The sequence below is a fragment of the Hippocampus guttulatus genome, chromosome 11, assembly GCF_054856545.1.
Source record: "Hippocampus guttulatus isolate MCC_2025c chromosome 11, RoL_Hgut_1.0, whole genome shotgun sequence".
Classification (NCBI taxonomy): Eukaryota; Metazoa; Chordata; class Actinopteri; order Syngnathiformes; family Syngnathidae; genus Hippocampus; species Hippocampus guttulatus.
The window spans coordinates 5,256,775-5,400,953 of NC_141271.1; the positions used below are offsets into that span (position 1 = coordinate 5,256,775).

The window sequence follows — 144,179 nt, forward strand, 5'->3', positions numbered from 1 at the left end:
GTTTCGCGAGTAGTGTACTGCACTGTATGTGACTCACGGCTTCCGTCCGTATTCAATACAAAACGCAAAAATAATGATGGTGCATTCATTGCGCCTAGGAAAGAGCAGATTGGTGACGTTTAACATGAATAAAACGGCGCTTGAATCGGATTTTACCGATACCCAGCAATGCATCGTGATGAATCTAGATTTCACCCGTCAATTGCGTCATAACCAGTGAATGCACTCGCATCGCACACGTGCGCATCGATGCATCAATTAATATCGATTCTTTCCCACACCCTTAGTGTGTTTGTGTGTGCGTGCGTGTATGTGTGCGTGTGCGTACGTGTGTGTGCGTGTGCGCGCGCGCGCGGTAACGGGTCGATCGCGGGAGGTTGGTTGCTTGAATCGAGCTTCGGTCAAAAAATGTTGGGCATCCCTGGTATAAATTCTATCGCATTTATGGCCACCTCAGAGAATTGGTGACTGGAGGGAGAGATATTCTTTCTTGGGGGTTTAACTGCAAATAATTGAGAAATCCTACCTGCCTTGGGGCCTCCAAAAGTTTGTTTCTGTCATCAAAAGTAAATTTAAAAAAATCATATTCGCTTTCAGACTGTGTTAATTGCCACATCTGTTTTAACTTAAAGGAAAGAGCAAATATTAGAGGGTGTTGAGCTGTAAAGCATTGGGAGACTGATACACAGGAACACAAATAGCATCGATTGCAGCAGCAAGTGCTGGTTTAAAAAAAATCTGTAGGCTGTGCTGTTTGTGCGAAGAGGAGGGCTCTACAGAGACTCAACTTTGCCTCCTTCTTTTACTCTACTTTGGTCACAGCCTTTCCACTTCGGCCCCCACTACAACACCGTCGATCAAGGCCAGCCACACTGACCGACTGGGGAACCTGTCAACACGGCACAAAACCACCGCGGGCTCGTGTTGTGTGTGTTTTTTTTTTCACTAACATGGCGGGTGGAGACTGTCGATACTGACTTATTTTTTACACGCCGGATCGACGAGCGTTTACTCGCGCGCGAGGAGAAAAAGGTCGCTTCGGAAGACGAACTTTAGGTGAAGTTTGCGTGGCAAGCGGCACACAAATGTTGTCTACTTCTGGGACCTACGCCAACAAGAAGAGGAAGAAACCAGTCCTCAAACAGTAGGTCCACTTTGTTGTTATAAAAGTCGTGGAACGAGAGACAAAAATGTTTAAAAAAACAAACAAACAAAACCCTTAGCGGTCATATATCTGCGCTTGAAGCTTAATGTGAAAGTTGACAAAGTTCCAAATGTTGCAGTTTGTCATGAGATACATGTAATAACCTGTAATACACGTTGTGACTTTTGGACTGAAAAGTTTGTACGGCACCAGCCATCTATGCTGCGAGAAAGAACCGTGTTAAGGTGGACTTATTTGTGCGTTCTGTTAACTTTTCACGCGAGACAGTCGACAAACAATTTTCCGTGGCGGATTGTAAATTTTCATGTAATTACAGGTAATCGAATTCATATCAGTTAACAACATTGGGTGGCTTTACTTGAAACGACGGTGGATTGTTAGATTTGGTGTGGACCACCTTAAGAAAGTGCGCCGCTCGGGTTTGGCATGGGTACGTTGCTCTGGCGCATTCATCACAATCAAGTCCAAGAGTCGACTGCTGCTCTCACGCGATGCATTGCTGAGGGCGGGGCCGGCTCCAGCGTCTCGCTCTGTTATTGTAATCTGATATTCTTCCCCCTCTCTCCGTGCTTCAACTTCGAGCATGTCCTGCTTCCTCTTTGGCTTTTAAAAGAACTGTACAGAAATGTGATATTAGTGATTACGGTACAGTGCTTGTGAATTAGGTTTTGTCGTGTTTGCCCACACAGAGTTCCCACAACATTTCTGTGATGTTGGCTAGCTTGTTGGTTAATCTTTATGAGCTAATAAAGCCTTTGTTTTATACAATAAGCCATAGGTGTCAAACTCAGGTCCTGGAGGGCCGCTGTCCTGCATGTTTTCCAAGTCTCCCTGTTGCAACACACCTGATTCAAATGAACAGGTTCAATGTCAGGCTTCTGCAGAGCTTGCTGATGAGCTGATCATTTGAATCAGGTGTGTTGCAACAGGGAGACTTGGAAAACATGCAGGACAGCGGCCCTCCAGGACCTGAGTTTGACACCTATGCAATAACCTATAGTGTCCAAAACATGTTATTATATCAGGCTTCCTCAACTGGCGGACCGCGATCCACGACCGGACTGCCGACCTCCTCTGTCCGGACCCTCTGCAAATTGTATAAAATAATAAATTATAAAGTGATTTTTACGTTATACATTTTGTATTTTTGGTCTATAATCTGCGCATTACCGCGATCGCTTGTTAAAATTATCCCTTGTATTCTTTGCGTGCACTAACAGATGTATTGCAGAGGACCGCAGCAGCGCGACTGTGTGTGGATAATGTTTGACTAACTGGAGACCCTGGCTGAGCAGGGCATGTCGGCGATAACAATGCGCTGATTGGCTCCTCTGAACTTAAGGTGTGCCCATACATAAGCGTCAGCACGCGTCTATCCCAATACACACGCATTCAAAATGGATGATTGTGTCAAGAAACAGACGCATGCGCGACGCCACAGTGTGCTCACAGCTTCAGCCCAGGAGAGCCGCACACAGACAATTAGACAAGACGAGTTTTGTGTGCAGTTTTGCTCCCGTCTACCCGGGGATCTTTGCAGCTGTTTAACAGCAGAACACCGCAACATGGTAAATGAACATCACAATGGCGTCCTCAAATAATATTTGCATGCCTCAGACATTGCATTCACCTTTAGTGGAAGAACAGCACTGCACATTCCTGTGCTCCCTTGTGTCAGTATTTAAATTGGTTCTTAACTCCTCTTCTGATATATTTTTCAGTGATTTCAGAGGGGATGTGAAAAGGGGAATTGTACAAATGAAAAGGATATTTTTGTTTTCATGTTTAGTATTTATTTTGGTAAAATGAGTTTTTTGTTTTGTTTTTGTTAAATTAAGGGGAAAAAGACAACTACTGTTTAACAAAGTTAAAGTAAAAATGACTTATTTCCCTAAAAGGGCTATTTCTATTATTAAGCAGGCACAACTTAACAAAATAAAACAGTTCCTGTGCCTCAACACAATACCTCTCATTATTTGCTGTGAAGGAAACAATAATACAGCACTTACAAAAAAAACTTTTAAAAAGGATCATTTTAATTTACACAATTAATCCTCCGGTTCTGTAATTCCTTGACCATTTTAGTTGTAATATACTGTACTTGTACATATTTAGCTGAGGCAGCATGAAGGTCAACCGGTTAACACATCAGCATCATAGTACAGAGGTCATGGATTCGATTCTGGCCCTGGCCCTCCTTCCTGTATGGAGTTGGCATGCTTCGTTTCCTCCCACATTCCAAAAAACATACATGGTAGGTTAAATGAACACTCCATATTGTCCCTAGGTGTGATTGTGATTGTTAATGTTTGTTTGTCTTTGTGTTGCCTGCAATTGAATTGGCTGGCAACCAGTTCAGGGTGTACTCCACCTACTGCCCAAAGAAGGCTGTGACTCCATGAGGATAAAGCGGTTCAGAAAATGGGTGGATATTTAGCTGAGTGTCAGTTCTATTTCGCCCAGCGTTTGATGGTAAAATGACTTAATTCTGCTGGCTTATGTGTGGTATGCCTAACCAGCCACCTGTTTCTTGTGTGTTTTACACACTTGGCCCATAAAGATGATGCTTATTAAGGTTTATATTAACGAGCCTGCAACTTTCTCCAATGCATTTGGCCACATAAAGAATAAAAATGTTTTGATGATTCTACGGTACATTCTTTTAACGTAATGCATGAGAAACATATCAACTAGGGTCCAACCAATCAGAATTTTTTCAAGGCTCATCCCGATATTTGGCAGTGAAAAAAAATCCCAAAACCTAGTAATCAACAGCCTACTGTATAATGAATAAAATAACTTATTTTATTGGTCTGCTTAGAATGACACACACACACACACACACACACACACACACACACACACACACACACACACACACACACACACACACACACACACATATACATATACATATACATATATATATATATATATATATATGTATAGATAAACGGGCCCCAACTCTAATTAGGCCCCGTTTCTTCGTGTTTTGTCCGAATGAAATGAAACTTTGGCCATAACTAGTTTATTATATTCAAAACATCACATCCAAACACGAGGGTCTTTGGCCTTTTTTTCTCCGTTCTACAGCATATGTTCTAGATGGCCTCCATTTAGCTCCGTGCATTTCTTGAGGCGCAGCACCAAGTTGTCCATGACGTCCTTACAGACTGAATTGGTAATGGCTCTCTCTCCCTGATGGCTTTCTTGAGTTCCGTGATGGTTCTGGGTTTCCCTGCATAGACTCTGTCCTTAAAATAGACCCAAAGAAAATAATCTGGGGGGCTTAGGTCCGGGCTATGGGGTGCCCACTCAAAATCAGTTTTGAGACTGATCACTCGGTCTCCAAAGTTCTCTTTCAGCCAATCTCGGGACAGGTTTGAGGTGTGAGAACTTGCTCCGTCCCAGTTCTGAATTTTGCTTTTGGATGGAGCCTTTTCACATTCGAACTGACGCATGAAACTGTCCTGGGTTTTCTTAAACGAGCCTGTCTTGTAGTAAAATTTAACACAGTGTATTCTTTGTCCCAGCTCCCACTGGGGTCTTGGTGTACTCACGGTCGTTGATTCTGCCATGTCCTGTCAAATAAGGGCAATCGGTGAATAAATAAAGGAGATATCACATAAAGTGTACACAGGGCCCGTTTTTTTGGGTCACCCTGTTATATGCATACTATTCCGTGCTCCTTGTTCTTTCAGTCATCTCCTCTTTGACCTTTTCATGTTGTCTATCTGCTTAATATGTTTGCTTGGGTCCTTGTGGTTGGTGGTTTTAACAATGTGAAGCACTTTGAGTTACATACTGATGTATGAGAAGCACGCTACAGTGAGACCCCTCTACAACGAAATCATGTTTGCAGCAAGAAATTTTTCACAACAGGGGGTTTTTCACTGTCGCAAATTTGATCTCAGATGTAAGCACACCCACCCACACACACACACACACACACACCCACACACACAAACGTATGTGTACACGCACACACAAACGTATGTGTACTCTATTTTTATTCCAATAGTGCATAAGTATGAGCACACACTTATTTGACACTTCATATTGTCAGTGTAGAAAGAAAAAAAGGGAAAGAAATTGCGAAATTTACGATCAGCATTCACTTTCACTTACATCAATTTCTTGGATAACGTCTTTTATTTTGCTTGCTCCGTCTTTCATTTGGATCACTTTTACCCTCTCTTCCAGCATCAGAGCTCTTCTTGTCTTAGCTGCTTGACATCCAAAGGTCCGTTTTGTAGCCATTTTAGCAATGCAATGTCCATCCTCGTCTGAATCTAACAATAACAAATACTTCCTGGCATGCAATGAACTTTTAAGCCAGCCACGGGACGCTTCGTAGTCCTCGATGGCCATAGTTAGCTCTCGAAGGCTAAAAACCTTACGCTAACTGGAGCGCTTCTCTCTCATTAGCGTAAGGTTTTTAGCCTTTGAGAGCTAACTATGGCCATCGAGGACTACGAAGCGTCCCGTGGCTGTTTTTAGCATGATAACAAGTAAAGCATTCGAGGAAACGTTCGTTTATTTGAATGTCCGTCGAGCCACGGGACGCTTCGTAGTCCTCGATGGCCATAGTTAGCTCTCGAAGGTTAAAAACCTTACGCTAACTGGAGCGCTAATGAGAGAGAAGTGCTCCAGTTAGTGTAAGGTTTTTAGCCTTTGAGAGCTAACTATGGCCATCGAGGACTACGAAGCGTCCCGTGGGTGTTTTTCAGTGATGTGTTACTCGAGCCGGTCCTTGGCCTCGAGGACCGGCTCGAGGACCGAAGGTCGGTCCTTGGTCCTCGGCCTTGGCCTCGGGTTGCCGGTCCTCGGACACAACGAGGGATTAGAGCGTCTAATCCTTCGTCCACAGGTATAAAGTGGGCCAGAGGACCGCAAAAATCATCAAGAAATCAAACAAAATCCATCCAGGGAAACCCACGTTGATGACTTTATCTGGCGCTTTAAGAGGGGCGGGGCTGCCACTGACAGTCAGTACAACGTGTAAAGAGCGGCATCACAGTTAGTTTCAATCACGGTTCGTTCCGTTCGCGATCGGCAGTTTAAATAGCGTGTAAAGCCTTTCTGTAACAGTGGTGTCTTTTATTTTTGCACAGTCGTCACGTTTGTGCAGTCGCACTAGAATGTTTGTTTGAACCAAGTAATTTGCGTTACAGCTGGAGTCAATAATGTCGGCACTTCACTTCCGGGTTTGGCCGTTGGGATTTGGAGTCCTTTTGCTCGATTCCAGTTATGTTTGCTGAATGCTTTCTCATGTTTGGAAAAATGAATATTGATAATACATAGTTTAAAATCATGGTTGATTTAATTATTTATTATTATTGTGAAGTTAAAGGTATTAATTAATGTAGTATTAGTGGTAGAGGTAATAATAGTAGTACTCAGAGAATGTTTAGAGATTCAGCCATCTCGTTACCTCTGCGTCCCGCGTCCTAGACGCATAATTTTCCCACGGGACGCACAGTTCCAAATAATGTGCATTTTTGGGACGCAAGGAAATTTCTCAGTCAAAACAAATAAACAAACAAAAAAAAAACTACGGCAAGCCTGAGGATTTCACGGTAACAGTCGTTCCCGGTAGCGTGTCGTTTACGTGGCGTCATTTTAACGGTACCGAAAAATAGTTTAACCATAAAAGTCACCGCACATGAGTTGACTGTGTGATCAACGCGATTTCACTGTGCCTGTATGTGTGTTTGTGGTGTGGTGTGGTGTGGTGTGTGAGTGTCTTTCTTCTAATTTACTTTCGTTTTGTTTTGTTTTGTTTTCAGTGTTGGGGGAGGGGGGGTTGCAACAGATAACGTTATGTTCACTCACATGCGGGTTGCTATTTTAGTCCGCAAACTGAGGAATTGCGCGGATGAAAGTTTGAGATGGCGGCGAAAAAAAAACTCACAAAGGTCTACTAATTACGACATTTAAGAAATAGGAATGCCAGTCTGATTTTTCGTATGAATCGTCCAAAGGGCGTATCACTAAACTCACCTGGAATGTATGCACAGAACACGAGAGCAAGATACGACGAGAGGCACGATTACGAGGCAAGTTGGTCATTCGATTTGTAGGCTAATCGTTATGAAAAATATTATGAAACAGTATTGGTTATTCTATAATTTACTGGTTGTAGCATGGTAACTTTATGAATAAAACCTTCGTCACAAGGTGTAGTAATGCTAATGTTAACTGTTGGTAGAACTAATGATGACGTGTGTTAAATTCTTTCGTCAAATTGACAGTAGATTACACATGCATTGTCTTGAGAAGAGGATGTCAAGCCACATCAATACTTACCTGTATTAATGATTACCAGTAAATTAATCTTTGCAGTGTGAGATTGGAAAAAATACTCTGATGATCCCACATGAGTACATCAGTTTTTCATCCACTTATTTAGTTGAATAAACCTGGAGTACACAGCTACTGATATAATGTTCATTGTTCATGCATCGTTTTCAAACATTTACCCTTGAAACATTATACTTTTGAGTGTCAGAATTCTTGATTATGAATATCAGTCAAAATAGAAAAATGGGTTCCCATGATGAATGTTTACGGAACCCAACATCAGTTACCATGGTTTCCCATTGGGTAATCCGACGGAACCGAAAAACGGTTACCATGAATTTCCGAAATCCTCAGGCCTGCTCCTGAATTATTTAAATTTTTGCAGCATTTGTTTATAATTGTATGTACTGTATATGTTGTTGTTTGTGTTATTATCATATGAAATTGAATAAGTAGACCATTTCAGAATTCTAAATTTGGGACTCTCTCAATGCATAATGGGACTCATACTTTTCTGATCAGCGAGTCCCTGGGACTCGCTGCCGGTAAACTGTAAAATGATCACTGCAGAGATTACCGCTTTTTCTGCACTCAGTGATTGACTTCTATGCAAAGTCATTTCTCAACTTGTCTTCCGTGCCATGTCATGCCTGTTGAGTGTTGATTTACTTCATATTAAGAAACTACTGCACTAAAACATAAATTCATAAATGTATATCATATGCTTTTATTTTTGTTTTTCTCAGTATAAATAACACGTACCCTGACTGTTCTACTCTTTGAATAAAAACACTTCATTCAAGCATTAGGGAGTGCAAGGGGTTATGATGGAGGGGTGTTGCAAATCATGAAGACCTGCCAAGTGGTATGATAGCATTGTTTTATACATGTCCTCGGCTAGGCCTCAGCTTCAAAATCAGTCCTTGGTCCTTGGCCTTGGCCTCAGAGGCAGGTCCTTGGTCCTTGGCCTTGGTCTCGGAAAATTTCTCAAGTCCTTGGCCTTGGCCTTGCCTCGGAAAATTTTCCAAGTCCTTGGCCTTGGCCTCGGAGTCAAGTCCTTGGCCTTGGCCTTGGCCTCGGGTTGCCGGTCCTTGGACACAACATTGGTGTTTTTAGCATGATAACAAGTAAAGCATTCGAGGAAACGTTCGTTTGAATGTCCGTCGAGCCATAAGCAATTTACTCTGAGCAGCTAATCGGATGCTACGGATCTAGCTTCAGTATCTCCACACATAGACAGTGAGGTCCCTCTTGGCCAATCGGAGGCCAGGATGATGCTCGGTAAGCCAATGGCACAGCAGCTATGAGTATGTTGAGTCCAGGAAACTCGCAGCTGTGACCGAAATAAACATCTTTCACTATGTAAACCAGTGTGGTGGTTGCTGTTGCCCTTTTTGGAACGAAGCAGTAGAGGTCGCTGTTCGATAAGACTTCGTTGTAGTGAATGTCTTCGCGAGGCTGGAGCAGAGAAAATGATTTCGTATAACGCAACAGGGGGGTTTTCGTCGTATGGGGGGGGGGGGGGCAGGAGAATGGGAATTGTGTTAATGCATGAAGACTTTTTCACATATTTCACGTATATTTCACGTATTTATGCCCATGTAGGTTTCGTTCTAGAGGAGTTTCACTGTACAAATAAAATTTGATGGTTTAATATGAATTACAGAACATTAAATTTCGATGTTTTAGAAGTATTTATTTTACTTCACACTCAAGAGGGACCAAGTAAAAAATAAAACGCAAAAAAGCATGAACCAATGAATTTAGCTTCAGATTTAGACAATAAATGTGTGCAGTGCATTAGAAGTACCGTATTTTCACGACCATTCGGCGCACCGTATGGTTGGGCGCAGTCTCATTAATGGGTGCTATTTCTGTATTTTACACATAGACAAAACGCACTGTATTATTGGGCGCAATTTTAAAGTGGTAAAACATATGCCAGCTTAAATATACGGCATGCATGCGCGCACGCTAAAAACACGTTAGCTTGAAGCATACGGTAGCATGCCAAGACATACAGATACAAGCTAAAAACACGTTTTTAAAAAGGCAACGGAAAACTGAGTTCGAAAAACGCCGTGTTCCCTCTCGTTGTCAGTCACTCTCAGTGCCATGTGGCTCCACAGAAATGATGCCGGCTTTGCGTCGAATGGTCGTGAAAATACGGTACTCTTTGATTATTTATTGAAGCACACAGCAGGTAATAACCTAAAAGTAAGCATGAATACAACAAAAATAATGGACAGTAATCCCTCATTTATCGCCAGGGTTACGTTCCAAAAAGAACCTGTGATAAGTGAAATCCGTGAAGTCGTGAACTTTATTTTTTTACAGTTATTATACAATACTTAACTATATACACAATGATATCAAAGACCATAATCTGTTTTCAGGCCCAATTACGAAAAAAACCCAAACGTTTTCAACCAATAACTATAATAGTTTTTGGAAATACTGTACTGTCGACACGCGGCGCCACCGACACGTTCTGATTTAAAGGGTTAAAAGCATTAAAAAGCTGCACTAAAAATCCGTGAAACAGCGAAGCCGCGGAAAGTGAACCGCGTTAGAGTGAGGGATCACTGTACCTGTATTCATGCATCACAATGTAAATGTGTATAATAATACCTTCATTTTAACACATTTTTATCAATCATGATTTTATTACAATCATTGATTTTAGCATTATGTATTATTATTGTCATCACAATTTCCCCTCACACTTTATATGTAATCAAATCCAACACGTTTTTGGAATGTGAGAGGAAACCGCAGTACCCGGAGAAAACCCACGCAGGCATGGGGAGAACATGCAAACTCCATACAGGAAGGCTGGAGCCAGAATCAAGCCCTGCACCTCTGCAATTTGAGGCAGATGTGCTAACCAGTCACCCACAGTGCCGCCCTATTATTATTATTATTATTATTATACTATTAACAATAATAATAATAATCATCATCGTCATAATCTTAACCAATGCACTTCGCAGGTGGAATTTTAGCAAAGAAGAAAATAGTCCAATCTTAAAAATGGACAAACTTATGTGTTGAATGATGCAATTTACAAATCGATTAAGTATCAGCTTGATCATATTTGTCTCAAAATATGTATTTTTTCCTCGACTAACGATGTTTAGTAACTAGCACTAACCATGCGCTAAAGCTAACAAAACGGGCATGAAGACAGGCCATTGGCTTGCAAGGTAAAGCAAAAAGGCTGTAAGTGCAAAGTGATATATTTGAAATAAAACAATTTTATAAAATAAATATTGGATATACACGTTATAAGCTGAACCTGTGATTCTTCGCTTGAACTGAAAGAATCCCGGTCCATGGCACCAATGTGTGGAAGATTCACGGCTTAGCTCTTTCCAGCTGTGACCTACCTGTCACCTATTCGACTTTATTGCAATTTGCATGTTGTGATTCATGACCACAAGAGGCAAGCCACAGAAGTGATTCATGTACAGCTTGCAATTTGTGTCTAATGAAACGTTGTAGCCATAGAAGTTAGTTGTCTTGAGAAGAATTAAACTCACAGGTTTTAGTTTTGTACTCGCAAGAAAAAACATTCAAACCCACACAATTTTTAGCTGTATTTCAAGAAAAAAAAGACAATTTTAATTCGTAGTCACAAGAAAAACATTCAAACTCACACAAATTTGATTCATAGTCACAAGAAAAAAATGAAAACTGACAATTTTGATTTGTACACACAGGGAAACGATTTAAAAACAGAAATTGCCATTATGGAAATGAATCGTGAATCAATTATACATATTTTTGACAGTTTTCTTTGAATTGAGGCAGACTGCTGAACATGAACACAGACACTTGCAAAACATTTTGGGGTGATCACATGATCATTTACTGAAATGCGAATAGTTATTCCATTTGTTGATACCCATTTTTTTTTTAATTCTTTGCAGCAAAATCATTTGCTGTATGTGTTATAACTCAATAAAAACTCATGTAATAGATTGTTTATGTGCTGTTGTTTTAGTTTTAAACTGTTCAAATAACTATTTAATGTTGTGTAGGTGTGAAGTTTTTCCATCTTGCTGTCATGATTCGGTTTGGGACCAACAGGTGGCACTGTTGGGCTCTCTCCGCAGCTGCACACCTGTTGGTCATTATGTAATTAGTGCTTTAAAAGGACTCCCAGCCCGAGCACTCATTGTCGGGTCATTGTTGCTTGTTTGTTTCATTGTTGCTGTTTGCTTCTGTCAGGTTTGTTTCAGTCATGTTTTTTGTTTGATACTTTGGACTTTGTTTTGGATTTAGTTTTCTCTGTTTTAATACAATTTGTCAAGTACACCCTGCTCCTCCCTCTTGCCTGCATTTTGGGGTCCACTACCACCCCACAACGTGACACTTGCTGTTTTTTTAAGTTTCGTGATGCATCGGGTCAACTGAAAACTAAACTAAGAGGCAAAATTTTATATGGCACTTGTTATGATAATCCCTTAAAACGGAATTAAGTTTATACTCCAATGTTATATTTATTTTGTGTTGCACACCACACAGAACTATATCACACACATACAGCCAGAAAGTGCCTTGCTCAAGGGCACCTCGACCATAGCCAGAAACGGGCTAATGTCTGCTAAAAGGAGGAATTCGGTAAACCAAATAACTGTCTTACTGCTTCCAAGTATTGCACACACAATGAATCTCAACTTTAGGGAGAAGACAGGGACTGAGTCAGCCTGCAAATTGTGAACATCTACATATATTTGATGGTTTGATGGATTGATTGGAAAAATAAATATCTAATTTTCCATGCAACACGGGTTGTCCTTCCACCCCAAATTAAAAAGAATATTAAAAAGTATATTTCAAAACTATTTTACTGCATGTATGGTGGGGTTCTCTGCATTTGAATATTGTTGCTAGTTCAAACACCTGCAACACTAAACATTTACTGTATCTTTGCAGCCATATTGGTGAGTTAGTTTAAGTGAATTTCTTCAAATTTGTCAAAAGGTCATTGTGAATGCTTGTAAGCAGACAGTTCAGGGCATCAGCTTGAACAAATGATTGATGTTATGCTACAATTACCGTTTTGTTTGTTTTTACGAAATATCCCACATGACATGGCATTTTAAAATAAAACCATTTTTCTTAATGTTGGCAATAACATTTGGCTGAGGCAGTTTGGTGTTTGCTCAGAGACAAGCATTGAATGTGATTTATGCCAAACATTCGTATGTGAACAGCTGTATTCGGCCCACAGAGCCTGATGGATGATGTTGTTTCCAACTAGCTAGCAAGGACGACCAATCGAAGAATCATACAGTTGGGATCCTGTCCAGGTTCTTCTCTGTGGTTTCCTCCTGTGCGTGCGAGCCAGAATTCCCAGTAACTGAGGGCCTGATTATATCAACAAATGTTGGGAGTATCTCTTCTCATGAGTTGTTTGTGGTGACACCGATGCAGAGATTTAGGTAGTCTTACAACTCTCAATTCTCGAACCTTTTTTTTTGGTTATCGTTTACTATGACCAACTGGACAGTTAAGCGAATAAAGTTGAAAACTGAGCAAAATCTAGAACAGGTGTGGCCAACCAGTCAGAGACTAAGAGCCAATTATTTTTTACTGTGTTACTGCAAAGAGCCACATCGCGCACATGCATGCGCACACAAACACTCGCACGCGCGCACACACACACACACACACACACACACATTTAGGCATGCACGCACACGTGTGCAGACGCAGGCACGCACAGACACTGAGATGAGCGAGAGCCGGAACGTCACTGAACACAAACGAAATCGAAACACACAGACATACCTCCTCAGCCCCCATTTCCTCCTCCCAACGCTTGCGCTCGACAGTCCGCTGGCTCCGGGTCGATCGCGATTGACATATTGGGCACCCTTACCTTTAAAGCCGACGAGCTTAGCGCTGAGCACCAATGTTTACGCATGAGCGGTGATTCAGTTGTCCTCTGATTGGTTGCCCTGTATGTCAGTCAAGTAACGGGATTGATGATAGGCTGACGTAGTTAGTTCTGTGTACTGTATTTAGCGCCGAGGCGTTTTCGACGCTTGTCATGTGAAAGCCCGGGAGCCGCATTAAACCAGCCAAAGAGCCGCATGCGGCTCTCGAGCCGCGGTTTGGCCAACCCTGACCTAGAACATCTAGGAATTTGCACATGAACAATGGTTTGAGGAAGGCAAATTATCCGAAAGTCAGTTGTCGGCTTGGAAATCCTTAAATAGTCCTTTGATCATGATGGGTCACGGGTGTGCAGCTGGAAAGACCAGAACACCTCTGCCGCCTGCTGGGGATTAACAACAGGTGGCAACCAACCAACCAATGGTGTGGTTCGACCAACTTTTTGAGTTGACCAACTCAAAAAGTTGGTCGCACCGCAGAAGATTTGGTTGCACCCTTTTTTTGGGAAGTACAACATGGCCATATTTGCTAGTGTGCTGTATTGTTGCTTACATTGGCAGACCATTGTTTTGTATTCTGGAAAGACTCACAATGACTCAAGATATATTTGCAAAATATTATAATTTAAGAAGAAGCTGCTCTGCAACGAGCAGTACCTGACAAAACAGGCCAATTTTATATAATTTAAAAAGAAAACAATGGGAGAACCCCCCCCCCCCCCCCCCCTGCCAAAAAAGGTTTTGCTTTTATTCATCCACTACCTGAACTGCTTTTCCTCACAAGTTCAATTAGCAACGAACTTTGTCTCCATGTAATAAAGAGAATTACAACTAACTGAACATTTTATTATTATTATTTTTTTATTTAAAAATCTCTTTTTGTCAATGGACGGTAGAGCTTCGTGTTTGCTTTCAAAACTTAGCTTGTAGCAGACATGTACACATTTTCAGCATGACGTCTCTGATCCACTGGTGAAAGGACACTTTGATCCTCTCCTCTTTCATCTATAACTGCTTCAGACAACAAAGTGTATGCAGAAAAGTGGTGAAGATTGCACGACTGTCTGTGTCCTATGTGTTGTGTTGTTATTTTTGTTATTTTGACTTCAAAATGGCGCCGCGTGAGTGGCTGCCTTTCCAGCAGCTCCTATATTTTGTTGTTCTACTTCTTCCTTTCATAACTTTGCTGCTGTGAATCGGGAATTTCTCCATTGCGAGACTAATAAAGGTTTTCTTATCTTATATCATTGAAACGAATGCTGAACTTGACTCCCCAGGCCAAAGTGAACCGATGTCATGAAGAATAAAAATAAAAATAGCAGTAGCACGAAGGAGAAAAATAAAAATTAGCGGTAAGAAAGAAAAGAGAAGAAAATAATCGAAGAGATATCAGAAAATGGAGAAACGTAGCGACAATCTGGAGAAAAGTGGCTCGAAGATTGGCCAGGTTAACCAGCAGCTGAGGAGAAGTTATGATGTCATTTACATTTCAAGAACCAGAAGCCATTCAGTTACGAATGTGATTGCACTTTAGTTTACATATTTAAATGTTCAGATATTAAGATTTGAATGAAGCAAAATAACATGCTTTTTGTCTCAAATATATTGTTATAATAATTGGTTTCAGATGTACTGTACCGTATTTTCACGACCATTCGGCGCACCATATTGTTGGCGCAGTCCAACAATAGCACGCGGTCCGGGTGCTGTTTCTGTACTTGACACATACACAAAACACACTGTATTATTGGGCGCAGCCAGGCATGGTAAAACATACGCCATCTTAAACATACGGCATGCTAGGGGCGTGCCTTTAGCGTCCTCCTACACGCTCACCCTTCATTCATTGGCGGACTTCCGCGGACACCTTTTGTCTGTATAAACAGCGTGCCGGTCAGAAGTGCTCTCAGTCAGGCTTTGGAACTCGGCGCATACACTAGACGCTCCGCATTATAAGGCGTCCTGTCCATTATGGAGAAAATTTAAGACTTTTAATGGCGCCTTATAGTCGTGAAAATACGGTAATTATTTTCTGTATAAAAATTAATTTGGTGTTCAAAAAGTCTTTTTTCAAACTTGAGTCTTGAAAAAGAGGGGGTCGTCTTATAATTAGGCCCGTCTTATATTCGGGCCAATACGGTAAATCCGACGCAAGATTCTTCTTTTCTCTCTCAATTGCTCTAAAGGCCCGATTCCACTGTGAGCGGCGAACATTTGCGACTGTCAGCAAAGGGAGAAAAATGTATTTTAATGTCAGGTTTTGTTCAAGCTCGCAAAGGTTTGCTCAAGATTTGCCTACAGTTTTAAGGGGTTTTCTTGTTGCAAGGAATTTTTGGACATGTTGAAAATTGCCCCGCATCAAGAAAAGTACAAGTGAACGTCTGGTGACCGTTTGGTAAACATTTATTTGTGGCATTGAGCAAACTCTGATGAGTACATAAGATTGCTGACCTTCTCAAGCACTCGCAAGTGTTCGCCGCTCAGTGGGAGAGGGGCCTAAACAGCCTCATACCGCTACAGACTTCAGCATTTCTCTCTTCAGGCAGCTTGCTCTTCCTACATGCATGTGTAACCGCAAATGGCTAATATTCAGTGTCAGGTCTGACTTGTACAGTTTCATTGGTGCACTATGACTTGTTTGGTAATTTCATTGGTCAGATGTGATGAGAGTTTGGGTAAATCAATTCCCGCCTTGACGCCTGTCAATAAAAATACATAAATAAACTGCATAGCATTAAAAGCTGCAGGGGTCAAAGTTTGGGGAAAAAAGTAGTGGCCCATAGTAGTGGCGCATTTCGCTAGACTGCTGAAACTGACCCATTCTAGTATCCGTAGAATGCACAAATTTCCATTCAATTCATGAGGCAGATACTGATTTGATGTTCTGAAGCGTGAACTCAGACTATGTCATAACCTCATGATTAAAGATGTTTGAAGCCATTGTTTGTTTTGCCAGCCGGAAAAATTAAATTGACCCACCACGTCAACATTTTGCTCTATTGCTACAAAATTGTTTGGCAAGCAGTACTGAAAATAACCCAAGTTAATTTTATGTCAAAGTTAAAACAGGCTGAGGTGCATATTGGGTGCCTTTTTATTTATTAACTTATTTGTTTGTTTGTGTGTGTGAAGGGGTGGGCGGGGTGTTGAAAATCTGCAATTTTTTCATTGTAAAAACCAAACATGCAATTAATACTTAACAGGCAGCCATTGCCTTTTTCTTTCTTTATTTCTTGTGTGCAAGGCTTATAATAGTTTTGGAATTTCATTTGAGTTTTGTTTTTTAAAATTTTGTTTTAATTAGTTGTCAATGTGGGTGTGTTTGTTTTTAGTTTTCTTGAAAATGCTTCGTTTAAGTTTTTATATTATCTTTAGTTTTGAAAATGTTATTTTCTGTATTATTTTAAAAACAGCCATCCACAAATCAAATAAAGGTACTGTATAAGAGTCCACAGACTTAGAAGTACAATAAGTGCAGTGTGTACTACTCCTTAAAAGTTAGATGCATCACAAGTGCATTTTCCGACTTGGATTCCTGTTGAGACTAACATTCCGAGCCACTTGACTGCTTGCGCACACACAAACACACACACAAGTTTGGCAACATGCCAAGTAAAGCAACTCCCAGTCAAGAGTGGCACAGTAGCCTTTTGTTCACTTGCCCTTTGTGAGCTGACACACACCTGACTTCTGGCTCTCCAATATTTAAGATGAGTCTTCAAGTCAAGGCTAATTTAAAAAAGGTGTGTGTGTAATTTATAGTCTCCAACGTTTTTGTCTCTTAGTCATGGAAACATTAGGGAATGTGAAAAACATCAGAGTCCCATTTTCATGTTCAGTTTTTTTTTAATCGCCAATAAATCTCTCTTTAAACCAGAGCAGGCTCTGATAAACTGTCCCCTTTCCAACTTGCAATCGGTGTTGGCCAACAGCCAAAAGAAGCAAAAAACCTGCATGGCTGAGTCATTCTCCTGAGGCTGGTCGGCACTGCACTCATGTCAAAGTAGACAACAGTGTTTTAGTGTGAGACAAAAGTGTGTTTTGGTTATGCATTTACCATGGTAACAGCAATTTAGTAAAAACATATCTTTTTAAATCTTTGTCATTCTTAAGAACATTAATATCATTGTTGTTTTCCAAAATTGCAATATGGCTATGACAGATTGACTATCCCATGACCTGCCCTAAATCAAAAACTTAAGAAAAGGGCTTTTAAATACAAGACGGTGGGTGATATTGGATGTGGGTCAAAGCAGATACATCGACTAAACCATAATTGAGAATTTAGGCCTTAATCCGATTTTAAGGCCATCCAGATTGAAACTGGATGGCTCTTTTGTAGTCTAAACAGCCACAAAGCACATCTGATCAAATCTGATTTTTGCAAGACTGATTGAAATCACATTCAGGAGGTACTTTCAAATCCGATTTGGACAGGATGCATCTCAGTCTGAGCAGCCCCAAGTACACAAATCCGTTGATTGTCCGTGACGTCACTCTACATGACGCAAGAACCAATGCGCCAAAGCCGAGCATGCCAGTCTAAGTGCAGAGCGGAATATAATGGAGCACATTGAACAAATTGAAAACAGCAGTCCCTTGTCGATCTGTGGGGAGATCGTGCCAGACAAGCAAAGCTCGATGGTATGTCCAGTAATGAAAGTATTTTGTGTGTTGCTTCTGTCGCAATTAAATATCGTCGAACACCACGCATGTTTGGCTTGAGGACGCCTCCGTTCCGACTTTGTCGCTACAGCAACCTGTCAGCTGTGTCAAAATGTGGCCCAGTCTGAACAGCACTAAATCTAATTTGGGAAATTGATAAAAACTGTGTGGACAGTCAGCCCTGAAAAATGGATTTGAGGAAGCTGATTTGAATCAGATCTTCTTGCAGTGTGAACGCAGCTTTAGATCTGCAGTTTAAATCCCCAAGGAGACTGTCAGTGCTATAAAGACAGAGGCTTTCAGATGTATGACTTTTTAGGCTCCAAGGTCATTGCAACAAATGTCAACGCTCCATTGCCATCAGCTTCGCGTAAACTGGGGTGCCCAAGTCCGGCGCTGTGATTGGTCGTTACCTGAGCCCTGAGCAACTGTGATGTCATTTTTAGTTGACAGAAAATGGCAAAATGGCCACTCCTTGCTAATAACGGGTGGATTTTGCTGCTTAACTCATATTTTAAAAACACAACACAAATCAGAATGTTGTGCTTAGACATGTGGAGCTGAATAGAACCTATAACAGGAAAGAAAATTTTCAGTTTGACTTCCCTTAAAGAGAATGTGATCCAAATCAGGTTGAAAATGTTCCTCAGTGAATGCTTTGTTTTGTCTCGACTCAGAATTTCCTGCATGAGACCAGTCCTCTTTAAAATGGGAAAACTATTTAGTTTCATGGGCAGTTCATCCCTTAAATTCAAGATTAATATCCTATAGTTAAATGCTTTCACATTTAACCGCATGGAAGCGCCACCTCATTCAGATGCGCATACTCCGACAGCCATACTTCATGAACAAAACCGCAGAGACAAATCTGTGCTGAACCTCACAAAATTGTCTAGTTGTTCACTGTGAATTACAGGTATAGTGGAGCACATAAATTATTTATTAATTAAATAATCAATCAGTTATGCCACCCCTACCTCCCCTTTTCCACTGCATGGTGGTACCTTACAGTAAATAGAACTAAATATAGGAGACCTTCATTTGTGTCACTTGTTATTTGTTGGCATGTCTCATTTAGGCTAATATGTTCGATGCAGCTTCGTTTTGACAGTTCCTCCCAGTATTATTTTGAAATTAAACCAAAGGGAGTTGAGCCAAGATGGAAGTTTGCAGTAGGAAACTGTCTTAAATCTCTATAAGCCTCACTTAGTCATCATAGCAAGAAAGAATTGCAGCAAACTAGGCGGCCCGGTAGTCCAGTGGTTAGCACGCCAACTTCGCAGTGCAGAGGTACCGGGTTCAATTCCAGCTCCGGCCTCCCTGGGCCTGCGTGGGTTTTCTCCGGGTACTCCGGTTTCCTCACACGTTCCAAAAACATGCATAGCAGGCTGATTGAACACACTAAATTGTCCCTAGGTCTCACACCTAGAAATGTTCTTTCATTGAAAAAATCCCACGGCACACCACTACTTGAAAATGTGAAAAAAGCTTATTTTAACAATTAAGTATTGTATTGTTACGATAAGCGTTTTTTAACATTGAAAATTAACACAATATTATAACACATTGAGGAATCAAATCAACATCAATGCAATATTTGGTGCATTTATTTTAATGGCAAGTAAAATATAGTCAATTAGAAGTTTAACTTGCTCAGGGTTGTGTGACAGCCGGTTCTTTTTCTCCCGGTTGATGGCGCTCTCCCGCAATATTGTACCAATCCCCTTTCCCATCTTGAGTCTTTGTATAATTCCAACATCATTCAAATGACCTTTCTGCTGAATGTGTCGCTTGAGGTCGTCCAGCTTCCATTCAGTCCGTATTTTTCCATCAGAAAATTTGCTTACAGCTTAAGCTTTGCTGCATGTTTTGCAGAGCAGACCTTTCTCACTCGAAAAAGAAAATATCTCACCCAGTTGCACTGCTTGTTCTTCTATTTGCGCATACTCCGACAGCCATTCCAACTTAAAAGAACCGCAGTTCATTCTTATTTTGGTTTGGGGAGTTGACGTATCACGTTCACTGCCCGGCCATTTCACCGTGATAAAGGATTAGCATGAGCGTCACTTATCGTCGCCACACTGTTATTGTTATGGAGCAGAGAACATGCCAAGTACTGTCAATGCTGTGATTGGCTGCATAGCGTCATTGCATCGAATCGTGTAATTGGCTGGACACCTGTCACTCACTAAATTGCACAGCAAATTGATACACGAAAAAAAACCCTTATAGATCCGATTCATTTGCAGTGCGTTCACTGCACTGGATAGGCTTTCTTGTGCGCTGAGAGTGTGCGACCAGTGCGCAGTTGCGCAGCTTAGAGTGAACATTGGTGCCGTTGCATCTCCAGTAAATGTAAATCGAACTGAAAGCTACCTTTCATTGTATTGCCTCGCGTCGGAAACTTCACTTGTCTCGAAGCAGAAGGGAATTTCCTCGCTGCTGCTGTTCCCTACCGGTATGGAAGACTCTTCCAGGCGATCGAGCGTACAGGCATACATATTGTATAATTGTCCACGGCACACCTGGCACACCAGTGTGCCGCGGCACAGGGTCTGAAAAACACTGTCGTAGGCTGTTGACAATTGTGTAGCGTATGAGTTACTGCGAGTCTTTCACAATGTGATTTCCTAACAGCTGAAAAATGACATGGTTGGGTTTTTTCTCCATGTCAAAATATTGTCATTTTAAAGGAGACATATAATGCAGTCACAGTACATGTATCACACTCTCTAAACAGCCCTGTTCAGAGCAACTGTGGGTTTCGGTGCTGTCCTGTCTCATGCAAATGAGCCACTGCTCAGCCCACCCCTTCTTCCTTGCCTTCTTGCCTGGAAAGTCATGGAGTGGTATTATTTTAAGTAGCCTGATGGGGGGGGGGGGGGGGGGGGGAGGGGGTTCATTTTAATTTTATTTAGCCGCTTTTGCACAGCAAGGGCTCAATCTTAAGGTCTTGCGAACATATATATATATATATTTCTGACATAGATGACTTACTTAAAATGTACTTACGGTACTTGGTTGTGTAATTTAACTATTGATGAGTGAGCAGTAACCCCAGAGAGTCGAATTTGTGGACTACATCAAATAAAATGTAATTGTTTCAGAATAATGTGTGCTTTAAAAAAAAAACCTAAGTTCAACTACACTTGGAAACTTTCAAGTTTACAGCACTCATAATTTTTGCTGCATATGATCAATTTGGAAAGTTAACTGGCCCAAAATTGTTCTATAAAAATAATAATAATAATAAGAATAATTTTATTTGTGGGCGCCTTTCTAAGAACTCAAGGACACCTTACAAAAAGCAGTTAAAAAAACACAAATACAATGTTAAAAGCAACATCAAATAAAATAAGATAAAATAAAACAAAATAGAGACAATGGATTTATGGTTAGAGTGAATAAGCTTGTCTAAACAGATGTGTTTTGAGGCTGGATTTGAAATGTGTTAATGAGTCTGTTTTACGAAGGTCAACGGGGAGTGTGTTCCAGAGTTGGGGAGCAGAGCGACTGAAGGCTCTGTCTCACATGGTGACGAGGCGAGCAGGGGGGGCAGTGAGGAGGAGAAAGGAGGAAGAGCGAAGAGAGCGGACAGGTGTAGGAATATGGATGAGGTTAGACAGGTATGGAAGGGCAAGGTTATGGATGGCTTTGAATGTAAGGAGCAGGATTGTATATTGAATGCGGTGTATAATGGGGAGCCAGTGGAGATGTTGGAGGACAGGTGTAATATGGTTTATGGATGGTGTGAGCGTGATAATGCGAGCGGCTGAATTTTGGACCAGCTGAAGTTTATGGAGGGTTTTTTGAGGGAGACCGAGCAGGAGGGAGTTGCAGTAGTCAAGTTGGGAGGTGACGAGGGTATGAACAAGTATAGCAGTGGAGTGAGGGGTGAGAGAAGAGCGGAGCCAGTGAATGTTTCTAAGATGATGATATGCAGAACGAGTGATGTTGTTGATATGTGAGGTGAAGGAGAGGGTGCTATCAAGGATGACGCCCAGACTCTTGACCTGAGGGGAGGGGGTGATGGAGGAGCTGTCAAAGGGAATGGAGAAATTATTTTGTTTAGGGTGGATTTGGTGCCAATGAGGAGGAGTTCAGTTTTATTGCTGTTCAGTTTGAGGAAGTTTGAGGTGAACCATGATTTTAATTCCTGCAGACAGTTGGTTAGGGAGGATGATGGTCGTATGGTGTTTGGTTTGGTAGAGATGTAGAGCTGGGTGTCATCCGCGTAGCAGTGAATGTGATGTTTCCTGAAGAGAAGATAGATTAGAAACAGCAAGGGGCCAAGGACAGAACCCTGAGGAACACCTGAAGTGAGGGGAAAGGGGTGAGATCTTAAACATTTGAGCTGGATAAACTGGGTGCGGTCAGAGAGATAGGAGCGGAACCAGGAGAGGGGGGTGCTGGTGATACCAATTGAGAAGAGTCTGTCGAGGAGGATGGAGTGAGAGATGGTGTCAAAGGCTGCACTAAGGTCAAGCAGGAGGAGGATGGCAAGTGAACCGGAGTCAGCAGAGAGAAGAAGGTCATTGGATATTTTGAGGAGGGCAGTTTCAGTACTATGGAAGGGACGGAAGCCAGATTGAAATTGTTCATAGAGGTTATTGGAGGAGAGATGGGTGTGAAGTTGAGCATCCACTGTTTTTTCTAGAAGTTTGGAAATGAAGGGGAGATTTGATATGGGACAGAAGTTGTTCAGGTCGGAGGGATCAGAGCCAGGTTTCTTAAGTATGGAAGTGACAGCAGCAGTTTTGAGATGGGAGGGTACATTGCCGGTAGAGAGGGAAGTTTGAATAATGTTAGTGATGAGAGGGCCGGGATAGAGGCTTTGACTAGAACAGTCGGGAGAGGGTCAAGTTGACAAGTAGAGATTTTGGACTTCTGAATTAAGATGGAGATTTGGTGGACAGATGGGGAGGTAAATGCAGAGAACAGGTGGGTAGGAGCCGGGGAGAAAGGAGAAGGAGGGTTGGGAGCAGGTGAGGGGGTGAGTTGCTGGTGGATAAATTGGATTTTGGATGTAAAAATTAGGCCAGAGTATTACAGAAATTGGTGGAATAGAGATGTGACGGAAGAGTGTCAGCAGGTTTAGTGAATTTAGAAATGAGTGAAAAGAGTGTTTTGGGGTTACCTTCATTGGAACTGATTAAACCAGAGTAGTAGATTGATTTGGCTTTGGAAATTGAGTCCTTGTAATGGAGGAAGTGGGTAGTGTAAATTTCTTTATACAGAAAAACCGGACTCGCTATTCATAATCTTTCAATTTATGAAATTTGATTTATTTAAGTTGTCTGAGGGCAGGGGTAAACCAGGGTGCTGTTTGGTTCAAGGAGACAGTTCGGGTTTTGAGTGGGGCCAGGGTATTGAGAATGTTATGGAGGTTTGAATTGTAGTATGTCAAAAACTCATCTGTTGTAGAAAGACAATCAGTGCTGGGAAGGTTGTTGATAAGTGATACTAAATTGTCTGGGTTAATATCCTTGATTTTACGGAAATGTATAATGCGTTGTGGGTTGGATTTGAAAAAGGACAGGTTAACATTGAATGAAAGCAATAGATGATCTGTGTATGGGAGATCGGTTTTACAGTTTGTTGGTGATAACAAACAGCAGATTAAGTCCAGAATATGTACTTTGCTGTGTGTGGGAAAGTTGACAAACTGTTGAAAACCAAAACTGTCTTTGGTGAGTGAGTTATTGATATTGTCCATGTGGATAGTAAAGTCTCCTAAGAGAATCACATTTGGTGATAGTGTTTACAGATGAGTGAGGAATATAGTGATGTCAGTGATAAAATCCTTGCTTGGTTTTCGTGGTCGGTAAATAGTGGCAATCAGTGTGGGAGTTGATCCAGAGAGCTGTATAACTGTAGCTTCAAAAGATAAAAAAGCAGGCATTTACGGGCGCAAATTTCCAATAATCGCGCAGAATCATCGCGAGGCCGCCTCCTCTCCCAGTAATGTGAGGTACAATATGGTAAATAAAGCCCGGTGGAGTAGCTTCATTGAGAAGTCATTGAAGCTAAAAGCATAGTCATTAGGTTGCTGCCAGGTCTCAGTTAGACACAAAATGTCAAACTCACGGGCGCTCAACAAACCATGTAATTTTGTTGTCTCGATCCTCAGAAAAAAGGTAAAGGATGGGAATGAAGTCATCAAATCCAACCCATCCAAGCGCCACCGGGACCGGCTGAACGGGGAGCTGGACCGTCTGACAGACCTGCTACCCTTTTCCGAGGATGTTCGTTCCTGTCTGGACAAACTGTCTGTCCTTCGCCTCAGTGTCGGATACCTGCGAGTCAAGAGTTATTTCAAAGGTGAGTTCTTGGTCATACACTCGCCCCCGTCCCCCCCAAAATAAAAATCAAATTTAAATTAAAATGTCACCTTCTCAAAAGTGTCATGACATTCCAATGCTGCTTGTTCCCACAGCCCTTCACCTGCTTTGTTTTGACAGTTGCATCATTCAACTCTCACTGTAGTGTCTATAATCACTGCTGTCTTATGAGGGTCCGACATTATTGAATTGAATTGCTTTATTGTCATTACACGTTCGTGCAACGAAATTATCACTTAACAGGAACGCTCTGCACAAGAAATGTGAAAAACAATGGTGAACATGGGATACGGTGCAAAGGGCCTGTCGGTACTCGCTGTGTGCACAGCGCCCCGAGATCTTAGTTCAGAAAGAAAACCACTAGGGAGCGAGAGGGAAAAAAAAAACATGCTCGAACTATCCTCTTCTGAGGATAATTTGAGTCCAGGAGAAAAAAGACCCCAGCACGTAAACAAGCATATGACAGTTCCAACAAGTCACAAGACATAACATGTAATGAGGGGGCGGATGGATGATGGGGGGGGGGAACGCGACGCGGTCCGTCCGACCAGCTGCTAAGTCCATTCGAGCGCTCCGCAGATCAGTTCACGTCGCGGGGAAAAAAAACAGGAACAATAAAGGCGGTGATACAAGGGTGTGTATGCGCGTGCGATTGTCTGGTTGTGTGTGCATGTCAGGCTGCAGCTGCTTCGTCAAGGTCTTCTCATGGAGACAGTCCTGGCTGATCAGTCTATGGCCGAAAAGGAGGGGGTGATGGTAGGGCATTAGCTTCCATGCGTACTTTCTTCCAGGGGAAAGGTCCAGATAGCAGATGTTTTGGGAACAGGCTGCCAACAATTCCAGACTGCCTTGAGGCCTGTGTCTCTTCAATAGCGTCGATCAGCCAAATCCGCGATTTCTTTTCTGAGCGCAGATTCCAACTTCTCCAAGTTGTTGTCCATCTTGCAATGACGCTCCTAAAACCGCATCCATTTTGCGGTTGAGCTCAGTCACCGCTTGGGTCTGAGTGTTGGACATCCGCACCATGCCATCCATAAAGACCGGCAGCTTCTTCACTTCCAATAAAGCCGCTCCCGTCGGTTGAATTTTGATCAGGAAACTGCTAACACCAAACAGCAGCATACCTGTTATCAGAAGGCCGATAATGTAGATGTCTTCCACATCCTCAACGGACAGTATTGACAAGCACACCATTCTCCACTTCCGGTGTACCTAGCAGCAAATGTCCCAGAGGGGCAAGTAGGCTCTCCACTGCCTGCTCTTCTTGTCGAGAAAATTTTGTCGATGAGATCGAGAGACCAGCCAACCAATTCCATGGTTTGTTTTTAGGATGAAAATACGGCAGGAGGCTAGGATAGTCAGACAAAGACAGCACATAGACTGAGCGGTGAGCAGGGAAGGGTGAGGTTGTCATGATTCGGTTTAGGGACAAACAGGTGGCACTGTAGGGCTCCCCCGGCAGCTGCACACCTGTTGGTCATAGGTAATTAGGGCTTTAAAAGGCCAAACACTCAGTGTCGGGTCATTGTTTGCTCTTGGCTACTGTCATGTTTGTTTGCTGCAATCAGGTTTGTTTCAGTCATGTTTTGGTTGCTGTTATGTTTTATCTTCAGTCATGATTTTTGTTTGCGACTTTGGACTTTGTTTGCTTAGGATTTAGTTTTCTGTGTTTTATCAATACACTTCTTCAAATACACCCTGCTCCTCTCTCCTGCCTGCTTTTTGGGGTCCACCACCACCTCGCAAACGTGACAGAGGGGAGGACAGGAGCAGAGCAAAAAAGTGTCCTCCTTCGTCGAGAGCCAAGCAGAAAAAAAAAGCCTTTTTGGGTGGTGGCCTAATATCGCCACTGGCCCTGATTTAAAGCAGTACTGAACAAAAGTTATAATTACAAATTTCATCCTACCTGTGCCTGAAATATTGAAGGGTGTAGTCCTTGTGGCCAAAATGTACCTACGTACGGGAGATCAATGCAGCTGCTTCAAACAATTATCCACAATCACCACCCTGAAGTGTGTGGATATTGTGATTTAAAACAACACTTAACACAATTTATAATTATATATCTTGGACTACCAGGGGATAAAGTAGAAAAGCATGTAGTCTTAGTGGCCAAAATAAATGCAAGTATCTCATATCAGTAGGCGATCAAGGCAGCCGCTTAAAAAATATCCACACTCTATACTCCCCATTCTATAGATGTTGTGATTTAAAACGGTTCTTAACAAAATGTATAATTATATATGTTGGCCTGCCCACCGATGAAATCGGGAAGTGTGTAGACTCCGTGGCCAAAATGCACAGGGGTACGGAGCATACAATGCGCAAATGAATGGAGTGAAGGAATGTGCACAGCAGGTGTAAAAAGAGCACAGAGGATCAATTTAAGTGGATAAAATAAAAAAATTATTAAACATCCATCCATCCATCCATCTTCTACCGCTTATCCGGGGCCGGGTCGCGGGGGCAACAGCTTTAGCAGGGAAGCCCAGACTTCCCTCTCCCTAGCTACTTCTTCCAGCTCTCCCCGGGGGATCCCGAGGCGTTCCCAGGCCAGCTGGGTGACATAGTCACTCCAGCGTGTCCTGGGTCTTCCCCGGGGTCTCCTCCCGGTGGGACATGCCCGGAACACCTCACCAGGGAGGCGTTCAGGAGGCATCCGAATCAGATGCCCAAGCCACCTCATCTGGCTCCTCTCGATGTGGAGGAGAAGCGGCTCGACTCTGAGCCCCTCCCGGATGACCGAGCTTCTCACCTTATCTCTAAGGGAGAGCCCGGACACCCTGCGGAGAAAACTCATTTCGGCCGCTTGTATCCGGGATCTCGTTCTTTCGGTCACGACCCATAGCTCGTGACCATAGATGAGGGTTGGAACGTAGATCGACCGGTAAATTGAGAGCTTCGCCCTTTGGCTCAGCTCCTTCTTCACCACGACAGACCGATACAACGTCCGCATCACAGCAGACGCTGCACCGATCCGCCTGTCGATCTCTCGCTCCCTCCTGCCCTCACTCGTGAACAAGACCCCAAGATATTTAAACTCCTCCACTTGGGGCAAGATCTCTCCCCCGACCCGGAGGGGGCACTCCACCCTTTTCCGACTGAGGACCATGGTTTCAGATTTGGAGGTGCTGATTTTCATCCCAACCGCTTCACTCTCAGCTGCGAAACGCTCCAGTGAGAGTTGGAGAGCCCCGTTTGAAGGAGCCAACAGCACCACATCATCTGCAAAAAGCAGGGATGCAATACTGAGGCCACCAAAACGGACGCCCTCAACGCTTCGGCTGCGCCTAGAAATTCTGTCCATAAAGATTATGAACAGAATCGGCGACAAAGGGCAGCCTTGGCGGAGTCCTACTCTCACTGGAAACGATTCCGACTTACTGCCGGCAATGCGAACCAAACTCTGACATCGGTGGTATAGTGACCGAATAGCCCGTATCAGGGGGTTCGGTACCCCATACCCACGAAGCACCCCCCACAGAACTCCCCGAGGGACACGGTCAAACGCCTTCTCCAAGTCCACAAAACACATGTAGACTGGTTGGGCGAATTCCCACATACCCTCGAGGACCCTGCTAAGGGTGTAGAGCTGGTCCACTGTTCCACGGCCGGGACGAAAACCACACTGCTCCTCCTCAATCTGAGGCTCGACTTCCTGACGGACCCTCCTCTCCAGCACCCCTGAATAGACCTTACCAGGGAGGCTGAGGAGTGTGATCCCTCTGTAATTGGAACACACCCTCCGGTCCCCCCTTTTAAAAAGAGGGACTACCACCCCGGTCTGCCAATCCAGAGGCACTCTCCCCGTTGACCACGCGATGTTGCAGAGGCGTGTCAACCAGGACAGCCCCACAACATCCAGAGCCTTGAGGAACTCCGGGCGGATCTCATCCACCCCTGGGGCCCTGCCACCGAGGAGCTTTTTAACCACATCGGTGACTTCAACCACAGAGATAGGAGAGCCCACCTCAGGGTCCTCAGACTCTGCTTCCTCCAAGGAAGACGTGTTGGTGGAGTTGAGGAGGTCTTCGAAGTACTCTGCCCACCGGTTCACAACGTCCCGAGTCGAAGTCAGCAGCGCCCCATCCCCACTGTACACAGTGTTAGTGGTGCACTGCTTCCCCCTCCTGAGACGTCGGATGGTGGACCAGAATTTCCTCGAAGCCGTCCGGAAGTCGGCTTCCATGGCCTCACCGAACTCTTCCCACGCTCGGGTTTTTGCCTCGGCGACCACCGAAGCTGCGTTCCGCTTGGCCAGTCGATACCCGTCAGCTGCCTCTGGGGTCCCACAGGCCATAAAGGCTCGATAGGACTCCTTCTTCAGCTTGACGGCATCCCTTACTGCTGGTGTCCACCAGCGAGTACGAGGGTTGCCGCCACGACAGGCACCAACCACCTTACGGCCACAACTCAGATTGGCCGCCTCAACAATAGAGGCACGGAACATGGTCCACTCGGACTCAATGTCCCCCGTCTCCCCCGGAACATGGGAAAAGCTCTGTCGGAGGTGGGAGTTGAAACTCCTTCTGACAGGGGATTCTGCCAGACGCTCCCAACAAACCCTCACAATACGTTTGGGTCTGCCAGGACGGACCGGCATCTTCCCCCACCATCGGAGCCTACTCACCACCAGGTGGTGATCAGTTGACAGCTCCGCCCCTCTCTTCACCCGAGTGTCCAAAACATGCGGCCGCAAATCCGATGATACAACCACAAGGTCGATCATCGAACTACGGCCTAGGGTGTCCTGGTGCCAAGTGCACATATGGACACCCTTATGTTTGAACAAGGTGTTCGTTATGGACAATCCGTGGCGAGCACAGAAGTCCAATAACAAAACACCACTCGAGTTCTGATCGGGGGGGCCGTTCCTCCCAATCACGCCCCTCCAGGTCTCACTGTCATTGCCCACGTGAGCATTGAAGTCCCCCAGCAGAACAAGGGAGTCCCCAGCAGGAGTACTCTCCAGCACACCCTCCAAGGACTCCAAAAAGGGTGGGTATGCTGAGCTGCCGTTTGGTGCATATGCACAAACAACAGTCAGGACCCGTCCCCCCACCCGAAGGCGGAGGGAAGCAACCCTCTCGTCTACCGGTGTGAACCCCAATGTACAGGCACTGAGCCGGGGGGCAATGAGTATGCCCACACCTGCTCTGCGCCTCTCACCATGAGCAACTCCAGAGTGGAAGAGAGTCCAACCCCTCTCGAGAGAACTAGTACCAGAACCCAGGCTGTGTGTGGAGGCAAGTCCGACTATATCCAGTCGGAACTTCTCTACCTCACACACCAGCTCGGGCTCCTTCCCTGCCAGAGAGGTGACATTCCATGTCCCAAGAGCTAGCTTCTGCAGCCGAGGATCGGACCGCCAGGGTCCCCGCCTTTGGCTGCCGCCCAGCTCGCATTGCACCCGACCCCTTTGACCCCTCCCACGGGTGGTGAGACCATGAGAAGGGGGACCCACGTTGCCTCTTCGGGCTGAGCCCGGCCGGGCCCCATGGGTGTAGGCCCGGCCACCAGGCGCTCGCCAACGAGCCCCACCTCCAGGCCTGGCTCCAGAGGGGGGGCCCCGGTGACCCGCGTCCGGGCAAGGGAAACTGAGATCCTTTAATTTTTTTTATCATAAGGGGTCTTGGAGCCGTGCTTTGTCTGGTCCCTCACCTAGAACCTGTTTGCCATGGGTGACCCTGCCAGGGGCATAAAGCCCCAGACAACTTAGCTCCTAGGATCATTGGGACACACAAACCCCTCCACCACGGTAAGGTGACGGCTCACGGAGAGGTTATTAAACATTATTATTATTATTTTAAAACATGTTAATTTCATCTCATCTACATTTTGTGGAATACTTGTACCGCCAAAATCATTACTTTTCAGGAGACTCCAAAAAACGGCATGTTTGTTCAACCATGAACATTGCATTGTCAAAGAGAGTAAGCGATTTTCAACATTTTAGATTGGGAAATAAGTTGTAAAAACAACACCCACACACGTCACCTGACCGGCATAAACTTCAGGTGGTGCAACACACCAAGCGATCAGGCCAGTTCCAGCCTCTGGATGCGAGTTGTGGCAAGTCACATTCTTTTGTCATTGTTTGGCGGGTCCTGTGACATTCAGGTGAGGCTAATATTTATTAACATTAGAGCTCGCACTGACACCCAAAATCGACATTATAGTTTGGAAACTGATGCCCGACTTTGGCAACCTCGAGTCCGAAAAAACATGATGTTCTCATTTTGTATTTGTGCTTGACTGTTTGTCATGTTCACGTATTATTTTAAATTGAATCGGTGACTGTGTCTTTGCCCACAATGTGTGTGCTCCATTTTTCTTTCAGTTCACTTGAGCAGCAGCATATATGAAGCTTGCTTGTAACACAGATTTTTGGCTCGCAATATAAAGTAAAAAAATTGGCAAAGCAATGGCTCGTAAGTCAAATAAACTCTGAAGTTGGGGCATCCATAAGTCAAGCTACCGCTGCACTCTATATGCGTGAACCACAGCACATACGATGATCGTGACATGAGCTGGTCCAGTCTGATAAATATTTACTGCCGCCAAAAATAGGAGGACATGTTATCTTAGCAGTGTTGCTCGAATGAGCTTTTTGAGACACTCGAGTTTGAAGAAAAACACATTGATGTTGCTTATGTATAGTGTTCCCTGAGTTATTGCGGTTAATGGGGACCGGGACCTGGCCGCGATGAGTGAAAAACCGAGAATGAGGGTTTGCTTCCCCCCAAGGAATTTTTGTGTAAGTGTATGTGGGAATCAGCCTTTTTAAAATATATAAACAGTGATTATAAATATTTGAGACAAACACTACAACAGTTCACGTATATACTTAAATCCATCCATCCATCCATCATCTACCGCTTATCCAGGGCCGGGTCGCGGGGGCAACAGCTTTAGCAGGGAAGCCCAGACTTCCCTCTCCCTAGCTACTTCTTCCAGCTCTCCCCGGGGGATCCCGAGACGTTCCCAGGCCAGCTGGGTGACATAGTCTCTCCAGCGTGTCCTGGGTCTTCCTCGGGGTCTCCTCCCGGTGGGACATGCCCGGAACACCTCACCAGGGAGGCGCTCAGGAGGCATCCGAATCAGATGCCCAAGCCACCTCATCTGGCTCCTCTCGATGTGGAGGAGAAGCGGCTCGACTCTGAGCCCCTCCCGGATGACCGAGCTTCTCACCTTATCTCTAAGGGAGAGCCCGGACACCCTGCGGAGAAAACTCATTTCGGCCGCTTGTAACCGGGATCTCGTTCTTTCGGTCACGACCCATAGCTCGTGACCATAGATGAGGGTTGGAACGTAGATCGACCGGTAAATTGAGAGCTTCGCCCTTTGGCTCAGCTCCTTCTTCACCACGACAGACCGATACAACGTCCGCATCACAGCAGACGCTGCACCGATCCGCCTGTCGATCTCTCGCTCCCTCCTGCCCCCACTCGTGAACAAGACCCCAAGATACTTGAACTCCTCCACTTGGGGCAAGATCTCCTCCCCGACCCGGAGGGGGCACTCCACCCTTTTCCGACTGAGGACCATGGTTTCAGATTTGGAGGTGCCACCATCGGAGCCTACTCACCACCAGGTGGTGATCAGTTGACAGCTCCGCCCCTCTCTTCACCCGAGTGTCCAGAACATGCGGCCGCAAATCCGATGATACAACTACAAAGTCGATCATCGAACTGCGGCCTAGGGTGTCCTGGTGCCAAGTGCACATATGGACACCCTTATGTTTGAACAAGGTGTTCGTTATGGACAATCCGTGGCGAGCACAGAAGTCCAATAACAAAACACCACTCGAGTTCTGATCGGGGGGGCCGTTCCTCCCAATCACGCCCCTCCAGGTCTCACTGTCATTGCCCACGTGAGCATTGAAGTCCCCCAGCAGAACAAGGGAGTCCCCAGCAGAAGTACTCTCCAGCACACCCTCCAAGGACTCCAAAAAGGGTGGGTATGCTGAGCTGCTGTTTGGTGCATATGCACAAACAACAGTCAGGACCCGTCCACCCACCCGAAGGCGGAGGGAGGCAACCCTCTCGTCTACCGGTGTGAACCCCAATGTACAGGCACTGAGCCGGGGGGCAATGAGTATGCCCACACCTGCTCTGCGCCTCTCACCGTGAGCAACTCCAGAGTGGAAGAGAGTCCAACCCCTCTCGAGAGAACTGGTACCAGAACCCAGGCTGTGTGTGGAGGCAAGTCCGACTATATCCAGTCGGAAATTCTCTGCCTCACACACCAGCTCGGGCTCCTTCCCTGCCAGAGAGGTGACATTCCATGTCCCAAGAGCTAGCTTCTGCAGCCGAGGATCGGACCGCCAGGGTCCCCACCTTTGGCTGCCGCCCAGCTCACATTGCACCCAACCCCTTTGGCCCCTCTCATGGGTGGTGAGCCCATGGGAAGGGGGACCCACGTTGCCTCTTCAGGCTTTGCCCGGCCGGGCCCCATGGGTGTAGGCCCGGCCACCAGGCGCAACGAGCCCCACCTCCAGGCCTGGCTCCAGAGGGGGGCCCCAGTGACCCGCGTCCGGGCAAGGGAAACCTTGGTCCATATATTTTTCTCATCATAAGGGTCTTTGAGCCGTGCTTTGTCTGGCCCCTCACCTAGAACCTGTTTGCCATGGGTGACCCTGCCAGGGGCATAAAGCCCCAGACAACTTAGCTCCTAGGATCATTGGGACACACAAACCCCTCCACCACGGTAAGGTGACGACTCACGGAGGGGTATACTTAAATCTTTAATTGTCAAACCTTATACAGTAATTAACATTCATCAGCATTGCCTCCTGAGAGAGGCAAAGAGACTTGTGTTGGTGGTGTAGAAGGCGGCTCTCACTTGACGCTCTGGCGGTGTAGCCACCGTTAGTCTCCAGCTAGGTCCTGGCCAGCTATCCCCGTGCAGTCAATGTGATTATGATAAGACAATTAATCGGTATTGAAGAGGAGGAGGTAGAGTGAGATGTGCTACTCCTTTCGGACAAGCCCAATCAGCCCCTCTCTCTCTTTCTCATTGCTTTCTTTCTCTTTCTTGATTGTTCTCTCTCTCTCTCTCTCTCTCTCTCCCTTCGCCACACACATAGCAAACACAACAAAGAGACAGTATGCCAGAGAGAGGCAGGCGAATGATCAGAGAGTCAACGGCGTGACGAGGGAAGGTGCTGGGCGGGGCAGCGAAGATTCGCAGCCCATCAGCTCACAGGATAAATCCCCTCGTGCTGTCATTGGTGGACGTTGCGCCGGGAACCAATCATGCGCACAGGCATGTACAAAACTTCTGAGTCATTCAGCAATTTTTCTCAATACAGTACAGTCAAACCTCGGTTTTCGAACGTCTCTGTTCTCGACCAAATCGGTTTTCGACCAAAAATTTCGCGTTTTTTATGCCTCGGATTACGACCGAAATTCGGTTCTCGAACAAACTGAGCACACTTAAATGCACCATTTGACTGCTCTCACCTTCCTTGCATGAGGAAGTGACGCTTCCTCGGGTAGATGAGGAAGTGACGCTTCCTCGTGTCACTTTCCATTGTGAGCAGACGTGTTCAATAAACTTTTTTTTAAAAAGAGCGTGGTTTCAGTTTTCGAACAATTCGGTTTTTAAACAGCCTTCTGGAATGGATTATGGACGAAAACCGAGGTTTGACTGTACTTTGGGGAAAAAAACGTGATGTACTGAAGCCGCAATAAATGAAGTGTGATATAGCGAGGGATCACTGGATTTGATTTGCATCGCTGCTGTTTGTTCCTTTTTGCAAACTTTTCCATTCCTAGTAATTTGACCTCCCCATTTACATTGCCCTCTTTCCACCTAGCAAAGTTTCAGGACAAAAAAACAGCAGTCATTTTGGAGCTTAAATAGATTGCATCGCTAATCAAGTTTTAAGTCGAATGCAGCAGTTTTCATGCCCTGTGACAGTGTGGGAAAGGAAAACAACTGCACATTTGAAGTGCCAATGTTTACCATGGAAAAATGGGGTAGCTCCCCCCAAAGAAAACAAAAAAAACCCCTAAAAAGACTGTCCCCCAAAAAATTCTATCTTTAAAAAAGCATTGGGGGTAAAAAAAAGTGTGCAGTTTGTGAATGTGTGAGTGCCAAACTGCGAGTATGCGGGGTTCCGCTGTAGTAGAGGTAAAATGTTTATACCACCCCCCCCCTCGCCAAAAAAATAAAAATATAATAGGCAGTCAAAAGTGAGTCTTTTATCTTACCTTGAACTCATAGTTCATTTTTTTCCCAGAAATTTCAACAATGTAAAATACTCATTTAGATTGTGGCAGCTTGTGTGCCCACATCGTGTTCCCTGAAGTAATTATTTTTGTTTATTAATTTATAAGGGGCAATCAAAAAACAATGAGCCCTGTTCAATATACCAGACTGATAGTTCATATTTTTTCCAGAAATTTCAACAGTGGGTAGTGAGGAAAAGCGGTTCGGGAAATGGGTTAACGGAGACTTTACATCGTTTGGATGAATCCACTTCCTGTTAGTCATTTTGGAAATGAAGTCGTAATAGATGTCCATTAGAAGCAAAAAGTTGCGATTGAATTCCTTGTTTTGGAAGACGAACCAACAATAAACATTTTCAAAAGACTAGAAAAAGTTTATGGGGATGCTGCAATAGGCTACAACACTGTCTAATAGTGGATATCCGGGATCAAAGTTAAAGAAGAAGATCCAATTTTAAGCAAAATATGGGACAGACCAAAGGTCATCTTGTGCTTCATTATGGAAACAGTGCTACGGTTGAGGAATTGTTCAGAGAAAATCACAGAATTACAACTGATGACCTTGGTTAACTTCTTGGAATAAGCCATGGAAATGCTGCAGATATTGTGAGGGAGCGAGACCTCCCAAAGGTTCTTGCCAGGTGGGTTCCAAGACAATTTACAGATGCCAACAAGCAAGCCCATATCAAAGCTTGTGTGGAGCTTATTGAGTGCCATAAAAGTGCCATAAGTTTGTGACAGGAGATGAGACCTGAGTTTGAATCTTTTGAAAATGTTTATTGGTGGTTCCCCTTGCAAAATAAGGAATTCAATCACAGCTCAGCTTTTGGCAGACATCCAATGATGATGTAATTTCCAAAATGGCTGGCAGGTCGTGGATACGTATTTTTCTTTTGATTAAAATGAGTATTTTAACCATCCACTGTTGAAATTTCTGGAAAAATACGAACTATAAATCAGGTAAATTGAAAAGAGCTTTTACTTTTGGACTGCCCATCGGAAAATAAATGTTTAAAAATAGAAAAAAAAAATGAAGGCTGGGCCCGGTGGTCCAGTGGTTTGCACATCGACCTCACAGTGCAGAGGTTGTGGGTTCGATCCTGGCTGCAGCCTTCCTGTGTGGAGTTTGCTTGTTCTCCCTAGTCCTGCGTGGGTTTTCTCTTCTCTTCTTGAAAACGCCTTTTCCTGTTTATAATCAGCAGTAGAAAAAAAGTAGCCGTTTCTCCTACTGGACTCACAAACTGCAAATCTCAAAACTAAATAGGTGGCTGTGCATGAGTAAAATTGTTTCCAGGTATGAAATTTACAGTGCAGTATCATCAGACGTTCCCCCACTTATCCCTGTTGACAAAACGTAATAGACAAGCACAGTTGTCAGAGGCAGTGAATTAAATTTGTAAAGCTCACTGCGAATCTCATTTCAACCCTGTGCAAAAACCCTTGCTAATCAAAACAGCAGCACATACCGAGGCATATAACTTGCATCTCAAAGGTACACTTAGTGCATGTTGTAAAAACGAAATCCCGGAGCTGGTTACCATTATCACCAGTAAAATAAAAAAATAAAAAATAAATAAATAAAATTGTGTGTGTGTGTGTATATATATATATATATATGAAACTCCTGACAGGCCCCACCGGAGGACAGCACTTGTAGCCACAGAGCTCGCGAGGTATAACATCAATATCGCAGCTCTCAGCGAGACCAGAATACATGGAGAAGACTCCCTGACAGAAGTTGGTGCAGGGTATACCTTCTTCTGGAAAGGGGTCCGTGAAGGCACTCGTCGAAACCATGGAGTTGGCTTTGCTGTGAAGTCCCAACTGCTGAAGCGCATCCAGGAATCCCCTACCGGCATCATTGATGCCGGTTTCTGTGTTGTCACACAGAAACATACAACTACCCGCGCTCACACTCACACCTCGGGACAATTTGGAGTGTTCAACGAGCCTGTTTTTGGAATGTGGGAGGAAACCGGTGGACCCGGAGAAAACCCACTCAAGCACGAAGAGAACATGCACACTCCACACAGGAAAGCTGGAGCTGGAATTGAACCCGATACCTCTGCGAAGTCGATGTGCTAACCACTCGACCACCGGGCCGTCATATATACAAATATCACTCTCTCTCTCTCTCTCTCTCTCTCTCTCTCTCTCTATATATATATATATATATATTGTATATAGATAAAGATAGACAGATAGATAGATATGGGGGGAGAGGGCGATACAAATTTGTGCCACTTAATCAATCGGTTATTTTGTTACTTTACAATAGAGCCTTTTAAACGGTGGGTCAAATCTCTCTGAATGCTCTGTTGCTCTTGTTTGCGTGCCAGTATCAAACTGAGCAACCTTTTGAAAGTACAGTGAAACTCCTCTACAACGAAATCATGTTTGCAGCAAGAAATTTTTCACAACAGGGGTTTTTTCACTGTCGCAAATTTGATCTCAGATGTCAGCACACACACACCCACACACACACACACACACACACAAACGAATGTGTACACACACACACAAACGTATGTGTACTCTATTTGTATTCCAATCGTGCATAAGTATGAGCACACACTTATTTGACACTTCATATTGTCAGTGTAGAAAGAAAAAAAGGGAAAGAAATTGCGAAATTTACGATCAGCATTCACTTTCACTTACATCAATTTCTTGGATAACGTCTTTTATTTTGCTTGCTCTGTCTTTCATTGTGATCACTTTTACCCTTTCTTCCAGCATCAGAGCTCTTCTTGTCTTAGCTGCTTGACATCCAAAGGTCCATTTTGTAGCCATTTTAGCAATGCAACGTCCATCCTCATCTGAATCTAACAATAACAAATACTTCCTGGCATGCATTGAACTTATAAGCTAACTGGAGCGCTTCTCTCTCATTAGCGCTCCAGTTAGCGTAAGGTTTTTAGCCTTCGAGAGCTAACTATGGCCATCGAGGACTACGAAGCGTCCCGTGGCTGTTCTTAGCATGATAACAAGTAAAGCATTCGAGGAAACGTTCGTTTATTTGAATGTCCGTCGAGCCACTGGACGCTTCGTAGTCCTCGATGGCCATAGTTAGCTCTCGAAGGCTAAAAACCTTACGCACTGGAGCGCTAATGAGAGAGAAGCGCTCCAGTTAGCGTAAGGTTTTTAGCCTTCGAGAGCTAACTATGGCCATCGAGGACTACGAAGCGTCCCGTGGGTGTTTTTAGCATGATAACAAGTAAAGCATTCGAGGAAACGTTCGTTTATTTGAATGTCCGTCGAGCCATAAGCAATTTACTCTGAGCAGCTAATCGGATGCTACGGATCTAGCTTCAGTATCTACACACATAGACAGTGAGGTCCCTCTTGGCCAATTGGAGGCCATGATGATGCTCGGTAAGCCAATGGCAGAGCAGCTATGAGTATGTTGAGTCCAGGAAACTCGCAGCTGTGACCGAAATAAACATCGTTCACTATGTAAACCAGTGTGGTGGTTGCTGTTGCCTTTTTTCGAACGAAGCAGTCGAGGTCGCTGTTGTATAAGACTTCGTTGTAGTGAATGTCGTCGCGAGGCTGCAGCAGAGAAAATGATTTCGTATAACGCAACAGGGGGGTTTTCGTCGTATGCGGGGCAGGAGAATGGGAATTGTGTTAATGCATGAAGATTTTGTTCACATAAGGGGGTATTTTCGCCCATGTAGGTTTCATTCTCGAGGAGTTTCACTGTAGTGTAAATTTGTTGATCACATTTCTGTTGTTGTTACCCATCGAATCATTATCCCTACTTTTAAGGGCCTACTTGACTAATGTGGTAATTCAAATCAAAAGGTTTGAGAGGTTTCTTCGGTCCTGTGTTCTGTAGTGTGGATGTCACAGGCAAATGCCTCTTTTTTCTTCACTCTGTCTCAGCAAACGGCTGTGCTCAAAAAGACTTGTCTTTACCCTGATTGTGGCATAATGGAGGACACACTGAGTTCAAATCACATGCCTCATCACGCCAGCCATGTGCAAGCCGTCACCTGCTGATCCCCACCTGCCCGCTGTCATCACAAATATATTTCTTTTTGCGGTTGTGCAAAGAAATAAACGATAGAAATCAGAATCATCTTTATTGGCCAAGTATGTAGAACACACAAGGAATTTGTTTCCGGTAGTGTAGGCTTCACTGGTATTGCAATAACAAGCAACAATGACAAGCAAAGACATGACATATAAGTATTGAAAGACTTTCTGTGATGTAAAGGTACCATTGAATTGAATTGAATTGCTTTTTATTGTCATTATACTGTACGTTCGTGCAGTATTGCCACCCAATGACAGCTGTGCTACAGTGTGCAGTTATCGTATAAAGTGATCTGTGGTGCAATACAAGACCATGTTGGTTGTGCAGTTGGTACAGATACTCGTTGCACCATTTTTAAGACACTAGTAGCATTAATGTTAGTCCAAATTTTGGTGTGCAATTATACAGAAAGGCCTTGAGCGCTTTTAATTGCCTGGTGCTGTGGAATATTGATCAACGACAATTGTTCAAGTATGTAGAGAGCTGGAGCAACAATAATCAGTGTGGTAATACTCTTCCACAGAGGTGTGCAAAAAATGCAATGAACCACTATAGATTTAGGTTACTGTTGAGGGAGTTAATGGCGAGAGGGAAGAAGCTGTTTGAATGTCTGCTCTTTTGGTGCTCATTGTTCGATAGCACTTACCTGAAGGGAGTAGCTAGAAGAGGTGGTGGGCAGAGTACTGGGGGTTCTCGTCCGATTTTCCGTGACCTTGTCTTGGTTCTTGTGGTGTGCAAGTTCTTGAAGATGCCAATGATTTTTTTCCACAGTCCTAACCGTCCGTTGCAATTGGATTTAGTCCTTTTTTGAGGTGGCTCCAAAACAGACTTTGATGGAGGAACACAGTACTTATCGATGACTGCTGTGTAGCATCTCCTGTGCCAGGTCATGCTTCCTCAGCAGCCTCTGAAAGTACATCCTGTGCTGGGCCTTTCTCAGGATGGAGTTTTTGTTGACGTCCTACATCATGTCCTCAGAGACTGTGATTCCCAGGAACTTGAAAGTCTTGACAGTTTACACAGGGCAGTTGGATAATGTGAGCGGCAGCTGTGGTGAAGGATGTTTCCTGAAGTCCCCGATAATCTCTACCGTCTTGAGCATGTTCAGCTGCAGGTAGCTTTGGGTGCACCAGAACGCCAGCTCCTTCACTTTTTGTCGGTACGCTGACTCGTTGCTGTCTTTAATGAGGCCAATGACTGTGGTGTCATCTGCGAACTTTTATGAGTTTGACGACTGGTTGCGTTGAGTGAAGACGGAGAAGAACAGCAAAGACGTCATCGCGGGGGCCCAGTGCTGATCATGCATGTTGATGAGCCTCACCTGTTATGTCCTAAATGACAGGAAGCTAAGGACCCAGATCATAGGTCAAACACTGAGCTGGAGAAGCTTGGAGGTGAGGAGCTCCGGAATGATGGGATTGAAGGCACAGCTGATGTCCACAAACAAGATCCTTGGGTAAATCCCTGTGCTCCAGGATGTAGTGCGGCCCCATGTTGACTGTGTCGTACACTGACCTGTTTGCCCGGTCGGCAAACTGCAAGGGGTCCAGCAGGAGTCCAGTGATGTTCTTCAGGCGGTGCAGCACTAGGCTGGGAGGACTTAATGACCACAGAGGTCCGAACGACAGGCCTATTGTTGTTGATTTGCGAATTTGCAGGGTTGTTTTGGAAACTGGGGTGATGGTGGACTCTTTGAAGCAGGATGGGACCTCACCTAGTTCCAGGGATCTGTTGAAGATCTGTGTGAAGGCCCCACAGCCTTCTTGATCTTCTGCTGCTTGAAGAGCTATCTCACGTCCTGTTTGTGGATCACCAGGGCAGGGAATGGTATCTAGGGTGTGAATAAGGTAGTTTCTGGTCGGTCTGGGCAGGTTTGAGAAGTGGATGTGTTCTTTTCGAATCTGTCGAAAAACATGTTTAGATCGTCAGCCAGTCCCTTATTGTTCACTACTGGGGTCGTTTTTACTGCATTCAGGCCATTTCAAACAGATGCAGAGTTGTTAGCAGAAAAGTGTTTTGTTAAGCTCTCTGCAGAGGTTCTTTTTGCGATGTTAATTTCCTTTGTCAATTTGTTTCGGGCGTGTTTGTACAGTGCCCTATCTCCAGTTCAAAAAGAAAGCCACATTCTTTAAAATGATTTCCGCAGAAAATATGATCTTGTTTATTGTGCCTGGGTCACATTCAAGACCTTTGAACGGCACAGGTTCAAAATCGCATTTTTAATATTAATTCAGACCTTTTTTTTTTTTTTGGCAGACACACTGTCTCTCCAGCCATATCTTTCCTCATCACTTGATCCTTATTGGCCTTCCTTGACCGACATTTTCTTTTAAGTGCACACGTTAGTGTTATGTACTCATTAATAAAAGGACAGTCTTTTGAAATGTCCTTTACAAGTTTAAAATTTGGCCTCATATGGAGGGTTCGGTTATTATTCAATATTTATATATTGCGATAGACACCTGATCAGTATCAACAGAAATTGCGGTCAATATAAAAAATCAGGAGGCAAACCCCGACCCCGGCAATCTGTATGCTGTTGGCAGAGGCTAGAGTATTACATTAAATTTGTGCCACAATTGCAAGCACATAAGACAGATGGTCACTTGGAATGCATTCTACTCCGAGAGTATTATTAGTTCACTACGCTTTATGAACAACAAATGGAGGTTATGTAACTGCATAAAAGCTACTGCTTCGGAGGACCGCCATCCATCATAAGCAAATACAGCACCCTGCTGGAAGAGCATGGATGTTAACAACATCACATTACACAACATCACCATGTACACAACAATGTACGTTCTTTGAAAAAAAAGGGTTTCGACCAGATAATTTCATAATCAGAATCAGAATCATCTTTATTGGCCAAGTATGCGCTGCACTAGTATCATCATAAACAAGGACATGACAAATAAGTATGGAAGGACATTCCGTAATGTAAGTGTACCGTTGTGCGGTGGTACCACCTGAATGTTTTTTTTCTTGATCGTCATTTTATTTAATTTTCATTTTCAATATATTCATCCATCCATCCTATTCTCGATCCACTTTATCCTCACAAGGGTTGTCCTGGAGCCTGTCCCAGCTGTCTTAGGGCAGTAGGCGGGGGACACTCTGAACTGGTTGCCAGCCAATCGTAGGGCAAACATCGCCAAACAACCATCCGCACTCATAGTCACACCTTGGGACAATTTAGTGTTCCATTAACCTGCCATGCATGTTTTTAGAATGTGGGAGGAAACCGGAGTACCCGGAGAAAACCCATGCAGGCATGGGGAGAACATGCAAATTGGCTGGAAGCAAACCCTGCACCTCTGCACTGTGAGGTCAACGCGCTAACCACTCGATCCCCGGGCCGGCTCAATAAATTCATTCATTGTTTTTAATTTTATCTTCAATTTAATTGATTTTCTCATTTTCAATAGTTAAAAAAATCAAAAATTGATAGAATGAAAAATGTACTGTACATTTTGATTCCTACTACACATGTTTAAAAAGATGTTTATTGAATCTTTGAATTGACCAGTTAATTTGACGTTGTCATAGTTGTGTTGACTTCTTAATATGTCAATTTTTTTCGATTGATCGATGACTTGGATATTTATTTTTTAAAGTTCCATCAATTAATTCAAAATAATTGAACATTATTTCAAATTGTCAGGGTAGAAAACTGCACAAAAGGAAGTACTTGTTGAAGTTAAGCTCAAATTACAATAGGCCATAAAACGACACACAACATTTTTAAAATAAATTATACATAAAAAATGTTTTTGCAACCTCTGTCACTACCAGAGATGTGTTCCTCGAGCCGGTCCTTGGCCTCGAGGACCGGCTCGAGGACCGAGGGGCGGTCCTTGGTCCTCGGCCTTGGCCTCGGAGTCAAGTCCTTGGTCCTTGGCCTTGGCCTCGGGAGTCAAGTCCTCGGCCTTGGCCTTGGCCTCAGATTGCCGGTCCTCGGACACAATGAGGGATTAGAGCCTCGAAACCCTTGTATAAGGACCGCAAAAATGACGAAGGAATCTAATAAATTCCATCCAAGGAAACCCATATTGATGGATTAACTCTGGCGCTTTAAGAGGGGCGGAGCTGCCACTGACAGTCAGTACAACGTGTAAAGAGCGGCATCACAGTTAGTTTCAATCACGGTTCGTTCCTTTCGCGATCGGCAGTTTAAATAGCGTGTAAAGCCTTTCTGTAACAGCGGTGTCTTCTATTTAGTTATTTTTGCACGGCCGTCACGTTTGTGCAGTCGCACTAGAATGTTTGTTTGAACCAAGTAATTTGCGTTACAGCTGGAGTCAATAATGTCGGCACTTCCGGGTTTGGCCGTTGGGATTTGGAGTCCTTTTGCTCGATTCCAGTTATGTTTGCTGAATGCTTTCTCATGTTGGGAATAATGAATATTGATAATACATAGTTTAAAATCATGGTTGATTTAATTATTTATTATTAATGTGAAGTTGAAGGTATTAATTAATGTAGTATTAGTGGTAGAGGTAATAATAGTAGTACTCAGAGAATGTTTAGAGATTCAGCCATCTCGATACCTCTGCGTCCCGCGTCCTAGACGCATAATTTTCCCACGGGACGCACAGTTCCAAACAATGTGCGTTTTTGGGACGCAAGGAAATTTTTCAGTCAAAACAAACAAACAAACAAAAAAACTACGGCAAGCCTGAGGATTTCACAGTAACAATCGTTACCGGTAGCGTGTCGTTTCCGTGGCGTCATTTTCACGGTACCGAAATATAGTTTAATTATAAAAGTCACCGCACTTGAATTGACTGTGTGATCCACGCGATTTCACTGAGCCTGTATGTGTGTTTGTGATGTGGTGTGGTGTGTGAGTGTGTTTCTTCTCATTTCTTCTAAAAACCTTCGTTTTGTTTTGTTTTCAGTGTGGGGGGGGGGGGGGGGACACAACAGATGACGTTATGTGCGCATGCGGGTTGTTATTTTAGTCCGCAAACTGAGGAATCGCGCGGATGAAAGTTTGAGATGGCGGCGAAAAAAACTCACCAAGATCTACTAATTACGATATTTAAGAAATGGGAATGCTTGTCTGATTTTTCGTATGAATCGTCCAAAGGGCGTATCACTAAACTCACCTGTGACGTATGCACAGAACGCGAGAGCGAAATACGACGCGAGGCACAATTACGAGGCAAATTGGTCATTCGATTTGTAGGCTAATCGCTGTGAAAAATATTATGAAACAGTATTGGTTATTCTATAATTTACTGGTTGTAGCATGGTAACTTTATGAATAAAACATTTGTCACAAGGTGTAGTAATGCTAATGTTAACTGTTGGTAGAACTCATGATGACGTGTGTTAAATTCTTTCGTCAAATTGATCGTAGATTACACATGCATCGTGTTGGGAAGAGGATGTCAAGCCACATCAATACTTACCTGTATTAATGATTACCAGTCAATTAATCTTTGCAGTGTGAGATTGGAAAAAATACTCTGATGATGCCACATGAGTACACCAGTTTTTGATCCATTTATTTTTTGGAATAAACCTGGAGTACACAGCTGCTGATGTAATGTTCATTGTTATTGCATAGTTTTCAAACATTGACACTTGAAACATTATACTTTTGAGTTTCGGAATTCTTGATTATCAATATCAGTCAAAATAGAAAAATGGGTTCCCATGACGAACGATTACGGAACCCAACATTTGTTATCGTGGTTTCCCATTGGGTAATCCGACGGAACCGAAAAACGGTTACCGTGAATTTCCGAAATCCTCAGGCCTGCTCCTGAATTATTTAAATTTTTGCAGCATTTGTTTATCATTGTATGTATATGTTGTTGTTTGTGTTATTATCATATGCAATTGAATAAGTAGACCCTTTCAGAATTCGAAATTTGGGACTCTCTCAATCCATAATGGCACTCATACTTTTCTGATCAGCGGGTCCCTGGGACTCGCTGCCGGTAAACTGTAAAATTATCACTGAGAGATTACCGCTTTTTCTGCAGTCAGTGATTGACTTCTATGCAAAGTCATTTCGCAACTTGTGTTCCGTGCCACGTCATGGCTGTTGAGTGTTGATTTACCGTCTTTTCACGACTATAAGGCGCCATTAAAAGTCTAAAATTTTCTCCAAAATGGACAGGACGCCTTATGATGCGGAGCGTCTTGTCTATGCGCTGAGTTCCAAAACCTGACTGACAGCCGACATGCTGTTTATATAGAGAAAAGGCGGAAGTGACTGTGGACAGGCATGCGGCAAAGAAGTCGGCCAATCAGTGAAGGGTGGGCGTGTATATATACATATATGGAGAGAAAGAGAGAGAAAAGGCAGACGTGAGTGACAGGCATGCGGGGAAGCAGGCCGCCAATGAGTGAAGGGTGGGCGTGTAAGTGGACGCTAAAGGGACGCTACAAGCAGGTACCAACACCTGTATAGAGTGTGGCTATGTGCATTGTTGCAAAACAACTTCGGTTTTGGTTTCTAAGAACCCCCGAAAATAAATTCTACAAAGAGACACGCCTACGAAGCTCAGTTCAAACCTCAAGCCATCGGTTATGCTTTTGGCATGCGTGCCCATCTCACAGCAGCGGTTAAAAAACCAAGTCAAGCAAATGAACTCTGAGCTTGCCGTTATTACCGGAGGCTTGACTAAAGAACTCCAACCGCTGGACATCGGCATCAACCGGGCGTTCAAAGTAAAGTTGCGAGCAGCATGGGAACAATGAATGATCGATGGCAAACACAACTTTACAAAGAGTGAGAGGCAGCGCTGGGCGAGTTACGCCACAATTTGCGAATGGATTGTGGCTGCTTGGACGAACGTGTCTGCCTGCACTGTTGTTCGAGTTTTTGGCAAAGCCGGCATCATTTCTGTGGAGCCACATGGCAATGAGAGTGACTCTGACAACGAGAGGGAACACGGCGTTTTTGATGGATTATCGGTACTTGCACAATTGTTCAATTCTGATACAGAGGATGAGGACTTTGATGGATTTCTGGGTGATGATTGATCGAAAAACGTGAGTACATTGTACGATGGCTAAATAAAATACAACGGAACTCCGTTTTGCTTCGTTGCCTTTTTAAAAACGTGTTTTTAGCTTGTATCTGTATGTCTTGGCATGCTACCGTATGCTACAAGCTAACGTGTTTTTAGCATGCCGTATGTTTAAGCTGGCGTATGTTTTACCACTTTAAAATCGCGCCCAATAATACAGTGCGTTTTGTCTATGTGTAAAATACAGAAATAGCACCCATTAATGAGACTCCGCCCAACCATACGGTGCGTCGAATGGTCGTGAAAATACGGTACTTCATATTAAGAAACTACTGCACTAAAACATTAATTCATAAATGTATACCATATGATTTTATTTTTTTTCTCAGTATAAATAACACGTACCCTGACTGTTCTACTCTTTGAATAAAAACACTTCATTCAAGCGTTAGGGAGTGCAAAGGGTTATGATGGAGGGGTGTTGCAAATCATGAAGACCTGCCAAGTGGTATGATAGCATTGTTTTATAAATGTCCTCGGCTCGGCCTCAGTTTCAAAATCAGTCCTTGGTCCTTGGCCTTGGCCTCGGAGGCAAGTCCTTGGTCCTTGGCCTTGGCCTCGGAAAATTTCTCAAGTCCTTGGCCTTGGCCTTGGCCTCGGAGTCAAGTCCTTGGCCTTGGCCTCGGGTTGCCGGTCCTTGGACACAACACTGGTCACTACACTGTCTGTCTCCTGAGTCTGAACTGCCACATCAAGATTTTTAGGCAAGCCCAAAACCTCATTGCCGTCTCTCTGTGATTTTAGTGACAAAATAATCACATTCTCACTCTTGGCCTCACATGAATGTCATTTAAATCTTACATATAAGATATTAAATTGATAAAACACACATACTCAGTAAAAACTAACTGCTTGTCTCGTCATGCTATTTCTTTTCTTTTTTTTTTCTTTTCAAGCAGTCGAGTTTTGATTACTCTCCATTTACCAAACTTGATATGATACATCACAGGTGTAAAACTCAAGGCCCGGCGGCCAAATCTGACCCGCCACTTCATTTTATGTGGACCAAATTTGTGAAAGCAAATCAAACGGCAACTTCCATGATGCTTCCTAAAATCTATTGCAGGGGTCGCCAACCTTCTTCAAACTAATAGCTCCTTCTTGACTACTAATTAATGCGTAGGGCTACTAGTTTAATAGTACTTTATATGTATTTTATATAATATATATTTCGATTTAATAGTAAGTACTTTTTAAATAAATTTACTCAAACTACCATCATATGTTATGATTATTGATATGAATTTCTGAGAAGACACTGATCACATTTTTCACAGTAATTATAAAACATAAATATAAATTGGCCACACTTTATTATAATTATATATCTGCCAGTGTTCACATTTTGAAATGATCACTTTTTCAATATTCCTGGAGAGTCACAGTGTCGAATCCTGGTGAGCTATTTTTGGAAAAGTCTGCGAGCTACTCATGGCGTTGACCCCTGATCTGTAGCATTATTTCAAATTATCATACGTAATAAATAACAGACCTATAGCAAGCATTTTAATGTTTCCACACCCCTCATAAACGTAACTAAAATATTTGAAGAACCCATTATCCCTGACTTCTTTACATGGTTTCACAGTTACAGTATAATGGCCCTCCAAGAGAAACGGTCACCATAATGTGGCCAGCGATAAAAATGAGTGTGACACCCGTGTTTGTCCGAAATATGGAATAAGAATAATATAAACCTGCCATTGCCTGTTACGAGTTAGTGGTCTCGCTATTTTGCAGATTTTTTTTTCTGTACAATTAATAAATGTTGTTGCTCATAATCACATCTATTTTGGGTGTACAGTCAAACCTCGGTTTTCAAACGTCTCTGTTCTCGACCAAATCGGTTTTCGACCAAAAATTTTGACTTTTTTATGCCTCAGATGACGACCGAATTTCGGTTCTCGAACAAACTGAGCGCACTTGAATGCATCACTTGACTCCTCTCGCCTTCCTTACACGAGGAAGTGACGCTTCCTCGGGTCGACGAGGAAGTGACGTTTCCTCGTTTAGTGTTCCATGGTGAACAGACGTGTTCAAGAAAGATTTTTTTTTTTAAAAGAGTGTAGTTTCGGTTTTCAAACAAATCGGTTTTCGAACAGCCTTCTGGAACGGATTATGGTCGAAAACCGAGGTATGACTGTCACTCTATTGTTGATCACTACCTGTATACAGTATATAGTGGCATGAAACTTACAGTCTGTTTAAAATGTTATCCATTTCTCTTTCTCTCACTAAAAACTTGTTGATACAGTCAAAGCTCAGTTTTCGTCCATAATACTTTCCAGAAGGCTGTTCGAAAACCGAAACCATGCTCTTTTTAAAATAAAAATGTTTACTGAACACGTCTGCTCACAATGGAAAGCAACACGAGGAAGCGTGTTACACTTCCTCGTGTAAGGAAGGCAAGAGGAGTCAAATGGTGCATTCAAGTGGGCTCAGTTTGTTCGAGAACTGAAATTTGTTCGTCATATAAAACTCCAAATTTTTGGTCGAAAAAAACGAATTGGTCGAGAATCGAGACGTTCGAAAATCGAGGTTTGACTGGATTTGTATATTTAAAGACTTAGAAATTCAAGCGCTATAAATGCCATCAGAACATGCCTTGGGAGTACAGTAGTTCACAAGGTTATTTTTATATCACAGATTTCCCTTCTTGCTGGGGTGGTCTGGAACGTAACCTCTGTGATGGATCGGGGAATAACTGTATTTTCAAAATAACTTTGACTATTGTCACTTGATACACTAAGATTATCCTAACAGCAATGTGGTTTGGCATGCAAGAGCATAAATATGTATTTTTGATCGAAAACCAGCACTTGGCTTTGTAAAACAGTGCAGCCATCCATACCTCTGCGGTCTTATGTGTCTCTGCAGACACGACAAGCATTGAAAGCTCCAGGACTTGATTGTGATTGGTTAATCTGGATCCAAAGATTAACCAGAAGTGGTTACATCATCTAAATTCAGCATATTTATTGATTTAAAGACGCAATGCCATGCGAGCAAGCTCTGGGACCCATAGCATCCGCTGTCTGCGCCACACAGCCCCCGAGCGAGTGATTTAGTAATCAGGCAGTGCAGCAGGTAACTGATGAATCAATAACAAAACAATGAATTGATAATGAAATTAATTTTCAACTCTACCCCAATATCATACCTATAGTCATCATCCCACAGTTTGGGAAATCTGGTAAATGACATGCACATCCACTATCAAGTGCTATTCCCTATAAACTATTTCAGTGGTTGTACTGTATACTATATTATGCTATTGTTCTCAACACATTCACAGTGGTAACTCTTCCACTGGAATTACATTATTTAAACACAGCTGTACTTGTAATTATATGGACTTTGTGCGTGCATATAGTGATTATACACGATTGAAGACACAATGTCTAGCCACATGCTTTGTTGTGTGTCTGCATGAGATCACCAGGGCTGCCTCTGCAGGGTACTCTTGGCCAAAACACCAGCCATGGATGGATGCTCAAGTAGGGACATGTCTGAAACCACAGACTAAGATCTTGTAAAATTCTCAAGCGAAAGAAGGGAACAAACGCAGCCAGCGCGCGGGAGATTTAAAGAGCCGATAGTGTGTGACAAGCTATTTATGGCTGTCGACTTTGTAGCGTGACTTTATGAGGCCTCACTGGATCTTTTTGAAAGCCTTGCGGCTTGCTGCTGCTGACATAGTTGTGTTAAAAGAAAGAAGGGAAGAAAAAAACAACACTCATTGAAAACATCCAAGGCCTGTTAACAATCAGAGGCGATGTGGTAACACAGCCTCGTGTGCTGGTGTTTGGGATATCTAAAGCATGTACGCACAACCCCAAACACATGACACAAATGGAAAAGAAATAAAGAGCGGCTTGTTGTGTCCTGGCGGCTCCCTGAAGGTAGTGTGTGCTGGGGGAAGCCCGCTGTTGTTAATAAGTCGCCAAGACTTAACTGGGTTTCCTCTTGATTCATTACTCAATGTTTAAGGATGGCGTGAGAATGCAAGTAACCACTTTTAATCATGTTTTCATTGTTAACATACCCCCATTCCGCAGAGGCTTGGGCCTCCCAAGCACTATATTGCGGATGCTTTTACGGGAACCCAGCTCATCCCACAGTGCTGTTGACCTCAATTTGAGGGTTCAAGAAGCTTGTTTTTGAAAGACAAAAACCATTTGTTTGTTCGTTATCATTTCAATTCCCAACTCAAATGCAGCGAAAACACTACAGTGTAAGCTCTAAAGTCATACGTAATCCTTTCCGAGACACTTGTCAATTTCCAATTTGTATGGATTTTTGAAACACTTTTTTGTCCATACTAAATCATTGAAATATGAATCATCGGTTAAATTGCTGCATTATGAAAGCTCTATTCATTCTAAAGGCAATGTTTTCAAGTCCTAGAAAGGGAAATGTGTTTTTCTAAATTTGACACATAACAGTATTATTAACAAGCTTGCCAAACTTCATTGAATAAAAACACTCGGCAATTACATAAAATGATGCTACAAGATTGTGCAAAATCTACATGTACAGTACCTATTATCTCCATGTGCGTATGTCGTGGGGTTTTTCACGCCGTGATGAGAAGCGCTAGCCACCAGCTAGCTCACATGCTAGCAGGCTTCAGGGGCTGCTCTAGGCCGGTGTGGGCAGGTGGTAGGTTTTTCTTCAATTGTGGCATCCAGGAATATGAATTTTCAGGGTGTAGGCTTAATTAGGTGAGTAATTGCCTGATGTTGTGCTAGAAGTGAGCCAAACAATCGGTTACAGAATTGGTCAATGTGTGGTGCTCATCAGGTCGTTTGCAGTCTGCAATTGAGCTGGATAACCACACATTGATGCAAACAAAGCCACTTATAAGTATAGAGCTGGGAAGTTATATTCAACGCCCATGTGTGTCCCTGAGTGCTGTTTTAAACACACCCCCAAAAACTCAAATGATGAAAAAAGTTTGCATCTCCACAGTCCAGTGCTACTCTCTTCAGGTTTTCAGCAATGAGCTTCAAACATGTACAATTAATCCTCAACTCAACTCAACAGTATCTATAGAGCACTTTCAAACAACCACCCCTGTATACAAAGTGATGTGCATGGAGCAAAAATAATTCATACAGCAACAAACAATAAATTAATAACAACGACAACAGTAAGCATAAACAGTAAAACTAAAAATCAAGTCTGGGTCATGCTGAGTCAAAAGACAAAGAATAAAAGTGAGTTTTGAGACAAGTTTTAAAAATGGCTAGTAAGGGGTCTTGCCAAATGTTCAGTGGGACGTCATTCCAAAAAGAGGGACCAGCAATGGAAAATGCTCGATCTCCTCTGGATCTTCCACTTAGTTCTTGGTACCTCGAATAGTGTCTGGTCTGCAGACCTGAGGCACTGGGCTGGTGCGTAGGGGCCGGGGAGCTCAGAGAGGTAAGGTGGGGCGAGGCTATTTAAAGATTTGAAAACAAATAATAGGATCTTAAAAATAACTCTAAAATGTATCGGGAGCCAGAGTAGGAGTACCAGTCAAGAGCCGAGCAGCAACATTCTGGACCAACTGGAGACATTTAATGGAGGATTGACTGACTCAAAAGTTAAGTGCATTACAGTCATCCAGCTGGGATGTAATGAAGGCATGAATTACTGTTTAAAAGTGTGCTCTAGAGCATAGGTGTCAAACTCAGGTCCTGGAGGGCCGCCGTCCTGCATGTTTTCCAAGTTTCCCTGTTGCAACACACCTGATTCAAATGATCAGATCATCAGCAAGCTCTGCGGAAGCCTGACATTGAATCTGTTCATTTGAATCAGGTGTGTTGCAACAGGGAGAATTGGAAAACATGCAGGACAGCGGCCCTCCAGGATCTGAGTTTGACACCTATGCTCTAGAGAAAGTAGAGGCTTTACTTTATCCAGATGCCTAAAAAGAACGAAGCTGGATTTAACAATGACACCAATTTGCCGTTCCAATTTAAATCACTGTTCAGTTTAAGACTCAAGTTTGAGACTGTTGGTTTAAGACATGAAGCCAGGGGTCCCAAGTCCACAAGATGGGATGTACAAGGGCCACTGGGACCAAACACCATCACTTCTGTCTTCTTTTCATTGAAACTCAAGAAATTTAGTGCCATCCAGGTCTTGATTTTGAGCATGATGTCTCTGATCCACTGGTTAAAGGACACTTTGATTCTCTCCTCTTTCATCTCAAACTGCTTCAAACAACAAAGCGTGTGACGGAAAAGTGGTTAGGACTGCACGACTATCCGTGTTTTATGTTATGTGTTGTGTTTATTATTTTACTTTATGTTAACTGTTTTGTTAAGCGCTTTGTTACAGCTGCCGCTGTTGTGAAAGCGCTATAAATCACCATGTATTGTATTGCATTGTATTGATTTCCTCCAGGCAGGATAAAAGTGGTCTCAATGAGAAAGTTTCTTTTTTGTGGGACATCGATCTAATTCAAAACTACTCTCTGAAATTACTTAACGCCCGTTGATTATTTTTCCATTCCTATTACTGTAAAAAATAATTTAGGGTGTCCCCTGCCTTCTGTCCAAAGACGGCTGGGATAGGCTCCAACATGCACGCGACCCCCGTGAGGTTAAGCGGTTCAGAAAATGGATGGATGGATAGATGGATGTATTGCTATTTTGTGTTAAATATAAAGCGGTTAGTTTCAGTTGCAGCTGTTGTGGAAGCGCTATATTTTGGATTGGATTGGATTGGATTGGATAAACGTCATTGTCAAATGTACTGTATAATGTAACATACAGCACAGATGAAATTTCTTCCCTCTCAACATAAAACAAGAGGAGCCGCTGCGGGTGTCCGCGCCGCTATCAAAAGAAAAGTTAACAAAAAATGACAAAGTAATACAAAACAACACATGAGACACAGACAATCGTGCACTCTTAACCCCTTTCCTGCATACACTTTGTTGTCTGAAGCAGTTATAGATGATCAAATCAAAGTGTTCTTTTCACCAGTGGATCAAAGACGTCATGCTGCAATGTGCACACGTCTGCTACAAGCTAAGCTTGAAAGCAACAAGAAGCTGTAGCATCCATTAACGAAAAAGAGAGATCGGCTCTCTCCTCCTGTCCCATGTAAGTCCGCTTCAATTCCAAGCCGCGACTCCCAGTTCCACATACGCATTGGCGCTCTGCGCTGACGCTCCTTTCTTCTCATCGTCGGCTCTTCAATCCATGCATCCATCCAGCCGCAGACTGTCCATCAGTACTGACCTTTTCGCTGAACAAATGTATATAAATGAAGATGCATTGTAGGGTACATTTCACTCTTTTCAGGCATCAAGCCTTTTTATATTGTAGGTACAGTCATGTCAAATGAGAAAAATTAGGCAAAGGCATTGCGCTAAAATAAATAAATAAATCACTCACTTTTAAAAAAAACAGTAAAAATATTCCAAGGGACCTATTTTTTTTATTTAATTACTTTTAACAGCTAACACAGTAAATTCTAATTAATTATTGTTACGTGTTGTAGGACTGGAAGATTCATCAAAATTCCACCATGATTTCGATTTAGGCTTCTATCGATCTTTAAAATGTCACAGTCGAAGAAAAAACATAATTGTGCAGAATGGCACGGTGTTCCCGACCTTGTGAAAGTACCCTCAGTGCACCATGTTGCCTGCATAGCAATCATATGGTGCAGGGGTGTGAAATTCATTTTTGTTGCTGGCCACATTGTAGTCACAGTTTCCCTCAGAGGGCCATTATGACCGTGAAAATGTATAAATATTTAATCACCTCCTTGTATTATTACGTATACAGTACACAGTTAACATATAATTCATTTTTAACTCAAAAGTCAAGGATAGTTATTTGTTCAATTGTTAATTCAAGTTACAGTAATAACAAAAAAATATTTGCAATTTCTCAACATTATTATTTATTACATAGGACAATTCAAAGATTTTGGTACAGAGTTTAGCAAGCATGATGGAAGTTAACCTGCTTCATTTGCTTTTGCGGACCACATAAAAAGTAGTGATCTGAACCCCGGGCCTTGATTTTGACATCTGTGGTGTAGTGCAGTGGTCCCGAACCATTTTTGTCCCACGGACCGGCCTTGAAGGCCAGATAAATACAACAAAATAAGATGGTATGACCTGCATGAAAACTGTGGTATTTTCATAATATAATAATAAACACGAATTATGACACAACGTCCGATCTGGCCGAAACACTCTCTGGTCGCTATGGTAACGTTTAAACGTGCCTTCAAAATAAGATACACCGCAAATAAAAAGTGCATGAAAAATAACGACTCACCATCGCCGCATATTATGCAGAGTGGGCTTGGTGCGTGGGAATCTCCCGTTGAGATAAATGCATATCTTAAGTAGGACTCTGACACTGTCTTGTTAAATGTAGCCTGCTTTTTCTTGGAAGTCGTAGGCTCCACTTCTATCTCCTGGCTGGGCCTTTTCTGCTTCCCAAAGAAACTTTCCAAAGATGTTTGTTTTTTTTAATCATTTTGCTCGCTCTTGAGTTTCAATTTAGCAGGATATCATGTGACTGAGAAGCGCCTTCACCTGCGTCAAGACGCATACTGCAGACGGATATAACAGAGAATCTGGTAATTTTTCAAAATATAACATCTTTCAGATTCCAAAATTAATGAAATGGAAGTAATGTAAGTTATTTAGTTTTTCTGTACGGCCCGGGACCAAATGACCGTTATCCAGGGGTTGGGGACCGCTGGTGTAGTGCATGTGATTCCGCCATCCTTAAGCTGTGTTAATGACACCCAGTTGGAGTTGATGGTAAAACTAAATACACAACAACAAGAAATATACTCGTGTATGTTAATGAAAAAAATAGTTTTTCCTGGCTCAAGTTAAGGCAGAGGTGGTACCATCCTGACCATGCGCCATGACGTGCATGTATTTTGTAAATTCAACAGACTCGCTTTCTTTTACAACCAAAATAATCCTGACTATTTTTTTTTTCCATAATCCTCCAGCCCCAACGTGTTGGCGTTGACCGATTGTGGCAAACCTGTCAGGTTATGTTACTGTGAGTGAGTGAGTGAGAGTGCCAGTGAGAGTGCGTGCAAGTATGCCATTTGTGTTTCGGCATCACTACAGCCATATGGTTGCTGTGTTTTGTTCACTGACAAATACCTCCGTAATTTACTGTTGAAGGTACAATGTGTTAATCTATCCAAATATGACACTGTGTTACAATGTTACATCAAGCAATCAATGTAGCCTGTATCTGCTTATGACAGCTTTCACACACACAACCCTGCCTATGTCATAAGAAATGTTGTGATGCCACGAAAGGAACATTTGCATTTTTCGTGAAATACGCCCCAACTTTGGGACTCTGTTGCTAACACTGTTTAGCTGTGACACAATTAGCCACAGTGTTTTTGTTTACATTACCGATGACCCGTATTACCACTACTGCGCATCCCAGACAGGCAGACGGCCATCAGTAAAGTGAGAGAACAAGGTAGTTTTGAGAGGAAGAACAAAAGTGCAAAACTAATAATAATGACGGTGACTATTTAATCAGCCGTCGGCGAATTTGGCTGCAAATGTGGTCTTGACTGCTCGACTAATTTTGGCAGAACTAGTTCACAGTCACACAACTGATACAGGAAGTGAGGCTCTGTACAACATGAAAACAGAACACTCAGTTTAACTGTGACAAGTCTTCCTGTGATGAATGTGCGTGCGCTGACTTCATTTAACTTATTGTGTAGTATATTCTTCTCTCACGTTTTTTTGGCTCTTAACACTCCCCATTGAGGGAGCTGTTTTTGTATTAAGTGCTGCATCTCGTAGATCCTCTTCAACGACTGTAAAAAGCGAAGGCTTCACTTCCCTCTCCCGTTCTGACCCTTTGCTATGAATTTAAACATTTTGACTCCTTTAAATTAACTTCTTGAAAGTGCAATGATGTTAACAGGGTATTATAACAAACAATGACGTTTACAATCCAAGGTGCATTTAATATCCCAGTTTCTTTTATGCCTCTAAAAATACTCTGGGCTTCAAACGAGCCAACTTCTGTTATATTTTTCCACATTCATTGAACTTTTGAGTGACAGTTGTTCTCATATTCGTGCAGGTTTCTTTTTTATTTAATTTGCCTTATTTGCTTTGTATGTTCATATAAAGTTGGGTTTACTGTTATATATATACAGTACTGGCCATGAAATACTCTATGTTGTTTGCTGTGTGACATTGGATCAGAGTATTGAAGCCTCCTGATTTTTATATTTTTTAGTGTTATTGTTTTTCACTTCAAACCATCGTATGTCTCATCTTGAAGAACAATGCAGTTGTCATTGAATATGATACACATTTGCAAGTGCCAATAATGTGAACACCATATGTAGTATCATAATTTTAAAATTATCGTCATCACGTTTTAAAGGGGACGTCAACTCAAAAAAACTTTTTGCAATATGATGTATGCACCCCCAGTATTCGAAACACGGCATTCTGATTAGTATTGCTTTTGTGGAATATGAGTAAAACAGGAAAATCCACCCAGCTCGAGGCGCGACATTTTGCCACTTGCTGGAGACTGAAAATGACACCACAGTTTCTCAGGGCTTGTGTAATGACCAATCACCTCTCACCTATTTTCTAATGCTGAGCCGTGATTGGTGGTCTCCTGGAGAAACTTTGATGTCATTTTCAGTTGACAGCAGTCGGCAAAATGGCCGCCCCCTGAGATAGCTAAAAACTGGTGGATTTTACTGCCTAATTCATCTTCCACAATAACAATACCAATCAGAAAACCGTATGAAGATGAATGAGGCTGCAAAGAATATAATATTGTAAAGAATTTTGGAGTGGTTAACTTACCCTTTAGAACAGGGGTGCCCATTACGTCGATCGCGATCGACCTGTAGCTCGCGGACTGGTCCCAAGTCGATCGCGAGGGCTGTAGAGGAGAAAAAAAAAACAAAGAACCATTTGTGTGTCTTTGTGCATGTTAGTAATATATTTTTGTGTTAATGTGCACTGCACCCTAATCATCCTCATTTTCACAAAATGTATTACAAAAATAAAATAAAATAAAGCAGGTCTGCTTTCTTTAACCTACGGTGGCGCGTGACCTGCGTCACCGGAAGTTGTTAGTGCTCAGCAGTCTGTAATTGCAGCTTGTGATCGGAGATGTTGCGCTGTATCTTTTATCGTTATCATTATTCTCATTCAGTTTGTTTTGCGTTCAATTCACCGAAGGCACGGGCAAAGAATAGGAATCTGGAGGGCCAAGGGAAGCATTTTCAAATGGTACATGTGAGCTATGATAGTTTACAGGCTGCCAAAGTACGCCGCATGCCTTCACCTTAGGCTGTTCCTCATCATGGCATGTGTGTGGATGTGCGTGCGTGTGCGCAGTAACGGGTCGATCGCGGGAGGTTGGTTGATCGAAAAGTAGATCTTCGGTCAAAAAAGTTTGGGCACCCGTGCTTTAGAACATATACATAAAAGAGCTTTGACCAAGCTGTAGCTGTTGTGAAAGCGCTATGTAAATCAGGATGTATTCTTTCTTTTTTTTTTGAAAGATGAAAAGCAGCTTTAAGAGGGATGTGAAGAGTAATACTATACCTGTTTGTGCTTCAAGGGTAAAAGCAGCATGTCTTCAAGAATGAAAAAGCTTGCTTGAGTTGTGGTCAGTAAGATATAATAATAATAATAATAATTAAATGATGTGGAAAACAATTGTTAATAGCACTGCGATTTATCCATTTTGTATTTATATTGCACTTAATTGAAAGGTGTTTGGTTTTTTTTCTCTTCTTTCTTCTTTCTACCCACAATCTTGCTGCTGTAGACTGTAAATTTCCCCAGTGTGGGACAAATAAAGGATATCTTATTATTTCTTATATGGCCTGATGCCATAAATCTTTTTGTGAAGGTGCATTTTTTTAAACGCTTCATGCTGAAGGTCTTTGAAGGTATGTCCCTCCTGACCTCATACGCTTGCTCTGTTCAAGCAGCCCTTTGGTTCCTCGTCATTGGTACATCGACTGTCACTTATGCTCTTAGCAACTCACAGTTATTGCTTGGACGGTTATTCTGCCTCTCTCAACTGCGACAAAAAAAGTTTTCAACAAATTTAAGTTTGCCCTAACCAGTGTTCAATATTTGTTCTTTATTCACTTGGGTAATTTTATTGTTGATTGATGGAGTTGTATGGGTTTCTTAACATGACAACCTAAAATTATTTAGGTTATAATAACCGGGGCGGCCCGGTGATCGAGTGGTTAGCGCGTCGACCTCACAGTGCAGAGGTCATGGGTTCAATCCCGGCTCCGGCCTTCCTGTGTGGAGTTTGCATGTTCGCCCCATGCCTGTGTGGGTTTTCTCCAGGTACTCCGGTTTCCTCCCACATTCCAAAGATACGCACGGCAGGCTGATTGAACACTCTAAATTGTCCCTAGGTGTGAGTGTGAGCGTGGATGGTTGTTCGTCTCTGTGTGCCCTGCGATTGGCTGGCAACCCTGTTCAGGGTGTCCCCCGCCTACTGCTCAAAGACGGCTGGGATAGGCTCCAGCACCGCTCGCGACCCTTGTGGGGATAAAGTGGATCAGAAAATGGATAACAACAGGGCAACGGATTCTTTTTTTTTTTTTTTTACATCTGAACAAATGCATATATTTGTAACTCAGTAAAACACTCACTGTATCTAACATGAAGAAATACATCTTTTCACATTACATTAGGTTGTATTTAGTTACATTTGTTTTAGAGCTGCACATTGCCCTATGAAGTGTAACCATTACACTGAATATTAGTTTGATACCCCTGGGCTAAAACAATATTTTACTGTGGCCATTACCAGCTCCAGCAAGTATCAGATTCTTTTGAATTATGTTTTTGTGTGGTAGGGGACTGATAAGAATCATCACATTGACGTGAGTTGACTGCTTGGTTTTTCCTCTGCACGGAAGGCCGGCCAAAACCTGATTTCTTTTTATGCAGATAGAAAGAGCACAGACAGCAGAGAGCAGCTGTTTGTTTATCCAAAGGCCACACGCCAGTCGCCAATTCCACATCCTCCTTTACCACATAGATATTGGGACCTGAATGGCGTGTGATCACTCTTGATTTTCATTTGGATTTGGTTTATCACGGTTAGCCGGTAGCACCTGAACCGACATTACATCCTTGTGGGTTCTGGAACACAGGTCATTGTTTTAAAGTGCGTACAGTACATTAGGCAGAATGGGATGCCATTATAGACATAAATACATGACATTAGTATTTATAATTCCTAGTTGTGGTGTGTCATTTCTGACTGTAAACTTAAAATCCCATTAACTGGACAAGGCAGGTACTTTGTCAAAATTGTATGCTCTTTTGATCTGTCAAAATTTGTGTTTTTTTTAAATTGGAGTTATCTGCTGCTAGGTTCATGCAATTGCATGACAAATTAAGATAAGAAAATAAATCTTGCTGAATTGGAACATAGGAATGATGAAGTTGCAATCCCCATGAACAAAAAGTCCCATCCAAATTCCCCATCCTTTCCCGAAACATCTGCATGACACTGTGGTTGAATCACCAAAATAAGAGTGTGTTTCCTGTGTGGAAGTCCTGAAAGTAAACTAAGTGATTTGTCACACAACTGAAGGGAGGATTAAAACACTGGAGTGAGCAACCAGCAACTGTGCTGGCTGCCATTTGCAGCCCTTTCCTTGCACATATGCGTGAGAACAGCAATCTCTGTACAGGATCAACTGGAACTAAATGTTTTCAAATCAAGATAATATCCCCTTTTGCATTGCCGGCATGCGTTATACTTGCTCGCAGTCTGGCAGACCTCCAAGCCGTGACTGCATTTCCTCGCCCCACCCCGCCCCTTCCACCTCTTCCCTCTTTCCTTCTGACTCCCCTTGTGCCCCCACAGCGACAGTTAACATGCTACCGCTCTCAAGAACTGAATACAACAATAAAACATTTGAAAACAAAAATGAAACATTTCGGCCATTCATTAACATGACATCAATGCCTTTAATGCAAACATGGATATGTTACTTCTAACTGTACCTCATTGAAGGCTAATCAGACGACAGCTTTGTTTAAAAAGACAAGAAATTTGTGTTGTGTGTCGTTAACAAGTGGCATGTCCATCTTGTGTCCTGGCAATGAAGTATTATTTTTTATTTTTTTATTTATTTCTGATGTATTTTCCAAGTCCATGTGAATGGGGGCATTGTTTTGAAGTTGTTGTGCTTTGGGTTGTTGTCATGTCCTTAGTTTCACCTAAATTCCCCAAAATTGATTTAACGTAACAATGATGCACTGCAATCACCCACTATGAATTCAGCTCATTCCCACGTTTGCCTGGAGTCAAATGTGTTCATTTCTCTAATCCCATAATGGTCCATTTTCTGCAAAGAGCAAGCTGCAGAGAAGAGGGCCTCTCGTGGTGTCAAATTACACTTGGTTTTAAAAAAGCCAAAAAAAGCACTGAAAGTAACTCTCTGGCTGCATGCGAAGTACAAGTTTATAGTTAAATATGATGTTGGTCAAAACTGATGAGTGGTGGGGGGGCTGTGGTTGGTGGTCATGCACTGCGATAAACACCAGATTCTAACAATCTGCTTTCCTCTTAAGGAGGAATGGAATTAAAATGCTTATGATTTGAAATGCTCCTTATTCATGTCGTGAAGAGGGATATTGCCTGAGGTGGGGCATTTGACTTGGATCAAGTCAGACTCACAATGCCAATTTTAGGACTTGGGACTTGCTTAGACTCCGACTTAAACTTGAAACACAAGATTTGAAGTCTTGCCCGTTTACAGTTGAAAATCTGCATTGTGAAGTAAATATTGTAGAGTGAGCTTCTAAACCTGTGACATAAATATTATGTTTTTTATTAAATCAGGAAAAAGAAACTGCAACATGCAAGTTTTGCAACTAAAATGGACTAGACAACAAATATGACACCTAACGTCCTCCTTTGACAAAAAACAAAAACAAAGGTAAACTACATCAGCATTAAGTTTTAAGTGCGTTATGTGTTTAAATTCAGTCGACCAGAAAGTAAGCCACAATATGTAAACTGGTTTCGAACCATGAAAGACTATCACTACATTTACATGCAGTCAATATTTTGGTTTAGGTTAAAATTCCGGTTTCTGAAACATTCGGGATAACCTGTTTACAAGTGTGAGCTGATAAAGTTACGGCTATATAAATGGTATTTGTAATTACTTACAATATCCCAATCGAAAAAGGTGACATAAGGAGAAAGTCTTGATGGAAATAGACGCCATTTCCGCTTCTTACGTTCTACGATCAATAAAACACATTACAGTGAATTAATGTCACTCTCCACAAGAATAAAGCCGCCGTCTTCCTTCTTGAATTTATAGAGAGAAAAGGCGCAGTCCCATTTTGGCTATTTCCATGCTCAGAGTGAATTGCTTACGGCTCGACGGACAGTCGAGTAAATAAACGTTACCTGGAATGGTTTGACTGTTATCATGCTCAAAACTTTCCGCAAACTGGACCGCTAATAAGAGAGAAAGCGAGTTCCATAGCGCTAACTATGGGCATCGAAGACTTCGAAGCGTCCCGTGGCTGGCTTCAAAAGTTCGTTGCACAACATCAGCTGAGCAACGCTGTTTTGTGTGGTGATCAAGGGGAGGTCAAGTTCAAGACAGTGAGTGGAAAGAAAGCCACCAGGTCTTTTACTCGTCTCATTTTGGAGCAAATAGTCCTAACCTTTTTATATTTTGTGATATACCTGTACAGTATGCTGCAGTTTTTGGGCAATATATTGTTGCACGTTGTTGCTTGTGTTGTCACACATGTATGTTGTTAACATACTTGGACGTTCATACATGACATTTACCATAGTTGTTTCACACTGTTCTCATTTAAAAAAAAGTATGGTATACTTTATACTTTAAAGCTTTTGTTCTGTTGATGTTTGGTATGCCCCTACATACCTGCCCGGCGCCTCAGGTCTGCGGACCAGACATTATTAGAAGTACCAAGAACTAAACTGAGGCTCAGAGGGGATCGAGCCTTTTCTGTTGCTGGTCCCTCTCTCTGGAATGACCTACCACTGAACATTCAGCAAGCCTCCTTGCTGCCCATCTTTAAAACCTGCCTCAAAACTCACTTGTATTCTTTGGCATTTGACTCAGCATGACTTAGATTTGTTCTTGGTTTTGCTGTTCGGTGCTTTCTACCGTCTTTGTTGCCGATTTGCTGTACTGTTTGTTTTATGTGTTAATGGCTCCATGTACAGCACTTTGTATTCAGCGATGGCTGTTTGAAAGTGCTCTATAAATACAGTTGAGGATTGTCAACATGCAGTTTTGTGTATATGTACCGTATCTTGTGCTGACCCGGCCCACCTGTCAAATTTAGAAATCAATGTGGTCCCCAAGCCAAAATGTTTGCCCACCCCTGGTCTAAATGGTGTCATTTTCACCGTAAAGACAGAAAGTAATGTGAAAATGCTGTGAAGGAATCAGTGTATTCAAGTCATGCTCGCGACAGCAAGTAAGTGGGATGCCATCCATATGAGTGCTTCCTGGATTCAAAAAAACAAGATTCCTTGCAGATAGAGCATATCGCAAACACGAAACCTGTTCAAAGGAGATAAACCAATTGTGTGTATCCATCCATCCATTTTACGATCCGCTTTATCCTCACAAGGGTCGCGGGGGGTGCTGGAACCTATCCCAGCTGTCTTCTGGCGGTCGGCGGGGGACACCCTGAACTGGTTGCTAGCCAATCGCAGGGCACACAGAGACGAACAACCATCCGTGCTCACACTCACACCTTGGGACAGTTTTAATTGTTCAAACAGCCTGCTATGCATGCTTTTGGAATGTGGGAGGAAACCAGAGTACCCACGCAGAGAACATGCAAACTCCACACAGGAAGGCCGGAGATAGAATCGAACGTTGCATCCCTGCACTGTGAGGCCAACGTCCTTACCATTTGATCGCCGTGCTGCCCCAATTGCGTTTAGATGACCAAATACCGTATTGGCCTGAATATAAGACGGCCCTGATTATAAGACGACCCCCTCTTTTTCAAGACTCAAGTTTGAAAAAGGCTTTTAACACCAAATTCATTTTTATATCGAAAATAATTACGGTACATATGAAACAAATGATAACAAAAGCATGTTATTTTGCCTCATTCAAATCTAAAGTGCAATCACATACGAAAATGAATGGCTTCTTGTTTTTGAAATGTAAATTACATCATAACTTCTCCTCAGCTGCCGGTTACCCTGGCCGATCTTCGACCCACTTTTCTCCAGATTGTCACGACGCTTCTCCATTTTCTGTTACCTCTTCTATTATTTTCTTCTCTTTTCCTTCTTACCGATATTTTTTATTTTTCTTCTTCATGCTACCGCTATTTTTATTTTTATTCTTTGTGGCAGGGGTTTACTTTGGCCTAGGGAGTCAAGTTCAGCATTCGCTTCATTGATATCTGGCGCCATCTAGTGTCGTGAATGGGTATAATTTCTAGGCCCCGAATATAAGATGACCCCCACTTTTTCAGTCTTATTTCAATGCAAAAAAACACATCACTAATGCAAAACAACATCTTATATTCAAGCCAATACGGTATTCAGGTTCAAAAAGGGGTAACCTGGGGGTCATATTCGGCCTATTCATTTTGAAAGGGTTCTTGACTGCATGTAAATGTAGAAAGAATATAATTGTGACTGTGTTCGCACAGCTGACTTGAGCAAATACACCTACTGTTGACATGACATGCTACTCAACTCAACTCAACTGTATTTATAGAGCACTTTCAAACAGCCATCGCTGCATACAAAGTGCTGTACATGGAACAACTAATATATACAACAGTATAGCAACAAATTGGTAACAAAGACGGTAGAAAGCCCCAAACAGTAAAACCAAGAACAAATCTGAGTCATGCTGAGTCAAATGCCAAAGAATACAAGTGAGTTTTGAGGCGGCTTTTAAAGGTGGGCAGCAAGGAGGCTTGCCGAATGTTCAGTGGGAGGTCATTCCAGAGAGAGGGACCAGCAACAGAAAAGGCTCGATCCCCTCTGAGCCTCAGCCTAGTTCTCGGTACCTCCAATAATGTGTGGTCCGCAGACCTGAGGCGCCGGGCAGGTGTGGAGGGGTAAGGTGGCGCGAGGTCATTTAGAGATTTGAAAACAAATAATAGGATCTTGAAAATAACTCTAAAATGTAAAGGGAGCCAGTGAAGGGATGCCAGAATAGGAGCTATGTGCTCCCTCTTACGAGTATCAATCAAGAGGTGAGCAGCGGCATTTTGGACCAGCTGGAGGCGCTTGATTGGCTCACTCCAAAGTAAAGGGCATTGCAGTAATCGAGCCGGGATAATAATAATAATAATACATTTTATTTATAAGCGCCTTTCAAGACACCCAAGGACACTTTACAATAACAAAAAACACAAAACAATACGGGTTGAGCAGCGGCAGCCAAAACGCGCCAGCGTTCACTCAACCCGAAAGTCAGAAAGACAAGGGAGGGAGAGGGGGAGAAAAAAACCCCACGCTCGAACTACCCTCATTTGAGGATAATTTGAGTGAGGCAAAAAACTCCTGCACAAGCATATGACAGATGTGCCAAAGGCATCAATTGCTGTCTCAAAGTGCTCATGAGAGAGGGGAGGTTTTACTTTGGCCAGCTGTCAAAGGTGAAAGAAGCTGGATTTAACAACGGCACCAATTTGCCGGTCAGGTTTGAAATCACTGTCCAGTTTAAGACCCAAGTTTGAGACTGTTGACTTAAGATAAGGGGACAAGGGGCCCAAGTCTACAGGATGGGATGTACAAGGGCCAAACAGTATCACCTCTGTCTTCTTTTCATTGAAATTCAAGAAATTTTGTGCCATCCAGGTTTTGATTTCTTCCAGGCAGGATAGAAGTGGCCTTAACGAGAAGGCGTTTTTTTTTTTTTTTTTGCTTCGTGGGACATAGATCTGCATAGCAGTGGAAGGGAATACCATGTTTCCTTAAGATGGAACCCAATGGGAGCAGATACAGCGAGAACAGCAGAGGCCCCAGAATTGAGCCCTGTGGAACACCACATGACAGGGGAGCAGTGCGTGACTCAGAACAGCCAATGCTGACACAAAAAGTTCTGTAAGCTAAATAGGACCTAAACCACTCAAGAGCACTCCCGCCAATGCCCACCAAGTGCTGCAAACGAGCCAGTGATCCACTGTATCAAATGCTGCAGTTAAGTCCAATAAAACTACACACACGTGGTCTCCAGTGTCATTTGCCAGGTGGATGATGTCATTAGAAACGTGTAACAGGGCTGACTCCGTGCTATGCATTGTCTTGAAACCTGACTGGAAGACCTCTAAGATGTTATGTTAATCCAAGAAACATTTCAACTGCACGTGCACCACTTTTTCCAGAATTTTTGAAATGAAAGGCTTTGGAAATGGGCCTGAAATTTGACAGCACATCTGGACAGCACATCTGGATTAAGACCAGGTTTCTTGATCACGGGTTAGACCACAGCATGTTTAAACTGTTGGGGAACTATACCAGAAGAGAGGCTGCTGTTGATAATGTCCAAGACCAATGTACCAATATTTGGGAGAACCTCCTTCAAGAAATGCGGGGTAAGAGAGTCACAAGGGGAGCCAGATGGCTTCGTCTGGCGAACTACATCCTCCAAAAGCGTCAAGGACACCGTTTCAAAAGAATTTAGCACAGCTGAACACGGAATGTGGACAGAGGGGTCAGATGCGGTGTTTGAGACCGGAGTCCTAGCTGTAGAAATCTTATCAATGAAAAACTGAAGGAATCTGTTGCACATCTCGAGTGAAGAATCCGAGCAAGTAGGCAGAGGGTGTTTGAGTACAGAATCTATGGTTTTAAATAGTGCGCGTGGGTTGTGACGGTTAGCTTGAATAAGGTCTGACAGATATTCTCTTTTGGCCTCTTTTACTGTGATCTGGTTACGCCAGCAGTCTTTCCAAATTTGATAAGAGACCTGCAATTTGTTTTTTTTCCACTTGCGTTTGGCTTCGCGACACCCCTGCCTAGCTGCGCGAGTTTTGTCGTTAAACCAAGGCTCGGGTTTAGGTTTTGGAGCACAGTTTTCGAAGGAGCCACCGAATCCAGGATGGGGCAGCATGATGAATTGCACCAAGAGGTGAGTTCCTCTGTGTTAGATGAGGGTACGCAAAGGTTATTAAAGGCATCAGAGAACCGACTCGCAGTGCGAGGGTTAAAAATTCAGCCGTTGCAACTAGGAGCGGCAGATTTTACAGCAGCACGCGATAAGACTACGTCAAATAAAATTGCCATGTGATCAGAAATCCCATTTTCAAGGACTTCCAGATTTGACACCGGTAGACCATAAGTAAGGACAAGGTCTAAAATATGTCCTTGTTCATGTGTCGGGCTCGTCACATATTGCACAAAATTAAAAGAGTCGATAAGTCTTAATAAGTCCTTTGCTAGTGGTTTTTCCGGACAGCACACATGGATATTAAAATCCCCAATTAGGAGCATATGATCATATCTCAGCCTGATTTCTGCAAGAAGGGTTGACAAATCGCTTAAAAAGTCTTTATTGTATTTAGGAGGACGGTAAATGACAGCGCAGAGCACCGGGAAAACACGACCGCCTTCAAAGAAGGTTGCTTCAAAGCTGGTGGGTGATGTGGTGCATGTGCACCATTTATATTTGAAATTGTTCTTAAAGATACTCACCGTTCCTCCACCACAGCCTGAGGTCCTCGGGGTATCCAGGAATGCACATTCAGGTGGGAACAATTCAATTAAGGCGTTGTACTCAACAGTACCTGTCCAAGTCTCCGTCAGACACAGGAAATCCAAGTCATTGGAAAGGAAATACTCCCTCAGAATATGGCAATACTATCGCAAAGTATCTAATGCGCGAATATCATTTCACTTTATTGACACTGTGGTGACAGTTCTGGGAAAAATATATTTGCCCTAAATGAAACCTGTGTTAATATTAACGATTTTCAAAGACACATTTGTGTTGTGAAAGCGCCATATAAATCAAGATGAGTTGAGTAGCATCAAGAGGTTCGGCTACCCTTGCGCTGTAACATAGCCCATTAGCTTCAATTTGTTTTTTGTAAAGCAATATTTCGTACAGGTTTTCATTGCTCTCATTGTCACCACAGCATAAAGAAACGTAACCTTTGATCGAATGACTAGGGCCATTGTTATTTGTTTCACAAAGAACTGTCAGTGGTTCTCAAAGAGCCAACTGAGTGAGTGAAGCAATTAAAGTAAATACAACAGAGGACCAATGCAGATTTTCTTCACGTGATTTTTCATCACAGCTCTAATTTTTAAGGGTGGCTGGCCACTGTTACATTAAATCTTGTGGATAATTTTTGCAATTCAGTTAAATTATATATTAGCCACGTTAGTTGGACATTCAATTATACTTGAAAAGCAGAAAACAAAATGTGTACCAGACATTTTTTTTTGTAAGTCACCATTCTCTGATCTACCGTATTGGCCCGAATATAAGACGGTGTTTTTTGCATTGAAATAAGACTGAAAAAGTGATGGTCATCTTATATTCGTGGTCTAGACATTATACCCATTCACGACGCTAGATGGCGCCAGACATCTGCTGAACTTGACTTCCCAGGCCAAATTGAACCCCCTGCCACGAAGAATAAAAATAAAAATAGCGGTAGCACGAAGAAGAAAAATAAAACATAGCGGTAAGAAGGAAAAGAGAAGAAAATAATAGAAGAGATAACAGAAAATGGAGAAACGTGGTGACAATCTGGAGAAAAGTGGGTCGAAGATCGGCCAGGTTAACCGGCAGCTGAGGAGAAGTTATGATGTAATTTACATTTCAAAACCCAGAAGCCATTCATTTACGAATGTAATTGCACTTTAGATTTGAATGAGGCAAAATTACATGCTCTTTCTTTCAAATATATTGTTATAATCATTTGTTTCAGATGTACTGTAATTATCCATCCATCCATTTTCCGAACCGCTTGATCCTCACTAGGGTCGCGGGGGGTGTTGGAGCCTATCCCAGCCGTCTTCAGGCAGTAGGCGGGGACACCCTGAATCAGTTGCCAGCCAATCGCAGGGCACACAGAGACGAACAACCATTCACGCCCACACTCACACCTAGGGACAATTTAGAGTGTCCAATCAGCCTGCCATGCATGTTTTTGGAATGTGGGAGGAAACCGGAGGACCCGGAGAAAACCCACGCAAGCACGGGGAGAACATGCAAACTCCACACAGGGAGGCCGGAGCTGGAATCGAACCCGGTACCTCTGCACTGTGAAGCCGACGTGCTAACCACTGGACTACCGGCCGCCCACTGTAATTATTTTCTGTCTAAAAATTAATTTGGCGTTCAAAGAGTCTTTTTTCAAACTTGAGTCTTGAAAAAGAGGGGGTCGTCTTATAATCAGGGCCGTCTTATATTCGAGCCAATCCGTATTTTCCATCATAATTTTCTTCTATAGGCTTGTGATTGTCATGAGGTTGTTTTTCTTTTCTTTTTTTTAACACATTTTCAAATTGAGTATACATTTTATCCTATAGATTATACTATAGATTATACTCAGTGTTATACCTGAATGAGTTCAATAAATGAAAGTTCTTGAACGTGTTCGTATTTTGAGTGAACTTGACCTGAATGTAGGATTTTTCTACCAAATTAATATTTTGTGAACACACTCATTCTGGACGCTATGAATTGTATTAAAATACCAGTTTTTGTTTAGAACTGTCAGGTTTCATTTGTATCCAGCAGAAAACTCAGATAAACACACCATAAATGATCCCTCATGTAGGAGGATAAACCCACTGCAACTTTATTCATAGAGCACTTTAAAACAACCACCGCTGCATCCAAAAAGCTGTCCAATGAGAGAATTTAGTCATCCCATCTACTCCTGATTGGCTGAATAACATCACATGATTTGTAGCGTTGCGTACCATTGATTCAACTGACATCGTAGGCCACTGCGTTTGCCTTTTAAACAAACTTTATCACCTTATTGAAAAAAATGTGCAGGAATTCCAAGTCACAGCAAGCAAAATATGATGAAGGGATATAACCAGCTGAATCAGCAATAGCCTAGCTTTACATGATTTTTTGTTTGTTAGTTTTTTTCCAAGATGGCGCCCCAGTAGGCAGCCGTCGGCAAGTGCTCTTCAGGAGCCTTGTGTTTTTTGTTGTTTTTGTCTTTTGTTTTGTTACATGTTTTTGTTGTTACGTCATGTGGACCTGATGTGGATTGTTTTCAGCATTTTTGGCAACGACATTTGTCAAAGAAGAAAAATCTGTGCTTGGTGGTTGTGCCTTCTCGGCAGCACACGTTTACCAGCATTGATTTTGATTGGGAGGAATGTCGGCGCCATTTGACTGTCTTTGCTGGACAGCCCCGGGGCGATTTTGTTTTGCGCCTGTAATGGGCAGCATTTTCACAGCGCGCTTTGTTCAGTGGAAAGGTCGGTGCTGTGAGACAGTCTGTGGCTGGATAGATGCATGGCTTGAGGAGCTGACGATGAGAAGAATCTGTGCTCTATGTTACACATACGTACAGCCCGTTTGACAAAAAAGTTGTATTCAATTCAATCAATTCAAGAAGGGAGCGTCAGCGCAGAGCGCCAATGCGTATGTGGAGCTGGGAGTCGCGGCTTGGAATTGAAGCAGATTTACATGGGACGAGAGATGAGAGACAATCTATTTTTCATGAATGGACGCTACAGCTTCTTGTTGCTTTCAAACTTAGCTTGTAGCAGACGTGTGCGCATTTTCAGCATGACGTCTTTGATACACTGGTGAAAGGACACTTTGATTCTCTCCTCTTTCATCTATAACTGCTTCAAACGACAAAGCGTATGCAGAAAAAGTGGTTAAGATTGCACGACTGTCTGTGTCTTATGTGTTGTGTTGTATTATTTTGTTATTTTATGGTAACTTTTCTTTTGATGGCGACGCGGGCCCCCGCAGCAGCTCCTCTTGTTGTCTTGTCTGGTTGAGAGGGAAGAAATTTCATCTGTGCTGTATGTTGCACACACAGCGCATTTGACACTAAAGTTGTACTTGACTTGACTTGTCGTTTCCTATATTTTATTCTTTTATGAACAACAAGGTGCCTTAAAACTTGCCCTAATAAATTACATCTTGAATAAACGGAAAGCGCTTTTGTGGAATTCAGAACTCGTGTGGGTGTGGATTTTATTTTTTTCTGCCTTTGCTCCACCACAAGAACTCAAATTGCTCCATTGTGTTATATAAAACATTGCTGTTCCATTTGGCAAAATGTTTGTCCCTTAATTTTGTCACTTTGTTACAAGTACTAGCCAGTCTTTAAAGAAATGTTGAATTCCGATATAGCTCATTTTACTGTGTATGCCATTATAATCCATATACCTTTTTTCCCCTTAAAAACACAGTAAATTAATAACAAATTTTCATTCCTCCATTTATCTATTGCATTTTATATGGAAAAAGCTCAATCAAATGAATAAAAGCAAATGAAAATAAAATACAACGTATACACAACACAAATATCCAATGGAAATATAACATTTAACATATCTGACAGTACAACCTGTTTTGATGGAATGCTGTTGTTGAGTGTATGCTGGTGAGTGACATAGCGTGTACATTTTTCCAACCGTTTTCCTGTTACCGTGCAAGTACACCAACATTTGCAGGTGATGTAAAAACTGCAAAGTAGTAGCATTGCTGCCAATGTTCCCTCGAATTTTACATGCGTCTGAGCATTCACATAAATTCCCTGAGTAATCCTTGGACCACTGTGAACAACAGACTTGCACACAGCGGTCAAACAAGTTTCATACCAGTCCAAAACCGGAGATCATGAATTACTCAATAACCACCTATTGTCAAAATCGAAGATATTGTTAGAGATTTGTACCACAAACAAAGTAAGCCCAAGTTTGTAAGAATCAGTTCAGGACTCAGGCTTTTCTACCACTTTTATGTCGTGAATTGGCCCAAATTGACTTGTCCAGAAATCAATGCAAGTAGTTACAAATTTGTAATAATATGGGCTGAAATAACTCCTTGAGTAATTTGGGTACCTTGGTACCTCGAGTACCCACTTATTTATGTTTACACTGTCAGAAAGAAGTAGTCAAGCCAACCGAACAACAATATATCATGCAATACGTGACAGTAACACACCGCCAAAGCGTTAAGTAGGCCAACTTCAAAAATGAACCTTAACTTACCAAATAATACCATATATGGACAGCAATGCCTTGGTACGCTTTTATTTTGAAGTTGTTTTGGCAGTGTGTCACGGCGTAACAGCGAACTTGAAACTTCTTTCTGACTTTGTTTGCGCTGTCACAAAATGTTCCCACTGATGTCAAATACACAAATATTCAAGAATTGCAGCCCTTGTGATAATCACAATTTCTAATCAATTATGGCTTCTATATTGGCTATTTTGGTTTGCGCGTCGACCTCACGGTGCAGAGGTTCAATTCCAGCTCCAGCCTCCCTGTGTGGAGTGTTGCATGTTCTACCCAGGCCTGTGTGGGTTTTCTCTGGGTAGTCCGGTTTCCTCCTACATTCCAAAAACAAGCATGGCAGGCTGATTGAACACTCTAAATTGTCCCTAGGTGGGAGTGTGAGCGCGAATGGTTGTTTGTCTGTGTGTGCCCTGCGATTGGCTGGCAACCAGTTCTGAGTGTGCCCCGCCTACTGCCCAAAGACAGCTGGGATAGGCTCCAGCACCCCCCGCGACCCTTGTGAGGATAAAGCGGATCGGAAAAATGGATGAATGGATGGATATTGGCTATTTTATAAGACTAAACATATGACATGAAGAATGCCATGAGTGACACTTTTCATCAACAGTATAACATTTTTAAAATATGTAAAAAAAAAAAAAAAAAAAAAAAAGTATTATTTCAAAATGGCTTACAGTACTTAAACTACAGTCCCGTGTAGGCTTTTGCCCAAAGGTAGAACCCTGTTTGGTTATTGCTCCTTTTGGTGCTGTGAATCCTTGTTGTGTTGGCAAGCCACATGCTCAAACTAGCATTACATTTTTTTGCTATGACTGCTCCTCTGTCTTATGCTTCCTTTACTTAATCTACATCAGTGGTTATAAACCTTATTAGCGGTACCGAACCCAACCAGTATGAGGATTTTGCGTACCACTACGAGTTCAAATTTTAATAAATCATTGGCTGGCCAAAACCTCAGAAGTCACAATTTTCCAAATTTCATAATGATTTCAATTTGTCCAAGACCCACGTCTTGGAAGATACCAGGAAAGTCACACCTTGGTATAGATCGCAGGACCAACCAAACTATGAAAACATTAACAACTTAAAATCTACAGTCTGAAAATTACAGGAGGGCGGCCCGGTGATTGACTGGTTAGCGCGTCTGCCTCACAGTGTAGAGGTCAGTGATAATTTTACAGTTTGAACCCTGCGAGTCCCAGGGACTCGCTGATCAGAAAAGTATGAGTCCCATTATGTATTTAGAGAGTCCCGAATTTATATTCTGAAATGGTCCACTTATTCAAATGCATATGATAATAACACAAACAACAACAATATACATTGAAAATAGGTTTATTCTTTATAAACAAATCTTGCAAAAATGTAAATAATTCAGGCATACAAGATTTGCTGAGAAATAGGTTCTTATTTCATCCCATGGTTCAATCTTGAGTTCATAAATTCTCCGCTCTTTACTCTGCTTCCAATGATGCAAGGCTTTCTCAAAGTCAACTTATCGCAAAAAACGATCCAACTTTCGCTGCTTCCTCTGTGATATCTCCGCAATAAACTTTTGCAACACTTGTTTTAACGTTACACAACTTGGCAATCGTCTGCTTTCTGCGAAGTGAAGGCCGATCTCGCCAATCTCGTCTCGCGAGATTGCGTAACGCGAGATCAAAACAACAATGGCAGCGATTGTCAAACTGTGATCGTTGCAGGAAAAAAAGATGTACTGTAGCAGGCCTGAGGATTTCGGAAATTCACGGCAACCGTTTTTCGGTTCCGTCGGATTACCCAATGGGAAACCATGGTAACTAATTTTGGGTTCCGTAAACATTCAACATGGGATCCCATTTTTCTATTTTGACTGATGTTCATAATCAAGAATTCTGATACTCCAAAGTATAATGTTTCGAGGGTAAATATTTGAAAACTATGCATTAACAATAAACATTACATCAGCAGCTGTGTACTCCAGGTTTATTCAACGAAATAAATGGATCAAAATATGTTGTACTTAAGTATTGATGTGGCTTGACATCCTCTTCCCAAGACGATGCATGTGTAATCTACTATCAATTTGACGAAAGAATCTAACAGTGTGGGACAAATAAAGGATATCTTATCTTATCTTATCTTATCTTATCTTATCTTATCTTAACACACGTCATCGTTAGTTCCACCGACAGTTAACTTTGGCATTCGACTCAGCATGACTTAGATTTGTTCTTGGTTTTCCTGTTTGGTGCTTTCTACCGTCTTTATTACCGATTTGTCTTACTGTTTATTGTGCATGTTAAATTGCTCCATGTACAGCACTTTGTATGCAGCGATGGCTGTTTGAAAGTGCTCTATAAATACAGTTGACTTGACTTTACTTGACTTAACATTTGCATTACTACACCTTGTGACGAATGTTTTATTCATAAAGTTACCATGCTACAACCAGTAAATTATAGACTAACCAAGAATGTTTCAGAATATTTTTCATAGCGATTAGCCTATACAGTAAATATTCCCATCCCCGGAATTCTATGAAAAGGAATATCCTTCACCCGTAATAAAAAGCTATGCATTAACATTTTGACTACGATATTACATGTTACCAGAACTTACGTAAGCGTAAATTCTACTAGCCATAACCCGGATGGAGGCGTAATGCCGCGGGAGCTTAAATACACGCAACGGCCACCCGATGCGACGGAAAAGACACGACGGGAGACACGTTTTCACTTCGCGTTTTTCGATCATCAGATTTGAAACGACGACGTGTAAGTGAGTTTTTATTGGCGTGCGTTTTACTGTAATTGTGAATGATTTTAACTTTATTCACTTACGTTCTGTAGGACGCGGCACTAGCTTAAAAGCAGCACCCACTCGACACGACAGAAGAAACGTGTTCGCTTCGCCGTTTTCATTCATCAGATTCGAAACGATGACGTGTAAGTGACATTTTATTGGCGTGCGTTTTATTGTAATTGCGAAAGATTTTAACTTTATTCACTTACGTCGTCCGGTGTCGACCGTACGGTCCGGTCGTGGATCGCGTTCCGCCAGTTGAGGAAGCCTGATCTAGTCTATTGCTGTCTTGATACAGATGTCAAGCCAGGCTGAAATCCTGACTTGTGCTTCCTCAGATCCAAAAAAAGCAGGAAATGATCAATTAAGACAAGTTCTCGTCTGCAAGAGATTCTGGCAAGGATCCATGAGGCATCAAGCCCATTTTTGAAGGAATTCCTGTTGGAGCGGCAGCAGAAATTGTCAAGCAAGTTGATAATAGGAAGGGATGGAAGAGAAGGTTCAACACTGGGGAAGAAAACTCAAATGAAAACAAACATGAGGCCCCTGTAAGGCCCCCTTACTCACGCGAGGTCTGAATGAAGGGGAGGGGAAAAAACAATTGAGAGACTCTTGGTGGGTTTTCCCGATATGGAATAGGAGCGGCCAGTCTGCATTGAGTTTTTTGCGCTGGATTTGTTAGAACTGAATGATGAAAGGGATATTCTTCTTGTTGTCTCTGATGACATCATACTGTTGCCAGTGGTTGCATTCAAGGACTGCAATGCATGTTTATTTGGGGAGGTGGGTGTCTCCTACCCTCGAAAATGAGTTGGCGTGACTGGACTGGATGGTCCATTTGGGATCATCCACTTCCTGTGATGTTCCCGTATGTACCATCCACATCAGGGAAGTTCTCTCACAAGTGATTGCTTACTAAAGGACTGTAAATGCGCTGCACAGAGACCGGAAAGGGAGATTGTTTTACTTTTTTTTTGTACATGTGAGTCATTTCAACTAGACACCAGCGAGACGTCTCGATCCAGCCTCATGGTGCCGCAAGACTAACATAAGTCAAAGAAACTAAATGTGTTTTATTGACTCCCTACACTACTCTACTTTGTCTGCAACTAAGAGAGAATACAACCTATGATCCATATGTAAATTGCATACATGTATGAACTAGGGAGTCACTCAGTAACGCCCAGATCTCCTCCAAAGAGGCGCAATGTCAAATACTGTATATCTGTCTGACTCGTTTGAATAAAAACGACGACGTAGTTTTCTACTACGCTTCTTTGTGTGGCAGTAATGTGCATGATAAAATCAGTCCGACGTGTCAAACCTTTTTTCACCACACCTTTATCCCCTGTATGTGGTAGATTACTGCCCCCGTGTGGTCTAACAAGCAGACTGTAACAAAAACAAGAGCGGTCACTCTGCACCAATCGGCACTTCATTGTGCCATTACCCCCACTCATGTATTTTGAACAATTGTTTTTTTAGAATACAAAGCATAGTGCTTGGAAGAGGAAGACAACAAATGTTTTAAATAAGCTACAATAGTCCTTTGAAATGCAGCCTCATGGGAAGTGTCTCAAGTGCACCGATAAGCAGCTCCGCCCATAACAGTGATGTGCTTATACAATAGTGGCACAAGATGCCAAAGTAAATATGTGGGAGCCTGACTGGTCGCTGAGCTCAATGTGCAAGAGGGAAAAAATTGCAGTATGTGCACTCAAACAAGGTTTGGAGTTTCAACTCGCTCATAATCAGTTTAACGAAGGTTGGATTTGGTTTGTGGCATGGAAAACAAGCCAGTGGTACACTATTACCTCTTTGAAGACGTCTGGTTCAAGTGGGGATTACAAAACGAGTTTTTGTGTCAAACAAGCCAAGGCACATTTTTTATTTTTTTTGCTCTCCTGCCACTAAAGTGGATAATCACACCAGCTGCATAAGCAATCAAATATCTTCTTCAAACTCAGCAAGTGCTTTGAAGACAAGGGCCACCAAGTATCCCACGTGTAATGTTTAACCTTCTCACTCTTGTAGCCACGATAAAGAACAACACAAGCAGTGGATTTCCTGGAGCCAACAACGCGTCCAATGGGAACAACTTGGTGACCCAAGGCTTCTCTGAGGGAGACCTCCTACTCCAGGTAATAGACAAAGCCAAGTCCAATTCTGCCATATCAACAATGTCCCACTTTACAGTGTACAGTATTTCTGTGTAGCACTGTAGCAGCCACATTTTAGGTACACCTCAACAAAGTAGTAAGCTCCAATACAAGTGTTGTATCAAACATTCTTTCGGTATGAATAAGATATTAGTTTTATTTGTCCGTTTCCTTATTGAGAAATAGGAGACCACAATCATAATATAAGAAGGTATTGTTCAATGTATCCTTTTTTTCACTGTCTGTCAAAACCGAGCATTATCATTGTAAAGGCAGAACTATTTCGATAAATCAGGAAATGGCTACTTGTAACTTAAGTGTGACTGCGCAGGCGCTGAATGGCTTTGTGCTGGTCGTCACATCCGAGGGGTACGTGTTCTATACCTCGCCCACCATCAAAGAGTACCTAGGCTTCCAGCAGGTGAATGTTTGTCCTGACTTTTTTTTTACATACTACGGAGTTAAGTGGACTGTTCAATGACTATGTCTTTCCCTGTACAGTCGGACGTGGTCCACCAGAGCGTGTTTGAGCTCATCCACACGGATGACCGTGCCACATTCAGGCAGAACCTCCACTTTGCGCTAAACCCACCTGACACAGGTGGACAAGGTACGTGGCCTTGGATCACGCAAAGTTGTCAGGTACAGGATTTTGCACAACAGAGCAAAAATCTGACACAATTTTGTGTGGAGGTTTTTAGGAAAATGTTTGGGGTCTATTATTTTTTTTTTTAATAAACTCGAGGATAATTCATAAGAGTTTCAAAAGTCTGACCTCCAGAAATATTTAATGGTGGGATGGACCAAAAAAATCACACAGCGGTTGGGCTGGATGTGTTTGTCGGCAATCTTTTTATGGCAGGAGGAGCAGAAGGTGGCTAGCTTTTCTTTGTAGTCTGCCAGAGGTCCTTGCCTGGATAGATAATTGGTGCCATTTCATAAAACAAAAACACCAAGACGGACCTCCTTGAAAATGTTTGACTTTCATTTCTTCTGCAAGTGTTTTTGCCCTCAGTCGAAAGGTGACTGGAGAGATCCTTCTCCCAGCTGTTCTTTGACCATGAATCCATTGCTGGAGTTGGTCTTCCAACTCGGGCCACCTCACCTTGTTTCCATCGTCTTCTTGACTTGGCGAAGCTCGTTCTCCTGTTTCCTCCACTTGCAAATCATGGATTCGTTTATCTTAAATTCTGTCACAGCTGCTCGATTGTCATGTTCCTCCGTAGAACTGATCGCTTGAAATTGCTTCAAAGGCGTGTCTCTTCAGCGGTGCCATTTTCTGGGGTCCGAAGTTGTTTTGCCCAATGCACATATCGGTATTATATCCACCTACTGTTGCCTTGAGTGTCCTCTTTCAAGCCCACCCTTCCCCTTTAACGTTCACATGCCGTCCTCAGTTACATCCGCCTTTCCTCAATATAAACAGTGTGTCTGCATAACATCAGATAGTAAACTCATCGAAGTCACACAGCAACATTCACAGATTTTGCAACTCGGTGCAGGGATGAGGCGCCCCGCATAATTAGGCATTTTTGAGAAAATGTAAGACTTTTGAGTGTGCCGTATAGTCGTGAAAATACGGTAATTTGGAAACAGATAAATACCAGATGCAACACATTATTTTGTGAAATATTTGCCAGGGTTTACATTTTCAAATGATCACTTCAGCAGCATTCCAAGAAAATAATCTTCCATCACTGGTGAGCTAGTTTTAGAACAGGCCCGCATGCTACTCATGTGGTCCTTGGGGTCTACCTGGGCCCCGCAGTGACCACGTTGGTGACCCCTGATGTAATTTGTTCCAATCTCAGTTTTTGATAGGTGTCAGATCCTGTTTTGGCTGCCATGTGTATGTCTGATGTTGCTCACCGTGGTCCAATGAATGCTCAGATAGTTTGTGTGAACGCTCAGACGCATGGAAAATGTTGTTCCCGGGATCTGTTGCACTCATCTAGTTTGGGGGTCACTGCCCCGAGTGCTCTGACCACCACAGGCACGACATGCACCTTTACCTTCCAGGCCCTCTCCAGCTCCTCTCTGAGCCCTTGGTATTTCTCAAGTTTCTCGTGTTGGATCGTCTCAGGTGCCTCTTTGCTCAACCTACACCTTGGGTCTTGTCTGGTGTGTTATATCTGGGCCTCAATGGCTCTGGTGCTGAGGGCCTACTCCTGAGCAGCCAGGATGAGTGCCTCTGTGCTGTCCGTCAGGCCAGCCCTCTCTAGCCACTGATAGGACTTTTTGAGATCAGCCACTTCAGTTATGGTCCGGTGGTACATCCCGTGTAGGGGCTTGTCCTCCCATGATGGTCCCTCTTGAGGCGCCTCATCCTCTGTTCCCCATTGTCTGAGACATTCTCTGAGTACGTCATCCGTTGGAGCCTTCTCCTTGATGTATTCATGGAGCTTGGATGTTTCATCCTGGACAGTGGCTCTCACACTCACTAGTCCCCGGCCTCCTTCCTTTCGGCTTGCGTACAGTCTCAGGGTGCTGGATTTGGGATGGAACCCTCCATGCATGGTGAGGAGCTTTCGGGTCTAAACGTCCGTGGTCTGAATCTCTTCCTTTGGCCACCTTATTATTCCTGCATGGTATCTGATCACTGGCATGGCATAGCTGTTTATTGCCCGGGTCTTATTCTTGCCATTGAGCTGGCTTCTTAGGACTTGCCTCACTCGCTGGAGGTATTTGGCCGTAGCCGCTTTCCTTGTTGCCAGTTCGAGGTTGCCATTGGCTTGTGGTATACCGAGGTACTTGTAGCTGTCCTCAATGTATTGTTCCTTCAGGGAGTGGGACCCCTTCAGTGCCGACTACATTTCTCAAGCCCGAATGACATCTCGATGTCGCTGCTGTAGATCCTGGTTGTGTGGATCAGGGAGTCTATGTCCCTTTCGCTCTTAGCATACAGCTTTATGTCATCCAAGTACAGGAGGTGACTGATCGTAGCTCCATTTCTGAGGCGGTATCCATAGCCTGTCTTGGTGATTACTTGGCTTAGGGGGTTCAGTCCGATGCAGAACAGCAGTGGGGAGAGTGCATCACCTTGGTATATGCCACATTTGATGGACACTTGGGTAAGTGGCTTGCCATTGGCTTCAAGTGTGGTTTTCCACAACCTCATCGAGTTCGCAACGAAGGCTCTTAGGGTCCTGTTCACCTTATACAACTCCAAGCATTCAGTGATCCATGTATGTGGCATCGAGTCATAGGCTTTCTTGTAATCAATCCAGGCTGTGCACACATTGGTATGTCGGGACCTGCAGTCTTGTGCTGATGTTTGGCTCCTCTGGTATCTCTACCAATGCCCTTCTGTGCTTCGCTCATGTATTGATCCATGTGTCCACTTATCTTAGCCGCAATGATGCCTGATAAACAAATCGTAACGTATGTCATGGCTCCCATGGTTGCTCTTATAGCCAAGCATCTCTAGGATCACTGATGCTGAAGCGTATATCAGCTCATTGGTTTCCGTGATCGTTACGGTAGGGATCGCCCTCAGTGCTGCATTCACACTTTCCATGAGACTTTCAGGTGGTACTTCACATAGCATTAACAACATAGCATTAACATTGTAATCGGTTTCTAGGTTGCCCAGCTTTCATTCTCGCCATGATCTTAGCTTTCAGGGCAGTTGCTGCCTCGCTCAGCATTTCATTCATTGGGGTTGGCCTCCCAATCTCTGGTATGACCTCCTCCTCTGATCTGGCAGCCTGGGGCCCTTCACCATGGAACCTGCGTTGTACCTCATCAATCTCAAGTGTGTTCCGTTTGTTGGAACACTGAGCTACTAGTTGTTTCGTGGTCAACCGTGACTGTGGGTTTCGAAGTAACCATTTAGCCCACATTCTCTGCATGTAACCCCTTTGACTAGGGTTGCTTGAGTAGTAGCATTCCAACAGAGCCATGTTATCGCATCTCGCCCATCTCCGCTTTGTTCCAGTAGCCCATTTTTCATCAAGGTGCCCTGGTTCCCCAGCACCTGACGCAGACCTTGTTTGGCCGGGCGTTGTCTGGGCGATGGCCGGCATGTCATTCGTTTTATTGTCTCTCATCATTGTATGAGGTAGGCATTAGCATGAAGGATCTTGCCCAAGGACCCACACTGGATGGTGTTATGTGCTCATTTTTGCCCCAAGCGGGATTCGAACCACCATCTCCCATGTGCCAAACTGATGCCTTACCAACTGAGCTATCCAGCAGCTACAGTATAAATGTGTATGTGTGTGTGTGTGTGTGTGTGTGTGTGTGTGTGTGTGTGTGTGTGTGTGTGTGTGTGTGTGTGTGTGTGTGTATATATAGGCAGCTTTATTTATATAGCATATTTCACAGAGCAACTAATGTGCTTTACAAGAAAACAACACCTGAACGCATTTATCAGCAGAACAGTAAACAACAATAATCAAAAGCAACGCAGGAAAAACAAAAGTAGCTTTATTCATTTATTTGTTTATTATTATTATTATTATTATTATTATTATTGCCCCCCCAGAGTTTCTTTTTTATATTTAATAGTTTTGATGTCATTTTGCTTTTTTAAAAAGTACTGGGTAGCTTTACTGAAACCACATTTAAAAACCTTAACAACTTGAAAAGCATTTTGACTTGGAAAACAACCGAAAAATGATCGGATGTTAAATTGAATTATCCATTCATGCATCCATTTTCTGATCTGCTTGTTGAAATATTTCAATATTGAGTTCAAAAAATGCAATTAAACTATTTTCCAAATTTGTTCGGCCCTACCGTAAAGGGGGGTGACAGCTCCATGTTTTCTTAATCTTTCACCTCCAGTGTCAATGTACTGTTGTGGAATGTAGTCCAATGGTCCTGGGCTGGAATTGCAGTTTCCAGTTGTGTTAAAAAAAATGTTTACACATTGAAGGCTTGGAATTTCTAAAGCACAACTTTTCTTGTTTTTTTTCTACAGCTTCATATTTCTTTAACTTCATTTTCTGTAAGGAATAAAAGATTTGATCATTTTTCTATGTACGGACTGAACAGCTCCTGTACAATTAGAATTTTGAGTCTCACTCATTATTTTAATAACCCTACAGTATTTTTATTTTCATTATAAATGTACATGACTGATGCGGTCTTCTCGTCTTGTCAGGCTTGGGGGAGTGCACGAACACAGAGTTCTACAGTCCTGATCAACTTCCTCCGGAAAACTCATCCTTCCTGGAGAGAGGTTTTGTGTGTCGCTTCCGTTGCCTCCTGGACAACTCGTCTGGCTTTTTAGTGAGAAATGCCACCACATGCAAACGCACGAAAGAGTCGCTTGATGTAAATTATGCGGTTTGGTTCTGTCGCGTTTGTACCAGGCTCTCAAGTTCCAGGGACGACTCAAGTACCTGCATGGCCAAAACATCTTCAAGGACAATGGGTCACACATCAAACCGCAGCTTGCGCTCTTTGCCATTGCCACACCCGTTCAGTCTCCATCCATTGTAGAGATACGCTCCAAAATGTTGCTCTTTCAGACCAAACACAAGATGGATTTCACACCGATGGGCGTTGACAACAGGTGACACACAACACTCCACTCACCCAATGTTGTTTGTTTTTACATTTTTTTCTGGGAAAATGTGTGACCTCATTTGTTCTCTGCAGGGGGAAGGTTATTTTGGGCTATTCAGAGACAGAGCTGTGCATGAAAGGTTCCGGCTACCAGTTTATCCACGCCGCTGACATGATGTACTGTGCCGACAACCACATGCGCAGTATGTGAGACAATTTTGATACTTTTAAAGATGAAAGTCCTCCGGATTTTCCCGGAATTCCGGATTTTCAAATTTTCATGAAATTTCCTCTGGAAAATTGAGAAAAAATTGCCTAAAATTAATATTAGTTGACAACATTGAATGAACACGCGTTTGAGTTTGTTGTTTTGCTTTCACGAGCGTAGCCATGTTGAGGCACAAACACTCGTAACAGTAACACCCACTCCCTCGCATCCTCATGGCCTCGCCATATCTCGGAGATTTCGAAATTTAGGTGAGAACGGAAGCCACAAAGGGTGCATGTGTGCACACAAAAGGCAGATTAATCATTGAATGTCCAGTATTTGAATAGCGTTTTGTGTAAACCAATTCATGCGTTATCGGTCAGGCACGCCCCCAGCGCAATGTTCAAACATGTAGACAGGCAAGCTGACATACGTGCAATAGACATGAGTGTTAGGAACATGTTCAAGTGCTCATGGCTTGAGGAAAAGGACTTGAACGGAGATTTTTTTTTTGTCCAACCACATTAGAGAAGTCGACAAACCAGGCAATATATATATATATATATACACAGTATGTATATATATATATATATATATATGTATATATATATTCAGGAAAGTCCACTTTCATCCCTACACTTGTCAATGTGGAGTGAAGCCTCATAAACTGCTGCTACTGCTAACTGTAGAGCACGGTGTGCGTGTGTGTTTGTCTGTGTGTGCATTTCACAGTGATTAAAACTGGAGAAAGCGGCCTGACGACGTTCCGTCTCTTGAGTAAGTCAGGAAGCTGGGTTTGGGTCAAAGCCAACGCCAAGCTGATCTACAAAGGAGGAAGACCCGACTTCATCATCGCCTACCAGCGAGCTATAGTGTGAGTGTTGCTGTCCTGATACTGGTAGTTTTACTCCTAGCAGCTCAAACATCGAAGGTAGAAAACTAAATCTTTACTGGAACATTGTTTAACCTCAAAATTTTTTCAGATCTTGATTTCCAAAAAGAAATAATGGAAAAATAAAAAAATAATGGAAATGGAGAAAAAAATATTGCACCAGCCGTAAAATTCATAAAAAGTTGCACTGCAAATTGCATTTTTGGGGAAATATATACAATATACTGTATATATATATTTTTTTTTAATAAAATCCAACACCAAGAACAGACATGTCATCTTGAAAGGCAAATAAAAATAAAGAACAGGTTGAATAAGTGTAAGATATGGTCACGTTACATGACGCATAAACAACAAACTGAGAACGTGCCTGGTATGTTCACGGAACATATTAAGAGTTAGTGATCCCTCGCTACTTCGATGTTCACTTATCACTGTTTCAGTGCATCGCGGATTTTTTAAAAGTATTCATCAAAAAACAAAAGCGATTATGCCGCAAAAGGTCTGCGAGAGGCAAAAGTCAGCAAAACAGCGAGTCACATAGAGCAACATATACAGTACTACATGTATATTTCATGTTTATGTTTACTGTATTTTGTTATTTATACACTAACCTAACCAAATGTATACATCTTATACATATATATATTAGAGCTGTCAAATGATTAAAATATTTCATCTAATTAAAAATGCAACTGTCATAATTAACTCAAATTCACTAAAAATTAATCGTGATTACTCACGCGTTTTTTATCGTTTCTGAATTTCCTTTGATATTTTTTGTCCTATTTTTCCCCATTTTAATGCTCTCATCAACATGGAATCATGAATCCGTTTTCTATGTGCAAAATGCAAATATTTACTGAAATAACAATTTCAATTTTCAATTTTACATGAACATTTTTCACTTGGAGCAGTTATTCACACATAATCTCTCACACAATATTACTGTCCATCAACAACAGTAAAAAAATATTTTGTCAGACAACAGCTGCTTTAACAGCTCTTTTTATGGAATCAAAACAGAGCAATATAACATTATAAAGTGCATATCTAAGGTAAACTAGTACTCAGCCTATAGTGGATTTAAAAACTTCGTTGTTCTCAAGTTTGCTTTGAACACAGCATTCAGGCTATGTTGATTCTGTTGGTCCTTCTTGCGCGGAAGTCTCTCTACGGTTTTGTGTAGACATCATTTCGGATGACTACACTTGGTTCGATGACAACACTGGAGACATTTTATTTTCGCTAGGTCGCTACCACTGCACCGCTGATCTTTCGTTGTCATGTCACCTCCTCAGCGCACCGTCACTGTCAGACGAACACAGAGAAGCTCCACCCGCTCTATTTATATGGACACGGAACACTGTAACCTTCCACACAAAATAGTTCCAAACAAGTAACAATCGCGTCAGTGGCATACATCGTATACCTGTATGATACAGGTAACTTTGGTCTTGTCAGTGGAACAATCTGGCAACCTTTTAAAAGTCAACTTTCCATTCATAAACTCTTTAAGTATCCGTTTTCGGTGTCTCGCGCTGCCGTGGCTGGCAAAACAAAGGTGCGTGGACCTGTGCAGCGTGCTTGTTGTTTTGTTTCTGGTTTATTTATAGAGCAACGTAACATCTGCTGTGACGTGTGCTGCGTTAATCCCGCGAGAAAAAAATTTAATCCCGTTAAAATGTATTTCAATTAATGCCAATAAAAACACGCTAAACTGACAGCTCTAATATAGACATATTTATATTAGTATCTAGCATTGAGTAATGTTAATTACTACAAACATTTACTTCAACATGTGTGTATACCATTAAATTTGGCCTTATAAATATTATATATACTCATACACAGATGTTGACACTGGACTTTGTAGATCTCCGGAAGTTGAATCCTTGAAAAGTAGCCCTTCGGACAAAAAAGGTTGGGCACTCTGTTTTAAAGCCAATGTGGAAAGTATCAACACAGGCCTCGAGCACCCTCCTGCGGTCTAAGGTGAAAATATCATGTGAAATGATATAATGTGTTCATAATTTCACACATAAATCGCTCCAGAGTACAAATCGCACACCCGGCCAAACTTTGAAAAAAAACTGCGATACGGTACATCACCATCATAAGATCTTATATTTTTATACAGGCATAATTTGCGTACCATTACTTGACTCTCATACAGGTCTAAAAACAAGCAAACCATTGTCCAAAATACTACCGGTGTGGTGACGTCTGAGTGACAATGCTGAGACCACTCAGCAAAACTCCCCAAAAAGTAGAAGCACAACTTGGATGCTTGCCAAACTGAGCTGTGCTTTTACAGTCAATGCTCAAATATCTTTTTTTGTGTGTGTGATTAAAAAAACAAAAATCAGACCACAAGGCTCTACACAAACTTTTGCACTGGTAGCACTGGTGAGACCAATTTTTTTCATTTGGTCGCATCAGGATAGATTTGGTTGCACCCTTTTTGGGCCTGTACAGCATGACCATATTTGTTGATGTATAGTTGTCTCAGTTGGCATACCATAGTTTTGTATTATGTCAAACATTGACAGTGACTGAATATTTGCCAAGTATTTTAGTGCCACAACTTTTTTGCAACGAGCAGTGGCTGGAAGGCTTAATCCTGATACGCATTCCTTCTTCTGTGTGCAGTCTGACAGATGGACAGAGTTGGAGCACCATAATTAAAACAGGCACTTGTGCCGTTCAACCAGATTAAATTTTGATGAGCGTACAGTGGAGAAATGGGAGCATTTGCGAGCATATTGATTGCAATGTCAAGCGGTGTACCGAAGTAAACCACTTCAAGTTGTTTTTGTCAACATTTTGACCTGCAACTCGTACAATTCCTTTGAAAAATAACAACAACCTTTAGTGGAGAAGTGACAGTAAGGACTAATATGAAGTACTTGCGCAAGTGTGCATACCCTATTACAACTGAGGATGTGGCTATGTTCAGAACGAACTTCAAGCACCAGGTCCGTGATGTCATTCTGGTCTTGCCCATAATCTAATTACTTTCGAGTTAACTCCCTGCTCCATTCGCAACAGTGAGAAAATGATCATTTTTTGTTTTAAACCAAAGAGGTTTACATAGTTTCTCATAAACTGCCGAAAAATGGGTGTTAGCTCCCAAAAAAAAAAAAAATGGTGAGGGGAATTCTGAACAGCTCCAATTACCGCTTAGTGTTAGCTCAGTGTCAAAAATGTCAGGAAAATCCGACTAAAACATCTGAACTTCATTTGGAGCTTATCAGAGGCATACAAATGGTGGCAGTTGTGTGGCGATTCCCTTTTCACAAGAGTTTGAATTTGAATGGGTAATTATCACAGCCACATCCACAGTTTAAAAAGGGTGTGCGCAAGTGCAGCTACATTAAAAAGTTGTGCTGACAGGAGAATGGGCTTGTTGATAGCGCGGTTTCAGTTTAGGTCATGTCATTTTGATTTGCCCATTTGACCAGTTCAATGTCGGGTGCCTCAATGGATGCTCATCATCTTGTTGTCATTAACGTGACCTCTGCTTTGTGTGTTCCAGCAATGCTGAGGGCGAGGACTACCTCCGCCAGAGGAGGTTGCAGCTGCCCTTCAGCCTCACCACGGGCGAGGCTGTGCTTTACAACACCGGCCCAACCATGGACCTCACGCAGACGCAGTTCAACAAACAGTTTAACAACAATGATGACATGGATGTCAGCAAGGAGACGCATTTCCCCCGCTCACTCCTGGATTGCTTCCTTCAGCAGGATGAGTCCGCCTACAGGCACACGCCAGAGGTGCACTTTCCTGTGGATCAGGTCTTCATGGATAGTCGAGCGCTGGTGAGCGTGCCCAGTAATGCTTGGAAGGACACAGGCGTGGGGTCCACTTCCAGCGCCCCCATTGTGGTAAAGGAGGAGGCTAAGCAGTCGGTGATGGCTATGATCGACAACCTGCAAGAGATGGCGCAGAAGGGTGACTTCTGCAGCGCCCTGGAGAATCTGGAGGTGGATGACTCAGAGCTGATGCAGTGGGAGGAGTCTCTCAAGCGCTTGGGTCAGGAGGGCGACCAGCAGGACAGTGTGCAGTCCGAGTTGGATAACGTCCTCATCAACGAGATATTCAACCATATTGATTCTGTTTTGTTCAAGGAAAATGGTGACGAGTGCCCTGCCGCTTGCCTGAAGCAGGACACGCTCATGCAACCACAGCAGCAGTTCCCAACACTGTCCCAGGATGGGAATTTCCCTCAAACCAACGGCTTCTACACAGCTCAAACCTTGGTAGCATCTGCTCCGGCTTTCAGCAGTGGCCAGAAACTTTCCCACTGCGGACCTCTGCCGGGTGCCACAAATGAGCACCAGGTTTCTTTCCAGCAGCTGCAACTTCAGGACATTTTCAGCCCAGAAATAGAACTCCCAGAACTTATTGTGCCTGACTCTTCTGCTCGTGGAGCTCCGGTCCACTTTCCAAGCTTTGAACAGCAGCAGCAGCCGATTCTACATCAACAGAATAATATATACTCAGTGGAGCCACACACGATTCCTTGCCATGACTTGAACAATCACAATGCCGCCATCCCTGACCCTATAACTTGTCCTCCTACGTGGTCGCAGGGCCATTACAAGATGCCCCATTCATCCGTTACACTCAACGGTCCAGTTCTGGAAAGCCAAACATTCCCATGTAACGGCCCCTGGCCAAGAGCAGTCAACGGTCTGGACCAAGCTCAGCAAGGCATGCTGATGTGCGACCGGGTGGCCAATCAAAGAAGCTGCATGTACGTGCAACCCCCGACGCTTGCACAGTCCTCGTGCCACAGGGGAACGTGCCTGGATCAAAGTCCCCTGCAGACCTGCTGCTCCATCCAGTGGGGTAACAGTCAGCCTGTGGTGGATACATCAGCCACCACCCAGGAGAACGCCAACATCAGTCCCATGACAGTGCCATCCAACTCAACGTCGGCATGAGTCTTTAACCATCTTTGCTTCCAGGAATGATACGTGCAGGTACTAATATATGTTCAAGCTCATCTTGTTGACTTTGCCAAATCACTAAAAGTTACATGATAGTTATTGTCCGATGGTGGAATGAGTTTAATAATTTTCCAGAAAAATATCGATGTGTCAAAGTGGCCACACACTTCGGTCTGATAAAATCTCATGTAACCAGGAAATAGTCTGCAACAATTAAAATGGGTTATTAAAAAAGAGAAAACATTTTGCGTCCAACCCCTAATCCAGTGCTTCTCAATTATTTTCTTTTACCCCTCCTCCCCCAACAAGAAGAAAATAATTTGTGCCCCCCCCCACCCACTCTCTGCCGCCACGATAATGATCATTTGTCAATAAAATTGTGATAAGTACACTTCTGCATTACATTGTATCCTTCTTAACATTCAAGAAAAGAAAAAAGAAAGAAATCTCATTCAATTTACAGCAAAGAATAACTTTACTAACGTTGTTTTTTTCAGTCTGTACCAGAAAAGATTTTAAATGCACCAATTTGCCTGAAGTTTAAAAAAAAAAAATACTCATTTAAACATTTTTGACCAACTGACCATTTGAACCATTGCACCATTCTGAAAACCAAAATTAAATAGATCAATAAATAATAATACATTCAAATTCAGTTCAGCAACATTAACGTTGGAGCAGAATATATAAAACACTTGAGTCTACAAAACTAAAATGAATAAAACATTTTTTGCAGATCCCCCCACACACACACATATTAATGGCTACGTTGAGCACGTTTTGCAGTGCACAACTTTTCCAGCGGCTTATCAGCGTCATTCAGGTATCTTTAAGTTAACACACCAGTCTTTCCTCGTCACCCACTCTTGTCACAGTGAAGCCAAGCACAACATATGCTTCTTCATATTTCCTTGTCTTAACTTTCGGGTGACTTTCTTTTGTCTCATAATCTTTGTCTCTCTCCGCCTTTCTTTTCATCTAGTCTTTTGGGGGTTTGTTTACTGCACTTCATATCGCCTGCTCGGTGCAACACCCCCCCCCCCCCCCCCAAAAATAAAATAAAATTTAAAAAACACACCATAGAACGAATACTCCCTGCGCACTCTCTGACAATGAGGGTGCCACTGCCAACTCCTGTGGTGGATGTGCAATTACTCTTTATTCTATTCTCTTCAGCCAAAAAAGCATTTTTTTTGCATCGCATCGCGCCCCCCTAGGGACGCCCCACTATTTGAGAAGGACTGCCCTCATCAAGAGTTGGTCTGACAGAGTCCACTTTTCTCTGTGAATGGTATATGTATTTTTGGGTCCACTTTGTTAAAATTCCAGTCTTTGGATAGAGGTCTTTCATGACTGACTGCAAAGTGAGCTTAAAAATTAAACCAAAGACCAATGTTGATCACAAAACACCACAAAAAAATGATCATACTTAAAAAACCTTTTTAAAAAAAGTTGTGCCTTTTAGTCAGACACATACATCATCACCAACAAGTGTCCAAAAAGTAAGGTTTTCAAATTTTATTAGCTGGCTTGCGACCAAACGCGAATGTGGTGCATAGTGCTGCATTTTCCTTTGCTAAACAATCTTATTCTGTTATTTTTCCACACAGATGGAACAGTCTTCACTTTGTCATCGTCATGTGGCTGCCAGTGATGTTGGCAACGGTTGGCAGCCCCCTCCCATGCAGTATCAGCGCTTAATCGCTGACTCTCGCACTTACTTTCACATATATCCTCTCTTGTGTGTGTCTCATATTTACTCACATGAAACGTCTGTATCAGAGGAATGAAGACATGAATGGAAACAACCAAAGATTTAGATTTTTACAAGGGAAACCAATATTTGTTGACATATATTGACATTTTGGATTATAACAAAGACACAAAAGCACACACACACATATATATATATATATATATATATATATATATATATATACATATATATATGTGTGTGTGTGTGTGTATATAGAGAGAGGGAGAGAGAGAGAGCATTCACACTCACTGGCCTCTCTGTGTGTAGTTTGCATGTTATCCCCATGCCTGCGTGAGTTTTTCTCCAGGCACTCCGGTTTCCTGCCACATTCCAAAAACATGCTTGGCAGGTTAATGGAACACTCGAAATTGTCCCTAGGTGTGAGTGTGACCGCGGATCGTTGTTCATCTCGGTGTGCCCTGCATTTGGCTGTCCCCCCGCCTACTGCCCGAAGACAGCTGGGATAGGCTGCAGCACAACCCCGCGACCCTCGCGAGGATAAAGCGGATTGGAAAACGGATGGATGGATGGATATATATGTGTATGTGTGTGTGTGTGCGTGTGTGTGTATCTTCAGTGGCCATGACAAGAAAATGTTTTTGTATCCTTCATTAAGGGAACATTTTCTTCAGTGGCTTTTCCGCTAGCAAGAACTCCAGGAATCCCATCATCATAAACATCTCACTGTGAACGCCGTCATTGGGGCAGCTTTGACCTGTATTGATCGATCGATCTATCTATCCCCTTGTAAGTGCAAGATGGAGGAAGAATATACTGACTCATATTTCTCAGTGAAACTGAAAAATCAAGCCTAAGGGACGTCTTGTTTCAAGACTGGAGCCACTTAAACCACCAAATGTATGTCTAAATAATATGCTTCACTTTTATGTAGCCTAATTATATTAGTCATTATTATCATGTTTTGTCATTGTATTCCTTTTTTTGTCAACTTGTCAATTTTTTTTCATAAATATGAATCTGCATATAATCATTTGAAAATGGTGTAGTGTGATTTTCTTCTTTTTCTTTTTCTGAAGAAGGGCAATAAATCCATCCGTGATTGTTCTGGGATTTTCCCTTGACTGCGGGTGAGGAGTGTCCATATTGGGCCAATTCACGTATCGCGAATGTTCCGTGGCACCTGTGAACCTACGTCACACAGTGATAAATTTACAGTTTGAGCCCTGCAAGTCCCAGGGACTCGCTGAACAGAAAAGTATGAGTCCCATTATGCATTTAGAGCAGGGGTGCCCACACTTTTTGGACCGAAGATCTACTTTTCGATCAATTAACCTCCCGGGATCTACCCTTATCGGCACGCACGCGTGCACACACACACGCCATGATGAGAAACAGCCTGAAACTGAGGCATGCGATGCACTTTTGCAGCCTGTTAACTATCGTAGCTCACACGTACCGATTTAAAGTGCTTCCCTGGATCCTCGTAGATTCCTATTCTTTGCCCGTGCCCTCGGTGAATTGTACACGAAGCAAACTCTGAATGAGAAAAATGACGATAAAAGATAGAGCGCAACAGCTCTGATCACAAGCTGCAATTGCAGACTGCTGAACGCGAACAACATCCGGTGACGTAATCATGCGCCATCGTAAATTCAAGATTTACCTGCTTTATTTTATTTTTTTAATATTTTTTGGTGAAAATGAGACTGATAGGATGATTAAGGTGCCGCGTACATTAACACAAAAAAATATATATTACTGACATGTACAAAGACACACAAATGGTTGTTTGTTTGTTTTCTCCTCGACACTCCTCGGCTCTACTTGGGACCTGTCTTAGATCTACCGGTAGATCAGGATCGACGTAATGGGCACCCCTCATTTAGAGAGTCCCAAATATCGAATTCTGAAATGGTCTACTTATTCAATTGCATATGACAATAACACAAACAACAACAATATATGTTGATAATAGCTTTATTTCTTACAAACAAATGCTGCAAAAATGTAAATATTTCAGGCATACGAGATTTGCTGAGAAATAGGTTCTTATTTCATCCCATGGTTCAGTCTTTGGAGTTCATAAATTCTCCGCTCTTTACCCTGCTTCCAATAAGATAAGGTAAGATATTATTTGTTTGTCCCACACTGGGGAAATTTACAGTCAATGATGCAAGGCTTTCTCAAAGTCAACTTATTATCGAAAAAACGATCCAACTTTCGCTGCTTCCTCTGTGATATCTCCGCAATAAACTTTCGCAACACTTGTTTTAACGTTACACAACTTGGCAATCGTCTGCTTTCCGGGAGGTGAAGGCCGATCTCGCCAATCTCGTCTCGCGAGATTGCTTAACGCGAGATCAAAACAACAATGGCAGCGATTGTCAAACTGCGATTGTTGGGGGAAAAAAAGATGTATTGTAGCAGGCCTGAGGATTTCAGGAATTCACGATAACCGTTTTTCGGTTCCGTTGGATTACCCAATGGGAAACCATGGTAACTAATTTTGGGTTCCGTAAACATTCATCATGGGAACCCATTTTTCTATTTTGACTGACGTTCATAATCAAGAATTCTGATACTCAAAAGTATCATGTTTCACGGGTAAATGTTTGAAAACTATGCATTAACAATAAACATTACATCAGCAGCTGTGTACTCCAGGTTTATTCAACGAAATAAATGGATCAAAATATGTTGTACTTATATGGCATCATGAATACAGCAGACCACAAAATCAGAGTATTTTTTTCCAGTCTCACACTGCAAAGATTAATTTATTGGTAATCATTAATACATAGATGAGGGTTGGGACATAGATTGACCGGTAAATTGAGAGCTTCGCCCTTTCGCTCAGCTCCTTTTTTACCACAACAGACAGATACAACATCTGCATCACAGCAGACGCTGCACCGATCCGTCTGTCGATCTCTCGCTCCCTCCTGTCCTCACTGGGTGTTTGGGCTCTCCCTTAGAGATAAGGTAAGAAGCTCGGTCATCCGGGAGGGGCTCAGAGTAGAGCCGCTTCTCCTCCACATCGAGAGGAGCCAGATGAGGTGGCTTGGGCATCTGATTCGGATGCCTCCTGAACGCCTCCCTGGTGAGGTGTTCCGGGCATGTCCCACAGGGAGGAGACCCCGGGGACGACCCAGGACACGCTGGAGAGACTATGTCACCCAGCTGGCCTGGGAACGCCTCGGGATCCGCCAGCAAGAGCTCGAAGAAGTGGCTGGGGAGAGGGAAGTCTGGGCTTCCCTCCTAAAGCTGCTGCCCTCGCCACCCAACCCCGGATAAGCGGTGGAAAATGGATGCATGGATCATTAATACAGGTCAGAATTGATGTGGCTTGACATCCTTTTCCCAAGACGATGCATGTGTAATCTACTATCAATTTGACGAACAAATCTACCACACGTCATCGTTAGTTCCACCGACAGTTAACATCAGCATGACGACACCTTGTGACGAATGTTTTATTCATAAAGCTGCCATGCTACAACCAGTAAATTATAGAATAACCAAGACTGTTTCATATTTTTCATAGCGATTAGCCTATACTGTAGATCTAATGACCAACTTGCCTCGGAATCGTGCTTCCCGTCGTATCTCGCTCTCGTGTTCTGTGCATACATCACAGGTGTTATCGTTGTAGTTATATGTCCGTCGGACGATTCATCGAAAAAAATCTGACTGGCATTCCCATTTCTTAAATGTCGTAATTAGTTTACCTTTGTGTGTGTATTTCGCCGCCATCTCAAGCTTTCATCCGTGCGATTTCTCAGTTTGTGGACTAAAATAGCAACCCGCATGCGCACATAACGTTATCTGTTCGCCCCCCCCTCCCAACACTGAAAACAAAAAAACAAAAGTAAATTAGAAGAAAGACACTCACACTCCACACCACAAACACACACACACAGGCACAGTGAAATCGCGTTGATCACACAGGCAACAAGTCTGGCGTCCTGTCCATTTTGGAGAAAATTTTAGACTTTCAATGGCGCCTTATAGTCGTGAAAATACGGTACTCTATAGATATGTGACGGTCTTGATCTCCACGTCGTTGCCGTCTTAATAAGGCCAGACACTGGGATGTGCCTTTTTCTTTCTTTTTATTCCTGCAACACAGTATGGCGGAAGGGATTATTTGAAGTCGCATGGGTTTTCGGTCTCAGAAATAACATGTGACTTCCTTGTCAGCTCTGCCGAACAAAACATCATCCATAACAAAACAAAATACACAAGAGTGATCGTATAGTAATTATGTACAGAAAAAGGGGAAAAAGAACACATTCACTATTATTTACGTGACGTCATTGAACGCATCACATGCAGCAGAAACGGCTGCGCAACGTACAGTAATGGCGGCCGCAACAAACTGCGGACACACGCCACTAACACAAACAGCCAAATGAAAAATGACACGAACAACTATATAAAGTAAAACCGACAGGAAACAAACATTACCTGCAACACAGTATGGCGGAAGGGATAGTAGTCATCTCGTTACCTCTGCGTCCCACATCCTAGACGCATACCTTTCCTGCGGGACGCACAGTTCCAAATAATGTGCGTTTTTGGGGCGCAAGAAAATTTCTGTCAAAACTTCCGGTACATCTTTTTTTCCAGCAACGCAGTGTCGCAGTTCGACAATTGCCGCCATTGTTGATCGCGTTAAGTAATCTCGCGTGATGAGATTTCCGTTCTTGCGAGACGAGATTGGCGACATCGGCATTCAACCTCGCGGAAAGTAGACAATTGCCAAGTTGTGGAACGTGAAAACAAGTGTTGCGAAAGTTTATTGCGGAGATATCACTGCAGAAGCAGCTAAAGTTGGATAGTTTTTTGAGATAGGAAGTTGACTTTCAGAAAGCCTTGCATCATTGGAAGCAGAGTAAAGAGAGGAGAATTTATGAACTCAAAGACTGAACCATGGGATGAAACAAGAACTATTTCTCTGCAAATCTTGTATGCCTGAATTAATTAAATTTTTGCTGCATTTGTTTCTAAGAAATAAACTTACTATCAATGTACAGGTATATTGTTGTTGTTTGTGTTATTATCATATGAAATTGAATAAGTAGACCATTTCAGAATTTGAAATTTGGGACTCGAAATGCATAATGGGACTCATACTTTTCTGATCAGTGAGACCCTGGGACTCACTGGGATTAAACTGTAAAATTATCACTGTTACAGTAATACCTCATTTATCGCGGTTAATGGGGACCAAAACCACGCGCGATAAACGAAAATCTGCGAAGTAGCGACCCCCTGCCGCCTCCATATAGATACATGTACATGTACATGACATCCTCTTCCCAAGACGATGCATGTGTAATCTACTATCAATTTGATGAAAGAATCTAACACACGTCATCATTTGTTTTACCAACAGTTAACATTAGCATTACTACACGTTGTGACGAATGTTTTATTCCTAAAGTTACCATGCTACAAGCAGTAAATTATAGAATAACCAATACTGTTTCATAATATTTACAGAGCGATTAGCCGATACAGTGATCCATCGCTATTTCGTGGTTCGTTTATCGCAGCTTCAGTGCATCGCAGATTTTTTCAAACATATTCATAAAAAACTTTTTTTCTTTTTTTTTGAAGTCTGCAAAAAGTCGGTCAGCGAGGAGCAACAAAAGTCAGCAAAACAACTGAGTCACATAGAGCAACATATGTGGGGTGAGGGGCTGGGGGCTGAGAAGATGCAGCAAAGCCATGTTGATTGGCTGTGCATCTTCTTTCTGTCTTATCACGTGGGTTACGCTTTGATCGTGAATCGGTGTCTAAGTGTTGTTCACGATGCGTGCTAGTGTGTGTGTTTATGTGCTTGTGCGCGCGCGCGTGCGCGTGTGGCTGAGAGAGAGAGAGAGAGAGAGAGAAAGGGAGGCTTATAAGAACAAAAGCAGTTCTCGTCCATCCTTAATTGTCTAATCATCCTTAATTGACAAATCATAAACACGTCTGCGGGATCGCTGGCATGTGTGTGTGTGTCGTAGTTTTTTTTTTTTTGTTTTGACTGAGAAATTTCCTTGCCCCAAAAACGCACATTATTTGGAACTGTGCGTCGCCAAAAACATGCATGGCAGACTGATTGAACACTCATAATTGTCCCTAGGTGTGAGTGTGGGCGCAAAGGTTTGTTTGTTTCTGTGTGCCCTGTGATTGGCTGGCAACCGATTCAGGGTGTCCCCCGCCTACTGTCCAAGACAGCTGGGAGAGGCTCCAGCACCCCCCGCGACCCTAGTGAGGATTAAGCGGTTCGGAAAATGGATGAATGAAACTCAAACAATACTTAAGTCAGTTGCTTCCAAGTGTATTTGCGGTAATCCTTAAAAATAGGATATTTATGACTATGTTCATGACAATTTTTGAAAAAAAAAATCCTGCCTGTTGTACATTTCCACACACATAATAATTGCTTTTTCTCACAACTCAGATACAGTCAACTTATTTCTCATAATACAAATGTACAAGTTTGTCATAAAATTAAATAGACTGTTGTGATACAAAATTTAACTATCAAAGGCGAATTGAATTCCAAATTAAGATGAGCTGTTGAATGCATTTGAATTTTTAATAAGTTATCGCGTGGTATTACTGATGAAATGGTTGGAAAACGGATATTATATATATATATATATATAGAATATTTCCATTTTATATGGAAATATTCAATATATGTGTCCTTTTTTTTTTTTTTTTTTTTTAGATTTTGAGAGTGGACGTGGAGAAATGGAAATAATGAAATCAGAAAAAGAGGTGGAGATATGCCATGCCATATTAAAAGGTTCCAGCACACAGGTACTCCGTCACGATCCGAACGAAGCAAGAATGGCACGCTTCGTTCGAAGCGAATAATGTTTTGGATCCCCAAATAGCAGACTCCAACAAGAGCTCCATGCAAAAATATTTATTACAAAAAATGCACCGTCGAAAATAGAAATAGAAAGCGCTGGTCAGACAAGGACCAGGAAAACACAAAAGAACACGATAACAAAAAGCGCTTGCACAAAAGGCAAGGAGGAAAATTAACTCGAGACTACAAAAACAAAATGTGAAGACTGCAATTCACATATACGAGGAATTATGAACCGAAACGAAAGCCATACTCACAGAAAATGTCAGACGCGAGGAACAAGAGCAACTCGGACGAGAACGAGATAAGAGACACAGTGGCAAGGCATACAATTCTCTGGCAAACAAATGCCAGCTAGTCGGTCCTAAAATACAGGGTGCAATAATGACAGATTGGCAGCAGGCGTGCAACCAGCAAGAATCCTAAACCCGCCACCTGCTGCTGAAACCAGAACATGACAACATGCAAACTCCACACAGGGAGGTTGGTGCTGGGATTGAACAAGGAGCTCTGCACTGTGAGGTCGACGCGCTAATCACTGGACCACCGGGCCACCCGAAAAGAAGTTTGGTCTTTGCACATGCCGAGACCAGAATTGGAACCAGGGTTTCTGCGTCCACAGCGCTGGGTACTAACCACTACACTATCACGGTGGATGGCCTGTAGCTAGTTTAAATGAATAAATGCAACATGTCTTATTCAAATGTTCAGCTCATTAGCAAGCTTTGAAGAAGCCTCATAACACCCCTGATCATTTCTGTCAGGTGTGTTGTAGCAGGGGGAGACGCAAAGCATGCAGGAAAGCAAAGTTTCGTATAACTCCTGATGTACACTTTTCCTTTACTCAATGGTGATGGTGGAGAGGTGCACTTGCCTGACTTGTGTGCGGGCAGGGTGTGATGGGTTCCCATTCAATGACTGTGTGAATGGTCTCCACATGTGCCATGTGACTGACTGGCGACCAGTTCAGGGTGCAGTCTTCCCTCCGTCTCAAGTTAGCTGGGATAGGTTCCAGCAATTCCTCGCCTCCCTGATAGGCAGTGTTGAAAATGAATGGATGGATAAATGACAAACACATCACACACTGTACATAGTATTTAGAAAGTCCGTTTTTTTTTAAATGTCCATTTGGGTTTAATAAATCAATGTTAAAGTCACCACACATTATTCGCGTTTTCTTATCATTGAGGTAGCTGAGCATATGTTTGCTTTTTATTAAATGTGTCACTGATGTGTTACTGTTCAAGCTCTCATTCAAGCTGAAGATGGCAGATTTGAAACAAGCCTTTCTCTCTCTTTCTCACAAGGTCAGCAATGAAACCGCTGATGTCAGAGCTTCTCAGCAATCTGGTTCTGCAATCCAGAGCCAAGCCTTGGAGTCGCTTCAAACTGACAACGGTCAAGGGCTGCAGATCCAGCAACATTCAACAATTACAGCTAAGCAGGTATTATTACATATGTTACAAAGTGGTGACACCAAACATGTAATAATGGTCCATGACATTTTTGTTGTTTTGTGTTGGTGGTTGCAACTACAAGATTAATGGAATCGTAAGCCAGCAGAAGTTGTGATTGCAGTGCTCCCTTTGTTGCTGAAAGACCGCAGCTTGGTAATTTGGCACAGTGAGCTATGTTTACTCCGACCTCATGAGTGGCTCACTGGCAAGGTGCAATTCTCATTTTGTTTTTATACTGATTAAATACAATCATTAAATACTCATTTGAAAAATAATGTCACAAAAAATATTGCTATCCTACATAGATCATTGCAGGATTGTTTCACGTTTTGGCAAAGAAACTCATTGTGAAGAGGGGCCTTTATGAGTTACTACATTGCTGGACTGATTCTCAAGAGTAAGCTTCCACGGCACTGTTTCCCAAAGTTATTGTTTTGACCTCTTTTTATTTAACAGGATCAATATATAAGACATTGCCTTTTAAAATTTGGATAATTATATGCATGTAAAACATCTAGCTTCAGTGTATTTGCAATTTTTGTCCCCGGCAGGCTGGTACCATATCATCCCCTGGCTTGAATATTCTCAACAGACGTATTGTTACGCTTGCAGACATTTTAGCCCTCCTAATACTGTTTTTTTTCTCATCACTGTAATGTTATGACTACAATTTCAAAGTCTGAAGAAATAAAAAGTCAAATAAGATTTCGAATCTGTCTTTTTAGCCCTGGGTTGCATGTGCCCCCCCCCCCCACATCAAAACCCCTGGCCCCAGCCCGGCCCCCTCAGTGAAATTGATCCAGAACCGCCCCTGCTCAGAGGCTTGAACGTTATGCGCATTTCGTTTAAAATCACTTGTTGCTAAAATGTAATCACCTTCCTTAGACCTCGAGCACTGTTCCTGGCTAACGTAGCTGTTAGCTTTCCGTACCGCCGGGATTTCGGGGACCGTATAACGTCGTCGGAGTCTCGTTCAACATTCTTCTGGTGAGTGTACATGAATGTTAATAACGTCTCACAGTACTTGGAATTAAGTACTTGATATTAATTACTGTAGTTATTTTATTGTCGGCGCTCGTGTGCTCTCAGCCCTATTTTGCGGAGTTCTGATTGAGGACAGCGCTGGGATTAGCGTGCCTTCAGTGGAGTGGATCCCATTACGGTGCCCTGACTTCCGAAAGTGCTGGAAAAGGGGTACAGTGGTGGTGGCGAGCCAACCAAAGAACATATATTACATTTGATATACATTTTTTAAAATTTTATTTGTGTTGGTAATGTTTAGAAGAATTAATTTTGTACGACAAGAGTTGACGAGAACATTTTGTGTTTAGTTATTTCATTCCGGTGTTGAGAAAGGTGATCACCAATTATTTTGCCTGAAGGATAGGTCAACTAAGAGGTTGAGACTAAGTTGGATTTATTTACTTTTTCGCTGTGTTTTTGTGACAATAATTTTGTTGTCATGTGTTTGTTCGATATTAAAGTTAATTGTTTTTACAACTGTTGTCTTGTTTCTTTGCCCATGCTACCCCCTCGATGTTGACATCATTGGCTCCAGTGAATCGAATCTAGTGTCCCCTTACTAGTCCAAATAGAAACCCGTTGTCCGCATTAGTGTTTTATCATCTCCAACAATTATAAAACAGACGTAGCCCTTGTTACATTAGCCTACACCTAAACTTAATTGTGCCACCTCCATCGCAGATGTGAATATTTTCTCATCAACTCTTCAGACTATTCAATGTATGTAAAACAAGTGAGACCAATTTTCATAGTGGGAAAGTTTCTATTCTTGTCACCTTCATCAGACAATAATGAATTCTTAACAATGTGGAGAAGACACCATGGAAAAGCAGATGGGAGGAAAAAGAATGGAGAGGAGGATCTGTGGCCCACCCCACACCGCAGGATTCGTACAGCTGCGGTGTGATTGTTACCTTGGCAAGTTTAACTCTTCCAATAATATAGAATGGCCACTGCTTGTGTATTGTCTGTGGCTGTATGATGTGTTTCATTTAAAAGGAAAAAATGGTAACACAATGCGACCTTGTATAATCTGTGTTTTCAAATTGTTCACTCCAAACAATTTTGTTACTTCCACAAGACAAGAAAAGCTCTTTGTGTTTCAGATTGCCTCAGAACTGATGAAGACATTTTCAAAGATTCAACATATTAAATTTGATACCTCAACTAAAGAATGGCCGGCCCGGTAGTCCAGTGGTTAGCACGTCGGCTTCACAGTGCAGAGGTACCGGGTTCGATTCCAGCTCCGGCCTCCCTGTGTGGAGTTTGCATGTTCTCCCCGGGCCTGCGTGGGTTTTCTCCGGGTGCTCCGGTTTCCTCCCACATTCCAAAAACATGCATGTCAGGCTGATTGGACGCTCTAAATTGTCCCTAGGTGTGAGTGTGGGCGTGGATGGTTGTTCGTCTCTGTGTGCCCTGCGATTGGCTGGCAACTGATTCAGGGTGTCCCCCGCCTACTGCCCGGAGATGGCTGGGATGGGCTCCAGCACCCCCCGCGACCCTAGTGAGGATCAAGCGGTTCGGAAAATGGATGGATGGAACTAAAGAAATGGCCAATGAGAGAAGAAGATTTGGATTGGAAATACTGATCACCCGTGCAGAATAAAAGGATGTATATTTAATTGTAGCCTCCAGAAATGGATTACCAAAAATATTTGAAATAAAAATACTTCCGTCATTTATGCACTCTACCAGAGAGTAATACTTTAACAATGATACATCTGTCTTATTCATTATTCACTCATCTATTTAAAGAAAATGTCAAAACAAAAGTTAAATAGCATCTTGACACTGGTGTGAATTTTAAATGGAATTAAATTCAATGTACGTTAACTGACTAACAGTATATACTCTACACACATTGGACACTACATTACAGTCATATGCACCCCCCCCCCCTCACCCCCACCACACTCATGTTCTTCCGCTTGTCTGTCTGCCTCCCTCTAATTGTTTGATTAAAATGATAGCCTGCGGTATGAATGAGTTTTTATACCGGTTTAATTTGCAGAGAAGAGTCTTATACCTCTTTCCTCAGTTTAGGAGCTCAAATTAGGAGTGTAGCACATGAGGATTGTTTAAAATGTTGTTTGCCTGTTGAATAATGGACTGCACATATACGCCCTGGGGAGCAGAACATATATCTGTCCTATTACCTTCCCTGCTGTCTTAACCAAGCTGGTTATCTGAGCCTTAGATTTTTAGATTTCCTCAGTTTTTTCCACATTTATGCTTAGATGGTGCTCGTTACACCAGTCAACAAAATTGTCGATCCCATCACAGTGGCACTAATGCCAGAGTCCCTCGTGAGCAGACTAAGTATAAATGTATCATCTGAGAATTTTACAACATACTGATTTGGTTGAGAGCTAACACAGTCGTTTGTAAATAGGGTGAACAGGAAAGGTGAGCTCACGCAGCCCTGTGGAGCTGCTCATAACCTCATCTGACAATGAAAGATAAATACACGGGTATGTGCGCGTGTGCAGTAACGGGTCGATCGCAGGAGGTTGGGTGATCAAAAAGTAGATCTTCAGTCAAAAAACGTTGGGCACCCCTGCTCCTATGGATGGCTCTTGTGTGCCTTCTACACCCACCGGGTGGTCTCCATGCTTCGGGTGGCTCACTGGGTTGCACCACAGCATGTTTAAACTGTTGGGGAACTGTACCAGAAGACAGACTACTGTTGATAATGGCCAAGACCGATGCACCAATACTCGGGAGAACCTCCTGAAAGAAATGCAGAGGAACAGAGTCACAAGGGGAGCCAAGATGGCTTTGTCTGGCAAACCACATCAAAAAACATCAAGGACACACCTTCAAAAAAAATTTGTGTTGGCAGCTAAATGTTGTCTTGGTTTACACTTTAACAGTTGTAAACATTTCAATCCACTCTCTCTCCGACAGACTGCAAGGCTATCTTATCCCACTTTTTTTTTCACCTTAAGTGTGATTTTTTTTACTTTATTTAGCCCAGGAGTCACACGTGTAATTTTCTATCATGAACACCATCTCATGGGAAGATTGTTCATTTTTAGTTCCTTATTTTATCTTACTAAGTTCTCATCCTTTGCCACTCCTTTCCTTCCCATTCCCATGTAGATTTAGTCAGTAAACGTGCACATCATAAAACTTGCAGCGTCCTGCGTGTTTTTAAATAAAGATTGTCAATCTCAAAGCTTCAGAACTGAACTCAAAACGGACCATCTTCCATTAATTAATTAATGACTGCTTGCAAGAGGTTTCACATCTGTTAAACCTTTCAAATTCATTAAAAGAACAAGGATGGAGCCACTATTGGGGATTGAGTTTTTTATAGGCATAAAACTCAGGCCTAAGTAAATAATTGACCCCATTATTGCAACACTGCCCTGGGATAACTTTACTTTTATTTTCTCTGCTTGTTTTTTCCACTGCCTTGTTAAAAAACACAAATGTTTATTTGAGAGCTACAGTTTTGTATTTCACCTTATGTCATCCATCCATTAACTGAGACTCTCCTCACCAGGGTCGCAGGTGTGTGTGTGTGGGGGGGGGGGGTATATACACACACGTATATATATATATATATATATATGTGTGTGTGTGTGTGTGTATATATATATATATATATATATGTGTGTGTATGTATATGTGTGTTTTAAAGAAAAGTGTGTACAGTATTTCCTGGTCTATAGCCATACCAGAAAGTGCCTCTCTGTAAACCAAATCCTAAATTGAGAGCGCTCCATTCAGTCCGTACTGCTGATTGAATTAAGTTTGCTTCCTTTCCGGAAAAGCACATGACAGTCCCGGGATATTTGCTTGCCTTCTGATGTGTTTGGATCATTTAACTGTATATTGTTTGAGGCATCATGAATACAACCCGTTGCTTTATTTTTATGTTCTTGGCGGTTGGGGTTCCTGAGCTTTGCCTTGCTGGACCTCTGCATGCCCAATGCAAAGTGGAATGGTAAGGTTTCTTCTCTCTGTTTTGTTTTTTACATAATTGAGTTTATGTTATTTTTCTAACAAAGTGCATGATGTAGCATACTGCCTTGTGTATCTTGTGGTTCACTGTGCAGCTGAGGTAAACCAAAGCACTGTTTGACATACTGTGAATTCACACAATATGTACAGTATTCCCATGTTTTGTTTTGCATGCTTTTGATATACCTGTATTTTAGTTGTGTGATATATTTCATAGTCCTGTATGAATTGCGAGGTGACACACTTGCTGAATTCCGAATATTCTTTTCAGTTTAGATATTTATTTGTCTCAAAATGGAGTGATTCCCAATTTACAGCAGCTAAATTATGAAAGGGAGAAGGTAGAAGACACAAAGTGGGTATTTTTATAAAGAGTATTGTAAATCAAAATTAGGTATTTTGATTTTTTTTCCATCTTATTTCAGTGCGGCCACCAGCGCTCGCAGGTGGGCGCGCAGCCAATCTTTTTATGATTAGACAATTATGGAGGCCAGGAGGTGAACCCACACTGCTACTTTTTTCTTTTTTTTTTCAAGCCCAATCACCCGCTCTCTCTTTCTCTCTCCCTCTCGTACATTTGCCCCAGCCAGACACACACACACACAAACATATGGCAAGCCATTTGAGCATTTATTCCAAATCCCTGATATCAGACATGAGTGTGTTACACTAGTTCAATCTCTTTCAGCACTCGTTCGACACTCAGCCACACTAGTGACACACTTTGTCGAACTAGTTGCACAGAAATCCTCACGAGCCACTCATTTTTGGCAACTAGTGCCACCTATGTCCAACTAGTGCTGACAAAATTCTAACTGGTGACACCTGGAAGCACACAAGCAGCGGGAACTTCCCAGCTAGTCAGCTTTCTTATGCCCTAGTGGCCCACTAGACCAAACTAGTGAGGTTCAAAGTCTTACTAGTTTACTAGTAAGGTTTAAAAAGTGTTAACATGTTAACTAGTGAAACATGGATTGTTCTAACATGTTAACTAGTGGCCTATGATTTCCTGCACTAGTTAACTATTGGGAGCTGAAATATCCACTAGTTAACTAGTGGAGGATAAAACATTGACTCGTGCACTAGTTGAAGACCGTTAAAGCCTTGATATCCAACTAGTGAGTCCAAAAATGTTACTTGCTCACCAGTGATGCCCCAAATATCCACTAGTTCCACTAGTGCGACATTTGGACTTCACTAGTTCGACTAGTGAAAACATGCTCCATATTTTCCAAGTCTCCCTGTTGCAACACACCTGATCCAAATGAACAGATTCGATGTCAGGCTTCCGCAGAGCTTGCTGATGATCTGATCATTTGAATCAGGTGTGTTGCAACAGGGAGACTTGGAAAACATGCAGGACAGTGGCTCTCCAGGACCTGAGTTTGACACCTATGACTTAGTTCAGTCCTATGCAGAACAGCAGTGGGGAGAGTGCATCACCTTGGTATATGCCACATTTGATGGACACTTGGGTAAGTGGCTTGCCATTGGCTTCAAGTGTGGTTTTCCACATCCTCTGTTCACCTTATACAACTCCAAGCATTCAGTGATCCATGTATGTGGCATCGAGTCATAGGCTTTCTTGTAATCAATCCAGGCTGTGCACAGGTTGGTACGTCGGGACCTGCAGTTTTGTGCGACTGTTCTATCAACCAGGAGCTGATGTTTGGCTCCTCTGGTATCTCTACCAATGCCCTTCTGTGCTTCGCTCATGTATTGATCCATGTGTCCACTTATCTTAGCCGCAATGATGCCTGACATGAGCTTCCATGTTGTGGAGAGACAGGTTATTGGCCGATAGTTGGATGGGACTGCACCCTTTGAGGGATCCTTCATGATCAGGATCGTTCGCCCTTCGGTTAGCCATATGCGACCTGAAGACATCTTTATCATACTATTCTGTTATACATATAGACAATGACACTTTTTTACTTTTTACTGCACTGCACAGGGACCATTAAATAAATCCAAGTGAAAATTTTTTTGTGACTCTTCGGTGAAGGGAACGGCCATTACGGTGAAGCAAACTCTGATTATTCAGCGTGACAATAAAAATTTCCTTAACTTGACCCAGATGCCCGAGGACATCTGGGGACTTATTTTTCATCATAGTGGTAGCGCCACTTACTGGCTAAAGGATATGTTTTATTCTTGGTGTTATTCTCCTCGCATGTTGACCAGATCGATCTCATATTTACTCGTAAAAGTGTTTTGGCCTTCATGATTTTGCAACAAGAAGTTTGTGAATTTTTACAAAACTGTTGCTATGGCAACTTGAGGTTCGACAATAAAACAATGCTGTGTTTGTGCGTCTAAACATGCACGAAAACAGGGGGGGGAAAAACCTGGCAAAATCATCAATATTTTATTTGTTTATTGTGCAACTTTTTAAAAAAATTGCTCACTAGAGGCCACTACAAATTTTTAACGATGCAGCCCCGGTTGTACATGTCACCTCGATTTACAAAAATTTTGTTGCATTTGTAACAGGCCTACAAAAACGTCTCTTGGAGCCATATGCCAAATCTAACAAAGTGCACAGTTTTTAATTTACTAATTTGGCGTTACCATGACAACAAAAGTTGCTATAACTTGACCCACATGATCAGATCATCGAAAGATTTCTCACATTTCACAATCGTACAGGTATGAAGACATCTACAAACTTGTTTTTCATCAGAATGGTAGCTCCACCTTCTGGCAAAGGCAAAATATGTTTTATTCTTTCATGTTTTACCCCCAGCAGATTAACAAAATTGATCTCATATTTTCTCTGAAGATTTTTTCGGCCTAAATTATGTTGTGACACAACTTTTGTAGAAAACCCACACAGGCATGGGGAGAATATGCAAACTAAACACCGAAAGGCCACAGCCTTTTTGAACCCTGGACCTCTGCACAGTGAGGTCGGCATGCTAACCAGTCACCCACCGTGCCACCTTGGGCAAATTATTCCAGGCAATATTATTTGTAACATTGAACATTATAGTCATACAAGTAGATGTTAAACCATTCTTACATGATTAAATACGCATACACCCTCTCAAATAAGGAGGGAGAATAAAACTTGGTTCACGACAATACAGTACCTGTACACACATCTCATTCTTTAAATTGACACTGGTTACACAAGAGTAGAATGTTTCTTGAGCTACTGATGAATGGGTGGAGGACTCACGGATGGATGGATGGATAGACCGATGGACAAAGTTGAATGTTCAGTCAGCCATTACTTCAGAGGCATAGTGGCAGTTTATCTAATCTCCGTGGTGGTAAACAGGATTACCCTTCAGAGATTAATAAAGTGTTTTAATTCAACCTTCATTTTAGAAGTGCACTGTTTCTGTCCGGCACATGGCAGTGAGACGATTCTCTCAATAACATTGGTTGTTTTTCCTTCATACAGGTATTTTGGGATACCATGTCAAACGGTTTATAAATCCCTGGTTTTACAAATAAGGAAGTGGGAAACCACGGCTGGCTGCAGGCAGGGTGGACAACGGTGCTTGTACAAGGTTGGATGTGCACTAAGATAAATTATTTTTGTAATACAAGGAAAATGTATTCGACATTGTTCACCAACACTAGAAAACAATATCTTAACGATCTTTAATCTGCATAGTTGGGTTAATTTGATAATCCAGATACTCAGAGTGTATTGAACACACATACTTTCTTTCTCCATTTTTCCTTTTTGATGATACTGTACTTATGTCATTACTTTAATAAACATTTCAATGTAATTCTGACTGTGTAAATTTTATGTGGTTGGCTCTTAATTATATACTGTATCTGCTTGTGCCTTCCAGTTACAATCTGCCTCAGTCCACTTTATAGCCGCCAAACACATCACTCCTGTGAAGAGATATACTGACGTCATTCATTTCCGCCTACTTCCCTATTATTTTCACACCGTCTGTCATGTTTCGGTAGGTTCCCACTCACCTTGAAACTATTTTACAACATCTGACACTATTACCTGCTGTCTTTGAATGAATTGAATTGAATTGATGTAAATGTCTTGCTTTTGCATCTGTCTTCTCATTCCCCCAGTGATTATTTTTTTGGTCATTATTGTGTAATTGTATGATCTGTCCCCAGGCAATGTCAATCTCTGAGACCTGGTATATCATTGAAGACCATGGCACAAACTACTGCAACCTATACAACCTCATAGAGGGTAAGAACAAAAAAAGCCCAATTTCCCCAAGCATCATCTTTGTGCAGAGTCCAACCAGGTTTTGAGCAACAACGGACGATCATGCCTAGTTGGCCTATTTCATGAACTTGATCCAGGGAAGAGCAGGGAGGTGGGCCAATTCCTTGTGAGAGTCAAAATCAGAAACATTGGAATCATTTGCTTCTTTTTCTGAGGAGATGCTTAAAGTCTTTGATCTGCTCTTCATTCATCAGTCTTCAGGCAAACAGCTCATGTCATCATGAGCTCTCATTCAGCTGCAGACTATATCATTGAGTTCAGGACTTCAGCCTCTGAAAGTGAATCGAATGAGGCTGAACAAAAAACAAGCTTTCGTTTGCGGACTTTCCAAGGACTTTAAGATCAAGTGTCTACTCGGGATGAGTCTCTCGAGCAGTTAATCTCATTCGTGATTTGGATTGACAATCGTCTGAGAGAATGTTGCAGAGTGCCAAACCTGCCCGCACTTTCTCCCCACGCACTGCTGTTCCTTGACATGTTCCAACCTGTCAGAAGCTTCAAAATGCCTACTGCTGGGAAGAACCCATGCAACTGTCTCCTCCCTCGATAACTCAGTCTTCCTTCAAGTGATGGTAGATTTAGGGGCAGACGACAATTTTATTGATAGGAACTTTGTTACTCATGATAAATGCGACATTTCCGACTGCTTCTCTCTCTCTCTCTCCCTCACATATACAGTACCTAACTGCTTATCTCTCTCTCTCTCTAGTTCTCTCTCTCTCATCATTTTTGGGAAAACAACAGGAGCACATCAGGTTTTTAGTCATCCCTTCTCCTTCTTCCTCTACCTGAGTTAAAAATTCATAACCCGGACAGACTGGGCGTCCCCGTCCATAGTTAGTTGGAGCACTTTGTTCATGCTCATGGTTAGCGTTGTGCATTGCCAACATGCCATCCTGTTCTTCCCGTTTCTCCTCACAATCTTTCTTCTGTTCATCCCACAGATGATGACTTGGTGAGGTGTTTAGTAAGTCTCAGGCGTGTTACCTTCCTCCTCCACCCATTTTATGGCTGTGCCATTGACTTACTCCCCGGCCCCGCCTTCCAGTAGACTTTACAACATGGCACGCCTCGAGAGAGAGGCCATGGAGAAGTATATCAGTGACTCTTTGGCTGACGGCATTATCCGTCCCTCTTCTGCTCCTACTTGGGTCTAGATTTTTTTCCTTTATGGGCAAAAAAGACAAGACACAATGACCATGCATTGATTTTAGAGGACTAGATGACATCACCATGTCATCTATTCCGAAAGCTCTATGGTGAGGAGCTTTCGGGTTTTATCATCCGTGGTCTGAATCTCTTCCTTTGGCCACCTTGTGATTCCTGCAGGGTATCTGATCACTGGCAGGGCATAGCTGTTTATTGCCCGGGTCTTATTCTTGCCATTGACCTGGCTTCTTAGGACTTAGCCTCACTCGCTGGAGGTATTTGGCCGTAGCCGCTTTCCATGTTGCCAGTTCGAGGTTGCCATATATAGGTCGCCCGGCCAAACAAGGTCTGCGTCAGGTGCTGGGGAACCAGAGCACCTTGATGAAAAATGGGCTACTGGAACAAAGCGGAGATGGGCGAGATGCGATAACATGGCTTTATTGGAATGCTACTACTCAAGCAACCCTAGTCAGAGGGGTTACATGCACAGAATGTGGACTAAATGGTTACTTCGAAACCCACAGTCACGGTTGACCACGAAAGAACTAGTAACTCAGTGTTCCAACATCCACAAACGGCAACTGCTGTCACAACTTGAGATTGATGAGGTACAACGCAGGTTCCATGGTGAAGGGCCCCAAGCTGCCAGATCAGAGGAGGAGGTCATACCAGAGATTGGGAGGCAAGCCCCAATGAATGCAGATGATGAGCGAGGCAGCAACTGACCTGAAAGCTAAGATCATGGCGAGAATGAAAGCTGGGCAACCTAGAAACCGATTACAACGGCTATGTGAAGTACCACCTGAAAGTATCATGGAAAGTGTGAATGCAGCACTGAGGGCGATCCCTACCGTAACGATCACGGAAACCAATGAGCTGATATACGCTTCAGCATCAGTGATCCTAGAGATGCTTGGCTATAAGAGCAACCATGTAAGCCATGAGATACGTTACCCACCATGGAAAAGACGGTTCGAGGCTAAGATCAAGGTGGCTCGGAAAGATGTGAGTCAATTGACGGAGGCCCAGAGAGGTGTGATGAAAAGGCCGATACCCGAGAGGTACATCCAGATGACCATACCTGAAGCACTCGAAACTGCCAAACAAAGGCTCCAAGCCTTGTCCAGCCGCCTAAAGCGGTACACGAAAGAGAATGAGGCCAGACGAATAAACAGGCTGTTTGCAACACAACCTGCGAAAGTGTACGCTCAGTGGCAGGGTCCTAACAACAGAGCTGACCCACCAAGACTGGAAACTGAAAGGTACTGGAAAGGAATATGGGAGAAAGAGGTTGCACATAACAGCAGTGCACAATGGCTGGTGACCCTGAGAGAGGAGCACAGCAACCTCCCTGAACAGAACCCAGTTACCATAACAGTGGCAGACATACAGGAAAGAGTCTCAGATATGAAGAACTGGACAGCACCAGTTCCGGACATGGTCCACACCTACTGGCTAAAGAAACTCACAGCACTCCATGAGCGCCTAGCAGCACAAATGAACCAGCTGCTGAGGGATGGGACTCACCCAGGATGGCTAACCGAAGGGCGAACGATCCTGATCATGAAGGATCCCTCAAAGGGTGCAGTCCCATCCAACTATCGGCCAATAACCTGTCTCTCCACAACATGGAAGCTCATGTCAGGCATCATTGCGGCTAAGATAAGTGGACACATGGATCAATACATGAGCGAAGCACAGAAGGGCATTGGTAGAGATACCAGAGGAGCCAAACATCAGCTCCTGGTTGACAGAACAGTCGCACAAGACTGCAGGTCCCGACGTACCAACCTGTGCACAGCCTGGATTGATTACAAGAAAGCCTATGACTCGATGCCACATACATGGATCACTGAATGCTTGGAGTTGTATAAGGTGAACAGGACCCAAGAGCCTTCGTTGCGAACTCGATGAGGATGTGGAAAACCACACTTGAAGCCAATGGCAAGCCACTTACCCAAGTGTCCATCAAATGTGGCATATACCAAGGTGATGCACTCTCCCCACTGCTGTTCTGCATAGGACTGAACCCCCTAAGCCAAGTAATCACCAAGACAGGCTATGGATACCCCCTCAGAAATGGAGCTACAATCAGTCACCTCCTGTACTTGGATGACATAAAGCTGTATGCTAAGAGCGAAAGGGACATAGACTCCCTGATCCACACAACCAGGATCTACAGCAGCGACATCGGGATGTCATTCGGGCTTGAGAAATGTAGTCGGCACTGAAGGGGTCCCACTCCCTGAAGGAACAATACATTGAGGACAGCTACAAGTACCTCGGTATACCACAAGCCAATGGCAACCTCGAACTGGCAACAAGGAAAGCGGCTGCGGCCAAATACCTCCAGCGAGTGAGGCAAGTCCTAAGAAGCCAGCTCAATGGCAAGAATAAGACCCGGGCAATAAACAGCTATGCCCTGCCAGTGATCAGATACCCTGCAGGAATAATAAGGTGGCCAAAGGAAGAGATTCAGACCACGGACGTTAAGACCCGAAAGCTCCTAACCATGTACGGAGGGTTCCATCCCAAATCCAGCACCCTGAGACTGTACGCAAGCCGAAAGGAAGGAGGCCGGGGACTAGTGAGTGTGAGAGCCACTGTCCAGGATGAAACATCCAAGCTCCATGAATACATCAAGGAGAAGGCTCCAACGGATGACGTACTCAGAGAATGCCTCAGACAATGGGGAACAGAAGATGAGGCGCTGGAAGAGGGACCATCATGGGAGGACAAGCCCCGACACGGGATGTACCATCGGACCATAACTGAAGTGACTGATCTCAAGAAGTCCTCTCAGTGGCTAGAGAGGGCTGGCCTGAAAGACAGCACAGAGGCACTCATCCTGGCTGCTCGAGCAGGCCCTGAGCACCAGAGCCATTGAGGCCCAGATATACCACACCAGACAAGACCCAAGGTGTAGGTTGTGCAAAGAGGCACCTGAGACGATCCAACACATAACTGCAGAGTGGAAGATGCTGGCAGGGAAAGCCTCCATGGAACGCCATAACCAGGTGGCTGACATAGTGTACCGAAACATCTGTGCGGAGTATGGACTGGAAACCCCAAGGACAAAATGGGAAACACCTCCGAAGGTCCTGTGGGACTTCCAGATCCAGACTGACAAGATGGTAATGGCGAACCAACCAGATATCGTGATCATAGATAAAGGGCAGAGGAAAGCCGTTGTAGTGGATGTACCGGTCCCAAGTGATGGAAACATCAGAAAGAAGGAACACGAGAAACTCGAGAAATTCCAAGGGCTCAGAGAGGAGCTGGAGAGAGCTTGGAAGGTAAAGGTGAGAGTCGTGCCTGTGGTGGTCGGAACACTTGGGGCAGTGACCCCCAAACTAGATGAGTGGTTGCAACAGATCCCGGGAACAACATCGGACATCTCAGTCCAGAAAAGTGCAGTGCTGGGAACAGCAAGGATACTACGCAGAACCCTCAAACTTCCTGGCCTCTGGTAGAGGACCCGAGCTGAATGGAGGATAGACACCACCCGAGGGGTGAGACGAGAAATTTTTATATATATATACAGTATATATATATATGTCGCCGAGTCTCTGGAAGGACTAGACTGGACACAAAATAATTTTTATGTGGGCTTTATTCCCGACTGAACAATGAGAAATTGTACAGCTTTAAGATGAAAGTCTCAGATGTAAACTGAATTTTAAAAGAGTTCGAAAAGGGATCTAAGCGATCAAAGAAAATCATCTAACAGATTAAAGACAATTACGCCACAATAGACAACAGCAGTGGCTTGCTTAATAGGGAAACAGAAATAAAAATACATTATTTCCAAGCCACAATACTTCTTAGTGCAGAACAAATAATCATTACAACCCAATGTTTTGAGATATAGCCACACTTACTCGATATGTTCCGGTGTGTTGGGTGTGTACAAAGCATGTGGACAAACACAAATGATCTCCCCTCTAAAGAACAGATAACACAGTTCATATAGTTTCACAGTCAAAAAAAACATATTTACATCTTGTAACATTGCGAACACTTACGCTGTACAGCTGTTCACACGACTCACTAGTGGTAGATTTCAAACTCCAAACCACGATATTGTGCTCTACAAATACCATTCAACTAACAAGGAAGCCTTCACTACAATATATATATAACACACACACACACACACATATATATCTAAAATTCCTCAACCCCTCGGGTGGTGTCCGTCCCACATTCAGCTCGGGTCCTCTACCAGAGGCCAAGAAGCTTGAGGGTTCTGTGCAGTATCCTTGCTGTTTCCAACACTGCACTTTTCTGGACTGAGATGTCCGATGTTGTTCGATCTGTTGCAACTATTCATCCAGTGGGGGGGGGTCATTGCCCTGGGTGCTCCGACCACCACAGGCACGACTCTCACCTTTACCTTCCAGGCTCTCTCCAGCTCTCTCCATCTCCTCTCTGAGCCCATGGTATTTCTCTAGTTTCTCGTGTTCCTTCTTTCTGATGTTTCCATCGCTTGGGATCGCTATTTCCACTACAACGGCTTTCCTCTGCCCTTTATCTACGATCACGATATCTAGTTGGTTTGCCATGACCATCTTATCAGTCAATATCTGGAAGTCCCACAGGATCTTTGCTCGGTCATTCTCCGCCATCTTTGGAGGTGTTTCCCATTTTGACTTTGTGGTTTCCAGTCCATACTCTGCACACATGTTTCGGTAGACTATGCCAGCCACCTGGTTCTGGTGTTACATGTAAGCTTTCCCTACCAGCATCTTACACCCTGGAGTCACAGTATGTGTTGGATCATCTCTGATGCCTCTTTGCACAACCTACACCTTGGGTCTTGTCTGGTGTGGTATATCTGGCCCTCGATAGCTCTGGTGCTCAGGGCCTGCTCCTGAGCAGCCAGGATCTGTGTCTCTGTCCGATCCTTGAGGCCAGCCCTCTCTAGCCACTGATTGGATTTCTTGAGATCAGCCACTTCAGTCATGGTCCGATGGTAATCCCGTGTAGGGGCTTGTCCTCCCATGATGGGCGCTCTTCTAGCACCTCATCCTCTGTTCCCCATCGTCTAAGACATTCTCTGAGTATGACATCCGCTGGAGCCTTCTCCTTGATGTATCCAGGGAGCTTGGATGTTTCATCCTGGACAGTGGCTCTCACGCTCACTTGTCCCCGGCCTCCTTCCATATGGCTGGCGTGCAGTCTCAGGGTGCTGGATTTGCATGGTAAGGAGCTTTTGGGTCGATGGTAACGTGCAATCTTTATGGGTGGAGAATTCCATCGCGGTACGACGGAGTTCATTCCTAATATCACCGTATTCTTGTGGTTTTTGGATGAGCTCGACTGGTAAATCCTGGTGGATATAAAATGATTTTCCTTTCCAAGTCAGCCTCTTCTTGCTGCCAGCTCTCAAGACGTTATAAGATCAGATAAGATAAAAAAAACTTTCTTTGTCTCACACTGGAGAAAATCGCAATTTACAGCATCATAATTTTGAAAGGAAGAAAGTAGAAAAACAAAAATACTTGCATGCACAACAATAAATTAAAAAATGAACTGTACTCAGTACAGAATGAAATATAAGATATAAAACATAAAACATAAGCATATATGCATCTGCAAAGGTGGCTGTTCGATTTAATATGGGTGAGTGGCTGAGTTGTGCAAGCTCTATTGGTTTTCAGGTTTTCAGGTGCGTCTATTCAATAGCCTGACAGCAGTCGGCAGGAACGAGTGGCGGTACCTCTCCCTCTTGCAGCGCGGGTGTATCAGTCTCTATATAAGGGAGATGCCCAGTGGTGTCAGGGTGGCCAGGAGGGGTGGGAGGTTTTGTCCATCATAGCTGTTAGCTTAGCTAGCATCCTCCTCTTGCCCACCACCTCCAGAGTGTCCAGGGAGCAGAACAGAGCTGGCCCCCCTGATCATTCTATCAGTCTTTCTCTGTCCCGGGCTGAGATGCTGCCTGACCAGCAGACTATGCCATAATGAATGGCTGAAGCCACCACAGAGTCATAGAAGGTCTTAACGAGTGATCCCTGAACAACAAAATACTTCAGTTTCCTGATCAGAGCATCCGTGTTGGTAGACCAGTCTACTTCATTAATGAGAAAAACACCCAGGTAATTGTAGGAGGTGACCCTCTGTATGTACATACCCTGGATGTTCGTCGGTGCAGGTGAGGACTGTTTCCTGCAGAAATCCACAACCAACTCCTTAATTTTCCTGGTGTTGATCTGGAGGTGATTCTGCAGGCACTGATCCACGAAGTCCTCCATCAGTCCTCTGTTCTCCCAATCATCTCCGTCCGTAATGAGGCCGATAATCGCGGAGTCATCAGAGAACATCTGAAGGTGGCAGGTTATAGTGATGTAGTTGAAGTCCGAGGTGTAGAGCCTGAACAGGAATGGAGACAGGACAGTCCACTGCGGTGCTCCGGTGCTGCAGAGAAGCCTGTCCAACACACAGCTCTGTGCCCTTACATACTGTGGCTAATTTGTGAGGTAATCTGTAATCCATAATATGAGGTGGTGGTCCACTCCGGCATGCTGTAGTTTGTCCCCCAGCAGGTTGGGCTGGATGGTGTTGAAACCACTGGAGAAATCAAAGAACATGATCCTCACAGTGCGCTCAGCCTTCTCCAGGTGTGACAGCACCTAGTGGAGCAGGTAGGCGAGGACGAATCTCTCCAGCGTCTTCATTAGGTCAGACATCAGCCCCACCGGTCTGTAGCTGTTGAGCTCCTTCGGGTCTTGGGCACTGGGACCAGGCACGAGGTTTTCCACAACTGTGGAACTCTGCCCAGCTTCAGGCTCAGGTTGAATATGTGCTGGACAATGTCACACAGGTGGTCGGAGCAGGTCCTGAGGAGCCAGGTCCCGATGTGGTCCGGACCTGATGCCTTCCTCACCTTGAACTTCCTCAGTTGGTTCCTCACCTGCGCTGTAGTGACAGACAGGCAGGAGTCAGGAGGAGGAGACAGACTGGGGGTTGGAGGTGGGGAGTTTCCTAAGAGGGCAGTTGTTTGTTTGGTGTTGGAAGCTCGTCATGAGAGTCGGTGGGGAGGGGAGGTCCACAGTGAGGGGCGGTCGTGAGGGCTGCTGCAGGGGGTGCAGGCTGGGGGGAGGGACAGACATCTGGTCAAACCGGTTCAAAAACCGGTTTAGCTCGTCTGCCCAGTCCTTGTCCCTCATAGTCTTTGTCTTTGGGCTTTTGTGGCCTGCAGTGGTTTTCAGGCCTCTCCAGACATGAATGACATACTGTCCACACAGGGAGGCCGGAGCTGGAATTGAACCCGGTACCGATGCACTGTGACGTCGACGCGCTAACCACTGGATCACCGAGCTGCCTTAGTTTGTCTTGTCTGGAAAATGTTGAATGCCAGATTGTTGCACCCAGGCCGGTGGCTCTTCATCACAGAAAATTTGTTTCTATGGCATGAGGTATTTGTGTTGCTTCCTCTCCTTTTTTTCCTGCTGAGTTATTTTCCTGGCTGTCCACGCTGGCTTTTACCGTACTGATATATTGCATCAGGCAGTGGTTTGAACCAGTATTAACATGTACTTAAATTCAGGGAACCTTCCAAATCTCTTTTGGGTCTTCTAAAGTAACAAGAAAGATCGAGCATGGCATCTGTAGCGTGTCACGTGAGCAAACTTTCTGCATCCTGTTTTTCGACCGATATGACATCCTGTGTACTCAATATACCTTCATGATCCAGCAAAATAGCCTCCCCATCAATAACCATTTTGGATGTCATTTTTTTCACCAGGAAGCAGTCTGACTGAGGCCAGAGGTTACAAGGAGATCACCAGCGACTTTCTATGCACCCAACGCTCTTCCGCCAACTGTACAGTCTTTTGACTTCTGATTACAAAAATAACAGGGCTACACTATTGTATTGTTAAATGCAAACTGCACAGAAAGTATCAAACCGGTACTTTCAGAATTGCTCAGGAATATATATACAGTATATATAAACATTGTCGGAAGGCGCGCCATTTCATGGTACGAGTGATGGTGCAATTGATAAAGTTAGATATGAAATTGGCCTAAAAACTAGACCCAAATTCAGCCTAAGAATGCATTACAGTAAATATTCCCATCCCCGGAATCCTATGAAAAGGAATATCCTTCACCCGTAATAAAGACTTATGCATTAACATTTTGACTACGATATTACGTGTTACCGGAACTTACGTAAGCGGAAATTCCACTAGCCGTAACCCGGATGGAGGCGTAATGCCGCGGGAGCTTAAATACATGCAACACCCACCCTATGCGACGGAAAAGACACCACGCTGAGACACATTTTCACTTCGCGTTTTTCGATCATCAGATTCGAAACGACAACGTTTAAGTGAGTTTTTATTGGCGTCCGTTTTCCTGTAATTGTGAATGATTTTAACTTCATTCACTTACGTCCTGTAGAACGCGGCATTCGCTTAAAAGCACCACCCACTTGACACGACAGAAGAAACGTGTTCGCTTCGCCGTTTTCATTCACCAGGTTTGAAACGATGACGTGTAAGTGACATTTTATTGGCGTGCGTTTTACTGTAATTGCGAAAGATTTTGACTTTATTCACTTACGTCGTGTAGATCATGGCATCGAAACGTAGAACTGTAATGACTGTAGCGGAGCGAGTGAAGTGCATCCGTTTGAGCGAGGCTGGACACAAAGTAAAAAACATCCAGGAGACACTTGGAGTCGGAAAGACGCAAATCTACGAAACTTTAAAAAACAAGGCATCGATTCAACTCCTGATGACAAGCCACCATCCAGCAAGGAAGCAATGCAAATGGCAACAAAAATCCTTCAGTATGCACAAGAATTACCAGACATCGGTGATCAACAGGACAGTTACTTGCAACTAGCAAGAAAACTGTATGACACGCAGGCAAACATTGTCATAAACCAAAGAATGCATCCAACAAAACAATCCAAAATACACATTTTTTTCCCAAGACAGAAAAAATAAACATTAAAATACTGTACGTATTTTACTGTTGTGATTTTTTTTGGATACACCTTTATTGCAGTTTTTGTGATATAAACAGTTTTTGGACAGTATATTTTTGTATTTTATTGATTGTGTTGTTACACGTGCATTTTGTCAACATACTTGCAGGTTCATAAAGGACATGTACCATGCTCTTTTCCCAAATGAGGAATTTCTGTTATCAGGACAAATTGGACAGCGCAAACATGAGTCTGTACTAGAGAATATTTACTGTATCCAATTTGACCACTCGATGACGTCGGAACAAATTGTCCATTGAGCAATCGCCAGCTCGCAACAGGTCCATTTCCAGAGTAAACTTTAAATATGGTTAAATCGAACATACCAAAGTCAATGCCTTTAAAATATGCCTTAACAAATGTTAGCAAAGTGTAATGCATAAAATGTGCTTTATAACTGGATTACACAGTTTTACATAAAACTGTTGTTTTATGATTATTATTTTTCTTTGTTTCTTGAATGTTGTATTGAAATAACAACATGGTATCATTCATTTAATTTAGAATAGTTGTGTGTTGTGATAACAAACGTTTTGAAACAGTTTGGTGTAAACATTATTGCCAGAACGTTATTTACTCCAAGATCAAAAACCTGTTGATTGCAAGGGAGATGATGCATCAACATGATTGTGCAAACATATCTTTTTTTTATGCTGACGAGATGTGATTTAAATATGTGGATTTAATTCTAACATAAGGTGTGTGCATGATGTCTATCATTGATTTGAGGAGAGATCACAAGTTAAAGCGCCAAAAACAGGCACAGAAAGTACCAAACCAAAATAGAACAGCTGTGAGGGGTTTGGCAGGATGCCAGAATGCACAGCTGTGGAAACTTCAGGTCAGCGAGAAGTGAAAGTAGCCACCGCGTCCTTTGAAGGAAAAAAATAGCTTTGAACAGGAAACGTCCTTTGCATAAACCGGACCAGCTATTGGGTGACATGACTGCAGTTGCCTCTTCGAAGCTATAAAAAACATGTTTTGCCCCTACAAGAGCGGGATGGTCAGGGCGAAGCCCTGTCACTCCGGATCCCCAATTTCCGGTACCTGACGAGAATATAAAGATGACTCCATCCATCCATCCATCTTCTACCGCTTATCCGAGGTCGGGTTGCGGGGGCAGCAGCTTTAGCAGGGAAGCCCAGACTTCCCTCTCCCCAGCCGCTTCTTCAAGCTCTTCCTGGGGGATCCCGAGGTGCCCTGCGATTGGCTGGCAACCAGTTCAGGGTGTCCCCCGCCTGCTGCCCGAAGACAGCTGGGATAGGCTCCAACATGCCCGGCGACCCTTGTGAGGATAAGCGGATCAGAAAATGGATGCATGGATGGATGGATGGATGGAAGAAAAAAAAAGAAAAAGACTCAACACATGCTGGAAAGACTATAAGCCTGATTTATGAAAATCCAAAATAGTGTGTGCTAATCAGTGGGTTCGCTCGAAAAGATCACATATGATGTTGATGGAGATGTTTTGCGCATAATTTACTACGATTGCAATCTGTTGTTCATGTCTCAACATAACGGGTCCTGAATTGCGTGTTCACTCACTCGCGTGCTGATCCCAACAGGTGTAAAAGTGGAGACCATCGTTTTAAAAGGCGTTCCCAGGCCAGCTGGGTGACATAGTCTCTCCAGCATGTCCTGGGTCGTCCTCTGGGTCTCCTCCCGGTGGGACATGCCCTGAACACCCCACCAGGGAGGCATTCAGGAGGCATCCTAATCAGGTGACCGAGCCACCTCATCTGGCTCCTCTCGATGTGGAGGAGAAGCGGCTCGACTCTGAGCCCCGCCCGGATGACCGAGCTTCTCACCCTATCTCTAAGGGAGAGCCCACACACCCTGCGGAGAAAACTCATTTCGGCCGCTTGTATCCAGGATCTCATTCTTTCGGTCACGACCCATAGCTTGTGGCCATAGATGAGGGTTGGAACGTAGATCGACCGGTAAATTGAGAGCTTCGCCCTGTGGCTCAGCTCCTTCTTTACCACAACAGACCAATCCAAAGTCCGTATCGCAGCAGACGCTGCACCGATCCGCCTGTCGATCTCTCGCTCCCTCCTGCCCTCACTCATGAGAAAGACCCCAAGATATTTAAACTCCTCCACTTGGGGCAAGATCTCCTCCCCGACCTGGAGGGGGCAGTCCACCCTTTTCCGACTGAGGACCATTGTTTCAGATTTGGAGGTGCTGATTTTGATCCCAACCGCTTCACACTCGGCTGCGAAACGCTCCAGGGAGAGTGGGAGAGCCCTGCTTGAAGGAGCCAACAGTACCACATCATCTGCAAAAAGCAGACATGCAATACTGAGGCCACCAAAACGGACCCCCTCAACGCCTCGGCTGCGCCGAGAAATTCTGTCCACATAGGTTATGAACAGAATCGGCGACAACGGGCAGCCTTGGCGGAGTCCTACCCTCACAGGAAATGATTCCGACTTACTGCCGGCAATGCGAACCAAACTCTGACATCGGTAGTATAGAGACCGAACATCCCGGATCAGGGGGTTCGGTACCCCATACCCACAAAGCACCCCCCACAGAGCTCCCCAAGGGACACGGTCAAACGCCTTCTCCAAGTCCACAAAGCACATGTAGACTGGTTGGGTGAGTTCCCACATACCCTCGAGGACCCTGCTAAGGGTGTAGAGCTGGTCCACTGTTCCACGTCCGGGACGAAAACCACACTGCTCCTCCTCAATCTGAGACTCAACTTCCTGACAAAACCTCCTCTCCAGTACCCCTAAATAGACCTTACCAGGGAGGCTGAGGAGTGTGATCGCTTTGGAACACACCCTCCGGTCCCCAATTTTTAAACAGAGGGACCACCACCCCGGTCTGCCAATCCAGAGGCACTCTCCCCGATGACCATGCGATGTTGCAGAGGCATGTCAACCAGGACAGCACAGCCCCACAACATCCATCAGCCTTGAGGAACTCCGGGCGGATCTCATCCACCCCTGGGGACCTGCCACCCAGGAGTTTCTGAACCACATCGGTGACTTCAACCACAGAGATAGGAGAGCCCACCTCAGAGTCCCCAGACTCTGCTTCCTTCAAGGAAGGTGTGCTGGTGGAGTTGAGGAGGTCTTCGAAGTACTCTGCCCACCGACTCACAACATCCCGAGTCAAGGTCATCAGCGCCCCATCTCCACTGTACACAGTGTTAGTGGTGCACTGCTTCCCCCTCCTGATACTTCAGATGGTAGACCAGAATTTCCTCGAAGCCGTCCGGAAATCGGCTTCCATGGCCTCACCGGACTCTTCCCACGCCCGAGTTATCGCCTCGGCGACCACTGAAGCTGCCTTCCACTTAGCCAGTCGGTACCCATCAGCTGCCTCTGGGGTCCCACAGGCCATAAAGGCCCGATAGGACTCCTTCTTCATCTTGACGGCATCCCTTACTGCTGGTGTCCACCAGCGAGTACAGGGGTTGCCGCCACGACAGGCACCAACGACCTTATGGCCACAACTCAGATTGGCCGCTTCAACAACAGAGGCATGGAACATGGTCCACTCGGACTCAATGTCCCCCACCTCCTCCGGGACATGGGAAAAGCTCTGTCGGAGGTGGCAGTTGAAACTCCTTCTGGCAGGGGATTCCGCCAGACGCTCCCAACAAACCCTCACAATACGTTTGGGTCTGCCAGATCGGACCGGCATCTTCCCCCAGCATCGGCGCCTACTCACCACCAGGTGGTGATCAGTTGACAGCTCACAACACTCGAGTTCTGATCGGTACTCTCCAGCACACCCTCCAAGGACTCCAAAAAGGGTGGGTACGCTGAGCTGCTGCATATGCACAAACAACAGTCAGGACCCGTCCTCCCACCCGAAGGCGGAGGGAGGCAACCCTCTCGTCTACTGGTGTAAACCCCAATATACAGTCACTGAGCCGGGGGGCAATGAGTATGCCCACACCAGCTCTGCGCCTCTCACCGTGGGAAACTCCAGAGTGGAAGAGAGTCTAACCCCTCTAGAGAGAACTGGTACCAGAACCCAGGCCGTGTGTGGAGGCAAGTCCGACTATATCTAGTCTGAACTTCTCTACCTCGCACACCAGCTTGGGCTTCCCTGCAAGAGAGATGACATTCCATGTCCCTAGAGCTAGCTTCTGTAGCCGAGGATCGGACCGCCAGGGCTCCCTCCTTTGGCTGCTGCCCAGCTCGCACTGCACCCGACCCCTTTGGCCCCTCCCATGAGTGGTGAGCCCATGAGAAGGGGGACCCATGTTATCTCTTCGGGCTGAGCCCCATGTGTATAGGCCCAGCCACCAGGCGCTCGCCAACGAGCCCCACCTCCAGGCCTGGCTCCAGAGGGAGGCCACGGTGACCCGCGTCCGTGCAAGGGAAACTTGAATCCATTTATCTTATTCATCTTAAGGGATCTTTTGAGCCATGCTTTCTCTGGTCCCTCACCTAGGACCTGTTTGCCATGGGTGACCCTGGCAGGGGCATAAAGCCGCAGACAACTTAGCTCCTAGGATCATTGGGGCACGCAAACCCCTCCACCAGGTGGTGTGGGGTTTAAAGATGACTCCTTCTAAAGAAATTCATTATTACATTCAACTGGTGCAACTCGAATATAGGTATTGGGGTGGCTTTTCTCTAATACTCTGTTTTATTCCAACTAACATCAGTTATTATTCAGCTGTTGTATCTGTAAGGAGACATAGACAATATACTACTCTCGCGTGTCGGAAGAAACGAGCCAATCATATGTATTAAATGTCTGTAACCCAAAATTGCTAACCGGATAATGTAAAAATAGAAAGTATTAAAATGGTACTAAAATATAATTATATAAATTAATATGTTAAATCACTGGGCGCTTAAGACTTGATCAATCTTGACACTCTCAATGACGATAGACATGTGCTTATTTGTTAGAGTAGACAAATACAATGTTGTCAAGTTTCATTTTGTTTCATGCTTGATTGACCTTGAAATGCTTGTGTTCAGACATCTTGCACACAATGGAAGTACAGAGAATCAGGGGTCCATTTCAGGTGAAGGGACCCATGAGCTCATGGTACTTTGACTTCATCTCAGAAAGAAAGATTTAACCCTCATTAGTAGACACACTGGCGCCTGTTAACTGACAACTTGGAGAAGATTTAATTTTGGACAGAAGGGAGTACTCTGTAGGAGTACTCGTACGCTCCATCATGAGAAAGGGTCACTAGCCTGGTTACAGACGTATCTCAGATATTATTTCTAAATCCAAAGCTTCCTCCTGCCTACTATATCCCCTCCCAACAATCCTGGTCAAATCCTGCTTGCCTTCTCTGCTTTCTTTCAATTCAGCCATCATCCATTCCTCACTGTCCACTGGAATTTTCCTGTCCCCTTCAAAACTGCAGCTGTCACCCTTATCTTGAAAAAACCTGGTTCAGATCCCAATGATTTCAATAACCTACGACCAATTTCTCACCTTCCTTTCATCTCCAAACTTCTTGAAAAAATTGTTGCCTCTCAACTTCACTCCCACCTCACCCATAATAATCTCTCCGAGCAATTCCAATCTGGTTTCCGACCCCGTCACAGCACAGAATCAGCCCTCTTAAAAATCACCAACGACCTAATGGCAGCAGACGCCGGTTTAATTTCAATACTCATCCTCCTTGACCTGAGTGCAGCTTTTGATACCATTTCCCACCCCATCCTCCTTAATAGACTCTCCACCATAGGCATCACTCACACACCCTTACACTGGTTTCACTCCTATCTCTCTGGGCGGACTGAGTTCATCCAACTCAATTCCTTCACTTCACAGTCTCTTCTGGTGTGCCCCAGGGCTCTGTCCTGGGACCCCTCCTCTTCATTAACTACCTTCTCCCCCTTGGCAATATTTTCCGTAAATTTGGAATACATTTTCACTGCTTCCCGGATGACACCCAGCTCTACCTCTCCAGCAAACCCGATGCCTCCCTCCCAACCTCCTCCCTCTCACACTGCCTTTCAGAAATTAAATCTTGGTTCACACATAACCTCCTCCAACTTAACAGTGACAAAACAGAACTCCTCCTCGTCTGTACCAAATCCACCCTGCACAAAACCAACAGTTTCTCTCTCACTATTGATAACTCCACTGTGTCCCCCTCTATTCAGGTCAAGAGCCTGGATGTCATCCTCGATAGCTCAGTATCGTTCCACTCTCATATCAATAACATAACCCGGTCCGCATATTTCCATCTACGCAATATCAACCGTCTCTGTCACTCTCTCACCCCTTACTCCACTGCTATTCTTGTTCACAGTCTCGTCACCTCCCATATTGACAATTGCGATTCACTTGTTTTTGGTGTCCACAACAAATTCCTCCATAAACTTCAACTCCAGAATTCTTCAGCCCGTATCATCACTGGAACCCCCTCCTTCCATCACCTCACTCCCATCCTCCAACAGCTCCACAGTGGCTCCCTGTCAAACTGAGGATCAACTTCAAAATACTCCTCTTCACATTCACATCCATAACCTTGCCCCCCCCTACCTGTCGGACCTTCTTCAAATTTCCGTTCCCTCTCATTCTCTTGGGCCCTCAGCCTCCCTCCACCTCTGTGTACCCTCTGCCCGTCTCAGCACGATGGGGTACAGAGCTTTCAGCCGCCCTGCCCCCAAACTTTGGAACTCACTCCCACCCGACATCCATAAAATTGACTCTCTTCCAATATTCAAAACTCATCTCAAAACCAACCTATTTTAAATGGCATATTTAGTTGAACTATTTAGTTAAAGGCGCTTATAAGTAAAATGTTTTATTATTATTATTAGCAGTTCATGGAAAGACCGCTCATTAAAATGTCTAAGTTTCTGTTAGTTTATGGATGTTGATGCTGGTACCAAGGGAATGCTTTGTCTTTGGGGGTCCACAGGGGCGACCCAATGGGGGGGCTGTCCAGGGGTGTGGTATGTAAATGAAGATGGGATTGTTTTTCTGATGTATTACTTGTAATTTGCATACACAATCAATAAAAAGGCCGGCAGAGGCTGCAGAGGTCGGGTGACAGTGGGAAGCGCACACTGAGTGACTTCATGGAGAACTGTACCTCCTGCCCGCAGTGAAAGACAATTTATTGCCGAGTTCGAGCCTTTGTCAACTGTCAGAGCGAAAATCTCTGACATTACTTGGGGGCTCGTGTCCGGGTGGCAAAGCCTCTCCTGCGGTTGGCGATCTGCAGCGGCTGAACCAAATCGGTGCACTGTCTGAGCCTACTGGGACTTCAGAGACCTCTTTTCTCGGGGCCGCCAATCCGACAGACCTGGACAGGCTCGACCAGCGGGACAGGTTGCTGGAAATTTGAGGGCAGTCTGATTTGTGTAGTACGGGCCTGGTAACTCCGGAATCAGAAGCTAGTTTCCATGGTTGTTGTGTAGCTATCTAAACTTCAGTGTTTTGGGCTGCGGCTTCAGTGGCATGAGAGTACAGGGCGGATAGCCCCGGAAACAGGAGTTAGCTTCAGGGGCAAAGGACCTGATCAGTCCTGTGAGAGTGTCTGTATGTGTCTGTGCGTGTTGGAGTCAATGTCGCAAGCTTGACGCGTGAGTGTCGCGTGGGCTATTTCCTGTGTGTGCATATGTCTGGTTGGGGGTTACGATACCGTGCGGTGCTGTAACCCATATAATACGCAGTGGGATTGTAAACAGCAGACCTTCGTGGATGCATTATGCAAGAAAATCCCACCCCTCGGGTTGAAGTGGATTTTACCACGATTGTAAATTTGACTTGCTGTCCTACTGATGAAATCCAGTTTTAGTGACCGCCCTATGCGGTTGTAAACTGGACCAAATTGGGATTAAACACTAACAAAAAAAAAAACAAAAGGAGGGGAAGGAAGTTGCGAATAATTCACTCCGGTTCGATAGCAATAGTGATTTTTTTTTCCAAGATGGCGCCCGAGTAGGCAGCCTTCGGCAAGTGCTCTTCAAGAGCCTTGCTTTTTTGTTCTTTTTTGGTGTTTTTGTCTTTTGTTTTGTCACGTTGTTTGTTGTTTCATCGTGTGGACCTGATATGGACTGTTTTCAGCGTTTTTTGGCCACGACATTCGTCAAAGGAGAAGTATCTGTGCTTGGTGGTTGCGCCTTCTCGGCAGCACGCCTGTACCAACACAGATTTTGATTGGGAGGAATGTCGGCGCCATTGACTGTCGGTGCTGGACAGACCTGGGGCACTTGTGTTTTTTGCGCCTGCAATGGGCAGCATTTTTCACAACCCCATTTTGTTCAGTGGATATGTCGGCGCTGTGGGACAGTCGGCATTGTGTGGCTGGATGGATGGCTGCTGAAGTTGAGGATGAGGAGAGAGGAGCGTTGGCGCAGAGCGCCGATTCGTATTTGGAATCGAGAGTCGCCGCTTGAATTTAAATGGATTTCCATGGGACAGGAGAAGTGAAGCAATCTCTTTTTTCGTCAATGGATGCTACAGCTTCTTGTTGACTTTGAAACTTAGCTTGTAGCCGACGTGTGCACATTTTGAGCATGACATCTCTGATCCACTGGTTAAAGGACACTATTTTGATTCTCTCCTCTTTCATCTCAAACTGCTTGAAACAACAAAGCGTGTTACGGAAAAGTGGTTAGGACTGCACGACTGTCCGTGTTTTATGTTATGTGTTGTGTTAATTATTTTACTTAATGTTAACTGTTTTGTTAAGCGCTTTGTTACAGCTGCCGCTGTTGTAAAAGCGCTATATAAATCAGCATGTATTGTATTGTATTGTATTGTGATAATAATAATAATAATAAATGCTCTTGCGATGTGGAGGCCCAGTCTCATTCGGCTGGGTCGTCATAGTGCGTAGAGCCGATCAGCTTCACCAGGGCCCGCCAATGACCACGTCATGAGCCAGGTCCGTTGCATCCTCCAGGGTCAGGCCCTGGTGCTTGAGATACTCCCTAATGACATCAAGCCATCTGGTGTGGGGTCTGCCGCGTGGCCTTTAAGCCGGCTGTCACTGGATCGAATGAGAAGATGGCGCGAGTTGGGTGTTCCAGGGGTAATCGGAAGATATGTCCAAGCCAACGGATGTGCCTCTGAGTGGCCAGTCGGGATGCAGGAGGCTGAAGAGTACGTTTTCGGAGGTCTAAGTTGGCAACATGGGGGTGCCAGCTGATGTTCAAGATGGTTCTGAGTGACCTGCTGTCAAAGCCATCGATCCTCTTGGCCAGGGTCTTTTAAAGGCCAAGATTCTGCACCATACAAGAGGATGGGAAGAACTGCTGAATTATAGATCTTGGTCTTTTGGGACACTGAATGGTGGCGCCAGAGGGGCCGCCACAGTGACTGCATAGCTGCAGCCGCAAGGGCGCGTCTGCGGTCAATCTCTGGCTTGAGATCACCACTGCTTGTAATGGTGGAGCCCAGGTAGATGACCGAATTGACGAATTGCGCTTCGTCTGTGCCAAAAAACAGGGGGAAAGGGTGGGGTCCGTCACCGATATACATACAGTAAGTTTGGTTTTCTGCCAGCTTACTTGGAGGCCCAGCTTTGCTGCTTCTGCTTGGTATATGGAGAGAGCACTGCTGAGGTCTTGGAGGGAGTTGCTGAACAGGGTGGTGTCATCAGCGTATTCAAGGTCGGTCAGGTGGAAGTTGCCGAACGGCACGCCTGAGACTTGCTCCCGGACTCGGATCATAAGGTGGTCAATGACAGAGTTAAAAAGGTCAGGAGCGGCCACGCAGCCCTGTCCGACCCCGCTGTTAATGGGGAACCACTCTGAGTCCTTCCCATTCACACGAACACAGCTCTCTGAGTTGTTGTAGAGTTGCTGGACCAATGTGGTTATTTTGGGTGGAACTCCAAGGTATTTCAGAATGTTCCAAAGGGAGAGGTGGTCAACTGCATCAAAGGCAGCTTTAAGATCTATAAAGGCTATAAAGAGATGTTGGTCCTTCCAAAACTCTCTGACCTTCTCAACAATGAGTCTAATTGCGGAGATGTGATCTATAGATCTATATTCCCCCAACCACCAGCTGCACCCACTCTAACTGAGGGCTTCTCCTCCCCCTCCTCCTTCGACCAGCTCACAACAACCCAGTCTGTCACCTGGTTCCTGCCCGTCCGTCACAACAGAGCAGGTGAGGAACCAACTGAGGAAGCTGAATGTGAGGAAGGCAGCAGGTCCAGACAAGATCAGTTCCCGGCTCCTCAGGACCTGCTCTGACCAGCTGTGTGACATCATCCAGCACATGTTCAACCTGAGCCTGAAGCTGGGCAGAGCTCCACAGCTGTGGAAAACTTTGTGCCTGGTCCCAGTGTCCAAGAACCCCACCCTCAGGAGCTGAACAGCTACAGACCGGTGGCGCTGATGTCTCACCTGATGAAGACACTGGAGAGACTCGTCCTCGTCTACCTTCGACCGCTGGTGAGCTCGGCACTGGACCCGCTGCAGTTTGCCTATCAGCCCGGCATCGGCGTGGAGGACGCCATTATCTACCTCCTCCACTCAGTGCTGTTACACCTGGAGAAGGCTGGGAGCACTGTGAGAATCATGTTCTTTGATTTCTCCAGTGACTTCAACACCATCCGCCCCCAACTTACTGGGAGACAAACTGCAGAACGCCGGAGTGGACCTCCACCTCACAGCATGGATTACAGACTACCTCACAAACCGGCCGCAGTACGTGAGAGTACAGAGCTGTGAGTCGGACAGGCTTCTCTGCAGCACTGGAGCAGGACTGTTCTGGCTCCATTCCTGTTCATCCTCTACACCTCGGACTTCAGACACACCACTCCAAACTGCCACCTTCAGAAGTTCTCCGATGACTCTGCGATTGTAGGCCTCATTACAGATGGAGCTGATCGGGAGTACAAGGGACTGACGAAGGACTTTGTGGATTGGTGCCAGCAGAATCACCTCCGGATCAACCCTAGGAAAACTAAGGAGCTGGTTGTGGATTTCAGCAGGAAACAGTCCTCACCTGCATTGATGAACATCCAGGGTATGGACATACCTCCTTCAAGTACCCTAGGTGTTCTTCTAAACAATAAACTGGACTGGTCTACTAACACGGATGCCCTGATTAGGAAAGGACAGAGCCGACTCTTCCTACTCAGGAAACTGAGGTCTTTTGGGGTTCAGGGGTCACTCTTTAAGACTTCCTATAACTCGGTGGTGGCTTCGGCCATCCATTATGGCATTGTCTGCTGGTCAGGCGGCATCTCGTCCCGGGACAGAAAGAGACTGGAGCGACTGGCCAGGAGGGCCAGTTCTGTCCTGGGCTGCTCCCTAGACACTCAAGAGGAGGTGGGCAACAGGAGGATGCTAGCTAAGCTAAAAGCTATGATGGACAGTCCCTCCCACCCCCTCCAGCCCGCCCTGACAGCACTAGGTAGCTCCTTCAACCAGAGACTGTTACACCCGCGCTGCAAGAAGAAGAGATACCGCCACTCGTTCCTACCGACTGCTGTCAGGCTGCTGAATAAAAAATAAAATGTGTTATCTATATCTATATTTATATTGCACTTAATTGAACAGTGTACATTGAAACTAACATTTATTTTGTGAATGCAAACACTTGTTTTCCTCATTTCTTCTTTCTACCCACAATCTTGCTGCTATAGACTGTAAATTTCCCCAGTGTGGGACAAATAAAGAGTATCTTATCTTATCTTATAGTGAACCAGTTGGGCATGAAGCCAGCTTGTTGAGGGCAGCAATGGCATCGAATGGCAGGAAGAGCACAGGTGAGAAGGATACGGGTGAACAGTTTTGCAGGTATGGAAAGCAGTGAGATGCCTCTGTAGTTGTTGCAAGTTGCTTGTCGCCTTTCTGCTTCCAGAATGGCAGGATGATGCCCCGGGTCCAGTCTGTGGGGGGCTGTTCTTCCACCCACGCGTGGTTAACGATGTGGGTGAGCCACTGGGCCATGGAGTCGCCACCTTCTTTGAGCAGCTCTGCGGTGATGGCACAGATTCCAGGGGCCTTGTGATTTTTGAGAGTTTTTATTGCTGCTCTGACCTCATCGATTGTGACTGGGTCAATTTTGCAGTGGGGGTTGGGGGTGGTGGAGTTGGCACCAGTAACAAGACGGGGGTCGGTAGGAACTGGAAGATGATGAAGGAGATTGCTGAAGTGCTCTTTCCAGCGTTCAAGGCAGTCTATTTCTGTGGTGATGCGATTGCCACTGGCATCCTCCATGAGGATGGTCTTGATGCATGGTCCGATACGGGCTTGGCGCAGCATTCGAAAGACCTGTCTGAGGTCAATGCTCTATGCTGCTGATTCCAGGCGTTCAGCCTCTTCTCCCCAGTACCTCTCCCCGTCAGTTACAATTGCTGCATTTCGTGCTGCATTCAGCCTCCGGTACTCCGTCATATCAACGTGCAGGCAGACATCATGGCGGCGGTCAATGATGTTGAGGGTCAGTTGTGAGATCCATGGTTGTTTGGGAAAAGATCTTTTACCTAGACCTTTAGTTTGAAAGTCTCCCAGTCCGCGATGTCATCATTGGCCAGGGCGGTGAAGGCATTGGTGATGGACCGGCGATATGCAGAGGCAGTGGTGGGGTCACAGAGTCTGGAAGACATTAAGCGTGGTTGTGGCCTGGTAGATGGGTCTGCTCGTATTTTAAGTCATAGCTGGGCAACCAACAGGCAGTGGTCTGTATTGCCCAGCTGTGCTCCTCTGAAGACCCTGCAGTTGGTGACGGAGCATCGCCAGCGACTGGAGATGTTGTCTATCGCCTTCCGGGTTCTTCCATCAGGACTCTACCAGGTCCAGTGATGGATCTGCTTGCGAGGGAACCAGGTGTCGGTGATGCAGAGGTTATTTGAATGGCAGAGGAAAAGCAGACATTTGCCGTTATCATTTGTGGTGTTGTCAACAAAGGTGGTGCCAGTGGGTTGTGTGGGGGTTTGGTGAGATGGTCCTTCTCTGGAGGAGGAAGAGAAGGTTGCGTTGGCGTCAGTAGAGTCACTTTGTAGTCAGTTTTTCTCTACAAAGTTCCTCCTCGTATTCTGATGTCCTTCTTGCGTACACAGTTCACATGAACAATACAACAACACTTTACGCTGACGATCTCTGCGGTGTGTAGATGACAGGCGGCTCTGTGTTAGCGTTTGGCTAACTAGGCCGAGAAACACCAACATACATCGAGACGACTTTAACTCATTGAATACCACCCCTTTTCACTGGAGCAACCCCCTCAATCCCTCACATTTTACTGAATTTTGACAGATTTGCAAGGCCCACAGAATTTTCTGTCCTATGTCTATATATACATGCAACCTGTCAAAAGAAAGGTGAGACTCTCTTCTTTCAGCAGAAAAAAACGTTTGTTTCTATCTTTCTCCGTTCGTTGGCAATCAGCATTAGAAAACTGCTAAGTTTTATGGAAAAGGCCGATTTTCTGCAGAAATCCACAGAAAATGAGCTTTTTGTAAAAGCATGCATTTCAAGCATCATTTCAAGTTTTACACTATTTTTTTGCTTTTGTGGCAGCTCAAATACCTCGATAATGTGTTCCTCCTACAAAAGAACATTACAAATAATGTTTTTGTAGCAAAATAATTTATTTGCACACAACAAAACTATTGAACTATGAACAAAAGTGCAGCTGTGGAGAAGATGGTTTTTGGCTTCCATCCAGTTTGTCACCACATCGATTCATCCCACCACGTCCAGATGCACGACCTATAAATTATAGAAATATAAAAAGTTGCAAATATATCTTGCTGCAGAGTGAGGTACAATAATTTTATTTACCTTTCTTTCCACCACCAAAGCGAGGAGTCGTCATCTTTTGGCTTCTGGTTGGACAATCTGTAATGTATAGAAGTATGTACAATTACCACACTTTTATTTTTCTATTTTTTTTATTGTTGCTTTCCACTTACATTTCAACATCTCTCACACACACACACATACATGCTCGCACACTGCTATTTACACCATTCATTCCACGTTGCTCAGCATCCAATTTGAAATGAAATGGAATATGAATTTAACACTAGTGGTTTTAGCAGAGCTGAGCGGACCAAATGTGTCCTGTTTTTTTTTTTTAAACCTATGGCGACATGCAAGTCAGCGCATATTTTCATCCACATCTACGAGACGCATCAACCGTACATAAATGATTAGTGTTACTGGCAACTTCATAGTATAGCGGGGAATGTAGCGGTACATAAAAGTGACTTGAGGAGGCATAAGAAGTGATGAAGTTTTGAATGGGAACTTGCAAGCTAGTCAGCAGTTACCTCCTCGTTCCAGCGGCTCTGGCGAGGACTCTCAGCTGCTTTCCGTTATGTCCGAAGGCACATATTCGTCCGACATCGGGATCCAAATCGCTCTCCAATTCATCGTTTTCGCCGTCGTCTTTACGAGACGATTCCAACGAACCGCTGACGTGTGCCCGGCGTCGGCCATGCGAAGCAATGCAGCCTCTTTGCCGTCATCGCTGGAAGTCGCCGGGGAGACGATTTGTGGGTGACGTGGGGCATCGGGAGGCACAAAATGCTCTGCCAAGCGATGATCGCTGACGTGGAGCAAGTTCATCTTCATCAGATGAACTCGAAACTCGGCGTGAGCTACGCGGGCTGCGTGTAGCACGCCATGTTTGTGCAGGCCGACGTTCGTTTGACGGGTGCCGCTTTCGATTAGTGATTGAAGCGTCATTTTCTCTTCCACACAAACACCATCTCCTTTGTTGTTTTGTTTCGAGGACGCTTTTATACCGAAAAAAAAAATCATTTTTAGTTAGTTATTTCCTTTTCTCCATCGTTGCTAGTTGCTAATGTTCCAATCCACAATCCACATAAGATATAAGATATTTTTATATCTTTATATCTTTATATCTTTATATCTTTTTATATCTTTTATATCTTTATTTGTCCCACACTGGGGACAAATAAAGGGACATACGCCCCTCCTTCACTATACGCCCTTTCTACTACTTCTGCTGCGTGATCCTGGTTGATCTTTGCACCACTGTCACCCGATGGCCATTTTTTTGCTATTTAACATTGCCGTCAAGCCTAATCCTGTGGCGAGAAGTTGCATCGGACTCTCTTGCACCCTCCCCCATGAAAACACGTGATTGACGTATTAATACGTCATGGGGAGGGAATGGCTATGCGCTAATTGACGTATTTATACGTCAAAGGGTGTAAATGAGTTAATCGGACACGAAGCTTCAACGAAAGATGTTTTGGTCCAGCGAGATGATGGTGGACACCCCGAGTGGAGGTTTGAGCACGTTGACTACAAATTCAGGAGAATTTGGGAAAGAGTGTCTGTCCATCCTCGCGCCCCAGTCCGAGACTGCAATCAAGCCAGCGATTGTATATACTCTGCATTCCAGTAACGTGCTGCCAGCCAGCGGCGTTGGCCACCTTCAAAATAAAAGCTCTTCAAATAATATATGCTCGTTTCTGATTTGGATTTCAAATACTGTATTGTTCAAATAAAAGTGTTGAAGATAATTTCTTCAGGTAACGATGAGTTCACTCAGAGAGAATTCAAACTCTCTCAGAATAGCAACAAGAAGCGTTCTGAAGTTGAGACAGAAAATAACGTCAATGTGAACTCTCGATTAATCACAAAAATCTGACCACATTAAAAATTAATTAATTACCGTAAATTCCGGGGTACAGTCCCCACCTGATTAAGAGCCGCATGCTCAGATTTATGAAGAAAAATCAATTTTGTATTTATATGCGCCGCACCGTACTATAAACCGCTGGCCAATGAGTAGGCGGGTGTTCGCTTCTGCGTCCCAGCCGTCGTGGAGCGCCTCCAGGTGAGGCGGCTGACGCGGTCGCCGGCTGAACCCCCGCAGAAAAAGAACGCAATATTTCTTAAGGTTAAAATAATCTCCATATTTTTATGAGCATGATAAATGCATTTGCACAACGAAATTACGCTGAAACACACAATAAGAGGCCAGACAAAGAGAGATCTTGATGTGCATTTGCGTAATTACGAGGAGAAATACTGCAGCCCACTAGGCTTAAATAGAATAATGCAAATCATATAAATGGGAAAAGATGTATGAAATTATTTCTATAGTCAGCCGCTTAAAAATGATCATCGTTGGCAGCTTAAGGCCCGATGCTGCGCGGCTCAAAACACAGGTAAAATGTGTTCTCTCGTGGCCGCTTGTTTTCAGTATGACGGGGAGTCACCTTTTTTATTAATTACAGTCCGAGTGAGAGGCAAATCAAATGTCAGAGGGTGTTTGTCCATATTTATTATTTCATGTGGGCTGATGGAATTCTCCGCTATCTTTGTTTGTGTGAATGTGCGGAACGAAGCAAGTTTGTCCTCGTAATTGGGAGGGAGCTGCTGACACAACATCGTGCGTGCCCTAATAGACAGGCTTCCATTTCATGAATCTATAACACCACGACGGCCCACCTTTAAAACCTTTAAAAGCTTTGGTTGTCTTTTTACACTGGCTCAGTTCTTCTTGCCGGAGCCTCCACCTTCGCACCATCGACTCGTCTATGCCAAGATTACGGGCAGCAGCTCAATTTCCTTCTTTAACTGCCAGAGTGATCGCTTTTAGTTTAAAAGCTGCATCATATGCTTTTCGTCTGGTATTCTCCATGTTGATCAGAAGAAAGACGGAAATAAGGAAGTTGTGATTACCGGTAATCATACAATTTCATTGGACCCCTGTATACTACTCATTCATTTTATTGGTCGACTGTTGCCGGGTAACACATTTTTCCCCGCTACGGCAAAAGAGCGGAAGTTCTGATTCGTCATCCAATCTCATTGGACCTCAGCGAAAGACTCATTCATTTTATTGGTCCATGTTTTTCCCGCGATGGAAAAAAAAAATTAAAAAGCCGCCTCATATTACACGCCGCAGTGTTGAAAGTGTGGAAAAAAAGTAATTCGGAATTTACGGTAATTACATTTTTCTTTTCCCGGAACCAGACAAGGTCCCAGGCACACTATGCCACCCCAGGTATCTAACCCCAGTACTTTCATTAAGATCTGATGTTACATTTCAAAATAAAAGGCCTCTAAAATCAGCAATTTTTACCTTTACGCTTGTTTAAAAAATAAAATAAAAAATATTTTATCGGCCGTTGTGAGCAAAAGCTGATCGGAAAATTGATAGATGAATGCATGTTTGGTTTCTCTTTGGTTATTGTTGTGTTTTCTTTTTACCTCGCTGTTTTATTTGGGTGAAAATAACAGTTTGGTTTTTTGAGTTAACCTGAAAGTTGCTGTGCTTTATTTATTTATTTATTTATTCCAAAGCAATTATTTCAGCTTGAATTTTCTTTTTATGATCTTCAATTAAAGGGTGTGGACTCAAATGTTACTTTTAAATTCACTGTATTTATTTTACACAAATGTCAATAAAATTGATGACAATAATGATGATGACAAATGTCAATAAAACAATGATGTGCTGATTAATGACGTATTTATTATGTCAATTGGTAGGATTCAAATCAAGACAATGACGAACCAAAGTGTCACTCTTCCCTCTGCTCAACTTTCATTGTGCATGTGTGTTCAGCGACAAGTCAGCGTTCATGCAGCAGTGATGGGAATTCCGGCTCTTTTGAGAGAGCCGGTTCTTTTGGTTTTGCTCACCAAAAAGATCCGGCTCTTTCGGCTCCCAAATGGCTTCTCAGTTTTTTTGTTGCTTAAATTAATTCACTACCAAAAATAATGTAAAATGATGTGTAAAATGAATTACTAATGTAAAAAATATACAGTATATCAAATATTTATTATTTATATGGCTTTATTTATATTCTTCTGAACATACTCAACATGGAGTACAACATGGAGTGCTACAAAAAATAAAGTTCAAAGTTCAAAAACAAAGACCCATCTCAAAACAAGGTCAACAAGAAGTTCCTGATTGTGTATATTTCTAAGCTTTTAACTATTAACAGTAAAACAACATAAGTAAGCTTTGATTACGTATGTTATAATTATAAATTGTAAAATAAAAAGAAAAAAGCAGCATCTGGGAAAAAGTTTTAGCTAGTCTTTAGCGAAGATTGGCCTTAAGAAAAACCAAGTGCCTCAGCTTTGAGGGGTTGATCCTGTTTCTCCTCTCTGTTAATATCTGCTTTCAAACAGCCATCGGTGCATACAAAGTGCTGTACATGGAGCAATTTAACATATACAATAAACAGTAAAACAAATCGGTAATAAAGATGGTAGAAAGTACCAAACGGTAAAACCAAGAACAAATCTAAGTCATGCTGAGTCGAATGCCAAAGAATACAAGTGAGTTTTGAGGAGGGTTTTGAAGATGGGCAGCGAGGAGGCTTGCCGAATGTTCAGTGGGAGGTCATTCAAGAGAGCGGGACCAGCAACAGAAAAGGCTTGATCCCCTCTGAGCCTCAGTTTAGTTCTTGGTACTTCTAATAATGTCTGGTCCGCAGATCTGAGGCGCTCCAAGATGTTATGTTCATCCAAGAAACATTTCAACTGCATGTGCACCACTTTTTCGAGAATTTTTGAAATGAAAGGCAGTTTGGAAATGGCCCTGAAACTTGATATCACATCAAGACCAGGTTTCTTGATCAAGGGTTGGACCACAGCATGTTTAAACTGTTGGGGAACTATACCAGAAGAGAGGCTGCTGTTGATGATATCCAAGACCGATGCGCCAACACTCGGGAGAACCTCCTGAAAGAAGTGCGGGGGAAGAGAGTCGCAAGGGGAGCCAGATGGCTTCGTCTGGCGAACTACATCCTCCAAAAGCGTCAAGGACACAGTTTAAAATGAATTTAGCACAGCTGAACATGGAACATGGACAGAGGGGTCAGATGCGGTATTTGAGACTGGAGTCCTAGCTGTAGAGACCTTATCAATGAAAAACTGAAGGAATCTGTTGCACATCTCGGGTGAAGAATACGAGCAAGTAGGCAGAGGGGGTTTGAGTACAGAATCTATCGTCCCCTGTCAGAAGGAGTTTCAACTCCCACCTCCGACAGAGCCATGTTCCGGGGGAGGCGGGGGGACATTGAGTCAGAGTGGACCATGTTCCGTGCCTCTATTGTTGAGGCGGCCAATCTGAGTTGTGGCCGTAAGGTGGTTGGTGCCTGTCGTGGCGGCAACCCTCGTACTCGCTGGTGGACACCAGCAGTAAGGGATGCCGTCAAGCTGAAGAAGGAGTCCTATCGAGCCTTTATGGCCTGTGGGACCCCAGAGGCAGCTGACGGGTATTGACTGGCCAAGCGGAACGCAGCTTCGGTGGTCGTCGAGGCAAAAACCCGAGCGTGGGAAGAGTTCGGTGTGGCCATGGAAGCCGACCTCCGGACGGCTTCGAGGAAATTCTGGTCTACCATCCGACATCTCAGGAGGGGGAAGCAGTGCACCACTAACACTGTGTACAGTGGGGATGGGGCGCTGCTGACTTCGACTCGGGACGTTGTGAACCGGTGGGCAGAGTACTTCGAAGACCTCCCCAAATCCACCAACACGTCTTCCTTGGAGGAAGCAGAGTCTGAGGACCCTGAGGTGGGCTCTCCTATCTCTGTGGTTGAAGTCACCAATGTGGTTAAAAAGCTCCTCGGTGGCAAGGCCCCAGGGGTGGATGAGATCCGCCCGGAGTTCCTCAAGGCTCTGGATGTTGTGGGGCTGCCCTGGTTGACACGCCTTTGCAACATCGCGTGGTCAACGGGGAGAGTGCCTCTGGATTGGCAGACCGGGGTGGTAGTCCCTCTTTTTAAAAAGGGGGACCGGAGGGTGTGTTCCAACTAAAGAGGGATCACACTCCTCAGCCTCCCCGATAAGGTCTATTCAGGGGTGCTGGAGAGGAGGGTCGGTCAGGAAGTCGAGCCTCAGATTGAGGAGGAGCAGTGTGGTTTTCGTCCCGGCCGTGGAACAGTGGACCAGCTCTACACCCTTAGCAGGGTCCTCGAGGGTATGTGGGAATTCGCCCAACCAGTCTGAATGTGTTTTGTGGACTTGGAGAAGGCGTTTGACCGTGTCCCTCGGGGAGTTCTGTGGGGGGTGCTTCGTGGGTATGGGTTACCGAGTTTGGTTCGCATTGCCGGCAGTAAGTCGGAATCGTTTCCCGTGAGGTCCTCAGTCGGAAAAGGGTGGAGTGCCCCCTCCGGGTCGGGAGGGAGATCTTTCCCCAAGTGGAGGAGTTTAAGTATCTTGGGGTCTTGTTCACGAGTGAGGGCAGGAGCGAGTGAGAGATCGACAGGCGGATCGGTGCAGCGTCTGCTGTGATGCGGACGTTGAATCGGTCTGTCATGGTGAAGAAGGAGCTGAGCCAAAGGGCGAAGCTCTCAATTTACCGGTCGATCTATGTTCCAACCCTCATCTATGGTCACGAGCTATGGGTCGTGACCGAAAGAACGAGATCCCGGTTACAAGCGGCCGAAATGAGTTTTCTCCGCAGGGTGTCCGGGCTCTCCCTTAGAGATAAGGTGAGAAGCTCGGTCATCCGGGAGGGGCTCAGAGTCGAGCCGCTTCTCCTCCACATCGAGAGGAGCCAGATGAGGTGGCTTGGGCATCTGATTCGGATGCCTCCTGAACGCCTCCCTGGTGAGGTGTTCCGGGCATGTCCCACCGGGAGGAGACCCAGAGGAAGACCCAGGACACGCTGGAGAGACTATGTCACCCAGCTGGCCTGGGAACGCCTCAGGATCCCCCGGGGAGAGCTGGAAGAAGTAGCTAGGGAGAGGGAAGTCTGGGCCTCCCTGCTAATGCTGTTGCCCCCGCGACCCGGCCCCGGATAAGTAGTAGAAGATGGATGGTGTGTGCATAAGTCCTTTGGTTAAGGCGTGACACTCAATTTGAGTTTTTATTGCTTTAAATGCATTTCCAGGCCGAGCTGAGTACGTTTTCTGAGTTTGAATGTATCTTCATAGGAATGAGTTGTGTGATCAAATTAATGTTTATTTAGGCTTCAGGAGGTCATCCTGAACTAAATACATGTTGAATGTGTGCATAAGTCCTTTGGTTTAGGCGTGACACTCAATTAGAGTTTTTATTGCTTGTGAATGTATTTTCAGGCTGAGCTGAGCACGTTTTCTGACTTTGAATGTATCTTCATAGGAATGAGTTGTGTGATCAAACTAATGATCATTTTGGCTTCGGGAGGTCGTCCTGAACTAAATACATGTTGAAATGTGTGCATAGGTCCTTTGGTTTAGGCGTGACACTCAATTTGAGTTTCATTGCTTTAAATGCATTTTCAGGCCGAGCTAAGCACGTTTTCTGACTTTGAATGTATCTTCATAGGAATGAGTTGTGTGATCAAATTAATGGTCATTTAGGCTTCAGGAGGTCATCCTGAACAAAATACATGTTGAAGTGTGTGCATAAGTCCTTTGGTTTAGGCGTGACATTCAATTTGAGTGTTTATTGCTTTAAATGCATTTTCAGGACGAGCTGAGCTCGTTTTCTGACTTTGAATGTATCTTCATAGGAATGAGTTGTGTGATCAAATGAATGGTCATTTACGTTTCATGAGGTCATCCTAAACTAAATACATGTTGAAGTGTGTGCATAAGTCGTTTGGTTTAGTCGTGACACTCAATTTGTGTTTTTATTGCTTTAAATGCATTTTCAGGCCGAGCTGAGCACGTTTTCTGAGTTTGAATGTATCTTCATAGGAATGAGTAGTTCGGTCAAATTAATGTTGATTTACGTTTCATGAGGTCATCCTAAACTAAATACATGTTGAAGTGTGTGCATAAGTCGTTTGGTTTAGTCGTGACACTCAATTTGTGTTTTTATTGCTTTAAATGCATTTTCAGGCCGAGCTGAGCACGTTTTCTGAGTTTGGATGTATCTTCATAGGAATGAGTTGTGTGATCAAATTAATGGTCATTTAGGCTTCAGGAGGTCATCCTGTGAACATGAGCTGCAATCGAATCTAAAACCAAATACATGTGAAAGCAAAAAAAAAATCGAAATATATCAATTTAGAATAAAAAAAAAACGTCGTGTCCGCATCACACTTTTTTTTTCCTTTTTTTTTGCATCGGCACGCCTCAAAATCCGTCTGGGTGAGCGTTTTTAAAAAATCTTGGCTCTTTTGAATTTTTAGGGGGTTATTGGGACGGAAAGATTTGACAATGAATTGACAACATTTGCTGCTCAGAGCTGATGCCACGTTGTGTCACTCTTGTTCACTCTGAAATGCGAGAGCCCCATTTGTCCATGCACGGCCAGCACTTTACGATAGCCTCTGCTGGTGAGAGTTGGTCATTGCAGCCTTCCATATGATTTCCTATGACCCTCTAAAAATAATAAGATAAAATGTGGATTGTGTGAACATGAGCTGCGCTTGAAACTAAACCCAAATACAAGGAAAAGCAAAAAACAAAAATCTAAACGTACCAATTCAAAAGAAAAATGAATGCTATGGCACCATCACACTTTTTCATGATTATTATTATTAATATCACTGCATAGGCAAGGCTCAAAATCCGCCTCATGTGAGCGTTTTTTTAAAAGATTTTTTTTAATCTTGCTACTTTTGACTGTTTTTTGGGCAGAGAAACTTTATTATGTATTGACAGTGTTTGCTCTTCATCTCTTTTTCAACCTGGTGGACGCCTTCTCTTTGGCCGAGCATGACCTGATTTGTAGTCAGACGCCTTATCCATTGCGCCACGAACTCCACGAAATCAAACCACTATGTCTCTGTTCTCCTGTGTGGGGGAATATTCCGCTCCCAAAAAGTTATTGTTACCTTTTTCAGTGTGGGATGGGCGCCTCTCTAATCAGTGCACCTGCCTCCCCGACACACCTGCGAGTTTTTATCTCATCTGCCACTTGCAGCATAAAAGCCAGCCTGAACAGTCACCCATTGTCACTTCGTCAGAGATCCTTCCTGCCGTACTCGTGTCGACCACGCCGTACCGCTCCAGCATTCCTGCACTCCTCGACTTGATCATTTTGACTACCTTTCAGTTGTGACCACCTCGGCCTGTCTCACTTACTGGCAATAAAACCCTTCTGTGCTTTGTGTCCGCGCGTGGTTCCTCTCTTCATCTCTCATGAAGCCGAACACTTTGCTTAACACCCGCGGCCCTCCCAGCGCTCCGCCCCAACATCCTCGTCGGAACAGCCTGAGCGCCGCAGCGGAGTAACTCCGGCTCGGCCGTGGGCAAAAACGGCTCGGTCCGAAATTTCTCACGGGTGGGCGTGAGCTGTTCCTCCGCTTCGCTTGTCACACACATCACTCTCGCCCCTACCTGCCCCGCGCAACTCCGGCAGGGCCAGCGGGTGGCATCGGTTCGGTCCCAGACCTTCGCGCTGTTTGATTCCGAAGTTTTTCTTCCCTTTGATTGCGCACCGCGCCCCCTGTCCCTCAAAGCGAGTTGCATCTCTGGCGGGGCCGAGCGGGCAGCACCTTTGGTCCCGGCAGGTCGTGTTGGTGTGCACGAGGTCTTCCACCTCTTCGCTTGCAACACTCGCCTATGCCGGCCAGCCAGGCACGGCGCAGCTTTGGTGGGGCCAAGCGACAGCATCGGTTAGGTCCAGGGCGCAAAATCAAAAGGGAGGGTCGACACTGTGGACAAACAATGGGCCCTAACACAAAGGTCAGAAAACTTTGACGCACACCCGCGCGACATTCTGTGGACGAAAATATGCCACCCGCCTGACCTCGCCGGAGCTTCGGCTGCTCCACGCGGATCGCAATGCAGCTCTGATCAGGGGGATTTTGCGGGAAGTCGGGAGGGGCGCTGGTGTCGAGCAACGGGCTAATAAACCTCGTCGAATACGCCCGCAACGGGCCGGTACAGAAGCGATGCTGCCAGTTTGTCCCCGCCGGAGCTCCTCCAAGCCAGGCAGGCCGAAAGTTTGTTTGTTTGTTTGTTTGTTTATTGAACATAAAACATATATACAGTAATAATTTGACAGAAAATAAGGTAGATAAAAAAAGTAAAAAGAAAGAAATCAATCTTCATTCAACACAGTTATTATGTTCAAGGGAGTAGGAAGAAGTAAAAAACTTATCTAGTCCTACCCCGTTATGTGATTGTATCTAATAAATCATTTTTATATCAATCAGAAAAGTAAGAAGAAAGAAGTCTCCATTAAGGCTCATACTTTACCCTTAACCGTGATATTTTTACAACTTTTGGTTTGTATCGGGATTATATACTTCCACACCCTGACACTCTTGTGTCAATTTTCTCTTAAATTCATAATGGATATTTATATACCTTTCTCTATTTATCAACTTAGTTCTGATTTATCATTATATTTAATGTTTTGAATTTATCATTTTAACTCTGATTGATGTAGGTTGTTTGTACTATTTTTTTGAATTTGTTTTTTAACTCAGCAAGCGATTTACTCATTTTCAGGTCCGTTTCGAGATTATTCCACAGATTAACACCTTTGATAGATACACTTCTTTGCTTGATGTTTGTTCTTGTTTTGAGTTTTTTGAATAAGTTGGTACCTCTTAAATCATAGCTGCTTTCTCGAATTTCGAAAAACTTCTGAATGTTTTGGCAGAGCAGGTTATTGTGTGCTTTGTACATTAATTGGGCGATTTTAAAGTCAACCAGGTCATAAAATTTCATCGTATTTAATTTGATAAATAGTGGATTTGTGGGTTCCGTATATTTTGATCTATTAATAATTCGAATTGCTTTTTTTTGTAGGTTGAGAATAGGGAGTGTGTTTGTTTTGCAGGCATTTCCCCATATTTCCACACAGTAGGTCATATATGGTAATAATAATGAAGTGTACAATGTGTACAAAGATCTCTTATTTAGCACTTCCTTGGTTTTGTAGAGGATCCCTACGGTTTTGGCTATTTTTCTTTTTACGTTATCGATATGTGGCTTCCAACATAGTTTTGAGTCTATTACTAATCCGAGAAACTTGGTTTCATACGCTCTTTCTATCTCAATTGAGTTTACCATAATTTTAGCTTGGTGTTTGATTGGTCTTGTGCCAAAAACAATTAACTTCGATTTTTTCAGGTTAAGTGACAATTTATTTCTGTCGAACCAGTTTTTTAATTTGTTTAATTCGTTTTCTACGGTTGTCAGGAGCTGTTTCAGATTTATTCCAGAACAGTAGAAAGTTGTATCATCAGCAAATAGGACACATTTAAATTGTTTTGAGACCTTGCAGATATCATTTATATATAAGATGAATAGTTTTGGACCAAGCACTGACCCCTGAGGAACTCCGTGAGTGATTTTTAGTTGATTAGTTTTTTTATTGTTGAGTTGCACGTACTGATATCTGTTTTCTAAATAACTTTTTATCCATTTATAAGCTACACCTCTAATGCCATATCTTTCTAGTTTTTTCAATAATATACTGAGATCTATTGTGTCAAAAGCTTTTTTTAGATCTAGGAAAACCCCAACAGTAAATTCTTTGTTGTCTATATTAGTGGCTATTGCTTCCACAAACTCCATAACTGCCATTGAGGTGGTCCGCTTTTCCCTGAAGCCATATTGATTCTCACTTAACAGCGCATGCTTTTGTATAAAGCTATCAAGTCTGCGAGAAAATAGTTTTTCTAATATTTTTGAAAATTGTGGTAGTAGTGATATTGGTCTATAATTTGTAAACCGATGTCTTTCTCCACTTTTATAGATTGGAATAACTTTAGCAATTTTCATTTTTGATGGAAAGATACCAGCTTTGAATGACAGGTTGCATATGTGCGTGAAAGGTCGCACTACATATTCTATAATCTGCTTTATTATTGTCATGTCAATATTAAAGCAATCAGTTGACTTTTTATTTTTAAAAGTTTTTATAATATTTGATACTTCTTCTTGTTTTACAGCAGTAAGGAACATCGTGGAGGAGTTTTTTTCTACATATCTATCTATTTCAAACAAGTTTGTTGGATCAGGAATTTGTTTTGCTAGGTTACTGCCGATGTTGACAAAATACTCATTAAATTCAGTTGCTATTTCTGCAGTTTTTTCCAAAATAGTATTTTTGCCTTTGATAAAATACTCTGGATAATCCATTTTTTTAGGACTATTTCTGATTACTTGGTTAAGTATCTTCCATATTTCTTGTGTGTTACTTTTATTCTGCTCTAATAGTGCATGATAATGATCTCTTTTACTGGTTCTTATAATATTTACTAGTTTATTTTTATAGGTCTTATATTTTTTTTCTGCTTCTTCAGTTCTCAATTTTAAAAACAATTTATATAAATTGTTTTTCTTTTTACATGCGTTTTCTATGCCTTTCGTTATCCATGGCTTACTTGGGTCTTTATACTTTTTGGAGACTTTAGTTAATGGAAAATGTTTATCATATAAGGAGATTATGGTAGACTGAAATACTTCAAACGCTGTATTTGGGTCTTCGTTTGAATAGACCTCGGTCCAGTTTTGTTTTTCTAGGTCTTGCTTAAAGGCGTCGGTGGAGCGTTGGGTTCTTAGTCTTATTTCTGTTATGCGAGTTGTTGACTTAGCTTTTCTATGAAAATAATTATGAAAAACTGCAAAAACAGGTAGGTGGTCACTTATGTCATTAATGAGAAGTCCACTTTCCATTTTATGGTCAATCTTATTTATAAATATGTTATCTATTAATGTGGCCGTGTCAACTGTTATTCTGCTAGGTTTCAGGATTACTGGGAAAAAGCTGTTGCTGTACATAATATTTATGAAGTCGGTTGTTTTTTTGTGTCCATTTGGGTTTAATAAGTCAATGTTAAAGTCACCACATATTATTCGTGTTTTCTTATCGTTGTTGTAACTGAGCATATCTGTTAGTTTTTTATTGAATGTGTCAATACATGATCCTGGTGTCCTATAAATGCAACTTATGATGATATTTGATGCCTTTTTATTATGTATTTCAATGGTTAGACATTCCATTAGGTTTTCTATTGTGTTTGTCAATCTCTCGATTTTACTGCATTTAAGTGCTTTGTCTACATATATTGCAACCCCCCCTCCTTTTTTGTTTTCCCTATTAGTTGCAAACATTTCATAACCTTCTATTTCCATTTCAGTTGTTTTATCTTCATCAAGCCAAGTTTCTGATATGGCAATTATTTTGAATTTATTGAATTTAGTCAGGTATTCTTTGATTTTTGTGAAGTTTTTATAGAGACTTCTACTGTTTAAGTGTATTACTGAAAGTGCATTTTCCAATTTTATATTAGTGTTGAATTGTTCATCCAGGTAATAGTCAGAGTTTGTTACCCTTTGTTTGTTCTGGAAGAAGTTGTTGTCTGGGTCCAAATTGTTCTCGGGATCGAATGGCTTATAGTCAATATCTTCAAAGGGTTGGAAGTCCATGTTTTTGGGATGTGAATTTCCCGCTCCCACGCGGTCGTCGCTGGCTCCCTCGCGGTCGTCGTTGGTTCTCTCGCTGTCGTCGCTCGCTCTCTCGCCGTCATCACTGGCTCCCTCG

The 144,179-nt window shown here is 43.5% G+C and overlaps 2 protein-coding genes and 1 long non-coding RNA gene across 3 annotated transcripts; 2 read left to right on the forward strand and 1 right to left on the reverse strand.

Annotated features, from left to right (window-relative positions):
• Positions 1 to 740: 740 nt before the first annotated feature.
• Positions 741 to 90,223, forward strand: LOC147197851 (aryl hydrocarbon receptor-like). The gene is made up of 11 exons (XM_086123988.1): positions 741 to 1,144; positions 24,170 to 24,360; positions 75,775 to 75,881; positions 76,231 to 76,320; positions 76,401 to 76,509; positions 81,007 to 81,134; positions 81,218 to 81,420; positions 81,507 to 81,616; positions 82,354 to 82,495; positions 86,052 to 87,501; positions 89,079 to 90,223. Exons 1-10 carry the CDS (start codon positions 1,086 to 1,088, stop codon positions 87,460 to 87,462), a joined length of 2,550 nt encoding a protein of 849 aa, XP_085980114.1. The 5' UTR covers positions 741 to 1,085; the 3' UTR covers positions 87,463 to 87,501; positions 89,079 to 90,223.
• Positions 90,224 to 102,393: 12,170 nt separating this feature from the next.
• Positions 102,394 to 115,718, forward strand: LOC147197852 (uncharacterized). Its single transcript, XM_086124500.1, has 5 exons — positions 102,394 to 102,491; positions 105,918 to 106,026; positions 106,321 to 106,440; positions 106,613 to 106,691; positions 115,627 to 115,718. Exons 1-5 carry the CDS (start codon positions 102,394 to 102,396, stop codon positions 115,716 to 115,718), a joined length of 498 nt encoding a protein of 165 aa, XP_085980626.1.
• Positions 115,719 to 130,363: 14,645 nt separating this feature from the next.
• On the reverse strand, positions 130,364 to 131,299 carry LOC147197853 (uncharacterized). Its single transcript, XR_015102307.1, has 3 exons — positions 131,069 to 131,299; positions 130,578 to 130,634; positions 130,364 to 130,505 (listed from the first exon to the last, which is right to left on the reverse strand). It is a non-coding gene; the product is annotated as an uncharacterized LOC147197853 (long non-coding RNA).
• Positions 131,300 to 144,179: the final 12,880 nt, after the last annotated feature.

Excerpts from the sequence above, each read along its gene's own strand:
- LOC147197851 (XM_086123988.1), top strand. The coding sequence starts at position 1,086 with ATGTTGTCTACTTCTGGGACCTACGCCAACAAGAAGAGGAAGAAACCA. Across the intron at positions 81,135-81,217 it reads ACAACTCGTCTGGCTTTTTA|GCTCTCAAGTTCCAGGGACG; the intron begins GTGAGAAATGCC and ends CGTTTGTACCAG. Across the intron at positions 81,421-81,506 it reads CCGATGGGCGTTGACAACAG|GGGGAAGGTTATTTTGGGCT; the intron begins GTGACACACAAC and ends TGTTCTCTGCAG.
- LOC147197852 (XM_086124500.1), top strand. The coding sequence starts at position 102,394 with ATGAATACAACCCGTTGCTTTATTTTTATGTTCTTGGCGGTTGGGGTT. Across the intron at positions 106,027-106,320 it reads GACAACGGTGCTTGTACAAG|TTACAATCTGCCTCAGTCCA; the intron begins GTTGGATGTGCA and ends TGTGCCTTCCAG. Across the intron at positions 106,692-115,626 it reads CCTATACAACCTCATAGAGG|GAAGCAGTCTGACTGAGGCC; the intron begins GTAAGAACAAAA and ends TTTTTTCACCAG.